At 40.9% G+C, this 109,832-nt stretch overlaps 6 protein-coding genes across 12 annotated transcripts; 3 read left to right on the forward strand and 3 right to left on the reverse strand.

Annotated features, from left to right (window-relative positions):
* Nucleotides 1–12,042: 12,042 nt before the first annotated feature.
* On the reverse strand, nucleotides 12,043–23,856 carry RB195_017965 (uncharacterized protein; the record flags this gene model as incomplete). Of its 2 annotated transcripts, none has more annotated exons than XM_013441026.2 (28): nucleotides 12,043–12,114; nucleotides 12,180–12,282; nucleotides 12,332–12,407; nucleotides 12,462–12,651; nucleotides 13,083–13,192; nucleotides 13,377–13,491; nucleotides 13,586–13,690; nucleotides 13,764–13,880; nucleotides 14,752–14,874; nucleotides 14,936–15,062; nucleotides 15,128–15,230; nucleotides 15,324–15,415; nucleotides 16,094–16,173; nucleotides 16,230–16,334; nucleotides 16,392–16,488; nucleotides 16,994–17,082; nucleotides 17,140–17,195; nucleotides 17,271–17,454; nucleotides 17,584–17,640; nucleotides 17,794–17,868; nucleotides 17,932–18,138; nucleotides 21,799–21,920; nucleotides 21,999–22,104; nucleotides 22,163–22,283; nucleotides 22,993–23,136; nucleotides 23,213–23,357; nucleotides 23,423–23,591; nucleotides 23,791–23,856. In XM_013441026.2, the coding sequence occupies 28 exons, from the start codon at nucleotides 23,854–23,856 to the stop codon at nucleotides 12,043–12,045; spliced, it is 3,156 nt and encodes a 1,051-aa protein (XP_013296480.2). The 2 variants fall into 2 exon arrangements, with proteins under 2 accessions (XP_013296480.2, XP_064041059.1); XM_064185178.1 differs by having other exon boundaries at nucleotides 13,113–13,192; nucleotides 17,518–17,640.
* A 102-nt stretch (nucleotides 23,857–23,958) lies between these two features.
* On the forward strand, nucleotides 23,959–35,589 carry RB195_017966 (uncharacterized protein; the record flags this gene model as incomplete). Of its 3 annotated transcripts, XM_064185181.1 has the most annotated exons (11): nucleotides 23,959–24,011; nucleotides 24,641–24,659; nucleotides 24,727–24,801; nucleotides 25,704–25,898; nucleotides 25,997–26,146; nucleotides 26,204–26,383; nucleotides 28,763–28,855; nucleotides 33,679–33,774; nucleotides 33,837–33,943; nucleotides 34,009–34,098; nucleotides 35,397–35,589. In XM_064185181.1, 11 exons carry the CDS (start codon nucleotides 23,959–23,961, stop codon nucleotides 35,587–35,589), a joined length of 1,251 nt encoding a protein of 416 aa, XP_064041060.1. The 3 variants fall into 3 exon arrangements, with proteins under 3 accessions (XP_064041060.1, XP_064041061.1, XP_064041062.1); XM_064185179.1 differs by lacking the exons at nucleotides 23,959–24,011; nucleotides 24,641–24,659; nucleotides 35,397–35,589 and adding an exon at nucleotides 34,160–34,316 and having other exon boundaries at nucleotides 24,739–24,801; XM_064185180.1 differs by lacking the exons at nucleotides 23,959–24,011; nucleotides 24,641–24,659; nucleotides 24,727–24,801; ... (5 more) ...; nucleotides 33,837–33,943; nucleotides 34,009–34,098 and adding an exon at nucleotides 34,490–34,566.
* A 612-nt stretch (nucleotides 35,590–36,201) lies between these two features.
* Nucleotides 36,202–44,955, reverse strand: RB195_017967 (uncharacterized protein; the record flags this gene model as incomplete). The annotated part of the gene is made up of 20 exons (XM_013441023.2): nucleotides 36,202–36,249; nucleotides 36,306–36,415; nucleotides 36,467–36,541; nucleotides 36,666–36,798; nucleotides 38,241–38,351; nucleotides 38,405–38,485; nucleotides 38,608–38,732; nucleotides 38,863–39,047; nucleotides 39,168–39,283; nucleotides 39,392–39,541; nucleotides 41,288–41,403; nucleotides 41,460–41,616; nucleotides 41,685–41,825; nucleotides 41,883–42,036; nucleotides 42,100–42,202; nucleotides 43,694–43,781; nucleotides 44,320–44,398; nucleotides 44,449–44,558; nucleotides 44,629–44,786; nucleotides 44,853–44,955. 20 exons carry the CDS (start codon nucleotides 44,953–44,955, stop codon nucleotides 36,202–36,204), a joined length of 2,343 nt encoding a protein of 780 aa, XP_013296477.2.
* Nucleotides 44,956–45,136: 181 nt separating this feature from the next.
* On the forward strand, nucleotides 45,137–61,052 carry RB195_017968 (uncharacterized protein; the record flags this gene model as incomplete). 2 transcript variants are annotated; one of them, XM_064185182.1, is made up of 21 exons in its annotated part: nucleotides 45,137–45,204; nucleotides 46,246–46,339; nucleotides 46,458–46,592; nucleotides 47,607–47,747; nucleotides 48,038–48,161; nucleotides 48,242–48,320; nucleotides 48,390–48,558; nucleotides 49,713–49,889; nucleotides 49,971–50,131; nucleotides 50,187–50,465; nucleotides 50,525–50,695; nucleotides 51,601–51,771; nucleotides 51,830–51,938; nucleotides 52,001–52,296; nucleotides 53,725–53,848; nucleotides 54,361–54,480; nucleotides 59,699–59,809; nucleotides 59,871–59,981; nucleotides 60,035–60,139; nucleotides 60,207–60,311; nucleotides 60,963–61,052. In XM_064185182.1, 21 exons carry the CDS (start codon nucleotides 45,137–45,139, stop codon nucleotides 61,050–61,052), a joined length of 2,940 nt encoding a protein of 979 aa, XP_064041063.1. The 2 variants fall into 2 exon arrangements, with proteins under 2 accessions (XP_064041063.1, XP_013296476.2); XM_013441022.2 differs by lacking the exons at nucleotides 45,137–45,204; nucleotides 46,246–46,339 and adding an exon at nucleotides 45,275–45,301.
* Nucleotides 61,053–62,823: 1,771 nt separating this feature from the next.
* RB195_017969 (uncharacterized protein) lies at nucleotides 62,824–65,257 on the forward strand (the record flags this gene model as incomplete). Of its 2 annotated transcripts, XM_064185184.1 has the most annotated exons (5): nucleotides 62,824–62,905; nucleotides 63,107–63,208; nucleotides 63,267–63,391; nucleotides 64,765–64,824; nucleotides 65,078–65,257. In XM_064185184.1, 5 exons carry the CDS (start codon nucleotides 62,824–62,826, stop codon nucleotides 65,255–65,257), a joined length of 549 nt encoding a protein of 182 aa, XP_064041064.1. The 2 variants fall into 2 exon arrangements, with proteins under 2 accessions (XP_064041064.1, XP_064041065.1); XM_064185183.1 differs by lacking the exons at nucleotides 62,824–62,905; nucleotides 63,107–63,208; nucleotides 63,267–63,391; nucleotides 64,765–64,824 and adding an exon at nucleotides 63,981–64,010.
* Nucleotides 65,258–70,195: 4,938 nt separating this feature from the next.
* Nucleotides 70,196–82,216, reverse strand: RB195_017970 (uncharacterized protein; the record flags this gene model as incomplete). 2 transcript variants are annotated; one of them, XM_064185185.1, is made up of 9 exons in its annotated part: nucleotides 70,196–70,341; nucleotides 70,415–70,590; nucleotides 70,883–71,019; nucleotides 71,965–72,083; nucleotides 72,145–72,223; nucleotides 73,392–73,497; nucleotides 73,561–73,694; nucleotides 81,303–81,440; nucleotides 82,028–82,216. In XM_064185185.1, the coding sequence occupies 9 exons, from the start codon at nucleotides 82,214–82,216 to the stop codon at nucleotides 70,196–70,198; spliced, it is 1,224 nt and encodes a 407-aa protein (XP_064041066.1). The 2 variants fall into 2 exon arrangements, with proteins under 2 accessions (XP_064041066.1, XP_064041067.1); XM_064185186.1 differs by lacking the exon at nucleotides 81,303–81,440 and having other exon boundaries at nucleotides 82,028–82,144.
* Nucleotides 82,217–109,832: the final 27,616 nt, after the last annotated feature.

Below are 109,832 nucleotides of genomic sequence, written 5' to 3' on the forward strand. Positions count from 1 at the left end.
AGAATGAGTAGTAAGATGTAAATGCCACGAAAAAACTGAATTTATGACTTGGCAGAGACGAAACAGGAGAGAGAAAGGAGAACTTAAGAAAGAAGAAAGAAGGGAAGAAAAAAGATAAAAAAATCTTCTTTCCTTCCTTATTCCTACTCCCGAATTTTTATTGTGCGTAGGGCCTCTTGATGTTCTTTTTGCAAATGAAAAAAGGAGGTTCGTACCTATGCGCAGAAGATTTGGCTCATAGCTTTTAACAGCTACCTTGAACAGTGTTCGCAGTTTGAGTATAGCTGGTCCTTGTTGCACTTGTTCTTTTCTTCTCTTTGATTTCTTTTCTAAATATTAGAGGTACAAGTAGGTTTTGAGAGTTCTTTGCAACTTTAAAGTTTTACTCAATAAAATAGGAACAATGTATTTTATTCAAAGTATTGTCCATAGTTAACTACGAATTTTCTTCATTTTTCAGACAGCATACGGTTTCCGTGTGGAAAAAATTCCTCGTCTTTTGAGACGAGCCAAGAATCGACCCCATTTTTGTCTTCTTCGGAAGAAGTAAAGTGCAGCTCTGCCAGGTTATTTTTAATCGACCAAAACAAGTAGTAGCCGGAAGGAGCCATGTCTGGTGAATACGGTGGGTGAGGTAGGTAATCCCCCCCAGTTTCCTTGGCGATTTTTGCAACATGTGGCCGAGCGTTGCTGAAAGATCAGCTCACCCACGATTTTCTGCGCTTTGAGCTGTTGTAGTGGATCCGTTTTTGGTCCCTCAGTTATGACTCGATGCAAAAAACCTTCCAGTTTTGCCTTTGGGGCAGCTGTTCGCACGTGGAAAACGGCATTTGACGTCTATTGGCTTGAGTTCGTACGCATTCCAGTTTCCTTCTTTTTTTTACCATACCCATGACCTTAAGGTGGTTTGAAACCAATCCCTGAGTCACACAAAAGGTTTCAAGAAGAGTTCCTCTCGAGTTTGACATAAATCTTGGTCCAATAGTACCTCCAGCTCAGCGTCATCTAACGTTACCGACCTTCATTCGCGTTCTTTGTCGCTGGTATCGAAATCGGCACTTTTAAAACGCCGGAATCACTACTCAGTGGTTTTTATTTAAGGGGATGGTCCTCATATCCTTCACACAGCAATCCATGTCCATTAGCTGCACTTTTCTTCAGATTAGAAAAAGAAAGCAGCGCTTCCCGCAAATTGTGTTCTTTTGGCACAAAGAATGATGTGGTTATAGAACAAAGAAAATAAACTGTTTACGCTTCAGCAAAATGAAATGTGTTGATTTTTAGAGAGAAATCATGACGCCCGCCTTAACATGTAGGATATAGTAAGATTATCCGATACGATTTACTGCTACCTACAGCTATCTTTTGTAAATCCATCAAAACTTATTTGTACGCCCAGGACTTAAATTTAAATTAAATTTCCAACATAACCCAACAAGTTTCCCAGGTTTTGCTCCGATTTTTCATCAAAAAGTCGCTGCAAGTTTATAACCAGTAGTTTTTTCTGGACAGTTGAAAGATAAGAAAGTCGTCAATTTTAACCGCGAGATAAGAAGGAATGTTGCGAACAGAATGATCACGGTCACTTAAGGAGACTTGAAATAACCCAAAAATTTCCCGGCAAACAAACCCTTTCGGAATCTACCATATCTTCTGCTCCTTGAATGGGAAACTGGGCAGAAAACTACAAGTAGCTTTGAGATTTTGATGCAGACGTGTATTTAAAGTAACGATAAAGGGATAAAGTGTGCGGCGTTGAAACCCCGAGGCGCCAACGCGTTTGCCTTCAATTCAGAATCGTTTGAGGTTTACGCAGGGGCTAACCGATGTGTCGAGTCGTTATTTTTTATCCTTCCAGGCAAGTTGTGTACCGATTCATCGACCCTGAAGAGGTAAAAGGGGTTGGTTGGCACTAGTGCGGTTTCGACCGTCGATCGATCATGCAGTCACAACGGAATCTCTCACTGACTGTGCTAAACACTGCCATTAGAAATATAATTCAGGTTGAGAATGTTCTCGCAAAACAGATGCGAGTATTTAGAAGGCGTCAATAGCTTTCAGGATCAGATGTCTACCGTAGGTCCGTCTAAATCGCAACGATGGAACATGACTTAGTTCAATCGGCGGGCTTTATTATTATCTGAGGTGATTGTCCGCATCTTTGCCACGGAATGTCGTCCTCGAACATAGCTCCCCCCGCCTTCTGCAGCGAGAGCTCGCACTGAACTTCCTACTGGTACCAGGTGACCCGGATTCCTCAGATCGACAATGTTTGGGAGTTCAGCGTATCGAAACGGAGAGTTGTCACCAAAAATTTCACGCTCCCTCTAGATATTAGATCTGTTTAGATTTGGCTCTGGCAGTGTGCTGAACACCGCTCTGCAATCTCTGGGTAACCTGCGCCACATAACCGTGGCGGGTTATATAGCTCGTACGTGCGCAGAATGATCAAATGCCTAATTGCACCCAGCACAACTGGAGCCCGGACAGATAGCAAACAGACTCGTATACGAGGCTCCACGATGTAACATAGTAGTGGGATATAGTACGGAGATTATCAATTCTTTGAGCCATACTTCCCTTACGATGTGACGCACTTGACGGAATAAATCAACATGAAAGCTGAAAGCTAAAAAAAGAGAAAAATCTAGGAAAAGTGTATAGCTTCGACATCTTTATTCATAGAAATATTTTTCAAAGCGGCTGAAATAGTTCTCCACCTGTCCAAATCACGATCAAATTAGGTTTGTCATACGGCGTCCCAAACCATTCGCTAAGTGGGAGAACGATGTCAATCCTTTTTGCGCTATTCTGGCGCCGGGAAACGTTCGATGTCGTTATATGACAGTGCAACTCCTTCATAATTATATGTGTTGTTCTTATATTTTCTTGCCTTTCGTGGTGAAACTTTATCAGTGGCTTGACGTTGCGACAACCTCGTCTCTATCGAAGGCCTGGAAATAGTTCGATTTTCTTGATGCCATGCATATCCAATCACACTCCTCCTCTCTCCTTGTGAAGCCTCAATATCGTTCTAAGCGTTGTTTTCCTGTTTTAAGTTCTTACGTGGTGTACTTAGAACGACATCGAGGGTTGGCAAGAAGTTGTTGAGCTTGAAAAGCTTGGTGGAATAGGCACAGCATCAAAAACCTCGAACCATTTTTAGGCCTTTGAGGTTGTCGAAACGTCAGGCCACTAACAAAGTTTCACCAAAACCTCGTTGGCACAAAATGAAAACATAAATCCAGTTCGCAATGTCAATGTTCCAAGAAGAGAGGACGTGGAGATTATATGTGTTCTTTTTGTGACGCCGAAAACATCCATACACGGTAGCGAGGTCAGGAATTTGAACGAAGTCTCTCTAGTTCTTCACCTACATTCGACCATTACCCTGACAATTTTTTTTTTACCAAAAAGCGGCCAAGAACACAAGATATGTGTTCATAAGTCCACCTTCCTCAATCTTGAGTGATTATCCATTACTCCATAACATCCGTTACTGTTGATTTGGTGTTTTGAGATACATCGAAGCGTTTTCTTTTTCATGCGCTCCAAATTTTACACTTCATGATCCGTTATTATATTTTCTTAACACGAAGAATGTAATGGGATGTAAAGTTACTCCCCACTTTTTTCTTTTTTCAAATCCTTAGCGAAGTTTTGCAGGAATGGTAGTGAAGAGTGCCGAGATATCGCCACAAATTATTGCTAGAATGAATACATATCGTCAATGAGAACTGCCTTGCAAAAATTAGAAACCCTAACGAATGAAGTCATTACAATTAAAATTGCTTCTATTAAATGTGTGGAGTTTGTAAAGAGAAATGTGGGACGAACACTTCATTTTTTGATAGAAACGAAACAATTGGGAATTAACGAAAGTTGTTGAGAATTAATGTTTTTCTTCTTTCAGATCTCTATCTGTTACTGTTCATTGTCGTTGAAACGGCGGAGGAGAAAGGGAAGGTGAACTAACGTTTCCGGATCCCTATCTTTTTTACGATCAATTAGTAGGGCAATCTGATTTCTGGCTACACTGATGAAGGAACAAGTAGTCCAAAATAATTTGAAGAGCAGATAAAAAAGATGGCGCAAAGCTCAATTAGCGCAGTCCAATTATTGAATTAAGTTCTATAACTAGAAATTACTGGTGGTGACGAACTGGTGACGAAAGGACACACTGCACGATCTTGGAACGGCGGTATGTTCTTTGACATCGAGAGTAGAATTCCGGTTTACTTGCAAGTGGACGTATAATGTTAACAGAACGAATTCGGAAATGTCAGACATTCAGCATGTCTTAACGTAGAAATCAAGGACGTGAAATTTGTATTTCGAGTACTTTTCAGTTCTTCTGTTGGAAAGAACAATCTAGGAAGGAAGACCATGATTTCAGAGGTTGTTATTCTTCATTTTCTGTATTTTCACTACCAGACCCTGTTGTTATGCCATGGAGGGTAAAGGCGTTGATAACCGTATCAGTGAGTGATAAAGGTGTCCGTAGGCAATGGTAATAATGGTAGGAGGCAATGATGAACTTGCCATAAACATCTTCTGGATGCATCAGAATAAGTGATATGCTTTGTGAAGTGGTGCGGTGGAGCTAGCGCCGGGATCGAGGTAGAATCCTTTCTCTTCTCTGCATTCCGACTGCAGTGAACGAAGGTCCCACCTCGATTGCAACCGCCGTGTCCTGGACGTCACTTCGACCGCACAGTCGCTTTCTCAATTGAATCGGATTTCAGATGGTTTTGGCCCGACTATTGAGTTGCATTAGTTTCCTAAGATGGAGATTAACAGGATTGGATGGTGGAACATAGAACTTCTCCATAATCACGTTCGTGTTGCATAAGACAGACCTTACCTGAAATACCAGCTGATACCTGGGAGTACGATAGCAGTGGAACAGCGGTTGACGAGCACTATAATGACACACGCCAGTTACATTTGGTGCTATACTTACAAAAAGGGACTGTTTTATGGTGGAACTTCGCGGGACCACGCGAGGGCCCAACCCTACAAATGTCCGCCGTATATCTGTTGGAAGCACAACGGAACGCAGCATGGAGTTCGCAATTTTAGGCAGGACTGCATATCAAAGGCAGCGTATCCTAGAAATGACGTATTTGGGGAGCTTGTGGGTAAATGTGGAATTCAAGATGTAAATTACGAACATGCCGCTTTTCGGGACGATCAGAGTAATTGAGCGCCGTCCCACAAAGGTTCTATAATAAAATCATTTTTTTTTGAAACTGCTTTGCCCTGTACATCCACAGCACAGTGGCGTTCCACCACATACGCATTATCCTTTCTGTGGGTGTGGTGAAGTGGGAAAGGTTCATCCCTGCGTCTGCACTGTCGGCGGTTCGACACGACTCAAGGCCAATCAGGCCACTTGCATCTGATGACCTCCACATTCCATTGCAGACTATCCTTATAGTGCACTCATATTAATTGAGAATCTTAAACCTTTAAAATTCTGAATTTATTTTCAGTTTACGTTGGCGCAACCTCAACATATTGAACAACATGAAGGGAGTACCCTCATCTTCATCGTTTAGGGGCTCATTCATGGAACTGCTGTGCTTTTGAAACGTCAGTTTGTGTATGTTAGCTCCTAGATTGACCGCCCACTTTTTCTTTTTAGCTCAACGTCATGTGTTTCCAACTTTTGAAGTGCCTGTTTTCGGTTTGAGTTAACTTCTGCACGTTTCAACCATATTTGTGTACGTAATACCGCTTTATTCCGTTTTTTGAAGACGACTGCATGCGCTGTGTCAACCAGAAATGAGAGGAAGAGCAATGTTGTTGGAAAAATTGATGCGAATTGAAGAGAAATTGCAGCATTTGTTAAGAAAACAAGACCGCAAATGGCATTGCGATTCACATTTGAGCGAAAACAAGTCGTAGAGCTGCAAAAAGGAAGAAACTTGTGCAAAATTCTTGTCTGGCAATATTGTTTGAGAAAAGGAAACGATTGATATCTTTGCCAACACACAACATGTTTACAGTAATTCTTTCAACATAAGAGACAAATTTTGTAGATCTTGATGTGTTGTGACGTCGTTTTATGTGTGTCTGTTCAGAAGAAAAGAACACGCAATAATCATTATGTCAGTGATCTGTTATTGTTTTGATCATTTCCCACTTCCTAATCAGAGAGTATTAGAAAACAAATGGTGGATGAACTAAATTTAGAAATCAAGACTTGTTTCGATGTTAATAAGGAACAGGGTAAAGGGATAAATTAAAGATGACAGCAGTAATTGGCGAAAATGTCGGTTTAACCTCTAGTCTGGCTGGCAGTTACATCGCCGACAACGGTGACCATTGTTGGAACTTCAGATGATATCTACGTATCACCAAGTTAGGCCTCTCCCTAGATTTCAGTTTAGAACTCAGTCCAGGCGCGAGTAAACCGTTGGTTTGCGGCGTTATGGTTCTGCCACTGCGGTCATAAGACCGAAAAACAGTCCACAGTCCATCTGCATGAGCGAACTGCCTTCGTTTGTGTCGCAGCCTCGCAAACACGAAATGCACTTGTCCGGATCTATAGCAGTCAATTCAAAAGCAGCACCCACCGTCGAAAAATTTTATTACTGCAGCTTGCGTAGGCAGGAACAAACAACCTCTCCAGTCCTACCGCTGCTTCTGCTGTAGGCACATGAGTGAATGCCTAAATCAGACATTCATTCATTCTTTCTTCTGATTAGAAATAATTATTGTATTAGAAATGGATGACAGGGAAGTGGTTTTTGATAGTTCATAATCGATGAAGACTAGTCGATAACTGCGGTCACATTTATGATTCACCCTCATTTTATTACCTTGGCTCCGTTTTTTCTTTTGCAAAACCTCGGGAAATTTCAATGCGCAGGAATTCTCACCAGAACATGAAAGAACAGATTGATTTTTGAGATAAGAAATATTTTATAAAAGCATCACTTTTAGTGAACTGATACCAAAAAGGAAAATGTTCATAATATCACGGAAAAAAAACTGACTAGTAATTCGAAAGAAGACAAACAAAGAAAGAAAATATTATAATTCTTGCGAAAGAAACGAGGAAATAGCAGTTAGTCCTTTCGGCATTTCTGCTTTCATAATCCAATGGTCTCGTGCGCCGTTCAGAATTGTACGAGACAAGCGATAAAGGACAAAACTTTGACAACAGGTCTTGATTTAACTCCTTTTGCAGCGTTAAAAAGTTACCTCACACTAGGACTCAGATAGCCTTCAATTTCGAGAGAATTACTTCTGCACCTGGTTTTCAGTGGAAGTTCGCTGATTACGGGTTTTTAGCGTTCGTCGAGAGACTGTTTCCTTTGTACTTTTTCCGATTGCAGCATCTCGAATGCGATAATACATAACATGTAATTCGGAAAAAAAGTGGAGAAATTCAAAGGCTCAATAGGCAACATCCAGAAATCACATACGTCCATCCATCAACATTTTTTTGTTAGCCGAAGAGACGTAGTTGCATTGAAAGTTCCGCTTAGATGGGTCGGTCACGGAAAGCAGGCGCTCTGCCTCTTACCTCTAATCTCCCAGTACAAAAGCACTTGAAAATTCGGATTTCCCTCCTCAACGATTCTCGGTAACAGTCTACGTAGACTGAACGACTCACTTCATTTCACTCTGCGGAAAGTGCAGCGGCAATCTTTGAGGGGACATCACGAGTTCACACGAAATTTGGCAGAAAATGCATTGTTCCGCTGAAGTTCAGAACTGCTTTATATCGCTAAATGCACTTGAGAGAAATACAGATATGACACCTTTCACCACCGGTTTCGTCTATTGGTTAGCAAGTCAGAATCCCAGACAAACCCAGAACCATAGTGAAACCGCGAGTAGACTCTACGATTGATCTGAATTTCATTCGTCTTTTTTCTCCCCAGAAGATTAGGCTCCATGTCAATGAACAGATTAAGGAACGAGAAGGCAAATACTGTCACCTGAGGTCATGGTCGCTTAAACCAATGTGATTCTCTTCCAATTCACCTAGCACGAGGAAGTATTCGTCAGAATCTTTCGTTTCGTTCTTTGTTCAAATAAACCTGAAATTCGAAGGACACGAAGAATCTGATCTAATTGCACGACACCCTGCTGTTAACGCAAAATGTTGTACTGATTTGTATGAGACAACCGTTCTTTGTGCTAAAGCTATTCCGATCTAAAATGAGTATTTCTTCTTTTAAGTGTCAAAAAACGAACACTCAGACGCCTAATTGTTTCGAAATTCCTTTGCGTTAACAGCAGGGTGTTCTGCCATTACACTCGCAATCTTCGCGTCCTGCGAAGTCGATCTGTAGGTTTGTTCGAACACAGAACGAAGTCTCGTTCAGTTTTCTCTCGTCAGTTTTCTCTCGTCCAAGGTGGAGGAGAATGACATTGGTTTGACTATAACTATAACTCGTTTGGCAGTTTCTACCTCTTTGTTTCTGGATCTGTTAAAAAAGTTTCGGTCACGAGATTGTAATTTGCAATTGGGTGAAACTTCAAAACCAGTAGATGATACCTTCAAGGTTACCACATTTATATTTTTCGTATATATATATATATATATATATATATATATATATAAATGTACATATATATGAATGATATATAATATAATGATGGTATATAATATATATGGATGTAAGATAGCTCTAAACATCAGCAAAACAATTTTTTTAAATAAATTTTGCCGTGGGCTCACAATCACTACCTCAAAGGTTGCTGTTGTATTTTTCGCAGAGCTGAATAAGAGCGGAATAGCAGAGCAGAATAAATGAATTGCCAAGCCAATATGTTCCCATGAACCGTTAAGGACGAAAAAAACAAAAAAAAATGTTGAAAAACGAAACTGACAATGGAATTAGACGATCCTGTGGAAAAGTATTACCAAAATCTTTTGCACATGAAGGTCAGAAGAGAGATGGAGCGAGGGCTTTGTGGTTAACCTAGCGTTGACGTCTGCTGCAAGAGCTTTGCTCGATGTTCATTGTCGAGGGGTAGAGAGAACGCGTTTGTGATACACGGGAGCACAGGAGCACGGGAAGGGAATGTGTTGCAGCAGCCCCGTCGCAGTCACTCGCAGGACTTCTCATCCATGTCTACGCTTGGTACAGTCGGGTCAAAATGACATAAAGCTCGGTGCAGTTGCGTGACTGCATTTGAAGAGGCGCACTGGAGGCAGCGGCTGGTACCAATGTTGGACCATCGCGATCTGCAGCAATGAGTGGTGCTAGCAAGGGTCCCGTCAGGGTCAAGCGAGGTGATGGGATACGACCCTCTCGAATACGCCCGCTCCTTCCTCTTCTTCTCGTCGTCTTCCAACGTTCCTGCGATACCCCCCGTTGCTGCTGATACACTATATTGGAAATTTCGTGTGTTTCGAAAACGTAAAATTGAAAATTAGCTAGGAAACAAATGACAAATTTGAAATTCGGTAGCTGACAGAAACGAAGAAACACCTAGTCGTAGCAGAAACAAATTTGCTGAAATGTTGTTGAAATATTGGTAGTGCAATGTTTTCTTTTTTTATTCTATTCTATTTTTATTCTAAATGTATGAGATATCCTTGAATGATGATTAAACCATATAATACGACAAAAAGGAAAAGTCAAGTGCGTAGTCGGATTACATAGGGACGTCAAAAAAAAAAAAACCACGAAAAAATCAACATTTTGTTTCGACAGTATGATAATGAGGGGACGCATTTTCAACACCCCGAGTCAAACTTTTGCAAAAGAGTTAGAAGACCGAAACCATTTCAGAAAGATGAAGGATTTAATTATACATAGCCTTCAATAGTTTGAAAGTGGATTAAGTAGAATTATATGACCAAGAAAGATTCTGTGCACATTGTTAGGTCGGGAAGATCGCAAATTACTTCGTGAGAAATATTGCAGATAGTTTTAAGAGAAGAAAGTTCGCTCTATCGCTGTATTTTACCACCTCCTAGTCTTCATGGAATTTTGAAGGGACAAAGATAGGAAAAATGGCATTTTTCCCATCTTCGTCCCATCAGAAATTTGCAACAATGGTGAGGCCGTGGAAAATAAGCATTTGAAAGAGAAAATCGCTGGCTACAACATACTTGAAGATGATTTGCTTCACACTAGGTTACTCTGAGTTATTGAATTTTATTCAAGATCAGATATTTTTGGCACACGAGCAAAAGTTCGACTTTTGGCAAAGTTTTCCTATTCTAGAAAAATGGGAAGGCGTTTTAGAAACCACCCGTATTTTCAGAAAGATGGGCTAAGGAAACCCCTAGTGCGAGATTTTTCATTTCCGGATCGTCTGATTCTCTCAGAATTTGGATCGGACAAGTCCTAAAAAAACAAAATTCCAAGGAGATTAGGATGTGGAAAAAACAGCGATATGACTGTTTTTTGGGGGTAAACCCTCTTCTCTGAAAAAAGCTACCCAAATTATTTCTTTTGGTAGTCTTATAACGAAGTTATTCATTATCTCCCAGACCTAACAATGTACACAGAATCTGCGCTTTTTGTCATTTTTTTCCAATAAATCAATCCACTTTTAAAGGCATCACCCCAGGAATCTGAGGTGGTGCAGATTTCAGGTGGAGTATTCATATACGGGATGGGAGACTACGGAGAGGGGGGTGATTCCGTCCATTTCTTCCTAATTGCCGTAAAAAACGGCCCGGAAGATGCGGCGCCGCACAAGGCTGGCGCGCTCCAATCGAATCCCTTGTAGAAAACAGTGCGCCAAAACGCCTGAAGCCGCATCTTCCGGGCCTTTTTTACGGCAATTAGGAAGAAATGGACAGGATCGTCCCTCCTTCCATAATCTACGATCCCGTATACGAATACTCCACCTGAAATCTGCACCACCTCAGATTCGTGGGGTGATGTCTTTCAACTGCAGAAGACTACATATAATTAAATTCTTCACGTTTTCGAAGTGCTTCCAAGTTTCTAACTAGTTTCCAAAAATTTGCCTCAGTGGGTGTCGTTCCTTAGTGGTTTCATTGTTACATTTTTAAAATGTGGTACATTTTTAAAGGCAGTATACCACGAATCTGAGGTGGTGCGGATTTCAGGTGGAGTATCCGTATACGGGGTCGTAGATTATGGAGACGGGGTGGATCCGCTCATCTCTTCCTGCATCACTGCAAACAGCCGCCTCCAGAATGCTGTTTTGTACGACGCCATATATTGCAACGCTCCACCCCTTGCGCCGCCTAGGCCCTGCAATTCGTCGAAAATCAATTCGGACTGCCCCGATAGGCAGTAAGGGACGCTACGCGTGCAAGGGTGCGCGCTGCAGTAGAAGGCATCGTACAAAACAACATTCAGGGGCTGCTTGTAGTGACTCAGGAAGAGATGAGCGGAACCACCCCTGTCTCCATAATCTGCGACCCCCTATACGGATACTCCACCTGAAATCCGTACCATCTCAGATTCGTGGTAGGCTGCCTTTAAGACAAAACGTTCTGGCTTCCATACTGTCCTACGCCTAAAGCCAAATATAATAATTTGCAATTTATGTAGTAATCTAATATTATTTTTTGTAATATTTCACAAAGCATGTAATTATCTAATACTACGTAACTATTTTGTCCTGATTATCACATTAACCTTCATTCACTACTGCTCTAAGCACACTCCCTTTACGACCCCCGAAAGAACAAAAATGGGAAGATCCCATCATGCACTTGACCCTGGCTGGTCCCGCTTCGAGCGCACCTGATCTTTACTCCTTCACCACTCCATTTCTCTTCCACATGTATGTCCATACCTAACTTGCTGTGAACCTAAACGAAGAACTTGTCGAAATATTCGTAGAATTTCTTTCCAAAAAGGGTATACAGGCACTACAACAGGATCACACTACTACAACAACATTATTTGTGAGATTTTCACTAATTTTTTACTTACTATGCACAATATTGTCTTAACATATTCTGAGTGCACTGCTTCTAGATAGAAGTTTTATCTGTGAGCAAATAATCGTGAGACTAGACCTAAAGTCTACTGAAAATAATAATTATTATAAGAATTATTCGGCTGAGCTTCATCATGAAGTTTATTCAACGTCGTCGTCTATGGAAAAGAACACCCGGGCCGACTGGAATGTATACGACAACAACTTGAATTCCTAAAAAAATGTGATATCTTCGAGATTTTTTTTTGATAGTGGAATTAAACAGAAACGCCACCCACTCTTTCAAACGCTTGTAGCCGAGCTGCTTTGAGGTGGACGTTACGTGGATCTTTGCTAGATTTCAACTCTTCGGTGAGTGCTTCATAATCAGCAGCGCATTTCCTACAAAATATTTCGAAAGTTTTACACGAGTGGCTTTTAGAACACGCACTTTGCAATAGATCGAAACCAGTTCAGTGTGCTGAATTGAGGCCAAAGGTTCAACACTGTGAGGATGTAGGCCAGACCTGGAATGGAAAACAACTGATTTTTGTTGGTGCTCAGACTCTGAAGGTACAAACCCATTGTGAACCCGTCATCCGTGAAAGTGGTTTGTTTGTGAAGCTGTGCCCGTTTTTTGAGACGGTCTCTGCAGACAAGCATGTGCTCGACATAATTCACAGTGAGTGCAGGTACCGCCACATAGAAATCCATCAAGTGAGAGAACTTCGAATTGTCAATGAAGGCTGTTCGGAACACGTCAACCAGCATCTGAATCGATACGATTATGGTTCAGAAGAATAGCGGATGAAGAAGTAAGAGGAAAAGTGCAGAGGAAAAAGATGTTAGGACATATAACGGCTTCTTGTGACCATTAATACCATTGCAAAGTCTCTAGGAAGTCTCTAGGAACAAAACTACATTTCAGAATCTTTCCAAAGCGTTTCTGAATACTTTTTTCGGTGATGCATTAAGCGTGTAACGACGATGGAAGGCTAACAACAAACTTATACTGTAATGTGTTTCTCATTTTAACAAAGCACCACTACCCTTGCCCCTTCGTGGCTCTGAATGTGAATGGATTTCCGAGACCAGGCACAAAGCCACGAAAATTCTAATGTTTCCTTGAATTGATTGTTGACTAGTCTAGTTGCACTAAGGAATCCTTTTTCTCTTTATATTGACAGGAACAACGAAGCTACCATGAAAAGAAGATAAGCATAAGAACAGGCCTTGGTGAAATCGCGATTTTTGTTCGCCTGATCGCGCAAATCCGAGAGCAATTCCTTAAGCGTTTGTAGTGGAGTGTCTCCTAAATATCGTAACAAGGTGTGAAAAGGAAATTCGAACGGGCAATTATGTACTGAAAGAACAAAAAAGGTCACATTAATATGTAGGAAAATAAAACGAATGAACTTGTTTATCTAAAGCCGCGAGCTTTCTTCAAAGTACTGTTCTCAAGGTGCTGTAACAAATTAACGAAGGATGAACCACACCGTCAGTATCTGGAATCACGATTTCGTCCTCTACTGTGTCGTAGGATTTCATCTGACTCGCCACTACAGAAGCTGCTGACGACATCGACCGGACAAATCCAAGAGCGTTGCCCATCTTAACGGTAAACATAATGTAAGTACTAAAAGAAGTAATTCCTCATTGTATTATTTTCGATATCCACTTGTAAGAGCTCATGCTATGACCATACCTGTGTGATGAGAATTCGAAAACGATCCATGTAAGTAGGCTCCTCTTCTTGGGTGGCGATTTGTGAGAATGCAAGATTAAACTGTTCCGCTCGTCTAGGAGGATACTAGAAAATGAAAGATGCTCAGGGAAACAAAAACTATAACATCGAAACACCAATGAATATCTTCAGAACAGACCAATTTTTTCAGTGATTCCAAATTTTCTTGGAAATATCGGATATCTTTCTGCAGGTGTGCGTGGATATGCTCATCTCGCAGGAACTGATTGAATATGGTGAACTTGCTCCGAAGAAACTGCAAAAAGAATTTAACGTTGCATACAAACACTGACAACAGGTTACGGCTGGAGAAATTTAAAAGGCAGTACTAAAGAATGTTGCACTGTAGCCATTTTGTGTGACTTCTACTGTTACATTCTGAAGATCACCGGCAATTCGTGCGACAAAAGCTCTGTGAAGCTCCAAAAGTGTGCTTCATCGCAAATTGAGTGGAGATTGGCCGAGTATGTGGTAGAAGTCGCTCACGATTAAGAGGACGCACCAATACCGGGACAGGCTACATCTGGATCTTACTTTTGCAACTCAAGCAAACCGTACATCATAAGTAGTATAGTAGCATCATAAGTAACATAGTAGTATAGTATGTATAAGTAACAAGTAGCAGGTGCTCAACATATTGAGCACCTGCTACGTGTTACTTATATACTGTTATCGTATTATTATACTTACATGCTGTTACTTTTATACAACACCTCTGTCACAACGCATACTCTTCCTTTGCTTAACATTCACCCTCTATTCCCTTTCTATTGCGTCGACGACGCTTCATGCTCATCCAGCCTCACTGGACGGCGGCAACGTTCGAGTATTAGTCCCTAAAGGAACACGTGATGCACAAACGCAGACTCCATATTGAAGACGAGGATGTGAAGGGTTCATCATCCACGAATGTACTGGGTCGTTAGTTTGAGCTCTTGCTCTCATACAAAAGTGAACAGGTCGCATGTACTGAAGGCGCATGCAAACCGATTATTTCTGATGGCGATGAGAGATAGAAGCTTGGATTGTAGTCTGTTGCTGGAGAGCTTCGCCTTTGAGTGAAACTGTCCGTTTGAGGCGCCACTTATTGCTGACATTGTATTCGAACATAAAAATCCAAAGGTCACCTGATAAGTGATATTAACGCTGGTATTGAGAACTCCTAATCCATGAGTGCGTAAGGAATCAGCCATGTGTTCTGCCGTCAGTACACGAAGTGAGCGATTAGGAGAAGTTTTTTCTATGAAAAGCTGGAAATTTACTCTTCGAGGAGATGTACTCAGTAGGAAGAAAATGTGCAAAGACAACTACTTGTTGGTTCAGGCAATAATTGAAGTTCGTAACAAACTGCGCCAAAGAACGCATCACTTCGACAACGTCTAAACTTTGTCCCGTTGAACAGTTTGGCAGCATCCCATCGATTAAGTCCAAACCGTATCTTCAATATGTCTCACTGTTTCTCGCGAAATAAGTAGATCTGAAGTGATCAGAAAAAAGTCCTACCTCTGTTTAGCTAACATCGCCATTTTTCTGTATGCATGACGATCGTGTAAAGTAACAGCAGTTAAGTCGTAGAACAACTTTTGGAGGTTACAAGTTACAAAATCTGCAAGAAAAGCCAGTCCAAGTAAATCGCAATACATAATGAATTTTGAGGAAAAAAGAAAAAAAAAAAGATTGAGGATAGCGGAAGACGAACCACTTATGTTAAAAACGAGGCCATGTAGTCGGATCTCAGGTTCAGACATTATTTTCTTGTAGAAATCCAATTTCTCATGAGGTGATTTGTCTCTGAAAAGAATATGAAGATAGCATCAGAAGAAATCACCAAGATCCACTTGCTACTCAAACAATATGCAGCGGATACAAGTCCCGGTACTTGCATTGTTTTGGGTACCCACAGAAGCGCTTCGGGAGCAGCGAGCTGCTCTGTCGCCATCAAATATAGCCCATCAACGATATTGGCGATGTTTAGATTTCTCATGGACAAGATAGAGTTCGCAGTGTACATTACGAGAATGAGCATGGTCACTTTTAATTCCTCCTTCGTAATCAAAAAAACCGCATGAGAAACGGCTCACGAACGCGGCGCGTTGTGTACAACGGCTGTACGGAAGCGGCGGCTCATAGAATATCGCAGAAGTTTCACACGCCGTTTCTCCGGACGACTAGAGGGAATTCAGCCTGAACACACCCATACTCGTAATGTACACTCCGAACCCTATGTTGTGCATGAGAGATCCCAACATTGTCAATTTCGTGATATGCTGCCTCTAGTTTCTAATTGAATTTTGAAATTTAAGAATTTTGACTGAGTCAAGTCACGATGTTCAACTTAGTAGACAAAGACAGGACTTCCAAAGCCGCCAAGGTTCAATGCTGGTGTCACATAAGTACCACTGCTCATATCTGCTTCTCCCTTACACCATTATATAATGTTGTGGATTTTGAAAAGGATGGGCCAAGTACCTTTCATCCACAACAAGATGCTGATGCGACAACACTCGCAGATCATTCTCAATTGCAGCGCATAAAGGTAACAAAAATCCCTGCAAACAGAATGTGAGACATTTGCCCCATTGAACTTTCCAACTGCACGGGACACCTTCTTCACCGATTCGACCATGCCATCGCGGAAACATTCCATTTGCTTGGATCTTTTGGATTTCTCTACGAAGCGGATACAGTCCGAGATGGCTAGAGTGAAGCGCTGGATAATAATTAATGGATTAAACTTCAGTAATAGTTTGAAATAAAACCACTGTACCGTCATGCTTTGCCTCACTGGTATTCGATCTAGAATAGTGTCCCAATAGATAGTGAGGAGATCGCGGTGGAAAATGAGGAAAGAGCAATCGGTTACCCTAAAGAAACAGTTTCAAGAAAAACAGCCGAGATTCCACACATTACCACCGGCGCTAGAAGTAAACTTAGCCAAGATAGCATTCAAATTATGATGAATTTTTTTGTTGTTTTCTGCGAACATATGTTAACAATTTTGGATGCTCTCATCGCTGGGTTCAATTATGCTAGTAGATTAAGCAAGGAAGTTTGGTGTAAACATTTGAACAGTGGAAAAGTGTCACATACTTCGTGTTGGTCTTACAGGAAAAGCTCACCGCCAGACAAAACACGAAAGGATATCTAGTTTTTTGCTTGGGACTAAATTTCTTGTTCGAGTAGAGGACTTTTACACAGGTCTTTCACTCTGATTGTATGGATAGGATCGGGGGGATCAGAAAGATTATCAGTAGAATTCCCTTTGAAATGTACCGAGGCTATGTCATTTCCTCTTTTTTCTGCGTACTCGTCCACATAACAGGAGACCTGCACAAGCCTACGCATTGGACTTTCGCGTAATAAACTAACCTTTCAATAATGGAATCAATTCTACAAAATGTTTCTAGCCGTGATAATAAGGCATCAAGTTGAGAAGAGTCAATACGACGCATCGCTTCCTGAAGAGATATATGACAGGACCAGGTGATGTTGCTAAAATGTAAAAAAAAGTACACCTTGTACTGGCCGATCTCCAAAGCAGTGCCACAAACACATATCCTCAGCCGCGATTCTGGATATAGAGAATTCGGAATAATTCCGTCTCAAATGTGAAGAAATTGTATTGACAATCGCTTAAGATACCCACCAGACCCAAGTAAGCACTGTATGGCAATGTGAAAAGCAGAAGCTCGATGAGTATCACCAGAATCTCTAGCGGAGAGTCGTGCTCTCTCGATAAGATCTAAGGAATGGCATCGCCATTGTTGGCAGGCCATTTGAGAGCACTCAAAGAGCATACGACGACAATCGGCGAACGTTTGCGAGATCGCCTGCAACCACTCCATACCCACAGGAGAATTTTTGCTCTTTTAAAAAAAAGGAAACTTGCTCGCCTTGATGTTTTCAACAACGCTAAACATCTTGTACGCCTTCGCCTTAGACATTCTTATAGCACCCACTTGGGAATTCAGCACGTTTCTCAGCAAATCCCCCATCACACCTGCTATTCGTGCACCCTAAATGGTAAATGGTTTATGGCAGATAGTATGAGAGAAAGTTAAGAACACAAATTTAACATCAGTAGAGGTAACGTCTCGAGTAAATTTGTGGAACGTGGGACCATTCGAGCAAGAGAAGCAGGTAGAATCAATAATAAACACTACTAATACCTTCAACATCATTTCTGCCACCACCAAGCTTGAAGCGGCATCTCGCGATTCAGTACCACGATCTTCGGCGCGCATCTAGTAGTGGAAAGTGTTGAAGAAAACAACTAAAAATCAAACAACCGAAAGAAGGAAATGGACCTTTAGCTGCCACTCTTCAGCTGCCGATATCTTAGAGATCGCTTCTTCTAGCATAGCATCACAATGTTCGACATAGAATGTCTCCCTGACATGTCGAATAAACTGGATGCTCTTTTTGTCCACAACGTCCACAATGGAGGGCACCTCGCGCATAAGAAATTCGCATGGAATCCATAGGATATCTCCGACAAGATGGAATGCCACGATCTGAACAAGATCCGGCCAGATACAAAATTCAAAATTAGCGAATTTGTTACCATTTATCACTCGAGTGGATATTTACAACTAAGAAGTTCCAAGCGCTTTGTCCCTGAATTCCAGAACTAGGAAAGAGAAACTTTTGCGTTTGCAATGGGAAACGACTCTTCACCCTTGATGAGTACGGTGCTCCGAAAATATCAATATAATCTGAATATTCCCTACTTCTCGATCAGTTAAGCTCCGAAAAAAAAAACAACTACTTCAGGTGAAAAATGATAGAGCCCGATGAGCTGAAGGTCATGAGTGTTCTTAATTGAGTTGCAGACCAAATTTCTGACTGGCCTTGAATATTTTACAGGTTATCGGCAAGTTTCGGCTATGTATACAAGTCTTATTGCTATATAACTCGGACTGCTATATGGCAAAAGTTTTCTATCCTTAATTAAAATCATTAAAATCTCAAATATTCCAAAAAGATGCTGTCGTACACAGTGCACTCACATTGCACGCCGCCAAAACGCATACTTTGGTAGGGCAAATGCCTAGTGGAAACATGGGATTGGCCTTAAACATCCGTCTTGTAAATGAAGTTGAAATGAGTGAGTGTAAAGTTGCACTTCCGGTCAAGTGAACTCCAACAAGTCGCTTTTTTCAGACAACTGTGATGTCTGCATGCACCAATTTGTTGCATTGCAGGAAAAACGGCACAGCAGGATCGCAAAGGACTCAAAGTCTGGATCCTCAGTGCTCACATTCTCCCCGTTGAAGACTACGACAATGACCCCTCTTATGATGAACTCATTATGTTGATGTCCAGGATACTAAGCCACAGGCGGTAATTATCGGAACTGATGGAAATGCAACGGTGGGATGCGAACAACAGTTCAATGTGCTTGGAAAATAGTATTATCCCGCGAAGCAAAAATCAGATAGCGTAGGTCACCTGCTGTACCTTCGCGAGCAGACGAACTACATTATTGTTTCCACGTTTAAAAGGAATCATAGACTCAATCACGTTACTTCGCAATGGACCACCCCCTAACGCCAGAAAAGCAGCGAAAGCGTAAGACGCCAACTTTTAAGCTTTAGCTCGATTACGTCCTTACAAAGAACATCCCTCGGTCAAATATCAGAAAATTTAGAGCTGTTTGGAACGTCACATTTGATTCCATCACTGCCCAATTCTTCTCAGTTTAACCAATGACTGAGTCGGAGGTTCTGGTCTGCACCCCAAACATGAAGAATGGAAAATCCGGCGGAGACGAACGAATTCGTGCAAAAAAGTTGAAATCCTTCCTCCTTCCAGGATTCGTGAGATGCCGAAAATCATTAGTTCAGTATGGATTGACGACAGGACACCTGACTCGTGGAGACATGAAATTCCTCACCACAAGAAGTTATACGTCAAGAAGTTATGTGCCAGGGAAACTAGGAATTGAAGAGGAATATCACTCCTGCGTGCAAGGATTAAGGTTTTGGAGCAGATCATCTTGGATTAGCTAATCAAACATCGCAAAGAAAAAAATCCACGATGAAGAAAGCGCCATTCGCCTTGGTCTACCGACGATTGAACAAGTGCTCGTTGCCAGGAGATTGATCGAAATGTGGCAGCAGTTTTCTAAACCTATGCACTTAGCTTTTCTGAAATTCGAAGGCGCCTTCTACTCTCCTCATGAAGGCTGACTTTTAAATACGCTTCGCGCCGATTTCAGAAAAATTGGTGCGCTTAATTAACGACATGGATAGGGGAACAACTGCTGCGACGCGAACACAATTTACTACATCGTTTAATGTGGAGTGCTTGAAGCATTGCAGCGTGACGTTTTCCGTTCAACTTTACTGTCGACGAAACTATGCGAAGGATAGTAGAGTAGTGCTTCGTTGATGTCGTTTTAGCACCATAAACTTGACCCTTGGTCGATGTCGAGCACGATATTAGTAGTAGTAGTGGTTGACGATGCAGTAGTATTCGTTTCAAGCAACGCAAAGTTGCAACATGTTGTGAATCTTGTATCGAAATTTGCTGCAGCCTGCGGACTACAGCTACATCCTGAAAAACGTAAGACGTGGGTGTCCTGGGGACGCTCAACGAGAATGAGGGTAGATGGACAATCTATTGGACTCGTGGATGAGGTTTGCTATTTGAACTGGGTGAAAAAAGGGATGGCACCTAAGAGAGGGATATCCTAAAGATGCGCTAAAGTCAAATCGGCAATCAACTCCTTGACCACGTGCTTGTGGCCATACCGCCAACGAAGTCAAGCGGCGAGTCTAATTACAGACACTTCGCCCATTCCTAATGCACGGCTAGGAGACTTGGGCAGCACAATCAACTGCAATGAAGAAACTTAACTGTGTGGATAGAAAGCTGTTTAGACTGTTAAGCGACGTTTGACCAATTATGTGCCATAATGAAGAACTTTACACAGAACTGGATATAGTGCTACTGCTATAAACGGAGAGCATGTTAAACCATCCTACCCGACCTTCTCAAGTAGTCACAGAAATCAGTCTTCTCTTCTTTGGTTACGATAAAGAGTTGTCTTGTCGTCTTGTTCACGTTGTAAGAGGATGCTCGGAGACTCAAACAGAGAAACACCGCGTGGTCGGAGAAGAAAGTTTTGAACGGAGGTGGTAAAGGAAGATCTGAAGACACTTAGCGTTGACAGGCGGAACAGTCGAGAAATTACGTTTCGCAGATCATAGAATAGCGAAAGAGGAAGGATTATTTGAGTTGTAGTTGACGTTCGAACAGGATGGGCTCTGACATCTTTAAAGGCGACATACTTCGGCGAAAACGCAGATAGCTGCGTTAGGACGTAACACCCGCCCACCGATTAAGTCAAATAAGTTAACTTGGCAGGGTAGTAGCAGAAGGTTGCAGGAAGATATCCGAAAATGTTTTAGAAAATTCTAGCACAATTCGCTTTCTTCTTTGGATACGTTCTATAAGTGACCCTAAAAGCGGTGGACAATAAAGAAATTTACAACTGCCGGAAGCTGTTATTAGTGAAGATACTAGCCCACAAACTTGGCTCTAAGCCACTGAAATTGCTGAATAATGCAAAATAATGCTTTCGCTTTTGCTGAAAAATTAGATAATGTAAACTACACTTCTCGCGACAATATCTCCACGATATATTGAAGAAATCAAACACAATCTTTGGATTCTCTTCTAAAATTTCGATATCTCGATATCCACAATTTCTTTATGCCAAATCCAAGTGTAAAAAAAACTGCGGTTGTCAAGTGGACACCTTATCACTACTATATTTCATACTAATCTTTCCTCGAAAAGGCTTCAAACGGAGGTGAATATCGAAGATACATATACCTGATACCTGATTAAAGCACTACCTTATAGGAGTTTTTTAGGAGAAACACTAAGAAATTTTCTTACGACCAATCCTCTCTCTCACTCACCTGCTTCGGTCCTTTACCTACCGCTGCTGAAGAGCTTCTTAATCATGCCAAATGGGAATGTTTAAAATGTAGTGTAAAAGGGTAGCTTCAAAAAATAGTCTCAAATGATTTTTTCCTATGTGGATAGCCACCAGTGAAACATTCCCATTGAATGAATAACCTTGATATCTATGTCCTATATTTGTCTGTCCTGACATCTATGATATCATTCCTCCAGCAACAACGGAACACTGAAGAACTTACCTTTTTGTGACTTTTCCAAATCAGCTTTGGCAATTTGGTGTCTTTCGTAGGAAAATGTAGATGAAAGAAGACAAAAAGCGAGATGATCACCATAAGACGATGCTTGTCAGGCATATCTCCCTCTGAATACAAAGAATCGAACAACTGCAGCAAGGATACAGAAGAAAAAGGCAAAACTAGAAAAGATTTCTAGCGCTAACCAGCAGCCTTCTCCCAGTGATTATACATTTCGACGATAATCGCACGCATTCGAGCGGCAAAATGCTTGTCATCATCGATTTCACCGTAACTTTGCTCATAACAGTTCTAAAATAGAGAGATGAGAAAATCACAAGAATCCATAAACGCAACACACGGAACTCACTCGAAGCCCATTTCCCGCCATCACTTGCCCTTCTACAGTGGCGATTGCTGCAATCAGTGAACGGAGGGAATCGGCAGTGACGTCAAACTGAGCTGGATTGTGTTGTGCAGTGCCAATCGCTCTGAAATGCAAAATCTCAAGATCTCACATAACTGCGTGCTCATTCAGGGAAACAGTGAAAGGTGTTGTATGTTGTGTATTCCGTTTATCCATTTGTACCATCCGCATTACCTTTTCACCTATAGCCGATTCCAAATGTACTGTATCGGGTCGGCGAAGCTTTTTTTTCGATGAGCATAAGGAAGAGGGAGGAGGGAGTATATATCAAACAGACAAAGGTGTTGCCGCAGCCGCATCGCGCTCAGCCGGCTGATTAAATTTGACTATTGTAGAAGTCGGTTACGACTACTGTAAAAGAAAAAAATTCGTCCTCGCTTTCAAGGTTAAAATATTAGGAAACTTCAAGATAAAAAAGAAAGAAGACGATTTCCCCCGGAAACTTTAGCAGACAAACAATAATTTTGTGTATAGCGAATAGTTGCATCTTCAAGCTTACAACACAGCACCTCGAGGAAAGCGTAGTAAAAAGTGCCAAAATCTCGTCAATATCAACTCAAACATCAAATTTGCCTCTGATCCATCGTATCGGGTTCTTATCGAAACAAATTCTAGAGTTATTGAGGCCACTAATGGAATTTTCAGATTTTGGGAACATGAATATTTGTCAGCAATACCAGAGAATTCTGTTGAAAGCCCAAGGAAAAGAATCGAGCATTTTTTCCAGAAACTACAAAGCTATTTTACTAAATGTGGAATCTAGGAAAACAAACCGACAATAGCTGTTCCAGTCGCTTCGGATAGCATGTCTGCTCTCGATAATTTTATCAGCTTGCAGAAGAATCGCAAGTAGTTCTCCAAGTCCGGACCAAGCTCGGAAGAGTTTGCGCTCGGAGGCACCTGGTAGAACGCTGCTTCTAAAAACACCAAATGAAAACCGGAAGCGCCTAAAGCAGATAGCTTTATTTTAAAAGAATGCGCATGGAAGCTCACTCTAGTCCATGAAAAGATCGTATTTGCAAGAGAAGATTGCGGAAGAGCAGAGTAACTCTGGAAAGGAATCGTGACAGATCGAGGAGGACTGGGAAGAATTCCGTCATATCCCGAATCGGGCGACATTGGTCGGAGACTTCCGACTCTGCAATATGATCGTTGCTAACAAATCTATCAGAAACTAGATAAGTTTTAGTTACAGATATTTACCGCAACTTTCATAGAGCAAAAGCGACGGAAAGAACTTCTCTGTAGCATCATGTCGAATCTCCGCAATTTCACTCAAAATTGTCGCGAGGGTTGAGCAACATTTGTTCACTACAGGACTGTCAGAGCATGAGAGGGAATCGACAGAACGGCTGGCACCCAAATCGAGGCTCTGCAAGGATCAGAATAATTTCAAAGGCATTTCTTTTGTCACGATTTCGGCTTTCAAGTACTAATGCGACGAATTTTCAAAAAAGAATCAAGAATTTTACTAATGCGTCAAAATGTAGCTTAGAGTTGTCAAGATATACAATAATAGGTGCCGAACGTATTCATCCGGGTGGACGCGACGCAGCTGCCGCAACACGTACTATATATGGTAGGAAACCTTTCTGTCCTCTACCAATTGAATATAACATGATTAGAGAGTCTCTCATTGAGCTGATAATAAGGTCCAAAATCAGTTCCTAAACTGATTCCATTGTAGGAACAATTGAGATGTCTAGACTGAGAAGAGGAGTAAAAAACACTTAAAGGCAATGTATGAGGTAATTGACGTGGCACAGAAACCCCAAGAAAACGTGGAGTTCGGGTTGTAGATTATGGAAAAGAGCGTGGTCTCACGCAGTTCCCCTCCCCCCTCCAATCGTCGTAAAAAACGCCGTGGAGGCAGCGGACTCTCCTACGAAATCAGTTGCAATGCGCCACTCTTGCACACGCATGCGTCCGCGAACTAGCAGTCAAAGATGAATGTGGATACCTCGCCAGCGTATTCAAAAAAAAACCAAAGAATAGGTTGCTGAGAGAAGCGGAGCGTGTAGAGGGGGATACAAGGGGACACGTTGTAATGTTACTCGTACGAACAGACGCTGCTCCCAAGTCGCTTTTTTTACGACAATTACGGAAAGTTGTATAGAGCTAAGCTCAATCTCACACTCTACAACCCAAATTTCATGTTTCCTCTGGCGTTTCCGCACCACCTCAATTTGGTGACACTCGCCTTCAATGAAAATCTTCTGGACAGATAGAAACAAAAAGCACGAAATCGAACGGAAACAATATTCTGAGAATTCGCAAAGTACATGTTGATGAGATGAAATGCTGTGCGTAACGTGGAATTGCATGTCAATAACGTAATCACAGCAGCCGCATCAATAAGCATTTTCATGGGTGATGTTCATATTCATTTGAGTGTGGTTTGTGAGAAGAAGCATCTGCCAGGATTTTCAAACGTGCTAAGGTAGGTTGCAGCAGACTACTAACTGAGAACTGAGCAGTGAAATCGGAATATGTTGGAAAAATTGCAGGTGGTACTCTCAATGAGAGGAACCCAACAGCATACAATAACATTAGGAGGCCAAGGAGATCCACCATACGCGCAGGTAAGTGCTATCCATTTTGAAGTCTCTGAAGTCGCGAGTAAGAGGGAAAACGACAACTAAGTCTTCTACCATACTCGGATGTCGCTGGAGAAGCAGTTCAATTATCGACACGTATTGATTGGGGGCGGAGCAATCGCGGTGATCGCAACGATCACAATCAGTGTCTATTGAAGATGACGTTATCCTCGTCATCGCCAACCACGGCATAGTACAGTGGCAGTGAAACACTTAACCCATCGAGACAAGGATAGTCAAGAAAGACCGAGTGGAGAGCTCGGTTCATGTTTATCAAAACCTTTAAGTTATTCCTGTTCTTCAAAAACCCACATCTAAGCAGAATGTAAGATTATTGTGCGTTTAAAACTAGCCATACGACACGCTTTCACGCTTAGTAAGGTCTGCTATCAAGTCCAAGGTTGAAAGCCTGCCGCTGTACTGTGCAAATGAAATGCCTGATCTCGATCCCAAACGTTCTTCGGAAAGAGAGAAATCTTTTTTAATGGTCATTTTTGTGCACACCCCTGCGCTTATGCAGAACCATATTTGGCAGAATGAGTACACATGGAAATTTTTCACACTTGAGACAATTGCAAATTTCCTCGTAATTTGATGTAACGCTTTGTATAGTTCGCATTTTGAGCAGTTTTTTCTAGTTGTTGGGGGATATCCCAACAAATACGAAAAGGGAACGCTCCTAGCGAGCTAGCACTGCTAAAATCAAATACGATTTCTTGACAAATATACTAGTCTAGAGCATTAGCGAAAAGACATGATGACCCACAAACTTGGGGTTCAGAAAAGTGAGCTTGGCCTCAGAGTTTTACGTAATTCAGCACTGCGTTGGAAATTAAGTGAAATATGAATATATATATATATATATATATATATCGAGGTCCGTTCAGGGTGAGCTGCATCAGGCAGGACGAGTTCCTCTAGTGCTTGTGCAACCTCAGATACGTGCTCAAGAAGAAACGTCAACTACCCCGCACAGACAAGCGAAGACCAATGAACTTAGGCATAACCGCTACTGTAGGACGGATAGAGGAGACGAGAATTCAGACTCAACTCGACTTTGTAATGCACCGTCAAAGAAATACGTGAGCTTCTGAACAACTTTCATCTTTTTTTTATCTTTCACTGCTTACAATAGAAAAAAAAAACTAACCAGAGAAATACTATTAATATTACGCTGCAGATTTCTGGGAATTGGACGAACAAGACAAGAGACGAGATTTTATGCGAACTTTTTCTCGAAAAGAACATTGACCTACGGAACTCCCGCAAACTCGGCTGTGGACGGTATAGCAAAGTAATAACTGGCCAATTCGTTTCTAGCGGGGATCCGGTGAGTTTCCTTGAGTTTGAGCTTGACAGCACGCTACTAAACATTGTAGGATGCCAGGTTGCCATCAAAATGATAAACACGCAGAAAGTGACCGAGGAATTCCGCAGCAAGTTTTTACCGCGTGAAATCGAATGCTGGAAACGACTGAATCATCCTCATCTCGTGCGTATTCTCGGCCACTACGAAGCAATGCAGCATGTGTTTCTTACAATGGAATTCGCTCGAGGAGGAGATATGGTTAGCTCTTTAGTGCATAATTGGGACGTATTCGTTTCGCTGAATAGCAAAAAGCCCCACAGCAAAGAAAAAACCGAACAAAAATTCCTTTGTCGAGTTCGGTAGTACGTACCCTTTGGGTAATCCAGAGGAAAAATAAACACGTTAGAAGTTGAGATTAGGATCACGGTCGTGGAACATAGTCGTGGAATGTGTTGAACCTTGTGAACGCGATGCGAAGTGAGGCAGAGGAAAGAGGTGGGATGTGTGGAGCGCGCGTTGCGTCAGACGCGCTGCGGCCACTCGGTTGAATAGATTCGATGTCGACTATGTGCATCTTTTTTGTTGTCTCCTTTCTGTGGTGTATTTATGAACAGAAAGGAATCATAACCAGGGAAGTCTTACTCGTCTTCAGGCTGTGTGCAGCTGGTTGCAGTTGTATATTCTAGCTATACCAAGGCCTTATCGTTTTAGACATGACAGATTTTTTTGCGATCTCAAATTATTACTTGAAGGAACTTATTTTTACAGCTAGAAGACTAAAACAGATACAGACAGTGGATAAATGCGGTTTAGGTCATCTTTACGAATATCATTTCATCGCATTTCTTTCCACGATTGAGACTAAGGATGATTACAACCTTATTAGAAACTCGCACATAAATTCACAGGGGCCACAACATGTCGAAGTTTCGGAGAAAAAGTATTTCCTGAGAAAAGAAGAGCCTTCTTCTGAATTCTCGAAATTCATGAAAGCGGGAATCATTCTAATTGGCCCCAAGTTGTTCAACCATGGGTGCCCAATGACTCCGTCACAACGTATGCTCTTCTGATTAGACATTAACGCCTCCCTGGAATGGAGGCTAATCAGAGACACCATGCGCGTACCCTGTTGCACATCTTCAACTATAAAATATAAGACTTTACTGGATAAGGGATAAAGGATCGAGTGCGGGCGTTGATAAATTCACTTAGGATCGCAACGCGATACTTCAATTCAGAATCGTTTGAGGTTTTATGAACGCGCGTTGGCCTATATAATGACGTGCTGTGGCTAGCCGATGTATGAACTCCGTGTTTCTGTCCACCAAGAAAAGTCTGGTACAAATTTATCGAGCAGGGATGAAAGGCTTCGTTTGTACTAAGGCGGTTTCAGACCATCGGTCGATCGTGCAGTAACACCGGAACCTCTTACTAGTTGCGCTACACCCGCCCCTTCTTAGTTAATAGAGTTGAGAAAGACAGCAAAGTGGCGAAGAATAGGCTAAGACAAGATAAAGGTCTGAAATATTTATCTTTCGCATCTCAGTTCAAACAGAAGTGTTCAATTGTTATGGCAGAGTCAAGTTTCTCGAAGCTCAATCAGTTACAGTAGGTGTTCAAATTTCCGACACGTTTGTGACGTGGAAACTCGGATCTTTTCTTCTTTTGATTACTGTGTTCAGGGAAAAATAACTCTGATTTATTAACATCTTCCAGTAAAACTTCGAGGGCCAGAAATATGTGGAAGCGATAGAGCTCCTACAAACTTCCTGAGAGCAAAAAATAATAAAAGTAAAATAGACATGGATGGTGCAGCGATTGACTGTAAAGCGCTTCAGAAGATAGAGTTACAGTTTTTTCAAAAAGGTCCAAAGCAAAGCATAATTACACTGCAAATAGGAAACAGCAAAAAGTCTACCTCTTCACTTGGTCCCATTCGCATTGCCTTCACTGAGTTCAGCGCATCCGGTCCCGACTATCTCCTTAAAGGCAGCATACAACGAATCTGACGTGGTGAGGCAATCCGCGGGAAAAGCTAGAGAAAGGGTTGTAGATTCCAGGATCAGGGATGGTGCCGCTCATCTCTCGTGATCGTCGCAAGAAACAGTGTGGGAACCACTTTGATTATTATGAGGTACGTTAGAACGCTCCTCTGTGCACACGTTCCTGTCCTCTTAGCAGCTATCCATTGGTTTTACGTATAATAGGCCGGTGAGAAGACAGCATCCTGATTCTGATCTTCGACCGATCGCACGTAGCACTTGCACAAGAGTGGAGCGTTGCAACTGGATTCGTCTTTAAAAAAACGTCGTCTTCTTCGCCGTTTCCCCCTTCCTCTAATCTGGCAACCTACAACCTTAACTCTAGATTTTCCCTCATATTTTTTCATCACGTCGGAATCGTGGTATGCTGCTTTTAACCGTCATGCTGATTGCCCCTTCCAACACATTTATCCAAAAATTAACTCAAAGAACTGATATCAAGTAGAAAGCGGTAAAATCACATCCTTAGACACAATCTTACAAAGCAGTTTATATGACTTTGTATTTTATCTATAGCATTTGTGCCCGCGAAGTTATCTTTTTACTGACAGATGGGAAAAGATGCACTAGGATATATTAGATATACCGGTTGCAGCTACAACACGTGCAGAAAAAAGGACCGGTCAAGGAACATCAAGCAATGATCTGGATGTCTCAAGTGATTTCGGCCGTTTACTACATGCACACAGTCAGTTTAAAGAAATTGTTAGTTAGAAAGGAGGATCCAAGTTAAAAGATGAATGACAAAAAAAAAGGCACTCGTGAACTCTCAACGATGCAACGGTTCTAACATGAAAAAAAGAAAAGGAAAATTGAAATAATGATTTGAAGAATATATAGGGTCGCTCCATAAGTTTCTTTTGCCACATTTGACATTTCTATTTCTTAATTGATAAGACTTACCTCTTCACTTCTATTAGCAGGGATCAAGAAAATACATTATTATCCTGAAGAGTTTTACCTAAACACCTCACTTTGGTAGGAGTAGGCCTTCTATTTCTTCTTCCAGCAAACAAGTAAAATGATACAGCTTCCAACTCTGTGGACTGGTTGACCGCAGTGAGGCGGTATACCTGTTTGCCGAAATGCCAGTGTTACATCTATGAATCCAATGCAGAAGAGGGCGCTTTGCTGACTGGTGTGAGTGTAAGCCATGAACATCTACAGCCAGATTACTATCTTACGATTGCGCTTTGAGAACTTGTACTACTCTTACAGATCTGGCCTTCCTCCATAAGTGTAACTCAGGGACAGGTTTGTGATGGGATCTTCCCACCTTAGGTCGTAATAGGAGTGGAGAGGTTGCAAGGGAAGGGGGTCGTAAGGAAGTGTGCGGTGGGCAGTAATGAATGGAGGATGGTATGGTGACCAGGACAAAGTACTACGTAATATTAGATAATTACATACATCATAAGATATTACAATAAGTAATATTAAAATGTTACATAAATTACAAAATATTATATTTATTTTAATGAAGAAAAAAAGGTCAGATCCTGTGCACATTGTTAGGTCTGGTAGATCGCTGATAACATTGTCAAAGGAGGACCAAAAGACAAATTTTCGGAGTTTTTTTTTTAGATTTATCCCATCCAGATTCTAATAGAACCAGACGGTTTGGAGAGGAGAAATTTTGGACATAGAGTTTTTCTTAGCCTCTATCCAAATGTGTGTGATTTTCAAAACATCGTCTCATTTTTCTGGAATGGGAAAACTTGCCAAAACAAAAATGTTTGCGCCAAAAATTTGTGCTATAAATGAGTGATCTTGAATAAATTTGATAACCCAGAGTAACTTAGATCGAAGCAAATTATCTTCCAGTAACTTGTAGCCGAAGATTTTCTCTATCAAATGCTCATCAACCTATTTCCACGGCCTCGCCATTTTTCCAAATTTTTGATGCGACGAAGATGGGAAAAATGCCATATTTCCTATCTTTGTCCCTTCAAAATTCCAAGACTAAGAAATGGGAAAAGACAGCGATAGAGCAAACTTTCTTCTCTTAAAACTACCTGCAATATTTCTCTAGGTCCTCTTATCACGAAGTAATTTGCGATCTTCCCGATCTAACAATGTGCACAGAATCTACGCTTTTTTTGAAATTTGTTAATTTAATCCTATTCGATCCACTTCTAAACTGCTGAACACTATGCAGAATTAAATTATTTATCTTTTAAAAGTGGTGCAAGTTTCTAACTCTTTTGCAAAAATTTGACTCAGCCAAGTGTCACCTACAGGGCCTCATTGTTACCTTGTCAACACGCTATACATTTTCAAAACAAAACGCTTGGGGTTCCATACTGTTCCACGTCTGATGCTGAATATAATATTTTGTAGTTTATGTGACACTTCAACATTATTTATTGTAATAGGTGTGAAACCTGTGTTGTCCCAGTTTGTTACACTGTGGGAACAAAATGCTGATTTTCTCTTTTTTTTTCTTTTTTCGTGACGTTCCTCTGTTATTCAACCTATGCACCTGACTTTTCTCTTTTATCGTCGTAATATATCCTCTAATCAATATACAGAGATATTTAATAGATTTTTGAATGAAAATTTTAGCAAAATTGCTTCTTCTGCTATTTGGTGTTTCTTCGCTTCTATCAGCTGTCACCTACCAATTTTCTCATTTCCCATTCGTTCCTCAGATAATGTTCGACTTTTCGAATGTTCTTTCTTCTTGAAACCTCGGCATATTCTGTCTGTGTTTTGTTATAGTGAACCTGCGAGGTTTTTAGATGGAATCTTTATTCGCCTGACGTTTTGGCTTTTCGCCGTCTTCAGAGGAATAGAGAATGACTAGATAGAGAATAGATAAATAGATAAATAAATAAATAAAGAATGACTAGAGCAATGCTACGTTTATCCCGTCAAGTGCCACACTACTCTGGGTCAGTGTTTCGATAATCGTTCAGAGTAGTGAAAACAGAAACCCATCTACATTGAAAATGGTCTTACGTGTTGCTCCACCGGATGTAGTGCGGCTGGTAGCACACACTTGTCACTCAGTGTACCAACGAATGAGTATTACTGCGTGTAGATCACCAGCGACGATATAGATGATTTGATCTACACACAGAATATCAGGCGGTTATAGGTCACAGAGCGGTACAAGTGGCAAGAACACATTCGACAAGCATTCATTCCTATTATTCATTGAAGGGTTTCTTTTAGAAACCCAAAACGCCTCCAACGTCTTCCTTGCCGATATTTCTGTTTCGTGAGCCAGTATAACGCATTTCACATCGTAATCGTTTCCGTTGTGTCCTCATGTCTGTGTCTTCCTAGTGGTGTTATCAAGCTTTTTCGTCGTTTTCCTGCCATGTGTTCATTAATCCTCACTGCAACATTCCTACCGGTCTCCCCAACGTAAGCTGCATTGCATATCAAGCACTCAATCTCATGTATTACCCCCATTTTTGCGCAGTCGCTTTTTTTCCTTAAGGACAAATAACACATTTTTCACAGATGCAGTATCTATCATATAGTCCTTTTCTAACAAGTTGGCTTTTGATGTTTGCATTTGGGATATTCACCAAGATCAAGTCATCTTGTAATTGTGCTTGGATAATGCTTCGCTGAACAGCGGCACTGACACTGTCAGAGATAAAAGGAAGACAAAGAGAAATTTTGTTTTCGCGCGGAACATTGCTATTTACAGTGCGGGTTCTTCGGTAATGTGGACGTACTGTATGGTCAATAGCACAAGCAATTTTCAAGGCTAGTCTTCGTGATTCGTGTCGTTCTTGGTTGCCAGTGCATACTTCACTGGCGGTTTTGAACATATTATGAATCACTGCGCCTTTTTCTGCAGTTGGATGTGCAGATTTGGCGTGCAATATGATGTTCTTGCAACTTTCTTTGCGATACTACTTTACCCTAGTAATGCCGTTTGAAGTACTTATTTGTGTGTTGAGGTAAGAAAGCCATCCCTCTTTTGGGGTTTCTCGTGTGAGTCTTATATATTGCGATTGTTGGTTGAGTGTTCGGAAAAACTCGTCCATTTCGGAATGTGTTGATGTTATGATGCAACAGTCGTCAATATATCTCTAATACATTATTGGTCTACGCGAAAACACTGGTTCTTTGATTCTGCTCATGAAGCAGATCGCCAGTGCTGGTGCTAATCGTTGACCCATTGCTAGCTCTCTCAGTTGCGCGAAATAATTTCCTGACCACCTAAAGATATTACAATTCAGGCATTCCTTGAAAAGAGTTATTATGCAAGATTTACTTAGTCCATATGTTTCCAAGTTGTTACCATATAATCTCAGAGAGAGCTTGCAGCGCCTAACTGTTTTTTACATTCGTGTAGAGTGAGGTTACATCAAAGGACTCTATTACGCAGTTGCCCTCAACTCTCGCATTGCGTAATCGCTCAAGGAAATGGTGAGTGTTCGACAAATGAGATGGTATTTCAGGCAAAATATGACTCAGGATTTTATTAAGGAACCACCAAATTCGATCCGTTGGTCCTCCCACACAACTTATTATTGGTCGGATTTTGAATGTCGCCCCTGATGTTGAGTTGATGAACACAGGAAAACAACAAAAAAGCTTGATAACACCACTAAGAAGGCACAGACATGAGGCCCACAACGGAAACGATTACGATGTGAAATGCGTTATACTGGCTCACAAAACACGAAAAATAGCTTGTCGATAACGAATGAGTTCTTGCGATTTGTACCGCTCTGTGACCTATAACCGCCTGATATTCTGTGTGTAGATCAAATCATCTATATCGTCGCTAGTGATCCACACGGTACATTCGCTGCTCATTGGCTCATTCGCTGGTACGCTGAGTGACAAGTGCGTGCTACCAGCCGCGCCACATCCGATGGAGCAACACGTAAGACCATTTTCAATGTAAATGGGTTTCTGTTTTTACTACCCTGAACGATTATCGAAACAGTGACCCAGGGTAGTGTGGCACTTGACGGGATAAACGTAGCATTGCTCCAGTCACCCTCTATTTAGGCCTCTGAAGACGGCGAAAAAGCCGAAGCGTCAGTCAATTAAAGGTTCCATCTAAAAACCTCGCAGGTTCACTATAACAAAACACAAACAAGTTCGACTTTTCTTTTTCGAAATACATGAAGTTTCCAATATATTGAATTGACAGCAACTGAGAACTGTCGCAAGAACGTTTGAGAAGAAGAAGCAAGGAGGAGGGCGGTCGTAATCGAGGGGGTAGTGTGATCACCACGCGTACCCTGGTCAAACTGGATCGTGAATGTCCAGTTGCTTAGTATAATCTCCAGCGTTTTGGTTGGCTCGTCTTTTTGCACGCCAGTAAATAGATAAAGAAATATACATAGATATCACAACCACCGATGTACTCACCAAAATCCCCAGAGATGTTCGCCATCGCTCGGGAAGATTCTTGATTTCATCGACATAGAACTCGCACTACTGTGATTTCAAAATGTTGATGAACGTGGCGAGAAACTTATGGTACAACCCTGTATATGTGTTGCAAAGATTGGATCGAATACTTGTGCGTTTCAGCGTGGAATTGTTCACCGTGATCTCAAACTAGAGAACATAGTCATCTTTCCTGACGAAGGAATTATCAAAATCAGTGATTTCGGATTTGCACGAAGTGTTGGTCATTTTGCTTTGATAACCTTGATAGACTTGAACAATCTTATCAAATGTACACTTAGGTTATCAGAGGTGATGCGTTGTCGGAAACATACTGTGGGTCTAAATCATATTCTGCACCAGAAATCCTCAAAGGGGAACCGTACGATCCCTATAAGTCAGACGTTTGGTTAGTTCTTAGATAGATTTCCTAGATTTTCATGTTCGTGAAATCCTAATTAATGAACTCGCCAGGTCAGTGGGTGTAATTGCTTTTGTGATTGTAACTGACTGTATGCCGTACTGTGAGAAGCGTCCCAATCCACAAATTGTAGAAGCCCAGCGGTGAGTTTTCCAAGCCATTTTTTCCTGGGAGCATTGGATATCTTTCACTAATTGATTAAAGGACACGAAAACACTATTTAATTCCATTGGTACGACTTTCGTCGATAGCGCGATATTTGATGACAAACAGGATTGAATCGAAAAGTCATGTAGTTCTGCAAAATGAGGAAAGAAATCGAAGACAGCAATGCGTCGACAGCTGTGGACAGCTTGTGTAGATATATACAGCATATATGACGAATCTGAAGTGGCGCGTGAGTCCGCGGCAAAAGCTGGAGATAGGGTTGCTCGTCGTAGAAAAAAAAGGACTTCGAAGACGTCGTTTTCCACCACGATTTCAGCTGGAACGCGCTACCTTTGCGCACGTGCCGCATCCACATGCGAGTGGTCGATGATTAATGAGGTATCCTCATCAGGCTGTTCAAGTAAAACGAATAAAGAGGCTTCCAAGGAGGCCGAAACGAAGAGGTGCGTTCTAACGTACATCGTAGAAAATAAGGCGGCTCTCACGTCGCTTGTAAATAAGATTAAGGAGAATTGAGTAGAACTATCCCGAATCCCGTAATGTGCGACCCTATCTTTAGTTTTTACCGTAAAGTCCCTTACCACGTCAGATTCGTGGTATGCTGATTCTGAGCTTCGGTGATGATGGAGCAATGACTCTCACAAATTCCCACTTCATTGTTAGAACTTTGGAGTGCCTTTCTTTGCTTTTTTACGATGTCAAGTTCTTCACAACATCAAAACTGGCCTATTAGCCACGATGAAAACTCGAGACACAACCTATAGATTCAGGAATGAGAGGACTCAGCTTCTCTAACGGGGCAACTCCTCAAAAAACACAGACATTCCGAAAAGAGCACAAAGAAACAAGTGTTTTCTCAAGGAAGCAATTTTACAATCATAAAAAAGATGAAAAGAACGAAGAGAAAGTAAATAAATTATATTATTGATGGAGCGACACAACGGAGCAATATTTGCTAGCAGCATGAATAATGAAATAATTTTACGAGTTTTCATTTCATTACTTGTAAAGGTGTAAGTTGTTGGATCGTTAGGTGTACTGAGATCCTTCAATTTGTGGCAGCGTAATTTTTTTTTGTGGAAATCAAAGGTATCAAGGCCGATGTTGCATTTAGGTAATAAACATGAGGGAGTTCGGCCGAGAAGCTGACGGTATTTTCTTTCATTTTCGAGACAGATAAAACATTAAGAGTTTGAGATAATACCAACGAAAATTATATCTATAAGAACAAGAAGGTCACATGTATATTCTGCAGAAGAACTTATAGCTTTAGGTTGCGAGCCTACGAATATCCTCCGAAGCTGCATCTTTCTGCTGAGTGTCGTTTTTCAATAGACACAATGATGACGTTCTCATGGCGAGACCGACCTAATATATCTCACTGTGGATGCCTACCGTGGTTTCAGCCACTTGCTGTCCAACATAACACTGCCCATATGCTGAAGCCCTTTTATCGGTTGAAGTAGATTAGAGTGTCTGTGTTGCTGACTCCCAGTTTTACTATTTTGAAGAGAGATTACGCATAAAGTTCTGAGTGGTTTTCATTCCATTGTGAACACATTTCTAATGAGTACATTCTTAATGAGCATGTACCTCAACAAGTGGTTTGTGTTGTTTTGAAGAAGAACATGGCAAGGATTCAACAAGATCATGAAATCGGCCCAATTCTAGCTCCGCTGCACGGCCTAAACAAATTCTGGAATGAAGTCTGCGTAATTGCAGAATAAATGAAAATGCTCGTACTTCTTTTTGTTTGCTCCATACATATGGGCGGTGTTTCCAAACAAGAAGCCCAATGCTGCAGATTAAAAGTGTAAATGCATTTAAAATATCAATCTGACTACGTAATATGGATGAACCCTCCTCCCAGTCAGTATGAGAATCAGCATCAAACTATTTATTTACTGGTAGGAAGAGTAAAAACTTTGTGGAAACGTAAAAAAATGAAACAACGTAAACTCTCAAGAAACAATGGCAATAACAATGATATCAACAACATCAGCTCAAGCAAAACGACACATCTATTACAGAAAGTAGTACTTCAAACAACAAAAAAGCTTTTAAAAAGCAAGAAACTGCTACTCATCCATTTCCTCATTTTCTTGTGCTCCTACAGAGTGCACCACCTAGAAGAATCTATCTAGCCATGTTGCTGATTTGAGATTATTAAGAGTAAACAAACCCTTGGATTATACGTCCATTTTGGAAAAACCCGTTTGTATAACGACATCATGACAGAATCGCTAGCGTTTAGCTGGTGATCAAAACGGCATTTCATGTGGCCATGAGTGCCTGAAAAGATAATGTTTTCATTCAAAGATTTAGGAGAAAAAATCCGCTTACCCAGTGGTTCCTTGATATGTCCTCGACGACCACTGGGAGTGTACAACTCTACTGGTTTAAACCACTCTATGTCTTCTGGAATGGTGAATTTAGCATTACACTCAATAATTCTTTAGAGTAAAGAGATTTAGCAGCTGATCTCAAGACCTCATCATTAGAAGTGGTAAAAAATATGAAGACTCCAGTAACAAAGACCTACCTCTGTTAAAAAACATGTATCGGCAAACAACTGAGCGCTTATTGATCTTAAAAGGATGGCCAGATAGGACTATTCGTTTGAGCACAACCCTGTCGGGGTTAATGTCAAGAAGAGAGCCAGTGGCAACAAGTTCCTGCAATGTCTCAGCTCGCTGATTGGATAAGTTACTTTTGGGATAAGGAAGCATCAATTCACACAATAAAGAAGCTGCATTTTACTAAAGATATAGTAACTAAAGAAAGAAATATCTTAGGTAGGTACAAAAAATATATAAGTACTACTGCATATATTCACAATCTACAACTGCTACTGTATGCACTGTATGGAATTGTGTTTTTCTATTAAATTAACACAAGGAGAACTTTGCTTGGGTAAAGAGAAGAAAAGCACAGTTTCAGCTTTGACAAATGGAGTTTACGGAAAAAAAAACCACAAACAAAATGCAGATGATGTCTGTGAATGGAAGAGCACATGATTACAGATTTAGCTGCAAAAATATGCCCCTAACGCTCTGTGCAACACACTCCTTTCTTTAAGGGCATCACTCTACGAATCTGAGGTGGTACGGATTTCAGGTGGTGTATTCGTATACAGGATGGGAGACTATGGAAGAGCACATGATTACAGATTTAGAAGAGACAGAGAGATAGAGAGAGGGGGGGGGGGGATGATTCCGTCCATTTCTTCCTAATTGCCGTAAAAAACGACTTCAGGCGTTTTGGCGCACTACTCTCTACAGGGAATTCGACTGGAGCGCGCCAGGCTTGTGCAGCGCCGCATCTTCCAGGCTTTTTTTTCACGGCAATTAGGAAGAAATGGACGGAATCACCCCCTTCTCCATAATCCCCCATCCCGTATACGAATACTCCACCTGAAATCTGCATCACCTCAGATTCGTGGGGTAATGCCTTTAATAGTTCCTAATTCACTTTTCGGATAGTTGCGCAACTACTACCAAAACATGCAACGATTTTGTAACGGGCTCTAGATGTCACTGGGAATAAGCCTGCTCATTACTCGCGAAATCACCCGGCCACAGAATCCGGCCCGGAATATTTCGCTATCAATAAAGCAGGATCTATACCAAGAGCGATGTCCACGTCGCTTGTGAAGCTATGTAAGTATTTCGTTCTTTCACGGTCTACCGATACAAGAGATAAAATGAATGACACAAATCTGCAAATAAAAAATGACTTTGACAGTCTGAAGGGCAGAATTTTGTATTTAAGGAGTATTTAAGGACATTACTGCATAAGACTGGGATCATATAGTAACAGGGATCAAGTACTGTTAATGAAGAAGGCTGTAAAAAAAAACTTGGCAGAGAGAATCGTTCTTCCAGTTAGTAATCTGCATGTGCGTACTTAAACACATCTTGAATGGCATCAACAAGAGCAATTACTTCCTGTTAACGTCTCTTGCTAAATTTCCGTGTAAAACAATGGCATTTTTTCCTTGCTGGTTTGCTCAGATTTAAAACTGTTGGGCTTGCTTTATCTAAAGGGAAATCTCAAGCAAACTATTGAATAAATAAGTAAATACTGACGCAAAACAAAGCGGAAAAATTACACCTACATCTCTCCCTGTTTTTCCTTCACGAAAAACTAGCACAGACGCCGGTGGGAAAGTGATAGGTGCAAACACAGAGGCCACACACGTCGCATTAGGAGGTAGGAACCTTTCAAGCTGCGACAAAATAAATATCGAATAATTCGGGGAAAAAAAAGAAGAAATAAAACCTTAAACTTGTCTCCATTCGTATGCTGACTGAAGATTGGAGATGCTTCAAATTTACGGAACCCGACGGAGAAAATCAATTTCTGGAACACGTCAATTTTTCAATTCGTCGGAAATTTGAGCAGCAATGTAAACTACTGCCGAAAAAACTATTGCACTTAGTTATGAAGCGCACGAATTCAACATCAACAACAAAGCTACACACCTGCTTGTTCATTATCGGTATCTTGCATGAAGGGTGCTTTCGAATTACAAAATTCAGCACTGACATCCGTTGTTCGTGAGGGAGAAGCTGATAAAGCACCATAGGTCTGTCTTTATCCCACTGCTCTGAAAGAAAAACAAAAATCAAGTCCTTCAAAGTAATAGATTTTCTCGATGGAATATCGTTATGGAAAGAAAGGGAAAACCCGACATAGTAAAAAAAAAGGTCGAAGCTACTATAAAAGCAATGATATACCTGCAAGTGTAGTAGGCACACGATCGATTTGCAAAGTCACATATTGCCCGGAGAAAGCACAAGATGTGGAATCATACTCATCAATTTCATTCAGGACTGTTTTTCTAGTTTTCTTATAGTTTTGGAACTGGAAGATGCGGGCGTAATCTGACGGTAGATTCTCCTTAGGATCCCATGGGGAGGTTCTGAAAAATGAAATCTTCCAAGAAAACTTCACTTACAGCGAGTTAATTTTAAGGTAAAGCAGTGATAATAGTCCCATATCACCGTGATAAGTTCTGCAAAATCCGAAAGCTAGAGTTCACCTGAAACTCTTAAGACCTCTATATTTCTGGAAACGAATTCTGGCCAGATCTCCCATAGGTGTGTCAACTTCGTCAGGAAATTGCGCATTTTCACGCTCACGACGATACTTCTCTACCTAAACCAAAAAGTTCTGACACATTGAATTCAAAAATCTAAAGAAAGCACAAAAAACATCGGTAAAAGCTTCCTCCTTTCAACAAGTCTAATCTTGAAAAGGCAGTACCTCATCAAGATCGTCCGCTTCATCCACGACATCATCTGCTGATTCCGAAACTAAATCCACCATTTCGTCATTGTTTTCTTGTTCTTCCACATCACTTTCTGTAGCTGCCCCGACATCCATATAGCTCTTTTCCTCTGCATATTCATCATCCTTAAGAGATGCATCATAAATCATAATCCAACGACCAACGAGCTAATAGTTAATACAACGACGACTCCGCAACTGACGTAAGCACAGCGATATGGGCTTTTTGGTTCTTGGCTCTTGGTTATGTAATTATCTCTCATAGGATAATAACTGGTTCTAGATCAGGCATTTGAGAGAAAATCCAGACTCTGACGACGAACGGAGGCGGACGTTATGACCGATTATGCGCAGCCGACTAGGTGCCTGCAGAGGAGGCTGTCGGTAGGCCAGAGCAGAATATCTTACGCTACCTTTGATCATTAAAGGGAGTATACCACGAATCTGATGTTGTGCGGATTTGAGGTGGAGTATCCGTATACGGGATCGTTGATTATGGAGACGGGGATATTTCCGCTCATTTCTCCCTGCATCACTGCAAACAGCCGTCTCCAGGATGCTGTATTCTACGACGCCATGTATTGCAACGCTCCACCCCTTGCGCCGCCTCCGCCCTGCGATTCGTCAAAAATCAATTCGGAGTGCACCGATAGGCAGTAACAGACGCTACGTGTGCAAGGGTGGCGAGCTGCAATAGAAGCATCGTACAAAACAGCATTCAGGGGCCCGCTGCTTGCAGTGATTTAGGCAGAGATGAACGGAACTACTCCGGTCTCCATGATCTACGACCCCGTATATGGATACTCCACCTAAAATCCGTACCACCCCAGATTCGTGGTATGCTGCCTTTAAGCCACACCCACCGGCCACCACGTTACTGAGGTCGTGCGCCGTGTTTGTGTTGCAATTACTTGATAGAGTTGACCTCTAGGAGTATTCAAAGAACAACGTAAAAAGTGAAAAAAAAAACGCAAAAAATGGAAATGCTGAGAAGATGATTGCCTAGATTGGCTGCATCAATAGAACATGCAACATTCATCAATGTTTCAAACACTCTTTGTTTCCGTGATGAGTTGTCTGAAAAACATTCCAAAAATCTGTTTTTAATGCAAAAAGCTGAAACTTTCTCGTCTTGTTTTAAAAATCTCTTTTACGGAATCCAAAGTGGTGTCAAAATGAGAAACCTTAAGTCAAGAACTTTTTAAATCAACGATGCACTACAGCACATTCGAAAGTTCACTTAAAATTTGAACGGGATCTGTGTGTGTGCATTGTGCGGAAATTTGGATTCATCAGGCAATAACTACAAATTAAATGCTTCGATTTGCTTGTTTTAAACAAATAAAACATACAGTTATTTTCTAATTCTGGTATTTCGTGTGTAATCGTTCGATATATCTCTATACGAGAACAATCAGTACTCCGTACAGACATCGCATGCTCCAGCGATGCATGTTCCACACCTTGTTGGTCGACGAAGATAAACGATGTGATAGACGGAGCATAAGGCGAACGCAGCGCAATGGTACACTGATGCTGCTAAATGCTGTGCGGTGCAGTTAACTATCGCCGTTGCCAGTCATTTCCCCTAAAGACAAGCTGTCGCGGGAGCTGCTTGTACCTAATACTTACCTTGACTAAAGCGATGATGCCGAAACGTTATTCGTAACAAGTAGGGCTAAAAGTCTTGGCTCGTGCTCCCTGTATATTATCGACAAGTTGCAAAAGTTATCCCAAAATTCAAGAAAATCGGCCTCTCATGCTCCAAAGTATACTCTTATATTTATATGCCTTAGGACCACATTCCTCCAACAGGGGAACTAATCGTAGGAAATGGAGAATAAAATGGAGAAATAGAAATGGAGAATCGACCTCATCGATATCTTCGGAACTGCCACTAGAAGACTCTTCCCCATCTTCAACAATCCAAGCAGCTTGATAAGAAGATGTTCCTTTAGGTACCTTACGCGTTTCAGGAACATTTTTCACTGTAAACTCAAATCTGATAGATGAAGAATAACAATAAACAGAAAAGATAGCTAACGTTTCACATCTTCATTCACGTCGTATTCATTAGGCCATGTTTGTTCAGCGTCCATTGGATCGGGTATAACTTCGGATTGCAACGATTCTCGTCGCGATTCATCAGCTTCTACCAGAACTTTCGCTTCTCCCGAATGCTTTTCCAACAGCTTCTCACTCTGTAAAAAAAACCAGAAGGTGCTCAAACGAAGCAAATCAATAGGAACAAAACACTTCCAGGTTCTACCTGCTTCAATGGGTGCGGGTCGTCATGTTCAATAATGCGGCCAATTTGAAAATCTCCCCACCCTTGAATATGCACCAAGTGATTTACGTTCCATGTTGGACCACGCAAATAACCACTAGCGAGCAACGAACAAACGCCACTCTTAAAAAAGACGTTCTGCACTTCATTCCATACAAAAAAAAAAATCCACCAATCTACATTCTCGGCGGCGAGATCCAGTTTCTCCACAAGAATGTGTGGTCGTCGTTTCTGCAGAAGCATCTTATTTTTCTTCATATCCACAAAGTGACGAAGAAGGAGAATGCGCTCCGCTTTCGTGTCACAGGCAAAAGTCTTGTTTGTTGTCAAATTACTAAGAAAAAAGAGGACGTAATGGTTTCACGTACTAACAATAAGAAATATGAAGAATGCATACACTTCGCCAATTAATGACTGAACACGTTTTCTAGCATCCTCTCTCTTCTTTCCAACTGGAACATTGTCGAGATGAGGGTTCACGTTCACAAACGAAGGCAATCCTTAAAGTAAAAAGTCAGGTAGCAAGCGTGAAAATCAATCATGCAGTCAGATGTTTTTATCTTTCAATTGCCAGAGAGTTGGTTTTCCTAAGATAAGATCCTTGAGGTTTCAGTAGAAATACAGCATTCAGTGCATACTGAAAACGGTAACTAAGGCAATGCGAACATACACAAAACCAAGTTCGCGAGCAATAGAAGACCGAATTTGTACTGCAAGCATTTGCACCTAAATTTCACATGAAAAATCCACTAGTGAGAAGATACGTCCATAAGAGACCGACACTTAGTGTTAACAAATCCCATGTCAATCTTGCAGGTTTTTATCCGTTATTAAAAGAGGTATTTCAACGGGATTTGAAAAGTAAGAGATTTCACTTCTTACCATTAGGTTATGGAAATCCATTCCGAATGATGTCATTATAATTATTCAGACCTATAATGCTCGTTAAAGGTCCACCATTAATTAAACAAAGTTTCGAGTTTCTGTATATAGGTAGAGTTTTGCGTATATAGCTTTCGCATATTGGATATAGGTATGTATAGTCGGGTCCAAACGATCTGAAGCTCGCTGCAATTGCGTAAGCAGCTGCGCTCGAAGCGGTGCGGTTAAGAGGAAGTTGTAAGCGACTCGTACTGCAGAGATAAGTGAAGCTATCGACGGTCCCTCCTCGATCACAACCGCTACTTCTGTCGCGCATCTTCGATTGAGGCTGCTTGCAGAACTGCCCCACATTCGGGAACCCTTATAAAATAAGTAAGCGAATACCGCATCATAAGAATAATAGAATAAGTCTTCCTACCTATCGAACTGCACCATTTTTTCTTAATCTCTGGTTTTTATATTTGTCGCTGCATAAATGAGTATCATCACAACGAATCCAAACACAGTACACAAATCTCTTCTCACCACTGACAAACGTGGCCAACCAAATTTTATGACATTGCACAACTTGTTAACGATGGTAACGTATACCTACTTCCTTTGAAGAAAAAAACATAGATGCGGTAGTGTCTAGATATAAAAAAAAACTAAGTGATTATCATTGTGATAGTCAGTGTGGAACTTTCTGTAAATTATTGTATGATTCTTCCGTTAATTATTGTTTCTTAAACGGAGAAGTAATTCAGGTGCGTTTCTAAGAGAACAAGAATCAACAAAACGCTTTGAAAATGACCTCCTACAAGACAGATGTGAGATGCAAAGGGAAAATATTTGGGATAAGGCTCTTAAGGAGAAGTACCTCAATTGACTTGAACAACGTACCACAGCGAAAGCAAAAATCCTATATTTCTCAACAATAAGGCAAATCAGTAGGCGCTGATAGTTCTAAGGATTATTTGAGGACAATGTTCGAGTTATTAGGATTGATAGGTGCTTAGTTCATTGATATGTGACGCATGGAGAGAGTAGTTCTAACGTTGATGATGTGGACAGTAACTCCAGCTTCATCTTCCTGAGGGAGGGATTTCAGAAACAAAATCAGAACGTACCATGCGCTTTCATAATGGTGAGAAGCAAATTTTGTTCCTGGTTGAGCTCGCCTTCAATAGGCCACAAGAAACACACTACATCCGACACCTAAACAAATTGAAAATACAGGAAGATCTAGCGCAAAAACTAAAGATTCCTTCGACGGAAAAGTAACTCGAGATCACTGAAGATGTCTGGAAAGTCAGACTTCCACACTGATTGATTTACCTAACATAGACAATGGAACCGAAATGACCACGCTGCTCTAGAATGTTTACGATGAACAACACAGAGTACTTAAACTGCTGAATGAAGCTGGATCGCATGACTGCATACATGCATCACGGTAGTGTGATGCAGGTTTTATTTGAAAAGTAACAGCGTAGAGAAATGTGAAGTAACAGAAAACCTTGCTGAACAGTTTCAAAAATTTGCTAATTCTTGGTTATTTTGTTGCTAGCGCATGTATAAACGGCGCTGAAAGTCTTCAAGCGGGTCTGCACGATGAGCCTCCGATAAAGGCAAGATAGAGAGGAAAGGAACTGTGAGTCAAGTGAAAAATCGTAGCTTCGGGCAGCTGCGAATATTGAACACATTTAAGTACATATATGCATAAAATGAACAGAAGGTAAACACAAATTCCCACCTTGATTGAAGCCAAAACATCATCGAGCCTGGAGAGGTCTGGCGAAAGGAAGCCTACCCGAGATTTGAAACGAGGAATCCTTAAAACTATATATTTCCTGATAGAGATCAGGAACAAGCAGTAACTTACGCGAGATAAACGACATTGTGACCTAATGTGTGCACGATAGTCTCATCACATCCTGCGAGTACACTAATAAAATCAGTAGGATTCTGGTTGCTATCAAACGAAATAACTGTCTGGAACAAAAGAAAAACAACGTGGTGGAAACGCTACTTCACTTCCATATATGTGGAGTCAACTACTCACAATCAAAGTTGGCGCAGCTATTCCCCCATCTAGTCCTCGACGTTGTTCAAAGGCAGCCTTTCGTTTATTGGCACGTATATGAATGGCTCGCTGATGGCGTTCCTCCTTGGAAAGTAAACGTTTTCGAGCTTTCACAACCGAAGACACCACAAGTCTACCTGAAAGAAAATGAACTTATGGTGGTCGCCAGTAAATGAAGCAACTCATGTAATCATTGGGTTTACCTCTATTTTCAGTATCTATTTGACCTTTAGATCTCTTTCCCTTGAACGTTTTATGTGCTTTTGCAGGCCTCTTAAATACTCCAGGTTGATGACCTGTGCTCATCTTCTGGAATTCACATAAGAAAAAAGGTGTGAAAAAAGTGAACAATTCCAACATGTTCAATACATCTAAAGTGTCGCAACACCTTGTAATGTTAGTAAGTACAGAGACTCAAGCAAAGAACAACTAGCTCGAACTTTAGCGGTATGAGCTGCTCAATTACAACTCCGACAACTTCCTAGACATGAACACAAAGGATGTACAGTCTCTCCGAAGGTGTCAAGCTGCTCACAAATCACAGCAGGTGGCGCGGTACTTCTCGACCAGCTCTAGCAATTGGTGATTTTCAATAAACCTGATTGGCTGGGGGTTCGCGCTGTCGATGGTGAAGAAAATTGTTGAGCAGAAGGTAAGCATAGTTGGAGGGACCCTGTTGGCCAAACTCCTCAAATTCTGATCTAAGCCAAATCAACGACAGGGCGCTTATACTATCAATAGAGCGATGACAACGATGCAAAAGAAGGAAAATTTTGACGCATGAAGCAGTGGTAAGTGGATCCGGCACTTGATCCGTTAACACATTGGTGACAACGTAGTTCACATGTGACCACGGTTTTTTAAATTTGATTTAGCTATATTTCCACTTTTTTGTCAGTTTTCTTCTCGAAGAATCAAATCAGACCGTGAAGATGTAAACAGCGTGGTCTCGAGAAATCTTTTATTTTTTTTTTAATTTCAATGATAATAACAATAACATATGAGCTGGAGGACGAAAAAAAGATCCCTCATCCCTCATGACTAGTTTTTCTCTAGACGCGACTGTCGTCAATGTGTTAAATACGTAGTGAGAATACGGATTCAAGGTACCGCTAATGGGCGTCTCCATTGCAGAGAAACACCAGCGAAGAAAACGAACCCAGTAATATCCGAAAACATCTCAACACTTTGCTGAATGCTTCATTCGTATTAAAGGGGCGTGACCGACCAATTAGCCTTGCCTACTTGATACACCTGACCTGTTCATGTTACAAACAGCTTCTAAAGTGAGTGAGTTCAGTTAGTGAGAAACTCCTTTGTGCAAGAAACGCAAAACAAGCAAAGGAAGAAAAAACCTGCGCCACGGCGAGCGCTAGTTGCCGTGACCCAATCTAACTCCACAGGTGGTCGTTATGAGACCACACAAAATGTGTTAGCTTGTAGCTCGACAGGCTCGTGGTACGGTGGTTTTGCATTTCTCTAGAGAACTCTTGGAAATTTCCCACATTTCACACAAGGTCTGTAGGTTTCTGCGGGTTTGGCTTTCTGATTGCGGTTATTATTGGAATCCGCAGATCTCAGAATTGTGTGCGTTAGACGTATCTGCTTACATTTATCAATCTTTATTGTTGTGTCCTCATGCCGGTTGTATTTTTTTCATACTTTGTTGCATAACTGGGCGTACTCCCATGTGGGTTGTCTAGTAATTCCTCTCTTCCTTTCTACATTGTTCCTTCGTTTTTACCATTCCTTTTTGCTTCTGATACCGTACTTCACATCATACGTCGATTACATGGTCACTGTTTCAGGGTAGTTTCAGTAACAAGGACTCTGTTCTTGTTCTAAACTCTGTTTCCATGGCCGATAACGTTACTCCTGTTCCTCCTACCCTTCCTCCAGCTGCCTCCTCTCAACCTTCTTTTCGACGAGGTTTTGTCAAGCAGGTGAACAGTTGCCGTTTATTTTTTTGCCAAAAATGGATGTTATCAGAAGTTACTTTAATAGGTCGTATTTTCTGCAGCTAAGTTATTTAATAAAAATCCTGAAATTGTATGCACTAAATCTGAGTCGAACGGGTATTGCGGCCATCTTCCTTATCTCCCACTTGGAAGTTAAAGGCTCTCAGTCTGAGAGATACCACGTCCCATTGTTCTCGTCTTTCATTTATGAAATTGTATCAGCAGCCACGTCATCGCTATCTTTTTGGTCTTAAAGCAGACATGTATCACGTGAGGTGAGAAATGTCACGCTTCTCATTACATACATCTGCATTGCAATGTGTTCCGCTATTTATTGATGAAAGAGGTTGCGGTAGGAAAAGTGTTCAACTGCAGGATAGGCTAATTTCTCTCTTATTTGCATTTCTCTATAAATGAAGCCGTGCATTGATTTCTTATAAGATACACGCACAATGTTAACTAATTTTGTTGCCCTACGTTCCTACAAATTACTTTCTTCGGTGTTTAGAATCAGTGGTTTTGCTTGCAAGTGATCCGAGTAAATCTCTGCAACTAAACAAATCTCTGGGTTTGTCTCTCATTCACCAAAGTAACCACCAAACCACATATTCGCTTTCGATAAAGCTAACTTGAGCGAGCACCCCATATTAATATCTAAATCAAGGAAACTCGGATATTTCCTTCAAATCCAAGAAGAATCGAATCGAGTGTCATTTTTCAGTAAGACATCCGAAACATTCACCTCAGTGATCAGACGATGAGGCGCCGTTCGATGTACTTCGATCTAAAGTGACCATTTACTCTTTCTGGCGACTGTACTTATTATTATTATTATTATTATTATTATTATTATTATTATTATTTTCTGAACAAGACAATTTCGTGAAACCAATAAGCCAACGAAATTAATATTCCTAAAAATATTCATTATTCAATTAAATCCTGTGTATTATTATGTTAAAGTTTGTCTATATTTTTAAGCTGTAGTTGATGTTTTAGGTTTTGTCGGGAGATGCTGTTGTTCTGCAAGGTCAGCCAACAAACGGCCCCCCACCAGAGACTACAGTCTATCTCAGCAATGTGGTTGCTCCTCGACTTGCCAAGCGTCCCACAGAGACGACAGCTGCTACAGTAGACGAGGTATTGATGTGACTAATATTTTTTAAAGCGCATAAGGATAGGTGAATCACTCTTCTAAAACTTGAGTAATGTCTTTTCAACTATCTATGTACTTACCTTCCTGACTGGATTGTATTCTTCTAATGGTCATGTAGTGTAGAAAAGATGTTTTAAAGAATTCATAGCTTGGTAAAAGACAATCGCAGTTTCCGAAAATAGAATGTGAAGAAGTCGCTTCTTTCCAAAGAAATACTTTCTTTGAAGAACCACCACGATTTTATTGGTATATTATTGTGTTCTATTCATTCCAGCCATTTGCTTGGGATTCCCGTGAATTTCTCCGCAGGAAACTCGTCGGCCAAGTAGTGACTTTTGTGAAAGAGTTCACTGCTGCATCCGGTCGTGACCACGGAAAGGTCTATCTTGGAGGAACAAGTGAGAATATTTTTGTTTCATCGTGTTTTTAGTTACCGTTCTACTGAATGGTATTTTAACAAACACTATCATAACTTCAGATCCTGATAACGCCGAAAATGTCACCGAAACAGGAGTGGCTGAAGGATGGCTTGAAGTCCGTCCTGGAAAAATTGCAGAGTTGGTAAAATACATCTAGTTTTTGCGCTGCTGCACCCTTTTACTCTATCTGCGATTCATAGCTTACAGTGAGTACGTCACCAAATTGCTCGAGTTGCAAGACCAGGCAAAAGCTTCTGGGAAAGGTAAATGGGGAAGCTCAAGCGACTCAATTCGTGAAGTGAAGTGGGTCATCGAGAACCCTAGACAGCTTGTAGACCACTACAAACAGAAACCTGTTGATGCAGTCGTTGAAATGGTTTGTTCGCATTTTCTTCAGTTACAATTTGAATTTAAGCAGAGCCCATTAGTTTGTTTAGCTTTGTCCATTTATCAGTCGATTTTGTCCTCTTTTATTCAACTCCTGCAATATAAGGGGTTAACGTCGTGTTATGTTATAACTAGATTTTTCCTTGCGTGCGTGTGACGGGTTCTATTTAGATATTAGAGTTGCGTGATTGGCGTGATGGAGTAAATTAATTGATTTTTCGAGATTCTGGACTATATCAGGCCACATAGCTCATGGCACTCATAGCAACTATGAGTCTTGCTTAAGTGCTCAGAGAGAATAGAAGAGAACTTGATTTCAAAATTATCTCCGACATCAAATGGTGGAACCATTTTGGCGGATGACGGAAGACGAGATGGAACCGAGGATACCTAGTTACAGCTCTAGTCATATAGTGAAAACATCTTTCGATAACAAATCTGTGAAGATGGCATCCATATCGTTTAATTACAGAGCTAAACTCAGATAGTGGAATCATGAACCACATATAAGAATGTGTTCCACGGTAGTGCCAGAGTGTCTGGATGAGGGGAAAAAAGAAGTCCAATGTTGCGTAATTCCTTATATTGCATTTACTTGTTTTTCTTTGAAATGAGACAATTTGCTCTATCATTATGTTGACATTTTTCGTATCACCGTCAAATGAACGTGACTAAGAAAAAGTCAAAAGAAGAGTTTTCTTTTTCGATGATACTTGTATATTTTAATGCCGGGGGAAATATACATGGGAAACGCCGCAGTATTTATTTTTTTTAAATTTAAATTGTGTGGGTGTATTTTTGGTGTTAGACTTCTGTACGACCCAACATACTCTGCTATTGATGGTTATTAGCATTAAAAAAACTGAAAACTGTTCTAAAGTGCGTTAGTATCAATAAAAGTGAACAAAGTGAACATCTTAAAAGAACTGAAAATCCGGCGGAGACCTAAGGTACATACCTGTTCCTATATTGCTTATGATATGAAAATTGCCTTCTTATTAACTGATTAACATATACAGATTCTCCCCTTTCATATCATTCTGCGTGTTAGCAAGTATTGATTCCATCTGTCGGGATTGTTCCCACTTTTGCGTCTTTAATTTGCAACATGTTATATTTAATTATTCTTTGGGTATCATCTAGGTTCGCGATGGCTCCACACTTCGAGTGATGTTACTACCTAGCTTCGAATACATAACGCTACAATTGTCCGGAGTTCGAGCTCCTGCCACTCGCGCCGGAACAGATGGAAAAGCTGAAGCTTTTGCTGAGGAGGCTAAGTACTTCGTTGAACAGCGACTTCTTCAGCAAGACGTTCAGGTACTTTCGTTTTTGTTCTAAGAGTCGCTTTTTATTATTTCACCGTCAGCTTTCCTCATAAATATAAACGTTTGGTTTCAGGTTATACTAGAATCTACATCAAACCAAAATGTTGTTGGATCTGTAGTTCATCCCAAAGGTAACATAGCGGAATCTCTTTTACGTGAGGGCTATGCCAAATGCGTGGACTGGAGCATTGGATTATGCACTGGCGGAGCCGAACGACTTCGCGCCGCTGAGAAGTGAATACTTTTTTTAGGTCATTTGTTTGTTTGAGTGAGCGTGCATTATTTCTAGGCAAGCGAAAGATAAAAAATTACGGTTGTGGAGAACCTACCAACCGTCAGCTGCAAGCGCTCTCACTGGTGACAAAAAATCGTTCACAGGGAAGGTTGTCGAAGTCATTATGTCTGATGCCATGGTAGTACGAAAAGCAGACGGATCAGAAGTAAAGATTCACCTTGCTTCTGTGAGATTGCCAAGAGATTCTGACGAGAAACCATCTGTTGGTCGTCAATTCCGACCGTTGTACGATGTTCCGTTCATGTTCCAAGCCAGGGAGTTCCTTCGAAAAAGGTCATTATTTATTTAAATTTGTAGCTTCGAATTACATAGAATCGCGTTATAATGTTTAGGTTGATTGGAAAGAACGTTAATGTCACGGTCGATTACATACAGCCAAAGTCAGAACAATTTCCAGAGAAAACTTGTTGCACAGTGAAAGTTGGGGAGCTTAACATTGCTGAAGCTCTGATTCTCAAGGGTCTCAGCAAGGTAGTTCGACATCGATCGGACGACGAAAATAGGTTGGTTGCTTTCCGTTGTATGTCTCATTTGGCTCATTTGCTCCATGTGTTGACTGTAAATTCCTCAAAGAAGGCTACAAAATTGCGTATGCGATTTCTAAAACGGTATAATGTGGCAAAATTTGTTCAAAAATAAGGATGTTTTGAAAACTTTTTCTTGCTCCTTGTGCACGCAACCTACTATTAAGGTGTTAATTTTTCTTTTTGCTGACTTAGTAGCCTACAAGCACCATATTTTTTCTTACTATTTTTTTTGTGAGTGTGGGGTAAAAACGACATGAAGCACGAACAGTTGCGGTTGCGCTCGAAGCGGCGCTGTGGAGCGCAGCGGTTGGGATCGTGTAAAGATCCTTGCTACTGCCGCACATCTCTGCAGTTTGCCACGGTCCCATCGCTGTCTTCACCGCTTCGACCGCAACCGCATACGCAACTGTCTGTGCTTCATGTCGTTTTAACCCGATTGTAGCTATAGTAATGTCAAAACGACATGAAGCACGTACGCAATTGCGTACGCGGCTTCTCTCCAGGCGTTTCCATGGAGCGTAGCGGATAGGAGCATGCTGAAACCCTTGTTGGCACCACCCATCGCTGCAGTTTGCGACGGGTCCAACTGCTACCTCCGCCGCTCCGTTTCTAGCGCGCACGCAAATGCGCCGCAACTACACTCATGACTCATGTCGTTTTGACTCCACTATAGACATCATAAAAGCAGATCGTGGCTGTACCTTGAAATGGAAATTTCGAAACTAACTGTACTGTGTGCCTGTAGGTTAACCATTTTCGCCAGCGGTGTACTAATTTACGACGAGAAAATGTAATGATTTTGATAACTATTTATGTCGTTCATTTTTCGTACTCCTCTGAAACCGAGCGTATTCATCGCTGTCAACTGGAAGGATGTTCAGGTCTTCGGAGTATGATGCATTGCTTGCCGCCGAAGCAAATGCTGAAAAAAGCAAGAAAGGTCTTTTTGCTGATAAGACTGCTGACAAAAAGGACACTCTCCGAATTCAAGAATTACAAGGAGATCTAGCGAGAAGTAAACAGTTTTTGCCGTATCTTCAAAGAAGCACGAGGTAGGTTCTTATGCACCCTCATTAATTTTGTCGTTTGTTGAGCGTGTTGTTATTGCAGAGCGGAAGGTGTTGTAGAATTTATTGCCAGCGGATCTCGGCTCAGGATCTACATACCCAAGGAGACAGTCGTGATCACTTTCCTCCTTGGTGGCATCAATTGTCCCAAGGTTTGTGTTGTCATAACACACTATAATGTAATGGATTTGTATGCTTATAGTGTAACTTTTAGAGTGGGCGTCCTGGTCCTGGAGGCATTACGGGCCCATCTGAACCTTTTGCTGATGAAGCAACGGCATTTACACGTCGTATGGTTCTTCAGCACGAAGTCGAGATTGAGGTAGAAGGTCTGGACAAAATGGGCAATTTCATTGGATACTTGTTCGTTACCCCTGAGGCTGGTGGCAAGCCACAAAATCTTTCTGAATTGCTTCTTGACCAAGGACTGGCTACGCTACATTTCACCGCAGAGAAGAGCGGGCATTACAATCAGTTGGTTGCAGCTGAGCAACGAGCTAAAGCAGCTAAGTGAGTTTTGAAATTAAGTAGCTTTCGCTTTAAAGAAAGCATACCACAAATCTAAGGTGGTGAGGAAATCACCGGGGAAAGCTGGAGATGGTTAGAAGACGAGTTGCAGATGAAATCGTCGAAAAATGGCGTTTTCCATATCGTTTTTTTTTTAAAGATGATTAGAGAGAAATGAGCGGAACCACATCTGATCCAGCGATATACAACCAGTTCTAGATTTTTGCGCGGATTGCTTTACCACGTCAGATTCGTGGTATGCTGCCTTTAATGACAAGATTGGTCAGGAGCAGTTTGTTTTTCGTTTCGTTATGTTGTTCATTTGTATTTCATTTCGTGCAATCTACTTTCGAGACTGTGAGAACCCGACATCATTTGAGATGGACACACGCATCACAGCCAAGTTAAATAGGAATAAATAGTGGTGGAAAATGTGTGCATTATCAAAACTAACACATGTTGTAGATTTTCATGTTGAAGTTGTCGAGGGAAACTTATTTCAGTGTGAATAGCTGACTACGGATAGAGGCGAAGCAGGCTAATATCAGTCTTCAACAATTTGGCTATGGAATGTTTATTCTGTGCAAATAAATGGTTCTTGGTGCATCTCGGTCCCTCTGAAGAGCTTGAGAGACTTCTTAAGGGCATCATCCCACGAATCTGAGGTGGTGCGGGTTTCAGATGGGATATGCCTATACAGGGTCGTAGATTATGGGGAGGATGGTGATTCCGTGCATTCGAGCGTTCCGGGGCGCTATCTTCTACAACGTGTTCGATTGGAGCCTTGTGCACGTGCCGCGTTTTCCGGGCCGTTTTTACGGCAATTAGGAAGAAATAGACGGAATCACCCTCGTCCCCCCGTCCCGTAATCTACGACCCCGCATAGGCATAACCCCCCCCCCCCCTGAAACCCGCACCACCCCAGATTCGTGAGGTGATGCCTTTAAGCTCATTTCCCTACTTTTTTTTGGCAACAATGCTCTGCTATTTGCATCTATCTGACCTCTCACACGTGCAAAGGATATGTAGATATACATATATAATCCTTTTTTTGTGAACGTAATGTACAACCGCTCATGCAGGACGGTACAATTGTACCAAAGCAATCTATTGATGAGTATCTTCGACTGTTCCGCCAGGTATTCATGATTATCCGTATGAGCGCAATGCACTTTTGATTTCTGCAAGACAGTTAGTGGAAAGAGCGTTTGTCAGGCAGCAGATGTACACGAGCTGTCAAGCAAACATAAGCGCAGGAGCTACTTTTGGTTTATAAGCAGCCATTGTTCAGCTATTTTTAAGTGTATTTAAGCTGTTGCCCTGCAGTCATCTTCAAGAATTTATCAAATTAGCTTTCTTTCTGAAAACACTGACCTTCCTTCGAGGAGACTAATTTCCGGTTCTTCATCACTTTTACCGTTTATTCTTCAGCCGTAACATCTGGCAGAACTACAAAGAAGAGGAAGTCGTACCTGACGAAGTTGTCGCTCAGCAGAATGATGTATCTGAAAGGAGGATACAATACAAAAAGGTGGCTGTGACAGACATAACGAAGGTTCGTTATTTATATTGAACCTCCTTTTTTCTCTTAAATTTTACTTCTCCATGCAGCAAGCAGTTTGTTGAGGAGAACCTCAAGTATACGAAACGTTTTTTGTGTAGATGCTGCGTGAATGATCCCTGCTCAACTTTCAGCCATTTTTTGGGCATGATAATATCTCACGTGGATTTTCATTTTGAATATCCTGTCTGGACTACAACTCAGTGTTAACTGTGAAACGTAAAAAAAAAGAATGATCCTGTCATTGCTTTCTTTGTGGCTTGTTCTTCTACTATTTGTTGTACCCTATCTTTTATTGGAAAGGACGCTACATCAAAAATTTCCTCAAACGTTGCGTTTAAAGCTCTCTACTTACTCTTTTCCGCTTATACTGATGACAGACTCCCATTGAACAACCTCTCAGTTGTTTCTACTGCGAATAAGTGCAATTACATTTGAGAAACTTCAATAAAGTCTTTGCTTCATTTACGTAATTGATATGGGTATGTAATGTTGGTTTAATTTAGGGAACCCTCAACTTTGCGGCACAGTTGGTTGAGGATGGAGCAAAGCTGGAGAAGATGACCGCCGACTTGCGGGAGTATCTTCGACAACACCCACCGATGACAGGAGCATTCAGTGCGAAGGTGACGTTCTATTTGTAATTTAGGCTGTTGCCGAAGCACTTATAAAATAAGCAGAGTGTATGCTTATCACGTCTTCCTAGAAGATCAACTCTCATTCGGAAGGCCGGTGCGGTCTTCTGGATGATAGTTGATCTTCTAGGAAGACGTGATAAGCATACATGTGCGCTGTACATATTTCTGGTGTTATTTTGAAACCTCTGAATGCTGGTAAATTTGAAACCTGAAAAAATTGGGAGAACCTAGAATGCTTGCCTCAATTTTAGTACCTCATTTTTCTTCCGAACGAGCTGAACAACTCGTTCATTTATTACCGGAGCCATCTCGACCTCAGTATCACCCTCAAGAAATTAACAAATTGAACAGAAACACAAAGTTATGCTGAGGTGTTTGAGAGATGTCATGAAGATTGACGAGGTTGACTCGTTTCATTGGTGAGTGCCTTGGAAGTACAGCACTTTCAATGACCATTTCAAAAATGGAAGTGAAGGTTCACTAGGCCTAATACGTCTAATGAGGTGTTTTTCAAAGGTGAACATATTGTTTTATCTAAAAATTTGTAGCACATAATTTCTATGACATGCTACCCGTGGGGAACGGTAAAGAGGGTCCCGGCGGATTCTCCGCGAATGCCTCCGAGACATAACGTGCCCAGTGGATATGCCGGCGGATACGCGAGCATATCTCAAAGAGGTCACGCTCCAGTCGTTCATGAAGACGCAGACAACCGTATTAGATGTTCTTCTAGCCACAGAGACGCAGAAAACTGCGCAGTTACAAGGAAGTATGCAAAGGAGAGTGGTGTGAGCTGTCGAAATTACCGAATAAGTCGAAGAATAATAGTGTTAGATAGAAGTACATGGGATTTGTATGGTGTTCTAATAAAGAAAGGGAATGAGTTTGCCTTTATATCTCCTTCAGAAAGTCTAGAAATCTTACCAAATTTGAACTCTTTTTTTTCCTGTAAGTTCCAAGAAGTCAGAGATGCAGAAGTTCAGGAATAAATTAAGCTAAAAAAAAAAAAAAAAACTTGGGAGTTACAGGATAACGATAATTCTCATTACCGTTACTTTTAAAAGCTGGAATATTACGTTTCAAAGGAAATTTTTATGCACGTAATTTGAAGCTATCAGATACATCCTTATCTCATATTTCACGTGAGGATTTCTCTTGCTTCTGGAACGATTACAAAATTGAGATCACCTCACGTCACAAAATTGCAGTGAATGTGTCTGATTCTCAAAGACAATTTATTATATAGTGAATTATATCCTAGCCGTTGATGCAGCGTATGATTAGCGGCAGATGAGCAGAGTCAGTTATTTAGGTGCCAACGAAAGTGAATCTCTTTAGGACACGCATCATCGCTAATTGCTCTGACGAGGCATGACCGGGGCATGCTGGAAATTCCGCGGGACCCTCTTTACACGCACGCTACCCGTTTATTTTTCTGGACAGAGCATGTACATGAACCACTGTTACTAGATACTTGGAAACAGCTGTTACGGTGTAGCTGTCCTGCTAATATGTAATTGCCTCTGCCAGGTAGTGCTGAGAAGATATAGTCAAAAATGGCGACAACCGCAGCACAATAAATGGGAGGTTTTCATGTGATACTAGTTCTATCGACCGATTCGAAATATAGCAATGGAACCTATCCAGTTTGTTGGCCTTTAAGCAGCCAATAATTATCAAAGGTGCGCAATCCAAGCAAGTTCCCCTACCATTCATCCATCCTCATAAGCTTATTAACCGTTTTCTAAAAACTTGAATAAGCATACAAATTTCTGACCAAGTAAGCTTACTACTGGCTATATTCTCCTGTGTAGCCATGTTCAACTTAAAGCCCATTATTTTCTTTACTTGATCGTTCTCTTTGTCCCGTACCGTTTTGCTATAAAATGATTGAAAGAGCTTCATCCTCTGTGCTTCACTTGAAATTGAAAGTGATTGAAAAAGCTTCATCCTCTGTGCTTCACTTGTCTACTGTAGTACTGTGGAAGGAAGTTTTACCTATTGCCCATGTTCGACTGTCTTTGAATCTCGGCATGTTGAAACGAAGTTTTTAATTGATTTCCTTGAGCTGTAGCGAAGATTAGTATTGATCGCCTTTATTAAACAACGGCTAACGTTTCGGCGTTATCGCCTTCTTCAGAGCCTGGAAAGTTCAAAGCCATTAGTGATTTATCCCCTCAAGCGCCTCATCACCCTACCCAAAGCATCCAAACGTTAGGCAAACTCAAACAGCAACACATTGGCTAGTACTTACCTTATTAGCTAGACTTGTTAACGCAGCAGACCACCACGTACCACAACTACGAGTCACAAGGGTTTTTATATAGGGACCTCACGGCCCGCCCATAGATCAAAACCCGCACTCATCCTTCTTGTTCATTTTTGGACTTTTGGTGGTTATCGAAAAGGCCTCTAGCGTTCTGCGTGCTGTGATCTCGGACTTGTAGGATAATATACGAACTTCTGCCTCCACTTCGGAGTTTGGATGACATATTCTACGGTGTGCTCTAAGTGGGGTGAAGGTTTTAGATTTTTCGAGTCCATCTAGATGCTCCTTGACCCTTATACACAGTGGACGTCCCGTTTCCCCTATATACTCGTCACCGCCACAACCTGCACGTGATACGATGCACTACTCCTGATATCATGCAATCACCCTCTCTGCCATACGGGCAAACCACGCAGCTGGGAGTTGTGCAGAGTCGATCATACACACGATTACGTACCACCTGACCCTTGAGGTTTGCTGGAGGTATTTCCACAACCCTCACGTCATTCTGTAGACCCGTTTTTCACAGACAACCCCGTACTGCTCTGTTCATATCGTCAGATATATAAGGTAAACAGAAAGGGATCTTTTCTGGGCTATCCACTACGTTGGATCTTCGAGAGGGATGTCGTGCTTGTCGGTTGTGTGTGTGTGTGTGTGTGTTTGTCTGTGTGTCACGAAATTCGAAAAAGGGGGTGCGACGGGTCCACCGGTGCCAGATTGGTGCGCCGGCGCTAGATACCTATAGAAGTGGGTGCGACGAGTCCACCGGTGCCAGATTGGTGCGCGGGCGCTAGATATCTATAGAAGGGGGTGCGACGGATCCACCGGGGCCGCACTGGCGCGCCGGCGCCAGATACCTGTAGAAGGGGTGCGACGGGTCCACGGGCGTCGGATTGGTGCGCCGGCGCCAGATACCTATGGAAGGGGGTGCGACGAATCCACCAGCGCCAGATACCTATAGGAGGGGTGCGACGGGTCCACCGGCGTCGGATTGGTGCACCGGCGCCAGATACCTATAAACGCAAAAGATAGATAGTTGCAGCCGTTTCATAGCCGTGGCCCCTGGGCGCTTTGCTTTACACCCTATATGACTCCATCTCGTGTCCATTTCCTTCTTCGTTCGCCTCAAGTTGGTAGCATGCCGTTCTCAGAAAGTGGAAACACGCATGCAAACGGGTGCTTGAATAGTAGCAAGATGTTTATGTGATCTGACGTGGAACGTTATCTTTATCAGTAGGATGATGTCTTTCACGTCATTTTATGTCGAAACATCATTCTTTGATAACTGTTTATAGAAAACAGGAGGAAAACCCATATTTCGCGTGATTCTTTTAGATTTTGTCTATAATATACTGATAAGGAGTGTTTGAAGCTGAAGTTCGAATGTTCTCGAAATGTAGAACTGACGCGTTTAGGGTGATGTTTATGAATTTTTTTGCCCTTAGTTATAATATAAAAAAGGAAGAAAGATTGTTGGAGATGCGCAAGTTCAATTTCATAGAAAACGGCACTAATATTAATTTTCGTTCAGTGAAGGCGAGCGAACCAAACTCCACAGAAAGTCTGAAGTCCGGCTTTAGCCGGACGTTCAGACTGGTATATAATAACGAGCTTGGTCCGTGTGTGTGTATGTGTGTGTGTGTTTGTCTGTGTGTCACGAAATTCGAAAAAGGGGGTGCGACGGGTCCACCCGGCGTCGGATTGATGCGGTCAGATAGCTATAAAATGGGTTGCGACGGGTCCACCGGCGCCAGATATCCATAAAAAGGGGTGCGACGGGTCCTACGGCGTCAGATTGGTGCGCCGGCGCCAGATTGCTATAATATGCGACGGATCCACCGGCGTCGGTGGGCCCGGTCATTGGTGCGCAATAACTTAGTGTGCATGACAAAAAAGATAAATGGTTGGAGCCGTTTCATAGCCGTGACCACTGGGCGCTTTGCTCTTCACCTTTATGACTCCTCCGCGTGCCTATTTCCTTCTTCGCTCGCCTCAAGTTTGTAGCATGCCGTTCTCAGAAAGTGGAAACACGCATGCAAACGGTTGCTTAAATAGTAGCAAGATGTTTATGTGATCTGACGTGGAACGTTATCATTATCAGTAGAATGATGTCTTTCACGTCATTTTATGTTAAAACATCATTCTGTGATAACTACTGGGGGAAATCAAGAGGAAAACCCATATTTCGCGTGATACTTTTAAACTTTGTCTGCAATATATTGGTATGGAGTGTCTGAAGCTGAAGTTCGAGTGTTCTCCAAATGTAGAACTGACGCGTTGAGAAAGAAGACTATGAAATCTTTCGCTTTTGGTTATAATATAAAAAAGGAAGAAAGATTGTTGGAGATACACAAGTCCAATTTTACAGAAAATGCCACTACTGTTAATTTTCTTTGATTAGTGAAGGGGAGCGAAGCGAACACCCCAGAAAGTCTGAAGTCCGGCTTTAGCCGGACGTTCAGACTGGTGTAACGATAATACCGCAGTGGTTTGCGGCGGTCTATTATAGGCTTTTCGATCTTGGCCATGAAAACAACGGCGAGAGTGGGTGCCAGCCTTTGTCCCATAGCTAGGCCTCTAAGTTGTCGGTAGTACTGTCCCGACCATCGGAAAATAGAGCCATTCAGGCATTCGTTTGTCAATGTCATGATCTGCCTAATGCTTAATCCATACATGTTCAATGAAGCCTGGCGCTGCGTGAGCAGTTCGTGAACAGCCTGCATCGCTAGATCGTTTGAAACGTTCGTATAGAGTGACGTAACGTCAAAGGTCTCTACTACACATTCACGCTCAAACGAGGTACTGCGGAGATGTTTTAGGAAGTTGCTAAAACTGCTGAGCTGGGCAGGGACATATTTGAGCAGCTGATTTAATTGAATTAATTTAATTTAATTTTTTTAATTGAAAGTTTCACCTATTTTTATCATTTTTCAGCGTGGCGACGTGTGTGCTGCTCCATTTTCTGTTGATGGATTGTGGTACCGTGCTAAGGTTGAAAGCGTTCGATCGGGGCAAGCTGAGGTCCTCTTCATCGATTACGGAAATGTAAGTCCAGGAATTTTTGCAATCGAGAATGTGTGCATGTGGCATACAAATGGTTATTTAGCGTGAGGCTGTGCCTGCTTCGTCGTTGGCGCAGCTTCCTCCAGGTTTCGCTCACATTCCAGCCGGAGCTAAAGAATACGGGATTGCGTTGGTTGCGATACCTAATGATAAGGTAGTTCGTCTTCTACATTAATTTCACCAACTGTGTAAGTGACAGCTCCTTAGGAATATGGTTTGCAATGCGAAGATGCTCTCCAACAACTATTGTTCTCCGTACCCACTGCCGAAATTAATGTCGAGTACAAGATCGGTTCCACTGAATACTGTCAAGTAGGACTTATCTGAAGAGCTTTATTCTTAGATTGAGGATCTTTATGAATTATTATCTGAGTTGTAGGTTATGATAGAATGTGCAGGGAAGAAAGTCGACGTTGGTAAAGCACTTATAGAAGACGGATTTGCACTCGTTGAAAAGAGGAAGGAAAAGAGACTTCAAAGCATGGTAAATACTCAACGTATATAGTACGATGTGTTTCGTATTTTCCCTCGAAGTGAAAGGAAACTAAATCTTGAAGCATCGGACTTGTCGAGTTCTTTTTTTCTGGAATTGAGCCATAGTTCTGGTTCTTTATTACTAGCAATCATGTTGACCTTAAAAGTTCAAGAACATGCGATATGTTTTGCTGCGCTTTGTGTTAACTTTTTTCAAGGGGCTGTATGAAGTAATAGTTGCATTTTTGCTGAATCAGGTTCGATCTTTTAAAATCACTGCCTTCAATAACACTGGAAGTAAGTACTGGAAGAAGTAGAACATAGAAAAATAGTACGGATACAAAATCCAAATCCGTAGAAAATCTGCTATCATTTTGTGAGGGACGAGATCTACTCTTGCATACTCATGCATGTAGCTTGATTTTGACAGCTTGTACTAAGTTACATTTTCAAATGCGGATAAAAATACAGACAATTGGGACTAGAAGGGACAGGATAATAAGGCAGTCCTTCAGTTTTTGTGTAGGACTAGGAGAAATTTTCCCTTATTTCTTTGCGAAGTGTATCGAAATGAATTCTTACAGTTTCTTTTTTTTTTGGCTCTGATTTTGGCTCTGAGTGATGCTACTGCCTTCCACCCTACAATTCCAAACTTTTTCAGCTGAGCGACTACGAACATGCAGAGCAGAAAGCGCGTCGTGAACGCAAGAACATCTGGGAATTCGGAGATTTCACTGGAAACGACCTTTAAATCTAGATTTCTATCTTTTCTCCTTGAAGAGGGCAGCCTGATGCAAATACGCAGACGTGTCACTCTTTCAATCATTTCTCAGTCTTTTGCTTGTGATATTATTTTTGTTTTCAGTGATGCCCAGATTTGCATGGTGATATTTACTATATGTATATCAACATTTTGTTGTTTTATTTATTGTAAGGGTCTTATCATGGTTGAGGGCGTTGGTGGTACTTTCGGGGTTCATGTGTGAACTCGTACTCGCTCACGGTTTTTAGATGTGCACTTGGCATTTCGTCAAGCTGAAAGATGGCTTGTTGTTTTTGTTTAATTGTTTGAGCCACCATGCTGTTTGAGCCTTTCTAATACATATGTATAATTTATAAACGACTTCTTACCGAGCAGAAAAACAGTTGGTGATTTGGATCTCTCGATCTAGTTCTTGCCCTACTATAACGGTATCGCATGGTCAGAAATATGCCATACAAGGTTAACGTCATGACGTGCTTCTATGCTACTATATTTACGGATGTTGGGAATATTTCTTACTCTTCAAACAATTTCATTTTCGAGCGAACCTTCATTTACCATTTATTCACAGCTAGCGGAGCTACGAAAACTAAAGAGGAGGTTTCTCCGCTAGGGGGATGCTTAGGAGGTACCCAGGCAAATTGGGTGCGGTCGATGTGTGTGCCTGCAGCAGTAATCGCCGCTACAGCTGTTTAAAGACAGCGTATCACAAGATAGACGATATTAGGATCTGTAAGCAGCAAGTAGGAGTGGGGGTTGAGCGTGGTCACGCTCAAATCATAATTTACTGAAAAAAAAATTCTCTGCTAATAAAAAGGCGCATGAGAAAGCACTTTTTGCACTGATGCCCCAACGGGTTATTACGGGTGACGGACGACCACTCTACGCAACGTGTCTGCAACTGTGCAGGTGTAACAGCTTTTGTTGTTTATTTGAGTTATATTGGTTGGATTACGGGCATTGGTTGACTCCAGAATTGTCAGCGTTCTACCACGTGACATGCTGCATAGTAGAGAGCATGGATGCAACCAAAACTGTTTTTTCACACATTTTTTCCGGATCATGTGGCTATTTTAGGAGTATTCATTCTCATAATTGCGAATTACACAATTGCCTCGTAATTATCCAGATCTCAATACGATGAGTTTTGTCAGTCAACACGCCTTTAAGGTGAAATCCTGGGATTTAGCGAGGATGCGCCTAGTCTGTGTGCTTGAAACAACACTGAAATTCACGCAGTTTCCATGTCAGTATCCACTCCATATTCTTCACCTTTTGGAAATCGCTCGGTAACTTTTTAAACTCTGCGTCAGGATGGTGCAGGGGCAAGGAGAATGCGAGTAGTTTGTGCCTTTTTCCAAAATCCGAATAAAAAAAACATTTGAACTGAAAACTGTTTAAGTTCTCCCCTCAACACGTTTCGATATTTCGGGGAATTTTTGTCGACATCTCTTGTAGGCACATCTATGTTTTTTTTTTTTTTGGTGCTTTTGTTATTATTGTTAGGTTGAAATGTATGAGCTCGAAAACCACTTCACCTTATTTCAACCAATCTGTTGCAGTCACTAGGAGCAGTTCTGAGAAGATTTGATTTTTTGCTTCGTTTTAGTTAAAAAGAAATTTTCGCCGATTGTGGTTTGAAAGAATTTTCTTTATTTTTTCTTATTCTGGGACCATGTATCCATCTAAGGTAGATGTGGAAGTAGATGTCTCGGAACTTTGACAAATTTCCGGTGAGTACAGTTTCGAAAAGTATCAGATGTGGAAAGTGCCCTTTTCGACTGTTATTGAGGAGATCAGCAAAGGAATGAGCAACGTTGAGAATCCTACAAGAATCGATCGTAATACAATCCAGTTTTCCTATGGAAATAAACGGCGCAGTACAACAAAAGCCACCGCGGGCACACTCGCTAGATATCAGAGACTTGCGGACTGACAAAGAAACACTTTTAAAGTCGGTAGAGCTGGCGCCCAGCGGGGTCGTTCTCTGTAACTCCTGCAATCTAGCAGAAACTTTTTCTTCCTACAAAAATCACTTGCAGAAGGTGTTCCAGCATTCAGTCATCCCGCTTTGTTCGTGTACCTGAGTGAGATATATCATACCCGTGGCCGTGCTGACTTCTTCAAAGGAATTACTCCTCAAAGTTTGTCTCACGTTAGATCTTCGCACAAAATAACTCTTACTGCTGCTATTCCATTCAGAAATACAAGTGATTGTTACTGAGCGCCTGCGAGCAAAGGGAAAGAACAACAAGACGTGCTTACACACGAAGTGTTGCGTACTGTTTCTGGACAACTACGTTGACTTAACAATCAGTCTTCTTGCAGTTAGCCTGTTTATTGTAAAACTGGTCAAGATAATACGGAACTCTTCCTATTCTTGATGAAGTCAAGGTAATAGGGAGCACTTCCTATTCTTGATGTGTTACGGGGAGTTCAACCATATATTATAAATATTTATTATTGCATGTATAAGATATCAAAAGTGGGGAGGGGGAAAGAGGGGCTCGCACCAGCCGGGTGGCATGGCCGAGGAGACGAGACTGCTGTCTCGTTGACGGACTGCCTCTGACAACACCTGATGCATGTCAGTAGTCAGCAGCTGCATCCCGACATCTCCATTCCTTCAGTAAGCTCGTCCTCGAGCTGTAAGACACGATGTAGAGAATTAGTTGTTTAGACGAGTTGTACGACGGCATCTCGTAAATAGTCGTATTTGACGTAGTAGGCATCAGTGAAAATGATCTTTAAATGAGTAAATGAGCAGACATGCTCCAGGGAGGGAGATGAACTTGGGTTAGTTTCGACTGTCACCTGCCCCAGAATAATGAGATAGCTCGTCCTCGAGCTGTAACAAATACGAAAGTAGGGTAGGAGATGTGTGTATATGAGAAATAGCTTTGTGACGATTCTCAAATGCGGGATGAGGCTGGTGGATGTATTCTGGTACGTTCGTATAGGTTATCAGAGAGAACAAAAGATGGTAGAGTAGACGTCTGTTGATCGTTATTACATAGGTGGGTTCAACAGAAAATACAACGATAAAACGTGTGATTATATCTCTCTAATTAAAATGATCTCTTGAAGGAACAATCCTAATTTCCGGAATTGATGCGTGATTAAATGAACATTAAACGTGATTAAACATGTGATTAAATTTGACATGCTAACATTTTGACAGTGAAGTAGGCGAAAAGAAATTTCGTGTACAACAAAATCTTATGTGATGTTTATAAAATACAAGCGAGTCGATCATATGTTGAACTGTGCACAGCACACGGGTTTGCGTTCAACGTAAGGGCGTAATTTGGAAGGTGTGAGTGCTTTGTTTTTAAGAAGATTTATTTTGTTTCTTTGAAACGCCTGTTCAAAGAAATCATGTACATAGTAGGTGCGACGCATAGGAGCGACGGTAAATAGAAGGAAAGTGAAACTTACGGTAGAGAATTTGCAACTACTGTTAATAGCAGTTGTCTCTTTTTTTAATTTCTCTTGCTGGAAAGGGTGAGTGCTGAAAGATTTACGTTTTAAGAAGAGACGGTGTGATTGTCGTTGGTTATGTTCTAAGTCATCTGATGTTTCCTTTTGGATATCTGTTGGCGAATGTAGTATTTGTTTAGAGGTGGAAACATTAGCGGACGAAGAACGAGGAAAATAGATTTTCAATCTATTAATATGAACAAGCTGTCGTACCGATCAGATTGATGATGGTGACATTAGGACGAGAAATTTGTTCAACTATGAAAGGGCCTTTCCATTGGTGAGTGGATTTGGGATTTCGTGTACAACAAAATCTTATGTGATGTTTATAAAATACAAGCGAGTCGATCATATGTTGAACTGTGCACAGCACACGGGTTTGCGTTCAACATAATGGTACCGTCACGTAATAGAACAGGATCTCCAATGGAAACGTCCTTAAAGAAAACTTTGTTGTGAAAGTCTTAACCTGATTTGTATTATGCTATTTGTTTGGCAATTTGGTCTCCGACTTCGATTGTTGTGGTTTGCAGGGCAGTGCTGAATTGGTCTGTAAAGCTATCGGTGGCGTGAGATATGGTGGTTGGCAGTTGGTGGACGATATCACTCCACGTGATTGGATGTCTTCCATATGCAACGAAAAATGGGCTGTATCCTATAGTGTCGTTTATGTTTGTGTCATAGGCAAAGACGATAGGTTGGAGAAAGTCTGACCACAGATCTTTAGCATCTGAACAATATGCGGTGAGAGAATCTGAGATTACTTTTACCATTCTTTCGACTTGCCCATTTGCTTTGTAGTTGTAACTTGTGGTTAATTTGTTAGATATTCCTAAGATCTTGTTAATCTGTGAGAATATCTCACTTGTATAATTAGAACCACGGTCAGATACAATTTCGTTAGGAATGTCGTGCTTGACTATGACATCGTTGATTGACCACAATATCTGTAGTTTATATATATATATATCTTTCACCAATATATCTGTAGTTTGGTGAAGACTGTTATGGAAATAAATTTGTTTCCATTAATACATTGAGGAAGAGGTCCAATGATATCCGTGCGGATACGTTCGAAAGGTCGTAAAGGAATTGGGAAGGTTCCTAATTCTTCACGTATAATGTGACCTGAAGGGGTTTTGATTTTCTGGCAGATTGGACAACTACGTACAAATTTGGTGATTGATTGATTTATATGTTTTTCTGATTCCAAAATGGGATCCAATAAGTTGGTTTTCGTGAAAAGTATGGATGATTTTAGTTTGTAACTTTAGATCAGGAACGATTAGTTGAGTTGTATTGGATGTGTAATATAAACAATCATTGAAAAAGGAGTATTTGTCCAATTTGTCCTGAAATTCGTTGGGGGTTCCTCTAAATTTCCTTTGAAAAATTGAATTAAGTCATTATATTTAGAAAGGACTTCTGATTGTTCTATTTCCTCAAGGGAAGGGAACGAATTCAGCTGTATGGAATTCGTGTGTGTTACTGGATATCGGCTAAAAAAATCACATAGGGTGTTGTGTTTTCCTGCACGATATTTAATTTTAATATCGTACGCCTGCATTGTTATTTGGTATTTAGCAAGGCGCCCTACAAGGTCTGATCGATGCATTAATTGGATGCATTGGATTTTAATGGAGCATGATCGGTAACTAGAGTGATTTTTGCGTCAGCTATGTATGGATAAAAGTGCTTGAGAGCGAATACTATAGCTAGTGCTTCAAGTTCGATCACTGCATAGTTCTTCTCATATTTTGTAAGTGGGCGGCTGCAATATGCAATTGGGTGCTCTTTGCAAGTGTCGCGACTATCTTGCAAAAGGCACGCGCCTACACCGATGGTGGATGCGCTGGTATGGATGAGATATGAGTAGAGCTAGTTTAGGTGGTACTAGGACTGGTGCTTCAACTAAAGTATTTTTTAGGGTCAAAAACGCTTGTTCCTGCTCATCTGTCTATGAGAAGGAAGCATTTTTAATTAGGAGGTTGTTGAATGGAGTGGTGATAATGGAAAATCTTGGAATAAAGCGGCGATAATAGGATGCTGCGCCTAAAAATGATTTGACAGATTTATTATCTGTTGGATACGGGATATTTACGATGCTTGCAACTTTGTCTGGGTTGGGGCGAGTGCCATTTTTGATGGGTACGCCAAGGTATTTTACTTCAAATTGGAAAAAGGAACATTTTTCCGGTGTTAGTTTTATTCCGAAACTAGCAATGCGTTGAAAAAGTTCTTCTAAATCAAAGAAAAAAATGTTGACGTATTGAGTGACTAGCAATTATTATGTCATCAATGTATGCGAAGCAACACGCACGTAATTCGTGGATGAAGTTGTTTGCAACTCTTTGGAATGTACCTGGGGTACTGTGATGGATTAAGTGGTGAGATATCTCTTTGAGAGAAAGGACCTGCATGTAGTTACATCATTTATTGATCGCGTCTGTTTGGGTCATTAGCGTCTCTTTTGATGTGGAGGCGAAACTTTGAGGGGCTGTTGCACTGCTCATGTTTGATTAATTACTGGTGCGTCCTAAGATTAAAATGAGAGCAGCTGCACGTTCCTACGAAATTAATTTAGATTGTACGTCCGTTGTAAATTCGGAGAGCCGCTGCACTATAGTTAGCTTTCCTTTAGATTAATATCCATGCCTACTCGGTGTAACAACTGTGATTTCGCGGAGCAACCTGGTGTGTAAGGTTGGCGCGGAGAGATTAGCCGATTCTAATGCGTCTTCAATCTCTGTTTATTGCTCACGCAGTGCTCAAGTGCGGAGATATTACAGGTACCGTATTTTGATTGGCCGGCCATTTGCGAACAAGTCCAGAAGAGGGAATATAAGCTGTGTAGAAATGAGAACAAATTAAACAGATAACAATTAATAAACTGCCATCTGAAAACAATTGAAATGCTATGTATATTATCTATTTTCGCGCACATTTTACCTAAACTAACATATAAACTTGGACTTACAGTTGGAAGACATGTAAGCAGTTACATATATGTTATTAGGCGTAAGAATAACCAGTTATATATATATATATATATATATATCATTAAGCTTAAGAATTTTGAAGAAACATAAATATAAATATAGTGCATATACTAACATATATATCTGTTACATTACAGTGAATTCGCAAAACATGTAGCCAGTTAGTTATAGTTAGTTATATGTTGTAGCACTAGGCTTATAAGTTATGGAGGAACAGGAATAAACAAATTATGTAGTAATTTAGCGCAGTAAAAAGCGAATAATCTTTCTCAAAACTACTGAACATTAACTTTTGTAAGAGGAGCATCTCAATCTAATATTGCTAGCGTTCACGGCAGCAAGTAAAGGTACTAGTAAAAAAACGCAAGGTTCAGGAACTTGTTCGCATGGACTGTTTTGTATATGTTTTCCTAGGTTATTTTTCTTTTCTATATATTTATATAGGTATATATTTTTTTTGTTGACAACATCTGATATTTTAATAATAAAAGGATTAAAGGAAATACTCACGTGTCGTTGTAGTGTCGCAGAAGGATACAATAGATGAAGGAATGAATAGGATAATTTTTTTTTGAAAATTGTTCCCATTAAAAAAATTAACATTATTAGAATCTACCCGGGACATCCATGTCAAGATAATAGGGAGCTCTTTCTATTCTTGATGATGTCAAGATAATATGGAGCTCTTCCTATTCTTGATGTGTTACGGGGAGTTCAAACATATATTATAAATATTTATTATTGCATGTATAAGATATCAAAAGTGGGGAGGGGGAAAGAGGGGCTCGCACCAGCCGGGTGACATGGCCGAGGAGACGAGACTGCAGCCTCGTTGGCGGACTTCCTCTGACAACAGCTGATGCATGTCAGTAGTCGGCGGCTGCATCCCGACAAACTAAAGAAACGAGAGTCTGGTGATTGCAACATCGGTCGACCTCTGCATGCCGATTACCACTGCCGATCAGCTCGGCCACACCGGAGAGCCATCTTCGCTCACGCTTGAGACAGTTTTTTTCAGTGATGATTCAAATTACTTGGTGTGACATGGAAATCGTATTTCAATGGTTTATTGCAATTATACACTGTTCGATATGCATTTGATAAGCATAACATCACCCGAAACCTATTGGACGTAAATTGTTAACAACTTTTGGGCTTATGCTGAGAAATGGAAGGTAATTCAGAGCATAATGAGAGCTGATTGCACGATATCAAACTAATATACCAACCCTTCAGAAGCAGCAATAAATTAAGAACTCTTTTGGAAGATTACTGCTGACTAGCATGCCCCAGAAAAAAATTATATGATTCAGTCTTTGTATGTCCTCCATTTCATTTGTCGCACTCTGGATCCAGGTTAAATGGTACTTGAGTTGTTGCAGAAAAATCAGCACACCTGCTGCATTCGATGGGGTCAATTATTGATTGTTCCTACTATTGTAAAAGAAATTTCGATGTGGAAAAGTATGCAGATATAAATACTGATATCAAGCGCTGCATACAATCAAAAGCGTTTGAGTATAAGAAACTTGGCTGGCAACGGGCAATTGAGTATTAATCATCAAGGATCAGCCTCTGTTTGATGAGAAAGGTAGATGCTCTCTGACAGTTCGAAGTGTATCCAACTTCAAATACCAGATCTCCACTCGGAAGCTAATAGAAAAGGATGTTCTTAGCACCAGATAACATCTATGGATCCGTGTTGGAAAAAGTTTTCATTTCGTATTCAGCGTAGAATGTTATTGGTTCTTTTGTGATGCATTAGCAGAAATAGAATTCTTTCATCAGAACAATGTAGAGGCCTTCACAAAACTTTTTTGATTTAAACAGTCAAAAATGAAAATACTCGAATCATTCAAAATTTCGAACAACTGTGCATTTTGCAAGTCTTTGTACTACGTGAATAATCAAGTAAGTGAGTATTCGACATAAGTATAAGCAAAAAGGGGTTGCATTGTCCCAATTAACCTTAATTAACAGTTCGGAACTGTTCTGGGTACGCGTGCGATCAACTTTTAGTATAATTTTGTTCTTCCTTCATTTAGCCGTTGCCTATTGAAGCACAGTGATACTGCTAAGGAATTCGTTTAGAATCTAGTATTTTCTACAAATAAGCCTCAAGTAGCTGTCTGTGACAGAGTGGAATCCAAAAAAAAAAACAGAAAACAACAAATGGTGTCTAAGACAGTTAGTAACCTATCACGATGTTTAATCCTAATTCGTTTAGATTTAATTGAAATGTTTAATTTTTCGCTTCAGCCGTTTGGTACAATAGGTGTTTCCCAATTCACTCAGTCTTTTCCCTCAGATCCTCAATTTGCCTGGGTGGATGCGGTGGATAAAAATAAATGGCTGACTCATGTATGACGCAGGCGACTAAAGTACGCACGCTACCGACACGTACACCACGTTCAATGCATGAATCCTCGATCCTCGAGGACAAAACGAAATATTGACATACAACTATATTGACAGAGCTGAGCATATCGAGCGCATCGCAACGCTTCCAGAATCAGACACTACCTATGCACAGCGTGCATGCCGTCTTTTATTCACTCTTACGAATCCTGCAGATGTTCCTGTGCTTTGCTGAGTGTGAAAATCTGTTTCGAGAGCGTAGTTTAAAAAAATCGGGAAGTACATGCTTTGCATCTAAGAGTCATTCTCCATCGAGAGTTTTTTCCTATCATGAAGATAATCGCTGATCTCTTGTCTGAGCTTTGGATTGCACTTAGCGTAGATCAGAATACGTATTGCAGATGAGACCATGTAGCAGATACTGACCGTGTCGGAAAGTGCTGAAGAAGAATCGTTTAATAAGACGAGCAAAGAGGGTGTCTGTTTCATCAGTTTAATCCTTAAAAAGTTCACCAATATAGAAATTGCTGGACTGATTCGGATCTCCTGAATCGTATAACAGCGAAGATCCTGTTCTTTCTAGAAATGTGAGGAAAAGATGAACTCCGTTACACACGAGGTAGGACATTACAATTGCAAGCATGGTGTAGATTGCATTTCTTAGCTGGGATCGCTTGCCACGATCCGATCTGCAATACGATAATATGGTCCATTTTTTTTCAGAGCATTAAGATATAGTGTCTTAAATTTGAGTGGGTAGAAAAAGCAGATTTTTTGTTTTTTTAAAAGCTTATTAAAGGTCTTTTTTGTTTTTTTTCTTTTTAATAGCTCTTCTTTCGTTATGGTTTCGTCCTGTGTTCGTTTATTCAGTCGTTTTGCTCAGACTGAGGTATACATTTGAGAGCGCCGCTTAATAAAATATCGAAGTTTACTTGAGCAAAGAGATGTGATTGTGGAAGTAAATTATAGGTTTGCACTAACCTCTTCATCACCGTTTCCTTCATTACTTCTCCTGCAACTTCGAGTAAAACTATGTTCTCTGACAACGTCGACTGCATTTGTGCAGGATTCGTGTGCAGGGCGTATCCTGACATGCGATGTTTTACCCCGGTGTAAGTCTGGAAACAGAAAGTGGAAGGTGTTAATGGGATGGGATCTTTCTAATCATTTGTGTTTTCCAATGCACGCAAAGTAAAAACACTTGTGGACGAGAAAGTCACGCTTCTTAATAAGTACAATAATAATTATCATTAACGAAAATGGTAATAAAGCGCTGGTAAAAGGATGGAGATGATAATATTCTCCCTATATTTTCCTCTTAATATTTTCCTCCTCATGCTATCCATTATTACATAGTCGATTTCCTGACGTAAACACAGTGCAGCCTCACTTAGTTACCGAGACGTTTGTCGGATAAACATTTTCAGTGCTGACATGAGCGTCAGCATTGAAAATTCTGGAAATTCTGGAAAAATTCGAATTTAAAACTAGAAAAAAAGAGGAATTCCCGATGCATGATGGATAAACATGAATGTCGGCCGGCAAATTTTTGTAACAACAACGTTATAGTCTGCAGAGCCCGTATGCCCACCAAAGAACGTCTATCCAGGTGGTGTTGGGTAGGATTCGGGCAAAGTTAGTTTCTCGGTGAGCTGCTACATCAGAAACATCAGCCAAAAGGCTAAGTTTTGGATCACAGCGTCTATGTCAAGGAATAATTCCAGACTGTTACTGTACATAACCTCTTAGTTCACTACCTTACAGTTAATTTGTAGGATAATGACTTATAACATATTTCTTTCTTAACGAAAATAATGAATGGATCCTTTACAAGCAGGGGGCATCGATTGTTATCAAACAGGTGACGGCGACGCATGCTCCGCAGAGTGTATTAGTGTAGTATTAGATAGGTATGCTATCACATAGCAATCAAACAAATTGGAGATCGATTTCGACACAGGGACAACTCATTTGATTCTCCTTTAGAACAAGCACAGCTCCATCCTACTGTTTTCTTTCAAATTGCTGGTAGAAGGTAGATACTCGTTCACCTCAGAACTTACATTCTCTTTCTTCTCTGCAACCAAGCGCCTCACGATAACCATGTTCAGAATAAGCAGAACAAAAAACGGGAAGCATGTTTGTACGGCTGTTATCACGTGAAAATCGAACACGTAGTAAGCTGCAACGCAACGGTACGGTAATAGCACAAAAAATTTAGCACACATGCGATTTCTTTTTACCGTGACTGTTCGACGCCCATTCTGCCGGTGAGACCGATTCACTACGGAAGTAGTCATTGCAGTGAGGGAATTGCTTGACCTGGAACACGACCTGATGATGATTTTGACAGTAAGAAATCAAAATTAGTTGCACCTCTCAAGAAATCGATTAGGTTATAAGCGTAAAAAAAGGATTGGAAGAAAAATATGGAGCTTACAAAGTTAGATGTTCTATGGCTTGTGAAGAATTTAGGTTGCTCTCTGCATAAAACCAGTGTTTTCTTTTAATTCCCTAAAGAACGTCGCGTACAACGGTGCTTTCAATGTAATGCAAACTTTTAGGGTGACTTCGTAAAGATACAGTGGACGTGTTTTTTGTCCTCTTTCAAAGCAATTAAGCCTTGCATCAGAAAAGTAGAAAAGTAGTTGGAACTTGCAAGATTGGAGCACAATAAGCTTTTCGATGCGGTCTAGATTGGAGCAAAAAATCTCAGTAACACGCTACAACAATTTTGGAACATTGGAGATTGGAAGTAGGATTGAATGCGCTTGGGATGAAATAACGATGGAAACATGTCCAAACATCGCGTGCAGCCTTAGGAAGCTCAAAGATATTGAAACGGTTAGGGGCATTTTTTATAGATATTTTTAGTGAAGCTAATTTGTATAATGAAATGTTTTGATGTTACGTGCATGACTGTTAAGTGCCGTTTCACATATCACAAATTTTAGAACATTTCTTACGTACCCTCTATGTTATATCATACTATATGTGCATTACAAGTTTCTTAGGTGGAAATTCTATTTCATTCAGTGTAGGACACTTTTAGGCCTCTGAAGTAGACCGAGGGAAAAGTCGTAGTCAACATTGAGGGTCAACAGATTGAAACTCTCTGAGCTCGGGCTGTCTAGCTCCAGATTTTCGAATAGATGCAATGTGCTAAATCTTTTCAATCCAACTTTCACCCAGCAACGACCGCTGGTCAGATGTTGTTAGTAGGAGCTCGTAGCCAAGGTTTGGTGAAGACTGACTTCACTTCCAGAAGCATGAGAGAAAGAAAAGAGAGGAAGTTCTCGAATGAATCATGACTCAATACTCTCTCAGAGTTAATGTTTAAACTATGTATTTTTACTGTTGTTACTGGATTAGTCTTTTCTACGTCCAGTAGAATGATTTCGTAGAAGGTTGCGTCGCTTATCCCGATAAGTAGATTAGAGTAGATCCCGAAAATTCTTCCTAAAGTGAACAAATTCTAAACAGTATGCACCTCAGTTGCGAATAAAACCGGCAATCTGAGGAGTGCGCTCAGCCCAACAAGGATAGAAACAGTGATGCAGCGCCCTTTGTCGTTAAACACCGGCGCAAAAAGTTGTCTGAAACTAAAACATCAGACAGCAATATGATCAACGAAATCACCGGATGGAACAAAGACTTACCTCGTCTTCTCCTTTGTTGTCCAAACATATCGTTCAAGTGTTATGAGAATGAGCAGAAATGGTATCGCGAATTGTACAGTTTTTGCGACGAAGAATATCGGAACGATGTAGCGATGATACAGAAAGAATAACGTCTGAAAAGTGGCAATTTACGGCAAGCACATGTGGTGCATCGCTTAGAGCCAACCAACATAGTTGAGAGGAATAGTTCCATAAAAATCTAACTTGACAACTACTCTTCGTCGTAACAGTCTACAATTTTGTTGGAAAAAGGAAGATTTCTATCTACCACAATCATTTATTTGTTTACTTATTTATTTACGTATACACACATGCACACACTCAGTGGAACGCTACGTCTTGCGCTGCGGGATTGAAGATGCGTATGTGCCTAGGGCTACACATCTTATAATATAAAAACCTAGTCGAGAAGGCCTTGCCAAGTAAACGGTAAAGGACTGACGCAGTAGTGGAAGCCAGATGGAAAGCACAGAGTCCTGGGCTAGATTACAATTATGAGCGTGGCCCCACACAATCCTCTCTAATCGTCCTGAAAAACGGGACCAAGGTTTGTTCCTAGGAGGTATGCGAGAATTATTTCCCTTGCTCGGTTTCCTCAGCAGTTTATTCATTTGGTTTACTTGACTAGGCTGGTAAGGAAAGTTCATTGATCCTCGAATGCTTGCTGGCTGACGCGACGCGCACAAGGGGGGGGGGCGTTTTAACTAAGAACGAACTTTGTCTCCCGTCTCTTCTAGAGACCATCGGAAAAAATTTGGCGGCCCCACATCCATATTCGTAATCTAAATCCCGAATACTGTGCTTTCCATTAGGTCAATTTCGTGATACACTGCCATTAAGGTCGCATCATGGGTTGTGCTTGTATGACAAGGACGGAATGAAAGCTACCCTCAATGAGTCGCTTTTGCAACTCTAAAACTAACAATTTCAGTTGTGGCTGACAAATCCCATTCAATCTCGAAGGATATTCACGGAACCCTGAGTCATGAAAAATAGCATCTTTTTGGGAGGGAGGTATAATGAACATCTTATTTGTGTAATTCACAGTATCAAATGAAGAGGATAAAGTGAGGAACAAACTCTTTGGTGTATCAATTGGAATTTGGGATTGATACGCGAGAGGCCCAACGCCTCTGACTGAGATTCTGAATCGCTGAGGATTTATTAACGCGCCTTGGCATACACAAGGATATACGGCGACAGCCGATGAATCAAGCCACTATTTTATGCTATGAGTTGGTCTGGTACCAATTTATCGACTCCGGAGAGATTAAAGGCTCGGTTAGCACTAAGGCGGTTTCGAACCTCGATCAATCGTGCCGACACAGTGGCGAAGTTACTGTAAAGGCAGCATGCCACGAATCTGAGGTGGTGCGGATTTCAGGTGGAGTATTCGTATAAGGGGTCGTAGATTATAGGGAGGAGGGTGATTCCGTTCATTTCTTCATAATTGCCGTAAAAAAAACGGCCCAGAAGATCCGGCACTGCACAGGGCTGGCGCGCCCCAATCGAAGTTCTTGTAGAAAATAGTGAGCCGGAACGTTCGAAGTCGTATCTTCCGGGCCGTTTTCTACGGCAATTAGGAAGAAGTGGACGGAATCACCCTCCTCCCTATAATCTACGACACCGTATGCGAATACTCCACCGGAAATCCGTACCACTTCAGATTCCTGGAGTGATGCCTTCAAGGAATGTCGAGAAGCAAGCGAGCGAGCGTGTCAAGAAACACGAGAAACCGATAAATGGGAGACTACCATAAGCGTAGACAGAGACTCAAACAAATACAGTGACTGAAAAATGGATAAGTAATATTGCATTGGTTCCACTGCTGACTATGCCACTATGCCATGAGTGGGCCAACGTTCGAAATTCGGGCGGTTAACAAGCACAGTTTTCAGTTGATGTGCATTTTTAGCTCGCCGAGATTGGGGATGATCCAGTGAAGAGCAACTCACTCTCCTCTTTGTAAATGTGTTCGAAAACTGTACAAAAACATAAATCTAGGTAATCATTGGAAAATGGGACTCAGTTGCTTCTTCTAGAATCGAGAAAAGAGAGTTGGTTTCCAGATTACCTAGATTTGCGCAGAGATTCCAAAAACCTTAGGAGGACTCCCCCTGAGTTTGAGCAGCTTTTTTGGGTGTCTCAGAAAAACTCATCTAAGCTCAATTAGAAGACGAAAACAAAACCAGAGGCAGACTTGCACAAAACGTCACAGCTAGATAACCATTACAAAATAGGACTCATAGGAACCTTCTCACATTTTAGTATAAAAACAGCATCATCAGAAGCTTTTCTCATCATGCTAACGGACATATTCTACTTCTGAAAATGTGTTATCTGCATATAAAGTTGAATAGGTGCTTTCCATCAACAACTCCATATGAGGACTACGGTATTCTCTAAGTACGGTAAGTAAGGGAAAAGGTGTACCGAGTAAGTACACTTTAAAAGTGCAATAAACTTCCCTGGTTATCGGAGGAATGAATTTTTCCTCACCGAACTTCTAGGGATGCAGCAATAGTCTGTAAAAAACCACTGGAGAGTTTCAGAACAAAATTGCCTGAGGGAGAGGAAAGAGGATAGGGAGAAAAATGTTGGAGTGATGAATAAAAGGAGTCAAACACAGTCATTTCGTAGCTGCTCATTCGTGCTGAAGGGCAAGCGGCCTAGATCGAGAGAAGACTGTGAGAAATTGAAGTAGAGGCATCGCATTCCTTGAGCGCAGTCTACACGTCGGTTTTGATGAATGGCCAACGACAGTTCTTCAGGAGATCTTTCCAAACAAGGAAGGTATTTCTGCTAATAAACTACCGACGTTACCAGAGGTTCTCGATGAGAGCGTATAATAAACGTTTACTCGTGTGTCGTTAAGTCTGAAAGGAACATTGTTTTTTGATCAGCGATCCCTTTACAGCATAAGCGTGATTTGATTTGTAAAGTTATGTGAAAAAAATACCTCAATCAAAGAATTTGAAGAAGACTTTAAGGAGTCTCTTACACTTTTCCACTTCGCTAGTTTCCAAAAATTGTGTTATCGCAAAAGAAAGTGAGCTCGCTGATGAGAGTGAACTTAACATGGCAACGAAGAAGTGAAGTTATTTAAGAAGTGAGTGGCTGCAAAAATCTGAACTTCTTAAAATGTGTGTCTTAGTATGACGTGAAAAACAATGTGAATACGCTATAAAAATACATGCTGAGAGATACACTAATGCCCTATCTCCAATCACAGAGGTGACAGACACAGAAACGTAGAACAAAAAACAAAAAACGCTAAACTTAGAGCATTGCCACCTCCGATATGTTGTGCTTCCACCTTTGATAACAATTTTGCATTTTCTCCAGCGTATTAATTCATTTGAAAAGTAGGACAAATCCCACTCCTCGTGATTTCCCGTCAGGACTGCTTTCCCAATAACTGCAGTTGGAAGGAATTTATGGGTGATGTACCAACGGAATTTGAAGAAAAGAGGAATAAAAACACAACTAAAAGAGCTCTAAATAATGAGAACATGACTAGATCAGGAGGAAAAAGTTGTGTTCGTAACTCGGTGCTTACACAGCGTTTTTCTTGTTGGTATTGTACGTTTCTATCACTTTAGAACCAGAGAAACAAGGATTTAAGAACTAGTTTCTAGGCAAACGGGTATGAAATTTAAAAAAAAAACACTGTTCACTTAGGAACCAGGCTCTAATGTTGTCAGAAGTCTGACAGTTACCGAATTACCAAAAAAAAACCCATTAGGTCCGAAATCGAGGGACAATGGATGTTTGTTTGCCACTATTTTAAGCCCTTGCAACCTCCATCGCCCCGAGAAAACATCTTGAGGAATTAGAACAAAACTGCAGAAAAAGCCAGGATTCATTGTGTGAGTTGTTATTAAAGGCATCACCCCACGAATGTGAGGTGGTGCAGATTTCAGGTGGAGTATTCGTGTACAAGATGGGACTACGGAGAGGGAGGTGATTCCGTCCATTTCTTGCTAATCGCCGTAAAAACGGCCCGGAAGATACGGCTTCAATCGTTTTGGCGCACCATTTTGTACAGGAGGTTCGATTGGAGCGCGCCATTCTTCTGCGGCGCCGCATCTTCGGGACGTTTTTTACGGCAATTAGCAAGAAATGGACGGAATCACCTCCCTCTCCGTAGTCTCCCATCCCGTATACGAATACTCCACCTGAAATCTGCACCACCTCAGATTCGTGGGGTGATGCCTTTAAGGTAATTGAAGGTAAGTTAAGTTAAGGCAGTTGAGCAGAACAATTGTAACACTGCAATCGCGAACAGGCAAAATTGTCTTCAAATCTTGTGATAGTCGATACCGACCGTGTTCAACCGGCTGGACACGACAGGTTTGCCGGGTCGCCTCACACTCTCCCTCTGCCTAACAAAAAGTCCCTCTTCTCACCCACTTATATCCACCGAAAGCGAATCGCACTCTTTTCCGTTTCGACATTTACGCCATCGACTGTATACTACTCGTCGTAGGACGTGTTGTAACTGATTAACGCGATGCGTGAAGGCGTGCACTGAGCTCTCTCCAAAAAATGTGGAAAACTGTGCGCAGCTCCTTTCTTCTTCCTTTCTATAGTTTTTCGTTGTTTTTTCTTAAGATGGCGCATAATCAGGACCACATAGTACTGACGAAACCCTCTTCCACTACTTTTCTCGTCTGTTTTGCTACTGGGTCTCCTCCAAGATCTTAATTGGTGGATCAATTTCTGTTCCATTTTTTTGGGGTTTTTCTTTTAGTTATGCATGGCTGACTACTGCTGCAATTATAGTTGTATAATCGTATGCGGAATCACACAAAAAAGAACAAAAACTAAATCGTCACAAACTAAGATCTTACCTACAAACAAAACAAACGTTAAAATCAATAGAAAATGGCTGTTAAAGAACAAAGAAAATTATGCAATCCTCTTTATGCACCATTATGCTGAGAAAACAATGCATGGTGCATTATGCATACTTTGTTTCAGAAGGTCTCTGGTTTTTTAAAGATTAGTCGAGAAAAAGTTGAGAATTTGGGCAAATTTTTCAACTTTTTCTTAGATAAATTTTGAGAAAACGAAAAGTTATAGGAAGAGAGAAAATAAATTCTGACAGAAAAATCTTGCTCTATATCATTCTTTGAGTTGAATTAGTTTTTGTAAGCAACGAGCTGAGTGATTAGACTTTGTTCGAGGTCATGCGGGTTTGACGCGCAGCCGAAAATGTGAATTTTCCCACTTCTTCTCGTTGAGAGAGTACGGTAGTGCGGTTGGAAATTAATATTTATATTTATAATATGTTTATGTTTTTACATTTATATAATAATATTTTGATAGAACATCAAAAGACCCCTAGCTGCAAACCTCAATTTGTGTAGGTGTTTTGGTTCTCTCATAAACTAGTTGGAAAAAATTCGAAGACGGGGAGGAAAATTTACCATTTTTCTCAATTAGGTTCCCGAAAAAAAATAAAATTTAGAAAACTTAATTCTGCATAATTAAGTAATAGTAAGTATATAAAGTATTTGTCTCTACAAAAGTTGAAAAACGAAACCAGGAAATGTGCTTTGTGTAATGTTATTACTGTTACTTATAGAGCCAACGATGCACACATTTATTCCCTCTTTTCGACTGTAGATGTCTTTTTTCGTTTAGAAAAGCATCGAAATTGCTTGTGGGAACGATGTCATGAAAATTCATTGCTGTTGAATAAGAAATTTGTTCGCTTAACTCCTTAACGAATGAGGCAAACGTCTCACTCTTGCCACAGATTGATCTCTGACTCTTTCTACAAAAACAGCGCTAAACCGCGTTGCCCCATCCGCCAAGTGGTAATCGTTTTATCGCTGGGCTCGTCGTCAAATTACGTGTAAGATCATTGCAACTAAATATTGCGCCTCTCAATATGAGTTTATTTCACAGCGACTACACTTCCCTCCTTTCCTCTGTGGTCTGTTTCTCTCATTTCTTTCCTACTCCTCACAAATGGGTGCAAATGCAAATGCACATTTGAAATGTCAATAAATGTGAATCCTCCTGTTGGGCTTCTCCTATTTGCATGGTTCCTTCAATTTACAAAGCAATGCTTAGCTTAGGCCAGTGTGGATCTCTCCAGAGCACGAATCCTCAAGCGCAATCTAGAGAAAAAGTGAACTTGTCGCCAACACTATGCAGAGGTTCGCACTTGTCATACATGTACAAGGATAAAAAGATGTACTTGCTGAAATGATACAAATACAGAGGTTATGAAGCGGTTTGTATTTATGTTATTGAAGTATTGCAAGGTTTTTTAAAATAGTACAATCTGGTCGAAACGTCTCGCATTATGGTGCAAAATCACGTTGGTGGTTATTGGTGGCTACCAAGGGTGTTGAAGGCAGCACACCACGAATCTGACGTGGTATGGGTTCCCCATCGGAAAGCTAGAGATGATGGTGTAGACTGTGGGATTCGGGGTGGTTCTGCTCATCTCTCCCTAATCGGCGGCGGGCATGGGAACCGCTTTACTACAATCTGCGTTAGAACGCTCCTCCTTGTACACCTTCCGATCCTCTCAGAAGCCTATTCATTGGTTTTGCTCGAAGATGCCGGTGAGGACACCTCGTTAACCTTCGATCACTCGCACTCGGATGCAGCGCGTGCACAAGGGTGGTGCGTTGCAACTGAAATCGTGCAAAAAAAACGGCGCCTTGCGCGCCATTTTTACGGCAGATAGGGAAAGATGAGCAGAATCACCTCGGATCACACCATCTACAACCCCTTATCTCTAGCTTTCTCCTCGGGAACCCATGTCACGACAGATTCGTGGTACGCTGTCTTTAAGCGGAGGATTCACCGCGCAGGCATCAACTCCAGACGTGTTGTTGTAGCACTGACATGGATGAATAACTTTTTGGTGCAGCGACTTACGCTTCTAACAGATGTGAACAACGGTTTCTAGGGTTGTCGAGGACCGCTTCGTGGAGACTCCGGAAAATGCCGCGGCAAACTCTGTTTGTAGCCTTACATAAGTTACAGATTAATTCGATAAACTTCAATTTATGGAGGAAAAGAAGTGAGTTCAGCTAGAAAAAGTAATGCTGACACCTGGAAATGGAATTTGAAGTCCAGTGATGAAATGGAGACGCTTGGATTAGCAGTTGCTGCTGCATTTAACATTATGCTACGCTCAATTGGGTCTGACCTGCTCCATAGCCAACAAAGCCGTACCAGGAAGTTGTAGCTGTTGGGACCTCTCCACGAATAGATAGGATTACAGTATTTTTCAGAAGTGTGTTTTGGAGTTCGTGTGTTGGAGACTCAGAGTTTTGGATGAGGGGGATCGAAGATTTGTTTGGACATCTTCGATGCCCCACATCCAGAACTCGGTTGACCGTTGAGAAAAATCAGTGCAACTGAAAAAATCTAATTATTTGTGGAATGACCTAGTACCCAAGAATGATCTACTGCTAATGAGCTTTTGCGTTGCTTATCGTCTTTGGGATTGGTTTCAACAAAACCGAATAGCCAGAAAATCTCATTCCGTAAGTGCATAGGAACTTGCTTTAGCAGCAAAACACAATGACAACTACTTATATAAAGATTCTATATGAATGAAATTATCAGAGACAGTCACTAGGATTACAGTGTAGATCCATTAAACTCGTCTCACTGATCTTTTTCCTGTGAATTTCACTTCTCATGAAGATCGCTTTCAGAGGCAGTTATTCAAATTCAGCGTTAAAAACCTTATCCTTGAGGTAAACAAATCCGGCATCCACTCCGAACAGAAGAAGATATGTGAGGCATATGAGCATATCCATAGAAGCTAGACACGCCAAATACACGGAAGCAGGTAAAGTCTTCCAGAACACGGCCATAAGTAGCTGGAAATGCGTTTGAATAGAATTCTTTTCTTGCTAGACAGTGTTTGAAGGCAGATTGTCACGAAATTGAAGACGTTGGGATCTCTCTACAAGTAAATAGGGAGAGCGATGATGCCCACGAGCCAGATCTTGTTGTTAATTTGAAAAAAAAAGCGTATTAGCCTGCGTGACTTTGCTTCCCAACGATGAGACCTTTTACGGGTTGAAACAAGGGCAACTTCGTCTTCGTCCCATCTTCGGAGTCTAACTAGGGTAACTTAGGGTTTTTGTTGAGTACATAACCCAGTTTTTAATGCTTATTTAAATAATATAACTCATATAAACACCACAACCTGCATCAGGCGCGCAATCGGGTACCTTCCGCAGATTATCATAGTTACATCAAGCGTTACTGGTTGCATCGTCGGGAAAGGAATCACACCAAGCCATTTCACACACCTTTTTTTCTGGATTACAAACGAAAACTGTGTGTGGTGGCGCTCATATTCATGAACTACATCCTTACCCTTTCTTATTTTTGGAAAGATCCCAGTATCGTGATTTTCGTTATACACTGCCTTTAAAAGAAAGCAAGATGGAATGCTTACGGTGTTTGCCAGTATACCAAACAGAGAAATCAGTGAGAAGGACGTGATTATGACGAATCGCTGCAGCGTGTATCCTTCGAAAAAACCGCACTCCTCCACTTCTTCACTGATGTTCATTTCACAATCTGAAATTTTCCAATCATTACGACCTAGAGATGTTAGTGTCAGGCGTACAGTTGGTCGAGGCATTAAATAAAATATAAATAAAAATAAATACCTTTTAGCAGCACTGAAAGAAGGGAGATGTAGAAGAAGTGAACGAGAAGCAAAACCTATTTTGATTTGGACTTGAACACGATGAACATTCGAAAAATACAAAAACTCGCTTCTTGAGATATTACAACGAGAACCAGATAAGGTCGGTTGAAGATAGCTTTCTCAGAAATATCTAGTTATAAGTTATCTATCTATTCTTATCTATAATATCTAGTCCCTAGAAATAGTCGGAGTTGGGTTTGTTGTTTTGAAAACGTGGAACCAACAATTACAGGACTAGAAGATCATACTCAGATGCTCCAAAATTAACTCCGAACTCAACAAAATTAATTCCTGCAAATTTAATTCCGCTAACCATTTCTTCAAGCTGTGACGTCAAGGGTTGTTTCTTCGAAGATGCTGGAAACTTCGACTTCTCCTTTTCTTATTATCTAATGTCTGGACGTAAACGTAATTTTTTCGCTATCGTTGGTTTACCAAAATGCTCGTCGTGAATTGCGCTTACTACCGAAAGAAAATTAAAACTTAAAATTTTCCTAACCATTTATTTAGTCTATCAAAGCTGAATTCAACGTGTCAGGATAAGGTTAACTTGTAGAACAGATAAAAAAAACAAATGACAATTGTAGAAGCCAAAAAATATGCCCGTGAATCAAAGGTGATTGACAAATGCGGAGGGAACCAAACAAAAGGACGGCGGTGAGGAACGCAGAGAAAATGTAATGAGAACATGCAGAGAACAGCAGAATTTCCTCACTTTTACATTTCATATTGCAGGAAAGCTATTGTAAAAAAATTGTACAGCGAGTAAATAAGTTGAAATGAGTTACACTGATGAATTTTTAAAGCTCTTACAGAGATGAATAAAAAAATCACTTCAACCAAAGTGCAAAAGAAATTTTTGAGGGATGCTGAAGCAGCCTTGAAAGAGTCCTACACTTCAACAGTTTTTTCTCTCCTTTTTCTAATCCTTGAATCAGCAACACGTTTTATACTATGTTTTCGTGCGAATAAGTCGTTTCATCGTCGCAAGTTGCCAAACTTCTTTTTAAAGGCCACGAATCACGAAATTGAGACTTTGGTTTATTTCAACGAATGCATAGATCGGAGCAAGGGTGTTTTTTTACGAGGATAACCGCAATCATGCTCCATCTCCTCTAGGTAATTAGGAAGTGTATGTAACAACTTTATTACAGGTTTCCAGCTCCCGGACTATTACGGTAATTGAAAAATGGCAATAGGCAACGCACGCTTTTTCACACTCACGTTCTGCTGCTTATTTGAGTTACATTAGTTGAAACGTTGGATGACAGAGTTCTCACCACTCTTCTTGGAACAGGTTGCATCCCTGGGAGTCAGGATCACATGAGCCTCTTTTACGCGGCTTCTGGTTTATTAAAATGAACTGAGCATGAGTACACTCATACCTTGGAACCACATACCTCACCCCCTATCTATTCGTGGAGTGATCACAATGTCGTTAATTTTGGACTCGCTGGCCTTTAAGTCTGCAGTTTTGTGTTAGACTGATAGAAAAGAGCGGGGGGTGCAAAAACGCAAGAGATAATAGGTTAAGGCAGAAAGAGTCAGGGCAAAAAAAGATATGTTAGTGAAACGTGGTGTAACAAAGCAGTGGATCTGGATCTAACTTTTTTTAAGGACCTGATATATCTATGTAACAGATGTGGCGCCGTTGGTTCAACTGAGCCAAATAAGACCTTCATTTCTCCGGAACCGATAAATTAGTACCAGAGTTGTATGAGCAGGATAAAAATGCTGGCTTAAAGGCATCACCCCGCGAATCTGAGGTGGTGCAGATTTCAGGTGGAGTATTCTTATAAGAGATAGTAGATTATGGAGAGGAGGGTGATTCCGTCCACATCTTCCTAATTGCCGTAAAACCGGCCGGAAGATGCGGCGCCGCATAGGGCTGGCGCGCTCCAGTCGAACTCCTTGTGGAAAATAGCGCGCCGGAACGCTCGAAGCCGTATCGTCCGGGGCGGTTTTTACGGCAATTAGGAAGAAATGGACGGAATCACCCCCTCCCCATAATCTACTATCCCGTATACGAATACTCCACCTGAAATCCGTACCACCTCAGATACGTGGAGTGATGCCTCTAACACTTCTGTTGGGCCTCAAAAGTCACTGTACATGGGCTCACGTGCGCTCATAAAACGTCAAACGATTCCGAATTCCAGTCGAAAGCGTTGGCACATTTCATGCAGATTGAATTCACACGCAGGAGACTCCATCTTCCTATTATGCATACCGCCCACTTCTTTCATTATGAGTAACATTTATTGAGAAACTGGTAACTCTTAGTGCCATTTTGCTTCATTCACCACTGTTCTTATTTAGTAAAAAGCAAAAGTCGTTCCTTTGGATATAAGCAAAACATATGTATTACCTACTACCACTGGTAGTCAAAAGTCGAGCCTTAAATTTTTATGGCCTAGTCAAACAGTGATTGAAAATTTGAAGAAATTCGAGCAGTGCGGCTTCAAAAGTGGGATGGAATAAGCACTAATGAGTAATAAAATAAATTAGCAGTAGTAAATCGATTAATCTAGCTGATCGATTAACTTAGGTGATATTTCACTGTCACTGCTTATATGCAGATGAGTATGTTAATGATCATTCCAAAATATTGAAATGAACAGCTCGTGGAGTGTTGCAGTGTCGTGGTTTAATACTACACCACTTAGCAGCGGAAGAAGGAAGACAAAAGCAGAGCAACTATCACTCTGTGTTTGCTATTATGGGTGTCGGTGCTATTATGGTGTTTGTATTCTGAAACGTCAGTTCTCATTCCCTAGATATTGGTCTTATTTCATTTTTTTATTAACTTTTAGTTGTTTCATAGATCTCGCAATGACCCGCGATAAAGACAAACAATGCTCATTTTGGTTCGTCTACTCGAAACATCAAGAAGATGTTTCGGATTTACAGACGCCTTTTCCTTGAAAGAAGGATATCTAGAAGTCGTAAGACACAAAAAAGCGTATTTAGCACAAAGAGATGGAAGCGAGGAACAGGCTCCAAGCAATCTCAAAGAGGCGAACCAATAAATTGGGAATCCAAACCAAGCTAAATAGTTCATTAAAGCTGTAAGGACAATCGAGGATTTGAGTAATGGGATCTTAGGCAATTTCGTGAATAAATTGCATTTTCCGTGAACCCATTTCTGTGAGCTCTTCAGCAAACGATAGAGCATAGCTGAAGGTAAATGCTGGCCGTACTATGCGCTTGCGCTCAAGCGCAGATTTCAACTAAACTAATATTGGCATCTGCATCTGCAAAAGAAAGGGGGCATAATTTGACGAATGTGTGCGCGATCCTTTTAGGCGAGAGAGGGATCGCAGATGTCTGGCACGTTTGTGGGAGGTACTGGAAGGCGTTCCTCTGCGTGCGTGCTTGTTTGTACATATTCCGCACTTCGATACATTTTTTTCTTAGTAACAGAATCGAGGATCGACACGATGTAAGAAGTCATCAGCAGATGCGTACATTTGCTCAGTGTGCACATTGCACTATCAACCCGGAACGAACTCATCAAGCCATGTATAAAGAATTGGTTTTTTTCCGTTATTCTGCATATTTTCCTGATCTTGCGCCTTCCGACTATATCTTCTTCGGTTTAAGATGCATTTATTTCGCGAAAGAACATCTAGAAATCCTTATGAAGCCAAAGACATGGTCACCAATTCATTACTCTTCCAGAATGTAATAGAGTCTGAGGTCCAAAATTTGGCGGAAAGATGGATAAATATGAAATGACACAGCGGTAAGTATTTTGAAAGTTTAAAGTGTTCCTTTTTTGCTTTTATTTTTGGTAGGCAAGTGGTCATTTTTCTTGCTTAGAGGACCTATTCCTTAACGTACATGAACTGCTAGAATCGCACTCGTTGCGACTTTTGGCCCCTGGTTTCCTCAGTTACTAGTACATAGACAAACAAGATTCTTAAAAGATTATGAATAAGCCCTTTCCATCGCTCCAAAAAAAGAAAAATTCCTTAATTTTAGGCCAATAGTGTGGAGGAGGTGTAAAAATGAGGAGAAGCCTCAGGGTAGAGATCGATATTGAGATTTGTCGCCTACTACCGAAGCTTACCAAATTTAGAGATATTACTGATATTGTTAAGAAAAATATGGATCTTTCATGAAAGATTGCTCGTCGTATGCTCAACCAATTCGGTAAAAACATCTGACGCTTTTTCAGAATAGCTTCATATGTATAATAATTAAACCGAAATTTGTTATCCACCACCATGCGACTCGTGCAAGTAGGTCGTCCAGCATTAGAAAGGAAATCTGTTTGAATCAAAAAATTTGAATGAGTTTTCAGTGCTCAACTGGCTATTTAGTTTGTAAATCTCCAGTGAATACAACATTAACAAATGGAACATACTCTTTCAACCGATAGTTTCCAGACGTAGAACTTAGGCGTTATTAATTGCTTTCAACATTCTACAAGTGAACTTTGAAATAGAAGCGAACCTGTGGGCTGAGTTCAGATGGTAGTTCATAGCCTAAGGCTATGCTATTCCCCAGTTTTCCACAAAAGCCTTAGGGAGGAAACTAGGGCAAAGAAAAGTAGAAGTAGAAAACGAGGGAGACAAAAGCACAAGAGAAGACAAAGTGAGGGATAATGTGGTAGTAGGTAAAAAGGATAATAACAACTTGTTGAGATGCAGTAGCAGCCATCAAAATAATTGAATCCACGAAGAGTGCAGGTGGACCGTCAGCCGACTGGCTCAGTAAGCCTCTTTCGAATTTTATGAGATGGGAATAACTCGCACAATAAGCGAACAAATAAGGTAATAGCTGAGAAATCCTGCATTAGTGCTAGCAGTCAGCTCGTAAAGACAGGCTCTAGGGGCTCGCTAGGAAAGCATGCATGGTCAGAGCGTGTTTTTAATTGGATACACTAAAAAAAGTTCTTGGATTAAATTTCGTTGTAGGAATATTTCGTTGTTTGTTCTTTTAAGGACGACGAAATCAAAGCACTATGTAGGTGTTTCTCTTTAAGAAGTGCCCGTGGAAAAATCTCTGGTCGACTTCAATACATGCTGTTTAAATATGTATGTGGATATAGGTGGAGGCACAAAATGAGTCCATCTGGTGATTACGACGAGGGTACCGCAACGCACGCTTTTTATCAGCTTACTGATGCAATCTTGAGCTCATTCGTCTACTGCGCATTAATCGGAAATTCATAGCGGTCAACGGCTTGAACGTAAATGCCCACATTTGACTCATGGGTTCTCGTTAGACCTCGAAACTGCTACGGGTGTTTCTCAGCAGTCATGCTCTCCATTTTTTACCCACTTCTCAGTTCGCCGAGGAGAATAAACCTGCTAAACTATGCAGTTAATAACTAAGTTAAGATTCAGCGCATAGTACGTTGCGCCGTCGGGGTGCGCTGGGCTCTCTCCACAGTGCGGATTACCCCGCACAACTCTTTTCCTCCCTTTCCTTATGATTCCTATTTTTTTTTTTTCGAGAAATAGTCTATGAATGGGAGTAAGTTGTCTTGGTAAAAACATTATCCATTATCTTTGGCGTTTCTTCTGCACCTAAAGCCCCTCCAAGATCTCGGGTAGGAAATTAATATCTCCCCATTCCTGTGTAATTGCGCACGATTAACATCATCAACAATTTGTATCCGTGATACTGAGAAAATCCTCTTTGTTTCCTCAGTTCAATTGGTTCTTCTGATGCCATGGAAGCTCTCTGAAAACGTCATTTTCTGCTAGTTTTCTATCTGCCGGAATTTTTGTGTATTAGAACATTATTTATGCTAACACATAATGTTGTTTTAACGATAAAAAGCCATTGATAACCGCTGCAGTTGCTCCTCTTCCTCTTATTAAGTGATTTTTTTTTATCATTAAAACAACTTTATGTTCGCTCTTCGTAGTATCCGGAATGCTGATTATCCTGTCGTCAAGGACGCTAACGCTAAAAATCGAAGTATGAATTCAAGAAGAAACAGAAAGAATCTTTCGACACATTTATGTTGACGCGCAGGTGCCAAGCAAATATAGTGCTGGTTGTTGACACAATTTCCTCGATCGTTATTAGAGAAGATATTAGTAGTCCAATACTCATAAATAGGATTCCTGAGGCTGGTTCGGTTGATTAGCAGTGGCTGACGACCCTATTTGTGGATGTTTGAAAAAGAATTATTGGTCCACAGGCACCATTTTCGTGTGCAAGCATTCCCTCGCTACAAAGGTTCGAGTGCTCCGAACTATGTCAACCACAACTTCGAACTATGTTAGCCGTGCTAACTTAAACACAACAGTCGTAGAATTACAACCAGGTAAAGCTTGACATCTACTAATTAGAATGGAGCGAGAGAGAAGTCGTTTAGAGAGACAGACATACTTGTGGATCTACATACTTCTTCACAAGAGAATGAAAGAATGAAATGAAGAGAAGGATGGTTGAAGATCCCTTACTACTGTACCACCTTTTGATATAGCTAAAGTATTGTGCAATAACTTTAGAACGAAAACTACATGGCGCGGAAATATAGGAAGAATTACATGAAACTACATATAAGGAGAATATAATATAAATGAAACCTGAATGCTCGGCTCAGACGACGCTCGTGTTCATGCATTCGTTGGATATTTTCTGCGTAGAATTTATTTTTAAATTTTACAGACGGTTGCAAGAAGAACTTTGTTCACTAACCGTAACCAGCTACAGTATGAACAATACAGATGTTGCGGTCCAGTGACGTTACGTGAGGAAACAATTTTGTATCCTACAGAACAACAAAAATGACCCGGTAATTCAGACTGGACAGATTGCAGCACAAAACGTATCACACCTCTTTGTGCATTCGGCATTAGGTGCTGTGTCGGAGCGACGCATTGCGTACTCGGTGAGGGCGTGCAGTAGCCCGCCCTTCTGCGCGCTGTGAGCACTGATTGAATCAATAACATCAATCAAATCAATTATATCAGTAAGCTCCACGAAGTGCTTCTCTCCCTTTTTAAAACGTTGCTTCGATTCTCAGATTCCCTGTAATTGCAGATGGATGTATCCACTCTTAGGACAAATCGTTTCTCGTTAGTTTTCGTTTGTTTTGCTTCTAGGCCGCCTCTAGCAGCTTAGCTACGCGATGATTGGACTACGTTTTTTTCGTGTGGTTGTACATAATTAGCGTTCTTCGTAGTCGTAATTAAATAAGAATCCGCTCCTTTCAGGATACTACTTCGCTTTGCAGTCAGGACGTCTCCTCTGTGGATTTTTGCTGTTTTTAAGTGATTTAAGGATTCCACAACCAGCCGCCATAAGTAAAGTGTGAGCCAAGTGCGAAGGGCAGGGCTGTTGCTGGCGCTAATGTAGCGGGTAACTCTCTGGTGCATGTCGTAGCCTGATGCGTTGCGATGCGATGGCTAGCAAGAAAGAGACGTGTGGAAATCCGTGAAGATGCAAAGATTGCAGGTTCCAAGTCTAAATTCGAAGCTATTGCAGTTCCTTGATAAATTTGGAAGTGCCACATTTATTCTAGTCAAAAAGAGGATAAAGTGCATGGAGTTGGTCAGAGATGATCGAAATACGCACGTTACCGCAGTACATTGGGAGTTTCATGGCAGACCTGAGAGCATACGGCCTAAGTCGTGTAAACCTTTTCGATAAATGCGTGAAGTCGTCCACCACGAGAAATACACTCAATGCGTTATCGGAAACATTTTCTTGAACAAGGGTTATTATTCGATTGCCTTTCACAGCGAAAAAAAATCTCTGATTAGAACCCACCTGATTGTTCTTTGCAATAAAACAATTCAGATATTTTTTTAGATGATTTTTGTGTTTAAAGTCAACGTACCACGATTTTGACGTGGTGGTCCGAGGGAAAAGCTACAGATGGCTTTGTAAATTGCGAGATACGGTTCCGCTCATCTTTTTCTAATCGTTGTAAAAAACGGCGTGGGAACCGCCTTAGTTCCTACCAAGTGCCGCTTCTATGTTCACGTTCCGATCCCCTCAGCAGCCTTTTCATTGGTTTTACTTGAACTGAAAATTTACTTGAATTCGCGTTTGGTTGGCACTTTGCAACTTTATGACGGGGTATGAAACGCTTGCCCTACTGTTTAAGTTATCAAAATAGGAGTGGTGTGTTTTCTAATGCGATTTTATATGAACATAATTTTGCTATGACTACAGCTCTAGACTAATCCTAGTCATGCATAATTACATTTAAAAAATGAAAAACAAAACCAATCTTCGGCAACTAGAATCTTAGTGGCTCTCTAACAGCAAAACAAATGATAAACAAGTGATGAAACGTACAAAAACGTTCTACTAAAAGGATTCATGCATCATTACGCGAACAACAACATATAAAAGAACAAGAAAAAAGGGATCAAGGAGTTTGTCGGCATTATTGTTGTCGCCTGCTCGTCCAGAAGGACAAGCCGGTGCCCAATTCCGCCGCGTAGGTAAAACACAAACACCCTAGGTCAGAGTTGCGGAGTTGAAGATTAACTAGAGGTTAATGTGCTTCCTAGTAATATATATAAATATATAAATATAAATATATATAAATATAAATATAAATAAATAAATAAATAAATAAATATATATATATATATATATATAGTGGACGCCTAGCACTCGCGCTCAACTCATCTCCTTGTAGTGGGACCTACCGCCAGCTGCGCTGCAAGATAACGCTAGCAGCCATCCGCGAGCGCTTGGAAACCGTGCCGAACTGTACGCAACCGCTTGTTCCCTTCATTTTAAAGTATCTAGTGGCTAGTTGGAAGTTCCGAGCAGAGTTAGATGAAGGTTTCACTGGTTCTCCAAGACGTCCACTGTAGATTATCCTGAAGCGCAATGGAAAATGGCCCGTAATTCGGAATTTTCGGACCATTTTGATTTTTTCGCTAACTCGTGAACATTATTTCCTCTATATAGTCTGCACGGTTGGAATGTATCTTGTAGACAAATGTAAGTTTTGGTTGCCTGAATCGCTTGCGGTTTACCTTTTACGTAAATTTTGTACAGCGAGCCTGGTAGACGTTTTTTCGCAGCATGAATGAGGTATCGCCTTCCAGCCTCATCGTCTACATATCCACTCTTCGTCATGTGATGTGTTTTTATGCATCAGAAGTAAGTCAATTGGTATTTTTAGAAGAATATTCTTAGCTATGATGGATCGAGATGTTCTTCTAAAAGCTGAGCAAAAATTAATCCAAAACTGCACCCAAGATTCATCAGTGTATCATTATTCTAATCAGCTGCCTAATTTTACTCATAGCTCCAGCTCACTGAATAAAGAGCACTAACGTTGCATGTTTTTCATATCAGTTGATGTGATTGAGTTAATCTGGCAAGGTATCTTGTCGGAGAAGACAAAGCTGGGGTTAAAAAGTAGGGCCAACAAGTTGCAACCACGTAATCCGCAATGAAATGTACGATCGCTTTGTTCAGCCATAGACTGCGTAATACACCCATCCGTCAAGAAATACATGGTTTCCGGACGAGTTCAATTAATATCCCGCCGAACGTGTAGGAGGCAGTAGAGCAGACGGAAACAAGACATGACAAATTCAAGCGCAGCGACCACTTTTGGAACTCATTGCAGGCGATGTCGTAAAACGACCTTTTCAGCATGGTGCTGAAATTCGGTTGTACGAGCCTGAAATTGTGGCTCGCAGCAGTCTACGTGCAATTGGAATAAAGGCTAAAATATTAGAAAAATCTGTAGAAAAAAGAGGGAATGGCCGTAATCAACAAGCTGACTCTAATTCAAGAATTTTGGGGATTTCGATCTACAAGGTCATGTTCAAATCGGACTGTAGTTACTGTTAGCGAAGCAATTCCATCACATGATGGTGGGCCAACACCAAGGGCGACACGGCAACTCTGGGAATCATTGATTATGGTTTGATTATTGATCTGGGCCCTTTTGATTCTGATCTGCTCTCTGGATGTGGTCTCTTGTAGGAAGGTGACCTGTTTGGGATGAGGCATTTGAAGGCATCGACTACGATTTTCTTAACTGTGGTCGCTTTGAGGAAGGGAACAACTCGGACAATCATTCGAAATAATGTTAGCAGTCTTGTCTTTTACATCATAATTCATTGACTATCGTAATCACTACTGTGGAGTTAGAGGAATGAACTTTGGATGCCGCGAAATATTAATGAAGAAGAGTCGAGTGTACGTAAAATGCAGGAAAAGGCGTAATCTTCGATTTGCGAATATAGTTTCTGGAAAGGTGATATTTCACTGAAATTGCTTAAATAAGGCAAAGAATGAGTATTAGTAGACGTAGATGAAGAAGAAGAAGTAGAGAGGCGAAGGAGAAAAATTCGTGTGAAAATTCTTTTTGCAGACTTAACACATTGAAATTCAGTTGAAACATGAACATTCAGACAGTAGCTGCCTGTGCACCATGGAAAACTAACGTAATATGTAGGTGTACCGAAGGCGGTGTCTGTCGCATGCTGACATGTTACACGAATATCATTAATTTCCAGGAATAATTGGTTGCAATAGACATTGCAGCAATCGCTACATAAATAAGTAAATGAATCAGTAAATAGAAAATTAATAAATAAACGGATAGAAAATCAGATATATGAGCAAACAAATGAGTACAGAACGAACAAGGGTAGGTTTAGGGTAAAAAAGTAGACTAACCCTTTATTTTCGCTTTTTGATTAACTTTCCTGCCATGACTGTTACTTGAAAAAATTATAAATAAGAAGAAAAAGCAGAAAAAAATTGTAAAATTGTAGCAAAATGATTCACCTTAAAGTACACAACAAAAAAGTAAAGAATTTGATTTTGTTCCTATGTCTTTTCATATTAATTGTACTGGAAAGTAGTGGCATTTCTACCCTGGTCTGTAGAATAGTGTTTAATTTCTAATTCTTTTAAATTAGACACTATTCTACAGTTCCGGAATAGAAAACTTCCATCGAAACAGAAATGGACCATTTGTACTGTACAATTCACTCCACAGATTGAGATTGAAACACACTAAAGATTAATTTATTACGATCTGATCAAAAAACGACATTATTTTCGGTACTCCCAATATTAGCGCATACCAAGCTGATTAATAAAACAAAAAAAAACGAAGTATCTTAAGGAGCATGAACGAATCCTTAAACGGACCAATTAAGATTTACAGAAAGTCTCAGAGCTTCCGATGGTGTCGTTCTGTCAACATGACGATATGACAACAAAGTTGTAATGGTCGAATTCAGGATAACACCCTGCAAATGGTTGTTGTCTCTTCCTCGTCGTTATTTGCTCCCGTCCGCCGCTGCTTCTCAACGGATGAGGTGCTCAGAAAGACGTCTCTCCTATGAATATACGACAAATTGAACTCGATGCAACTTAATAAGGGCTCTCAAGAGCATTTCTCGTATGCGATGAATAGTGTCAATATGCGACATGTGCTGCTCTACAAATCGAAGAGTTCTGGATTCTGTAAGAAAACTACATGAAAATGCTCCACTTTCATATTTACTTCAAACTGTCTGTGCTATGCTTTTCATTGGACGTGCCGTCTTATGGCAGTTATAAAGAGTTTTTTGAAACTTTAAAAACACTGGCATGACTACATGAATGAAGGCTTTCTAGGTCTTGCAAGGAAAGTGCAAGAATACTGCATTGAAAGTCTTCGAGTTTGATGCTTTGAATAGTTTTTAATGGACAGTTTCGTTAGAGCTACATCTCCTCTAATTCAATTGGACTTTTTTGGCTCTTTCAAAAAGATTGGTATGGGATCTTTTGTAAAGGAGATTCCTCTCCGTCTGTGTTTTTTGAAAATTCTGAAAGACCCTTAGCTGTTTCTTGAGGGAAGAACAGTTTGATTTCAATGGAAGAACAACGTCTGAGAGAAATGAAGATGCTTCATTGATTCCTCCGTAACCTGATCGCCTGTTCACCATGATGAACTCCTATCAGTTACGTTTTTGTTACTACAATCTGTGAATGAGGATAATTAGGCTTAGGTAAGGCAGTGCAAATTCAAACTGGGACCCGTCCATAAGGTGTTTGATTTCCGGTTTCGTGAATTTAACGATCGCGTGTGTAGCAAGCGCTCGTTGGACATCTTTGGATACGAATAAATATACACAATTTGGTGCGGTTGCAAATACTGGAATGCCTCAGAATCGATGGAGATGTACCGCTCTCTAGGCATTTCTCTACCAGTAATCTCTTATCAACTTCTTTTTGACAGCGCCTGTACAATGGAACGCAACATTCTTCTAAAAAAACTGAACACTCTCCCCTTGTGAAGCAAAAATTATGAGACACCCTTTTATGGATGTTCGGAAGAAGAGGGAGCTTACAGTCGGGTGGTGTTGGTGTTAGCAACATGCACTGCTTTTGAATCATTTTTGGGGAGGTTCACGGTTTTTTCTGAGTGGTTCGGCACTCGAAAACGTTAAACATCAGTGACAAAGTAGGAAACGTCTAGTTTGGGTGTACAGGAATCACTTTTAAGTAGGGAAAGACAGGAAGGACTAAAAGATTGGAGTTTAGTAATAACTGAAAACACCCATCTAATGTGAAGAAGTTTAACGGCCATTCAAGTGATTTCGAGGCTGGATAACTGGTTAACGGCTCGCGAACCAGATGGAACGAGAAAAGCCACATGGTAGGCGGTACGGAATATTGGTGAGACGAGTCTGTTATTGATGCTAGGAACAAAGCCGATTGCCGTACAATTGAATTTCCTAGCGGTTAGACCTCTACTGGACTATCTTTTCGTCAAAAAATAAAATTCTGAATACGTGGGAAGTGGCTTACCCTTTTTACAGTGCTACGCAAAAAACAAAAGTATCCGAAGTGAGTTCCTACCAAAATAAGTTGAACATGACCTCTAAGAAACCAAAAGAGATTCGTTAGCAAATGACATAGTGGAGTAATATAAGATGTGAAGCTAACCACTCTGTTGTAAATGAATCCTTTGACACCCCTGCGACGGATTCGCTTACAAGATGACGTCATCACCGTTAGAAAGTTAACATCAAATGAGAATAAAGTGGTCTCGGTTATAAAGTGGTTAAAGGCTGGTATAACGCAGTTCGAAGGGGGTTCGGCAGCGAATGCACCGTCGATGGTTCGAAGCCGTCCTAAGCCAACTAGGCCTTCCATTCCTTCGACGCCGATAAATTCCTATCAGTCTTGTCTGGAACGATGAAAATCTGACACATCAAGTTTCTTCACAAATCGTTTTAGAGGTCACATGCGCGTTCGCAAACCTCAAGTGATTCTGAATTGATGTCACAAACGTAGAGGCAATCCAAGGCAATTCCTTGATTAACATCGGACACTTTATTCTTTCTTCTAAACATGTCAGAAATAGAAAAAATGAAGTAGAAGAAGAAGAACATTGATAATATACTTTTTCGCATTTTTGTCTTTTTTGAAAATGTCATTTATTTTTGTTTTTGCGCGTGTGCATGAGTATTAACAAAAATGGCGGTTTTGTTTGTAATTTGTTTTGGTTTCCGGAGGAGTACATAGTCATGCTGGCCGCTACGAACTACTGGCCCGCACACAACACAAAACACAGATGAAATCGCTTTGGCTAATGACGAGGTACTGTAGCTGCATGCGACCTAACTGTCGGCTTATGAGTATTTGAGGATTAGAGTGACGATTATTGAATGAAAGACAAATGACGTCAACGAAGAATATGGATGGGTTCTACGCTGCATCATTTTCCCCTATAAAGCGTGATCTATTTTTATTTCTTTCAAGCGGCTATATGATAGTGATTGTCCTAGAAGGGGATACACTTGGGACCTGAATCGGTTCTCTGAAACTGATTTGTTACTACTATTACTGAACGTTTAGTAGATACGAAGGTGGATGGGGGCTGGTGGACGACTTGCATGCGTCAAAGCAGCCTCATTTACATACCTATTGGATGTGTTTACCTATTTTACAGCAAAACGCCACCCTATATTAAATCGAAGCTAAACTTGTCCCACTAGAAACTGAATTCTAAATTCTCAAAACGATTTTTTTGCGGCAGAGAGGCAGAAGCACACGTCGCGTAAGAGTGTCCGGCAAAGACTGTGTTTTGATTTGATAGTTAGAAATTTCTCTGGCCAATATTCTAACCTTACAAATTTGAAGTCAATTTACTTTGTTGAACACAATCTGAGGCACATGGAACCACAAAAAATACCCATGTTTCAACTGGAGACCCCTTTGTGTTTGCACCAAGCTCTCTTCCTTCTCTGCTTAACATACATTCCCTCTACACAGTGCTCTGTTCCAACTGTGCATCGTTCGGACAAACACAATGATTTCATTTCACGGTTTTATCGTCAAAAAATTTCAGCGTAGATGGCCATTAGTGTAGGAGGAGCTGGGGCACTGTAAAAAAGAAGAACAGCGGAGGACTAAATCGTTTGCATGAATGGCAACAAATGAAGGAGAAAAAGTTGCTGTTAGCAAACAAATGCTTTGCATTACAGCTACTGCACATGGTTTAAGTTATTTTGAAGGATAACGTTATAGGGAAGGGTGCGGAACGTACTAGTAACTAGTAACTCCTGAGAAACTATTCTTCAGCTTTTGTTTTGACAGAGATATTTCTTAAACGACGTATGCTGGATTAGGCGCTGACGGAATGGTGGAGCACCAACTCACAGCAAAACAAAGGTGCGAATTCACTTTATAGAATGGCTGTCCTTTCATGAGGTATAAATGTGTAGTTGTCATGGACGTTGGAGTGGAGCGAAGCGTAGGATGAGGAAGTGTACGACAAGCAGAGAAAAAGCATGCAGTTCTGAGCAGACGCGCCGCGCTCAGCACGGTGAACACATTCGCCGTTAACGTTGTGTTCACATCTGCGAAATGTTTTTTGACGACGTTTTAAAAAGTGAGATGCTAAAAAAGTTAAAGGGTTTTCACAAGCATTGTACGACAACACACAATTTTTATTGGTTCAAGGAAATTTGTAATAATCGTAGTGGTTCCGAGTTTGGTAAGCACAAGCCACATCATTGTATACTGATAATACAAATACGGTATACAAATACGTTGCAGAGAAGAAGTATTTCATGGAAAGCTCAACTTAGGTTTCCTATGCTTAGATTTATGTGAAAGAGGCATTGTTCCAGGGAGTTCTGTGAGACGTGCCGGCAGAAAGATCCTCGATGTTATCATAGGACAGAGAATTCACTGGCCTGTCTACATGGACCACGATTCTACATGGGACACTTATAGTGCACAACCTGTCCACTTGACACCTTCCTAGGCGACAAACATAAAAAGTGGAGAAAAATACGAAGGGTCGGTAAGCCGCAAACAGCTGAAGCTCCCTATCACCAAGAAGTCAGTTCACTTAGCAGGCAGAGGAAGACGTTCTCTAAGCTAATATTACAACTTAATAATTCACAACATATAGCAGCCTTATCCTGGATTGACGAGCAATTCGTGACAGTTTTCTTGTGACCTTGAATTGCGTATAAAAATAAAGCGTGTTGGCAGAATGTTGCATATTTTCTAATGTTTTAAACGAAGATTTCACGCTCTACGTGGAGGTTGCATTTCCACCTCTTAATTTTATTTATTCTTGTCCCGTGAGACCATTAAGATGGTGTATCAACTAAAACATTTTGTTAGCATTTGCTTCATGGAGTTAACCGAGACGATAAGACCGTTGATGCTAAGAGCTTGGTGAAGTGTATGAGGGAAGAGTAATGGCTTTAAAAAACTCCAAAAACATCAAGGAATATGGAAAGAAACAAGAAAAAACAATGATGACGATAAAAACAATGCAATGAAACCGAAAAAATCTATTGAATCCTTTCGCCGTTCATCTTCAAAGGTAGAAATTTCAGTCTCAAAGGTGGATCATAAAACTGTCAATCAGCTGTCTTAAATTAGAAAAAAATTATTTACTACCAGTTTTTTTTTTGTTGAAAAATACAACGACTGTGGACTAGCCGATGATATATTGCTTGTGAATGAAATTTTGTCAGTACTTTTTATATCCATGTCCATTTTTCAGTTCAATTTTGCTTTCTTTCAGTTTGGGCGCGATTTATTAATGCTTTCTCCGAGCACGGAATTTCCAAAGAAAACTAAGTGCTAAATGTGGTGACGATGTTGCTATCGAAGCAACAAATACCCAACGTAAGTCAACAGTCGAATCTTTCCTTCTAGATACAACATAGGTAGCTAGGCAAATTTCGAAGTATAAATGAACTGTGCTGCGATGAACACAAACGTTCTGGAACTGAACAAAAGCTAAATAAAATAATGTGGACAGCATTTGGTCAGCAATTTAATGAAGGAGTTGTTCACAATTGGAGTAGTTGCAGACGCGTTCATGGTTGTACTTTCTGGATACCGTCTTGAGTTCTTCAAAGTACTGAAGACGAGCACTTGTCAACACCAATATCAGCTCAACCCAATTGCTGTCTAAATAAACCTAATGCAACCGTAACCGCAGTCCGCTATGACATGAAGAAGATCTACACCTATGGATTTTTCACGACACAAAAATTCACTGGAAGAGCAGCAGTAGAACGGGAATTTCTCATCAATTCCACATTCAAAAAAAATCGGAGTATTTGGCTGGGAATAGAGACCGACGTTGATATGATGGGTCCGGAAGCTGTTTTGCTATCGAAGTTGATGTCCGAACCGAAACTACCACGTATCTCTACATTTACGCACGGGAAGAACTTGGAAAGAAAAAAAAGAACACAGCTTGTCATCTGTTCTTAGGTGCAGCTATAGCGTCTATGAAGTATACAGAAAACTCCACACTGTGAAATGCATGCTGCAGCATTCATCAACTTTCACTTTTTCAGCCTTTTCGGACACATCTCCTATATGTTGCATAAATAATTAAGTAAATGGAAAGGAGCAAGTGAATGTTCTTCTTCAATTTCTTGAACCTTGAGGTATAAGAGTCGTTCCATTGATTAAGAAATAAGGGAAGACGCTTTTTCAAAAAAGTAATCGTTCAGCACTCTAAGCTTAGTCTTCATTAGGAGTCATACAATTGATCTAGAGAGCTTTTAAGTACCAAATACCGGATCACGGGCGGAATGGCAGCATCAAGCACTATCACATTATCTCCGTTGCATGAAATATCCTTTCAAACAAGAATTATCTTCCACAAATTCGTCCCTTTGGGCTTAGAAGCATTGAGAAATTGCTTCCAACCAAAACCGGAAAGTACTGGTGATGAGGAATCATTACAAACGTCGGTCCGTTCCCCATTTTAAAACTGTGGCCAACGTGAACGCGATACTTTGCGAATTTGGTCTGGTAGGGATTTTAAAGTAGTGTTTTCAGACGACTAATGAAATTTTGTTAGCTTGTGGGTATGTGAAGTGTTTAACTTTTTTGATTGGATTTTTTTAAACGAAGTGCCACATTTTTCTCGTTCCCATAACCGTAAGATTCCCACATTCTTGAGTTTCCATCGTCTGGTTTGACGGATGGATAGCAGATGGACATCACTGTAGAGACCTAAACAATAAGGCACTAGTAAATTTTTACCTTATTTATACAAAAGCAGATCCGCAGTAGCTCTAATGTTTTGTTAGAGAACATACAATATATGGGAGAGGTGAATAAGCATCGAGACCGAACTGAAAAGAGTGGAAGTCTATCAGTGGAATTACTGTTAGAGATGAAAGAGTTGTTAACATCAGTCCTTCGGCAGAAAGACGAAAACATCCACTTTCGAATTGAATTCTCTGTATACTAACGAACTATCGGAGAATTATAGAACTAAAAAAGAGGTGTGTTCAGAATTTTCACTTAATTAAATCTCATTTCAGTAATTGGACAGTGAATCTAATTAGGCATCACTTTTTCTACTTCAGAGACATTTTCTTCGCGGACGAATGGGATTTCTTGCTGCCAAGTGAGACTGATACCAAGAAAAGTGTTGGATGGAGAAATCAACTTACAGCATAGGCCAGCTTTTATCGATTTTTTTTCCGGGAGATCGTGGTCCTGTGAAAACCAATTCCTACCTCACAGAAAGTAAAAGCGTGTCCAAAAGCAAAAAAATAAGCTCTAGTTTCCCATCATCCCAGTTGATACTCTTTTAAGATTCGGAATTATTGGTCACTCATGAAAGTCATCCACGAATGAGCCCTATTTAGCACTCACAATCCACGTCAAAAAGAGATGAAATGTTTGAAGTTTGCCGGTCCTTTCAGGATGCGAGAGAGTTTGTTTTCAATTCTGAATTATGAACGCGTATGCAGCTTATAGAATAATTTCCGGGAGCCAGCCGCTGTATCAAGTCAACGTCCTTATCCCTCCAGGCGAATCTCACACTAACTTATCGATCCGAAAACAATGAAAGTTCGCTTCTGCTGAGCCTTATCGAACCAACAATTGCGCAGATATTCCGCTACACCTGCCATTTTACGTGAATATGTGAAATAGTACAACGAAAAAAGGAAAATGTCCATGATAAGCCACCATCGACCGGGATAGTTCAGTCAACAAAGTGGTCTTATTTTGACTGGACATCTGGATATCCTTCAGTATACCTTAAAACATAAGGGATTTCATAGCCATGTGTTCGTTATTTTAAACATCACATTATAAACAAGGAGAGCGCTCCTCTTGGCAATTAAAGCGCCGTGAGTTGACAAGAAAGTAGAATTTTCACTAGATCAAAGATTTCTTCGCTTCTGAGCAGAAGCTAATTTGTGTGGATCCAAAAGGATCCAAAAGGAAGGAATATTCCAAAATGAAATATGACCGCTCGAAGTGTCAAACGAGAAATTTTGAGAACGCTATTTTGCATAAGCCTCCACTGTCATATAGCATGCATTTAGCTGTGCGCATGCAATATTTGCAAAGCTTTAATGGTATTCGTTTTCAGTGTAAAATGCTCGAAGTGGGACCCACTCAACAGAGAACGAACAGCACATCTCAACGAGACATTCATTTAAAAACGATACGGATGAACAGCCTCACTGAATCTCAATGTGCCGTGATTTGAAAAAGAAGACAGTTGAGAAGCAGTGTTTATGAATTTGTCGGGAACTTGGAAGGCGGTTTTACTTCAACTTAGTTTATTTGAAAATAATTTTATTTTACCTCAGAAAATACAGAATTCACAGTCAGTTTTAATATTATCATGCTGTATAATTTGTGTGTGTGTGTGTGTGTGTGTGTGTGTGTGTGTGTGTGTGTGTGTGTGTGTGTGTGTGTGTGTGTGTGTGTGTGTGTGTGTGTGTGTGTGTGTATGTGTGTGTGTCACGAAAATACTCCATAATGATCTGGTGAGGTGGCGAACCAGTGCAAGGCACCTGATAGGCGAGCACTCTACCTCTTCACCGTTGTCCAAATCTATGCATAAATGTTAGTTGGCTTTGATGAAGCAGGTTAGTTTTCACTTATATGTTAGTGAGGGTAAATAAACTTTTATGTGAATGTATACATCCAAATTTGCAAACTATCATGCTGTATAATAACAGGCGTATTCTGTCACGTGTGTGCGTCTGTGTATGTGGTGTGTGTCAGTCAAGAAATTCCAAAAGAGAGGGAGGCGGATACCATGGCGTCAGTTTGGTGCGCTGGAGCCCCAACGCAGTAAATTTGGGTGAGACGGGTCCTACGGCGTCGAATTGGTGCGCCGGTGCCAGACAGCTATAGAGTGGGGAGGGACGGGACCCGCGACGTTGGACTGGTGCGCGGGAACCCCAAGGCGGTTGAATGGGTTTCTGTGGTTCGTTCGCATATCTTTTTCGCAACATGTCTCCCTGATGCTGCTAACATCCTTTCTTCAAAAAAAAAAGGAAAACGCACGCGCGAATGGCTGCTTAAATGCAATGCATAGTAGCCAACAGTTTACGCGATCTGACGTAGGACGTTTTTTTATCGCTACGATAGTGATATTTACGTCATTCCATGTTAGTGCATCATTCTGTGCTATTAGTTGAGAACGGAGGAAACTCATACTTCAAATAATGTTCTCAAATTGTGGTCTGAGAGAAACATAGATGTGAAATCAAGATCGATTGTTCTCCAAATATAGAAGTGACGCGCTAAGGAAGAAACCCTAAAATCTTACATCTATGCTTAAACTTTCGGGTAAAAAAAATTGAAGAAAGCGTTGATAGGAAGGAAACAATTCTAATTTTACAAGAAAATGTGACTACCGTTATCTTTTATTGATCGGTGAAGGCGAGCGAAGCGAACACCAAAAAAGGTGGAAAAAAAAGATGAAGTCCGGCTTTAGCCGGGCGTTCAGGCTGGTTCAATAATATCCGTTTATTTTTTGTTCAAGGAATCGTCTTTTAGGACTTATTTACCAACATTGATCCTATTTTTCTGGTGATGACCCTCGGTTTTTTTTTCAGAATTTGTTCTGCGAGAAAGTAATTTTTTCATTAGCAGATCACTTGATTATCTGCGATATAATATGGGTAAGAGGTGCATATTTGTGGTGCAGCAGTAATAAGTTAGCACTGCCTGTGCGTAGTTGATATTTTGAAACCATTCAAAGCAAGCAAACTCGGCCTCAGCAAACCATTGCATAGGACGCGTATGCGTTCATAAACCTCAAAGGTAGGTGACCTGACCAGCAGGCGCTCTCTCTTTCACCCTTTTGAAGTAAGGCTTTGTAAGTAGCTTCATATTTTCAAAAAGTCTGCTGTAATAAACAACTCTCTCTGAACCCTGTCAGGCTTCAATGAGGTCGTTTTCATTCGTTCATTCGGCTAGGCATGGTCACCAACTTCGAACTCTAAGCAGGTGATGTATGTCTGGATAAAATGATTACTTAAAAAGAACATGCATTTAAGCGCTTGAAGAGAAGTAAAAAGAAAACAACTCAATGAAATGAATGGATAGAAGACAGGGACCTGAAAAAACATGGAAGCGAAATCGTGCGCAAATTGAATGAATCGCGGTATTACGAGTATGCATATAAATTATTGCGCACTGCTGCAGTAACTACTTCGAATAATTACTTTCCATTTGAGTGCGAGAAGTTGTAAGCAGTTGGTCGCCTTGCGTGACCGTGACGGATCTCAAAAAGAATGGCCATACACAGTATGGGATGCTGTTACGTTGCTGTTGAAGTACCGTCAAGGAGGTAACTGGTAGGATGACTGAGAGCTAGCGAAGATACGATTTCGTTTAACCTTCGGATCTACGGATCGTTGCGTATCTTTCCAATTTCATCTTTCATTCCCATCTCTCAAAAAATTCGTAAAAAAAATTGCTTGGTTGCCTTTCCAGCGACTACAATATATAAATATATACATTGTAATCGCTACAGCAATAGCAATTATAATATACATCATATATAATAGAATATAATACAATATATTTTCCTATATTTCAGAATTTGAAGGGAAAAGTTGGAGGAAGTTGACTTGCTAATTATCTCAACCTGCGGACTTCTGAATGAAAGAACAATCGGCAGTTAGGGGAAGGCAGGTGCCAAAATGATGTATTCAATTCGAATCTGAAAAAAACAAAAATCAGAGGCGAGGGGAGAAATTCTGGATGTCCGCTTGCCTATGAAACTCTCGCAGTTTCGCGAATTGCTGAAAAGTGAATAAGAAGCAGTTTACAACCGCATCAGATGGTGTGATCATTCAGACATGTTTTGCATGTTGATGTTATACTTTTAGACAATTTCGAAAAAAAGACTAAACGTATCGTAAATCTCAAATAGAATCAGTGTTTGCACTTTTTATCTAGCGAAATCTGGCATCGCCAGCATTCAACACTTACAACTTATTAGTTCCGAGTAATATCTGCAGGACAAATCCAACAAGAACTTTCATCCACAGCGTATGTCCCACTTTTCACATTTTTCTACGTTTCTTCCTCCTTTCTAATTTAGTGTTCGCTTTATTTTTGAGACTAACATTATACGATGTAAGAGAAATGTCCAAAAGTGAGGACAAGGAACTCGCATGCGATTAATCTAATCAGCCTCCCTCATTGCTCGAACACATGCGATGACGTGATAGGTGTAAGCGTCATTCAACGCGCACTTCCCCTGCACGTTACAGCGATTGAGAGCAAACATGGGACTTCCGCCCATACAGAGAGGGTTGCAGAAGCACATTCACCGTTAGAAGAGTTGCACAGAGTTCCTCACTCTTAACTATACCCTTAAAGGCAGCATACCACGAATCTGGGGTGGTACGGATTTCAGGTGGAGTATCCGTATACGGGGCGACCCCTGAACGCTGTTTTGTACGATGCTTCTATTGCAGCGCGCCACCCTTGCACGCGTAGCGTCCCTTACTGCCTATCGGGGCAGTCCGAACTGATTTTGGACGAATCGCAGGATGGAGGCGGCGCAAGGGATGGAGCGTTGCAATAGATGGCGTGTACGAAACAGCATTCAGGGGCCGGCTGCTTACAGTGATTCAGGGAGAGATGAGCGGAACCACCCTCGTCTCCACAATCTACGACCCCGTATACGGATACTCCACCTGAAATCCGCACCACCTCAGATTCGTGGTATGCTGCCTTTAACATTGTCTACCACTACATTTCTTAAGAAACTGTTTTATATGCCGTGCAGTTACTAGCTGAGCCCCACCGATTGTATTTTTACGATATTATCAGATCAGTGCAATATTTGGTGGTGGCCAGAGAGGTAAAAACTGTCGCTTTAGGACTATAGATAAGCTCAACACAGTACTTTCCTTACTGTGCATCTACTTTTGCACACAGTTATATCCGTGTTTGTATTAGTGATTCATTCGAATAGCAAAAGAATGCAATGAGAGAATTATCTCTTTTTCTTTTCCTTCTGTTACCCTTTCTCTTGTTTTGCTAATTTTTTCTCTTCCTAATATCCTTCTTTTTCCTCTTCTCCTCAACTTTTGTCTAGAACGTCCAGGAGTTTTAAATCCAGAAAAACCGTTCTCTTAAAACCTGTTCCAGACAATTAGTTCAAACATTAATTTCTTTTGAGAAAAAGTTTCGAAGACATTTCGGAAATGTGCTAACATTAATCAAGTAATCCGAGGAGGATATTATCGTAGCAATATTTTTCACGAGAACAAGTATTTACTGGAAATTTAGTAATTTCTCATGTAAAAACCAAATGGTAGAGTGATATCAATGAAGGTCGATTTCTGGGTATTTATTCTACACAGATGTTAGTACACTGAACTATCTTGTTGTTCCCTTCTTCTTCATTATTTATCTTTTTTCATTTTGTCAAGGTTTTCTCAATCAATTTTAACAAAAAAGCTACGAAAACTGCAGAACTTTCTGATGCCCTGAAGAAGGAACGAACAACTTTTTTTTGAGAAAAAAGTACTTGATGAGCAAGGCGTTTGGAAAAAAAAAGCAAGATAACCCATTCAATCAAGCTTTGCTCTGGAGATGCAGTGGGACATAAACATATAAGAGCCGCATCCAGCAATGACCTTAAATGAAAGAACGCAGAGGAACAATGGCTACTGCTCAGAGTTGTTTATTTGTATAATTGTAGGATGTGTTGATTTTTCGCGTTTTTTTTTGCATTTTCTCATCAACGTTGCGTCCAAGAGCTCTTTCATTCTCAAATTGGTGTCCACATAAGTGCCTGATTTTCCAAAATGTCAGTTTTCAAGGGATGTTTTCAGGATAAAAGTTTTCTAAATCGCTTCTTCAAGCATGAACACTTTTTTGAGGTGATAATTTGTCTTCTTAGAAGGAAACATGTTCGTTGGTCCCCTTTCATGTTTTACTAGTAAAGTTTCATCTTGACAACTACACTGCCCATTCTTTCCCTTATTCTATTCTTATTCATAACATTTTCTTACCTATTACTGTTGAATGGAGTATATTTCTCAAAATCTTGTAAGATCTGCAAAAAAAAAAGATCCCGCCTCCCCAAAACTCTAGCGTCTCGTGCACGAAAGAAGAAGCATTTCTCTCTATTCTTTTATCCGTTGGTTAAGCTTTGGTCCGTTTTTCTTCCCTTTGGGTCGTTAGCGGTACTGCTAAGCATTTATATAGTAATGATAAAGCGCTGAAGTCGGCGTTCTGTGTGATTCAACCGGGTGACCGCGACGGGTCTGCGACGGTGCACGCTCCCGCTCCACCTCGAACGTACTCGTTGCCACCTAACCTGTCCCAGTCGAAAGCATTTACGTGTGTGCTGGTGGGCAATTCGTCTTCGCAACTAAAAGTGCGAAGACGAGATTCTCATAGACGATCCAGATGCAGTTGACTCAATGTGTCAGACGGAGCAAAGTATGTTATATTTTCTGGAAAATTTGCAGAGAATACAGAGAGGTTGAAACGGAAAGGGAGGGAAGGACAACGAAAAAAGTGCGAATCGGAACCAAGGCCTTACACGAATCTTAAAACTGAAATTAAATTAAGTGGAAGAGTGAAAAAATTGTGACTGGGATCAAATGATCAAGGAGCGAGCATCTAGCGCGGCTTTTCTCAAATTGTTTTATTTTTAACAATTACGAGTACAAATATGTTAATCACAAATGTTTGTAAATATGTCGAATGTTTGTAAATATGTCGAATGTTTGTAAATATGTCGAATGTTTGTAAATAGATGTGCGAACTATGTGATGTTTAAACGAAATTAAACAGAGTTGGCTGAGAAATGGAGGATAAAAACTCGAGAAAAGCTGCGGGTGAGCACTTCAGATGTGCGGCTTGTGAACAGGTAGCTATGCGTTTGTTATATGTGAAAATAAGGATTAACCACGAAGCTAATGGCTATTTTCCACTTATTTGTCCAAATAAGACAAAACATAAAATCTTTGCCTACTTGCGTCACTGTGCAAAATTAGCGGGTGTATAAAATAAGCAGACGGAGCAAATAAGCATTTGCAACCAAATGTCAGAGATAAGTTCCAGTCACGAAGCAGAGCACTTCGCCATACCTTTTTTAAGGCACAATTCTGCACTACATTTCAATTTTCTTTCTTTAGTAGCTCATTTGGAAGTTTTACATTTGAAGTAGAAAAGCTGAGCGATTTTCGAGTAGGAGTGTGCAGAAGAAACTTCAGGAATGACTAGGCAACCATTCGTTCTTTGGCGGCGTGGATACGTTATTTGATGTAAATCTGTTTTAGTCACACTGGTGAAGATTTGAGTCAAGAATAACGGACATGATCTGTGCGAACGTTGCTCAGCCTTTTCTACTTAGTAGGTCAGACGTATTGGGACCCCGGCATTTTCCTGTGCATGTTTTCTTTCAGTATCCCTACGAGGTTCTTAGATGAGACCTGACATCTTCAGAGTACTAAATAAAAATTTATTGGAATAATCTCACGTTGATTCCGCCAAATATCACAATACCAATGTTTCGATAATGGTTCAAGATAGTGAAAATGCAATATGCATTGAAAATGGTCTTTTCCAGCGTTCCACCACTGTCAGCGTCAAGCCTGTGATGAGATTTCACTACATAGACGTCGTATAGGAAGGGATCCCAGGGAAGGAGGTCGCAAGGGAGTGTTTGGTAACTAGGGGGGAATGGAGGATTGCATGACAACCAGAACAAAATATTACATAATTTTGAACAACTACACACATTACGAACTATTACATTAAATAATATCAAACAATTACTTACATTGCCAAATCTTATATTAAGTTTCAAGCGTAGGACAGCAACATCAACATTTTTGATGATGTGCAACATATTGCCAAAGTGACAATGGGACCACGCAAGCTCAACAGCCCTCAACAAACCACACAAGCTCAACAGCCTGAGCCAATTGTTTAGAAGACAAATGAAATTCGAAACTACTCGTAAACGAGAGTTGAAGAGTTTGATGATACAGTGTTCAGCGGTTCAAAAGTGGATTTAATGGAATTTAATTGCAAAAGAAGCTGAGGTTTTGTGCACATTGTTATGTCTGGAAGCCCACAAATAGAATACTTTGGGTGGCTCTCAAAAGAGGAAAGTAGGTTTACTCTACAAAGTTATTCTTACTGCTGTTTTTTGCCACCCCTATTTTTGGAACTTAGATGGGAAAAATTGATATTTTACTTCTTGTGGATTCTTCCCAGTTAGATGTTGAGAGAACCAGACGGTTCAGGAAGAAGAATATCTCCAAATGGGATTTTCCTTAGTCCCTCGATGTGAATATATAGGCGAGTTTAAAACACCGTAGCGTTGTTCTGGAACGGAAAAACTCACCAAAATCCCTATTTTTGCTTTCAAAAAGCGTATGATCTTTAAAAAGGTACATAGGTCAGAATAACTCAATGCTAAGCATATCTTCTTGCATCACGCTGTAGCCGAGGATTTCTTCTATTGCACGCCAAATCAAGCGATTTCCGCCGTTTTTCCAAACTTTCGATGAGAAAAAAACCCACTTTCCTTTCTTTTCTCCATCTGAATTCCAGAGGAACTAGGATGTTGCAGGAAACATCGGTATGGTTGTTTTGCAGGGCAAAAATTTCTTCTGGAAAACTGCCTAAAATATTTCTTTGGGGCGGATGTGGCGCAGTCGGTTAGTGATCCGTTGAAGTCACACGGTCGAGGTTTTGGAACCGCCCTAGTGCAGAGCGAGCCTTCCATCCTTCCGGATCGATAAATTGATATCGGCTGCCCCCAAATGTCATTGTATAGGCCAACACGCGTTCCAAAACCTCAACGATTTCGGCTTGCAGTAAAACACCAAGTAGGTTTATGCGTATCCCAAGTGGATTTATGCGCCGGTGACTTTATCCTTTTAGATTTCTCTTGGTGTTCCTACCAGGAAGTAATTGGTGACCTTGCAGACTTAAAAATGACCGCAGAATCTGAGCTTTCTTGGTCGTTAGAGTAGCCAGAAACTACGTATAATTGAATCCTCCATCTTTAAAAAATAGTTCGAAGTTTCTAACTCGTTTGTATAAGTTCGACTCAGCAGGGTGTCGAACCTGCGTCGCCCAACTATCACATTGTCGTAGCAAAATGTTGATTTTTTAGTTTTTTTCTTCGTCGTTCCTCTGTAATTCGACCTTTGGCTAATTTTCGATTTTACGTTTTCACAACGTTTTCACAAAATCTCCAGTATTCTGATTGGCAGCAGCGGAGGACTATCGCAGCAACGTTGGGAACGGGGAGAGGAGGATAAGCGTGGAGGGGGGGGGGGGGGTCGTGTCCTACGACCACTATGCCTGATCCCGACCATTCTGCGGCTGCTTACAACACGCGTTCGTCGCTGCTGGGTCCCAGCAAATGGGTATTGCTGCGTATTATCGCCAGCGACGATATAACATTTGATCTACACGCAAAATGAGGCAGGTATAGGCGAGAACCCATTTGTTGTCGACAACCATTCATTCCTATTCTCCGTTTTCTTTGCAGATATTTCCGTTTCGTGAACAAGTAAAACCCATTTCAGATCATAATTGCTTTAGTTGTGTGCCTCATATCTGTGCCTTCCAAGTGTTGTTGTCAAGCGTTCCCGCCGTCCAGTGTATTCATTAACCTTCACCCCATTTACATTTACCAGAATCACGTGCTTAACCGCGCTTGAGCAAAACTGTACCGACCAGCCGAAAGTCCGAAATAAAGGGAATGTAAAGAGGAAGTTTGTTTTGTATAGAACACTGCAGTTTACAGTGTGAGTTATTAGGTAATGCGGTTGTCCTATGTAACCATGGG

This window comes from Necator americanus, chromosome II, assembly GCF_031761385.1.
Source record: "Necator americanus strain Aroian chromosome II, whole genome shotgun sequence".
NCBI classification, from domain to species: domain Eukaryota; kingdom Metazoa; phylum Nematoda; class Chromadorea; order Rhabditida; family Ancylostomatidae; genus Necator; species Necator americanus.